This window comes from Diadema antillarum, unplaced genomic scaffold (assembly GCF_040938485.1).
Source record: "Diadema antillarum isolate AM-2024a unplaced genomic scaffold, OU_Dant_1.0 seq00001016_RagTag, whole genome shotgun sequence".
NCBI classification, from domain to species: Eukaryota; Metazoa; Echinodermata; class Echinoidea; order Diadematoida; family Diadematidae; genus Diadema; species Diadema antillarum.
Window position 1 is genome coordinate 97,870 of NW_027271851.1, and position 139,913 is coordinate 237,782.

Here is a 139,913-nt window from a genome sequence, read left to right on the forward strand (position 1 = left end):
AACCGTTCACATTTTACATTCAGGAGTTAACATCTGACAAACTATGTTCTAGGCAAACATGATTAAAGACAAAATTTAAGTGTAGAATTGCAGAATGGATAACATAACTGCTTTCTAGGGTACAAAATTTAAAGTTTGCTTCATGCATTATGATGCAAAAACCTGAACATTACGAGTTAAAATTCAAGAGGTGACACTGACATACTGTTCTGGGTTATGACTTTTGACTGTCGTTTATCCTTCAATCAATTTTGGTTGGCAGTCATGTTTTTCGTGTGTATTGTCTAAGCAAATAGTTAGGGAATAATGTGTAACGATACAATTTACTAGAGAAAGTAAAAATATGTCGGCTTAGTTGGTTGGTTCACCATCAAAATAAAGAATCGACAACATCTGACTAATTTGAATGAAAAATTCATGAAATTGTGTGAACAAAAACGAATTTGATCTTCACATTCTGCGATCCGTCATCGGGAGGGATGGATTTGAATGACAATTGACGATTCTGAATGCTATGTCTTCGAAAATGTTTGACGAAAAACGAATTACAATGACAATTGACGAAATTGAAGTTAGGATTTGCGTTCCACCTCCTTCTCGGGACGAAATTGAATAATACATTTTTGAAATTGAATGACAAAAGTGCGAAAATGGATGGGAAAACCTATATCATTTACACATGTTTGATGGAATATTTGAAAATTATTGATCAAAGGGGTATTTAATTCATGTCAGGGAAGATTCGAGCGGTGGAAGGGTTAGGAAGGGCAAATCACCCTCCAAAATGAGGGAAATAACTTTTGCATTTTGAAAGTGAAAAGTCTAGTGCACACTTTTTAATGACATATTCGGAAATTTGTCAATCTCCAAAGTGTACAAAGTCTATGGAAAGGGGCCGGGCGAGGGACGTTTAGCATTTTTATGATTGCAATTCAATGACAAAGTGCATATACTTCAGGTTGAATATTTGGAAAATAATGATTGCACAGGCCACCCTTCCCCCTTCCCCAAGGGGAGGGGAGGAGGGGAGGGATCCGATGCATTCAACCCAACCTATACCCATGTTGGGCACATTTAAAGAAAAGATTCCGCTGGACCTTCTGACTTATTGAATTCCTTACATTATGTTGAATTTCTTTGTCTCTTGAAACAAGCTAAGAACAGCAATGTTTTGATAAAAATGGCGACCATTTTGGGAAACATTTGGTTTTCGCGAAGAACTCGCGTGCTTTTATTGGTACTTACGTGCTTCATGATCTCTGAATAAGTATTTCAATGGATTCCTTATGTCTCAAAATATATATCTAGACATTTAAGTGCATATCGCAGTTACCTACTGTTGCAGGGTTAAATGAGAAAAACAAGAAATGGCAGCCATTTTGAAAATTTTGGATTTCTGAAAGTACTTAAGTGCTTTATGCAGAGCTTTATGTGTGTTTCAAATCTCTGAATAAGTATTTTATTTGGTTCCTTGTGACTCAAAACGAATATTTCAACATTCCAAATGTGTACAGGTGAAATCTACTTGCAAAATTATGAGAAAAAAAAAATCAGGAAATGGCGGCCACTTTGGACGCCATCTTGGATTACGGTATTTGCGTGCTTCAATAACTCTTAAAACGTATTTATTTGAGTTCTTCAAGCTTCAAAACATATTTTGACGTTTAAATTTTGTATTTGGGTTACCTGGTTGAAAAGTTATAAAAATTTGACAAAATGGCGGCCATTTTGGACGCCATCTTGGATTACGGTACTTGCGTGCGTCAACATCTCTTAATATGTATTTTATTGCGTTCTTCATGCTTCAAAACATATATCTAGACATTCAAATTTTGTATTTGGGATACTTGGTTGAAAAGTTACAAAAATTTCAGGAAATCGCGGCCATTTTGGACGCCATCTTGGATTGCGGAAAACGCTCAAAGAGGATTTATGAGGACTTTTATTATGTTATTCTAGACATATTTCTAGAGCTATCCTGAAAAAAAAGCTTGTTACCAAAAAAGAAAAAGTCTAGGTTAAAAACTAATACTTCTGGACTATTTGTACATAATTATTTTGCGGATGGTCCCGAGTTGCGCGCGTCTTAGCATGTATACATGTAGGCTTATACTATTTGACGTTGTCAACGTCTGGACCATACCTTATGTCGATAGTACTTTTTTTCGCGAGCGAGCGCTTTAGAAAATTTTGTATACATATCCTAAAACCTAACTACTGTTAAGCTCTGTTAGCTCTCTGAAGGCGGGCGCAAGAACATCATGCAATATGCCAAAATTGATATAATCACATTTCTGCTTCTTCCTTTTTTTCAAATTTCAGGGGGGATGATTGTACAGGCCATTCCCCTTGGTCTATTTCGGGGGGGGGGGGGGAGGGGGGAGAATGCATCCCCCACCCCTCTCCCGGGATTTACGCCCATGGTAAATTACAACCAGTTATACTGTACCTAAAACTTTGGAAGGAACATATGTGTATATATATGTATATATATTTTTTTTCGGTTACGGTAAGGAAATAAAAAAAACCACTAAGTCAAAATAGCAAAATCCAACCATCCAACCAAACAAACAAACACACAAAGCAAATAAGGAAAACAAACCACGAAAAAAAAAAGATTATGTAATTCAATTAACAATGCTACTCTAGCCCAACTCATGACGAACATAGCAAATTTGGTATTTTGATACATGTACAAACATACTGATCAAGTGGTGTATTCTACAATACATGGACTTTTACACTTCAAACATGGTTTCATCACTGCAAGACTCGTGAACTACGACAGACTATAGTGTGCGTCTTGGAATTAGGCGGGTGTTTGTCTTTTGTTTTGTTTTTTGTTTTTTTTTTAAGAAAAAATAAATCTCCCTAAAACAATTGTTTTTATATAAAAGTGATGTCTCATTTCATCTGCAGGTTCTTTCGTGTGGCAGCGGATCAAATTGGCCCAACGAGACCGAGGTGGTTTACCTGAGAAAATATCCCGTCCCGCTCTACGGACTTTTACTTTACATCCAAGATTTCGGGGACTGCGACTATGTGCAAGTTGAGTTGTTACATGTCATATGAAACGCGTTTAAATCATACCTTTTATCGATCGCACCTTTAGGGACATCGACTAGAAAGGATCGAAATGATCAGGATGAAATAACACTTAAAAATATTGCTAGCCTTGTTTAAAAAAAAAAAATCGTTGTTTAAATCACTGTTTCTATCGTAAAACCTTGCTCGATTAATATCAATGCGGTTGGTCTTTTACAAGTCAGAGATAGCTCACAGAGCTAAAAGAAACGGTAAATGACAATAATCTACATGTATAATCAAACTGACCGAGATAAATTTTTGTTATAAAATGCAATATGTAGGGCCTACTCTTCGTTTCTTGTCATAGTATATAATCCGAAGATTTTTCTGTAAATAATTGTAACCTTTTACGATCGTAATTCCATAAGGCTTTTAAATTATCCAAGTTATGATGAAAGAAACAATTGATATTACAGTGCAAAAGACGAGAAGAGTTAAAGCATTATCTAAGCCAATGTTTAAAGTGAACAATTTTTTTTTTCGACATCCGTCGTGCAGCGTGAGGCGTGCGTCATCGCAAGTCGACCTTAGTGGGTGTTTGCTTGTACATGACGGATTGTATTGCTTTGAACTTTCTGGTCTTTCTTTAATTCCAAAACCCATGTTCAGATTATAAGAATTATTAGAAATTAATCATAAGAATCTTTATAAAGAGGCAAAGATCTTCGTATTCAGACCAATGCAGTCAAGTCAAATTTCATGCAGATACTTTCGAGGTAAACAATACTGTAACAATGGCAGTATTAATGACGGAGCCATTGGGCACTAAGGCGGGATGGGGAAGAGAGGGTGTAAACAAGCTCGGGTGAGCCATGCATACCTAGCGATGAATGGACATTTCTTTGTCTCCTTCAAAATATATAATAGGATTTTTTTTCTTTACTTTCTTCTGTATTTTTTTTAATTCTTTTTTTAACCGAATCGGTGGAAATCATTCTTAGAGGTAGGGCTGACAAAGTTGTTCAAGTGGTTCCGGTAGCCCAAAATAGATACAGCCTCAGTATGTATGAAGAGTCTGTCAGAAAAAAAAAAACAAACAAACAAAAACAAATGATTAAGTCAATTTTGTTTAATTCTTTAAATCAAGATTTTTTCGGTACTATGTTGGCGTAGCATGCGGATGATATAAAGAAATTTATAAAATTCCGTAAAGGAGGAGGGGGGACGCAAAAATTTCTGGTGCTACTTCCGCGTTTTATGTTGTTTTTCTTTACTTTACTTTATTTTTTTAACAAAGAATAGACAGGGAGTGCGCGCCCGGTGCGCCCCTTTCCGTATCCCCCACTGTCTACAAAACAGAATGTTTAACTTTCTGAAATCTACACAAAGATGAAAATGGAGATTTTGTGCTTTTCACTGTGTTTTGCGTTGAAAGCCCGTAAATCCACTTCTCATTTTGTCAATGTTTGTTGAAAAAAATAGAGCCGGTGTTTAAAAGTCCGTGGCGCGGTATAGAAACAATGTCTTGCAAAGCTTACAAATCGAATCCCTTCCTCAGCTTTTCAGAGGTGCTCATGAAATTTATCGCACACATTAGTTATAGGGTGAAGATGTGCTAGACAGTTATTTCTATGTTTTGGAAACTGCGTTGTCATGGTAACGGCATATCATGGCAATAAATCTGGGCACAGTTTTTGTGGATTAAACTCTTGACTTTCTCATTTTTTCGAGTATTGATCAGAAACTTTAGAACGCACACTGGCCCTGGGTTAAATTGTGCAAGTCACATTTCTTATGTGTCAGAAACTACGTTGCCATGGTGAGGGCATATTACGGCGATAGATCGGGAAAATATTAGGGATCGAAGAAGTTCCACATATTTTTTTTTTTGATCTGTTTACAAATTCTTGGCACACATATTAGTGTCGAGGTAACGATGCGTAAGATGTGTTTTTTTCGAATGCACTGGAAACTGCGCTGCCATGGTAAAAAACATATTACGGCAATATGGCATATGGCGACAAATCGGGAAAATATTGAGGATCGAAGAACTTCTCTATCTATTTTTCAAGCAAAATGCTTGGTACAAAGATTGGTGTCAGAGTGACTATGTACTTTTGGCGAATGTTGCCATGGTAACTACATTATGGCAATAAATCAGGAAAAAATATTTCGGATCAAACTACTTTATCATTTCTTGAGCAATGTTCATGAGGAGCAAGAGACATCTATCGAAAGTGTTGAAAACTATAGTCCAAGAGCATTAGGTCAAAAAAGGCTTAAACCTGGACATTTTTGGTAACAAGCTGATTTTTTCAGGATAGGTCCAGAAAAATGTCTAGAATAACATACTAAAAGTCCTCATTAATCCTCTTTGAGCGTTTTCCGCAATCCAAGATGGCGTCCAAAATGGCCGCCATATCCAGAAATTCTTATAACTTTTCAACCAGAGAACCAAAGTACAAAATTTAAATGTCTAAATATATGTTTTTAAGCATGAAGAACTCAATAAAACACATATAAAGAGATTTTGATGCGCGCAAGTACGGTAATCCAAGATGGCGTCCAAAATGGCCGCCATATTTTGAAATTCTTATAACTTTCCAGCCAGGTACCGCACATACCAAATTTAGATGTCTAAATACATGTTTTGAAGGATGAGGAACTCAGTAAAATACATATTAAGAGATGTTGACGGACACAAGTACCGTAATCCAAGATGGCGTCCAAAATGGCCGCCATTTCCTTAAATACATATAACTTTTCAACTAGGCAACCCAATACAAAATTTAAGCGTCTATGTTTCGAAACATAAAGAACTCAATGAAATACATATTAAGAGGATGTTGACGCACGCATGTCCCGATTAAACCGCTCGACCTCTTCCTAAAATGCAAAATGGCGTGCAAAATGGCCGGCAGTCACAATTTTATCTCACAATTATGTAAATGTTAGTATAGTTTATAAGAAACATTTTTATTTAAAAATAGTTCTTATGAGTAAAGTATACAAATAAAATATTTGGATGTTAAACTCAAAGAGTGTGTCCTTGTTACGAGAGAAACATTTCACCATCGTATTTGTTGCTAAACAGAGAGCCTACTAGATCTTTTTACCACATGGTCTATTTTCGTCACCTCAAGCACATGGAATGAAAATTAAGTGCTAGCCCTTTTTTACTACCAACGCATTTGGTGTCTACCATGAGGTGAGTTCCATTTGAAACTGTCAGTTATCACTCAAGAAGTAAAAACAATTCTTGCTGATGTCTGTGCTACATAAATGTTGAAAATGAGTGTCTGCATGTGCGACAAAATAATGTGTAATTCATCACACGACAGTGAATTTCTTCGCTGCACGTATATTGCTCCACCTATTAAAACAAAGTGTCTAAATTATCTTATTCATTTCGTGTAGATTAGGTAAAACTATATTATAGATAGAAATCAGAGAATGTGGCACTGGAATACTCCTCTCCTACACGAGGGATCTTCTTTTTACTCGAAAGTGAAACATATAGCGCAAACGTTTGGTTAGATATTGAATTGCTTCCATCAAAGAGTAGGAAATATATAAAGTATAGTATTCAGGGAAATGGGCAATATATGGGAGGGTGTGAAAGGGGGATTCCCTCCCCCTCCCCCCAACATCAGGAAGATTTTGCATTTTCAGACTTGATATTCAGACATCTGATGCACCCTATTGGTGAAATTTTAAATTTTTGTTTCCATTAAAAAAGGAACAAAAAGTTATGTAATCATGGAAGTGCGCGGTCATAGGGTTGCCCGCTCCCACACGAGGGCAAAATTTCGTATTTTCAGACCTTAAATTTACAGATCTGTTGCACCTTTTTGGTGAAATATCTGATATTTGTTTTATATTTAACGCTAGAAGAAATATATATTCAGGAAAGTATCGGGGAGGGGGAAGTATGTGGGGAGAAAACTCCTTCCCATACGATTGAGAATTTGGCATTTTCCAATTTGAAATTCAGAGATTGAGCGCACTCTTTTGGTGAAATATCTGAGATTTGTTTTTGTCCTAAAATTAAGAAAATATATTAAGTGTATTAGTGGAAATATGCCGGGGAGGTGCAGGAGAGGTGTATGGGGGTGATGCACCCTCCCACAAAATGGATTTTCATTTTTTTGGTCAGGTTACGGGTTTAAGTATGGTGCCCAATGTTGGTGACATACTAGATTTTTGTTTCTATTAAAGAGTGTAAGTAGAATAAAGAATAAAGACTAGCATATCCAAGGCAATGAGCTAGTAGAGGATGGGGGAGGGGGGAATCCCTTTCGACTGGAGGGAGTTTTGCATTTCTTTGATCATTAACCGGCCTATTGCACCTTTGGTGTTATATTGATTGTCCATCCTCAAAGAGTAGATAATTCATAGTCTCAGTATCCCCATCCCCTCCAACTCCAGGGAGCTTTTATACTTGAATTGAAATGAAAATAATTATAATCATTTACACACATTTCATGGAATATTTGGGAATTGTTAATCAAAGGGGTATTTAATTTATATTGGGGATGTGAGCGGTGGAAGGGTTTTGTAGGAAGGACAAATTACCCTTACTTTTGCATTTTGTAAGTGAAAGATCTAGTGCACACATTTTGATGACATATTCGGAAATTTGTTAATCTCAAAAGTGTACAAAGTCTATGGAAAGGGGCCGAGCGAAGGACGTTTTGCATTTTTATGATTGCAATTCAATGCCAAAGTGCATATATGATGAATATTTGGGAAATAATGATTGTATATAGGCCATCCCTTTCCACAAGGGGAGGGGGAATGCATCCAAGCGAACCTATACCCGTGTTGTGCACATTTGAGGGAAAGATTCCACTGGACCTTCTGAGTTTTTGAATCTCGAACATTATGTTGAATATCTTTGTCTCTTGGTAAACAAACGGCGGCCATTATGGGCAACATTTGGTTTTCGCGAAGAACTCACGAGGTTTTATTTGTACTTACGTGCTTCATGATCACTGTATAAGTATTTTGTTAGGTTCCTTATGTCTCAAAATATATATTTACACATTTAAGTGCGCATCGATCGCGGTTACCTAGTTACAGGCTTATGAGAAAAACAGGAAATGGCAGCCATTTTGGACGCCATTTTGGATTTCTGAAAGTGCTTAAGTGCTTTATTTGTGTTTCAAAATCTCCGAATAAGTATTATATTTGGTTCCCTGTGACTAAAAACGTATATTTCGACATTCAAAGTGTGTACAGTTGAAATCTACTTACTTGCAAAATTATGATTAAAAAAAAAAAATCTGAAAATGGCGGCCATTTTGGACGCCATCTTGGATTACGGTACTTGCGTGCTTCAACAACTCTTAATATGTATTCTATTGAGTTCTTCATCCTTTAAAACATATATCTAGACATTCAAATTTTGTATTTGGGTTACCTGGCTGAAAAGTTATAAGAATTTCAGAAAATGGCGGCCATTTTGAACGCCATCTTGGATTACGGTACTTGCGTGCATCAATATCTCTTAATATGTGTTTTATTGAGTTCTTCATGCTTCAAAACATATATTTAGACATTTAAATTTTGTATTTTGGTTCTCTGGTTGAAAAGTTATAAGAATTTCTGGATATGGCGGCCATTTTGGACGCCATCTTGGATTGCGGAAAACGCTCAAAGAGGATTTATGAGGACTTTTAGTATGTTATTCTAGACATTTTTCTGGACCTATCCTGAAAAAATCAGCTTGTTACCAAAAATGTCCAGGTTAAAACTAATGCTCTTGGACTACTACGTCGCCATATAGTAACGGTGTATCCTTCATACTTCTGTCATATGCCCCATACTCAAAGTACTCGGTATTATCTATCATGTAGATCAGCACGCAGTCGCGACGTCGGCGCGGCAGCCTGCATGCTATCTCAAAGTCCGTATTGTGCGTGTGTGCACATGATACCTACTGTAACAGCATGCACGACACAGCATAAGGCAGACATCTTGAAATCATCTGGCACATTAACACGACTCGTTGATTGGCTGACCAGCTCATGCAAACAAATAGGATGACATTTATCAGTTTTTGCAACAAAACACTGATCTTTAGAAAGAAATTATTAGAGTTCTATCGGTTTTGTTACAAACTAATTTAATCTTCAGAGCAGTGCCGCAATTACTTAATAATCACGAAGGTATACATTGATTGATTTTCACGAAAATGGACTTATCATTTTTTTTTTTTTTTTTTTTTTTGCGAAGAAACTCTTCATAAACACATATATGGCTGGGGTTGGGCATGGTGATAAAGAATTAATATTACAACAACCAAAAAAAAAAAAAAAAATGCCATGGGTACTAATTGCATAAGAAGATGCAATCAAACATAAGTCAGAAAATCAGATATAGGCCTACGTGAGGTATCAGCCAATCAGAATTGAGTATTCAGAGACTTTAATATGTCTGATCTCTACCTTAATGCAACAGGGCCCTGAGCAAATTTTAAGCAAATCACACCACCGATGAATACCGAAGAATGCACAACAAACAAAATGTTCAGTGTTGGATCTAATCAACTTCATTGCAAAATGTTACAGGAAAGCTACATGAACAAAAATACACGTACATCTGTGGAACTTTTATATCATACTGAAAGTAAAATGGCACATTTTTACGGTTATACATTGCATTATGTTGGTACATACATTCTACGCTGATGTCAGATAACTTAACCCAAAGACTGAGTGAATAAAATAGGTGACACATATTTTTACATGTAATGAAAATTACCACAGGTTGGTTCTGAAGGGTCATTGTTATTTAAAATCATTTTCATACTTTAATGACAGCTAATATTGCACTTTTGGTATTTCACTAGCTTTATAAATGCTTGATCAAAACAAGAAAACAACCAAAAACATACAGTTAACTTTCTCTATTCTTCATAGAAAGTATATATCTTTTTATATACTTTCTGGACTGCATGATGTCACTTATGAATGGAAAGAGTTGATTAAGAACATCTCTAGCCAATGTGTATGTGAGCTCATTATTTTTTTTCTCTCACTTTCTTCTACATGTATATAAAAAGGAAGAAGTGTTAAACAGGCCTATTCTAAACATGCTCCAACTGCTTAAAAACTACATAAAACAGATGCAGTCAGCTGTAGACTGTTTTAATTTGGAGAAAAAAACTGCTTTTTTTCATGGAGTTGTGGTTTTGCTAATCTCTAAAGATAAATGTAGTCTCCGCATTATCGCGTAAGAAATGCTCTGCCCGGCACTTACTGATTATCAAGCGCACACTACTGTACTACGCATTAATAAGTCCTAGAACAAGAGAAAGGGGGGAAAAGATGGAAAAGAGGGAAATACCCTGTCCTCCATATCCACCGCGATCCCTGAACAAATGAGCTTGTGTAATAAATACATTTGTAGAGGGAAACCTGATTACAATGAAGACCTATAACCATGACAATTCCCTTTTTATATCAGGTTTCTCACTATTTGATGGTACAAATACACAAAGATAAAAAGATTTAGAACTTAACAGTCACCTTGCTGTAAGGTTCTGTTATACACTGTATCAGTTTTCTCACTATAACAGATGCATAAAAATAAAGGATATAAAGAGTTGTGACCAGCAAAAGGACCTCGTTATAACAGGGTTTTGTTATATCTGACCTCTTTATAGCAAGGTTCCACTGTATACACTTTCAGGATGAATATTCCTTTGGGCTACTACAGGCGACTCCCGTTAAGATGAAGTCCTCAGAACTGACAGTTTTGTATATCAAAATTTGCTATAGCAGAACAAATCAACCATATAAAGATGTTCAGATGATAATTTTGGGACCTGAACTCAACTTTCTGGATTAAAAATTTTCAAAATGTTTATAACATGAGTGCACTGTGATTAAAGATAGATGAAATGCTTACCATAATCAATAAATGATTAGCAATATGGTGTGATGAAGCATAATGACACATTCTAAAGATATTAGATTCAGCAGTGGCCAATAGGATAAAATCTAGTCAGTCAATAAGTCAATGACTGTTTGAACAATGTGTTGTGTTCTCAAAACTCGCTTATAATAAATACTGTGTACCTTGGTAAATTTGCCTTTCATTCAGTGTCGACTTCTTGTGCCATGGAACCACGATGGATGCATCATTAACATTCTTTAAATAATTCTTAAAGAAAATGCCTGGTGATGCGTGAACATTTGATGGATGTACTTGCCAGTACTGCTAGAAATAATGTCCTAAAGAAAGTGGGACATTGGAACATCACTGTAATCTTAAATCTAATATCCAGTGAAGCACATCTGCCTGGAGTTGCATTATCAAGTTTAAAAAAACAATAACAAAAGGAAAAATCACTGTGTTTGTGTATTTTGTGCTATAACACTGTTATCATATTGTTGAATATGGTAACTATTAAAGTAGAGACCCCCACAGGACAAAATAAATGAATGTTTTACACTTACATTACAATACAGAAATACAGTGCACATGCACAATTTGTACCATGATCATTATAAAGATAGTATTGAATATGATGAGCACACTGGACCAAAAAATGAATAAATAAATGAATAACAACCCACAAACAAAAGTAACATGAATATTCATACATTTATCTCACAATGTTGACATATAGTGTGATATGATTACAGAAGTTATGCAGTGCTCACACTTTCTTTTCATACTTCACCAACTTTCAGTCTAGATTCTTGATCCAAACTTGCCAAGAGTGGAAAAATTTATGTACGAGTTTTAGTTTTAAATGCAAATGAGAAATGCCAGAAGATACATATTGTGGCATCTTCAATGTCTCAAAACTAAAAGCAAAAGGAAATGGGCAATTATGGGTGTCAACGACATCCAAGGCTTTTGCTACTCCAAGACTGACTTCTAATTTACCACTTCACTAATCTGCCACTACAATCAACTCTCTTATTTGTTTTGTTTTCTCTTTCATGGTTCAGATGAGAAAACAAAGTGTACCTGAACTTCCCTGAGATGAATGTAAGGACACTGTTTCATAATGTGGTCGCTCATCAATTCCCCTAAAAATGTTGAGTTTTGCCAACTGTGCTGTACAAAGATGTTCAGAGTGGATGAAGGTACACATACAATTAATTAAGTTTTGAAAATCATGCCATCAGGTATTAACAAATATTACCATACTGGTAAACTGCTTTTGAAATATTAGGTTGATACTTCACCGATGCATGCATATTCATTGTAAATCCAGACATCCAAAGATTTTTCACTCTTTTGAAGCATTTCTAACAATCATTTTCAACCATAATTTCCTTGTTTCACTGCTTCTGTTTTACATATATATTAAGAGACACTGGTGCCGGATGGGACTATGTGACTCGGGTTGTACAAACTGGAAGATCTTTGAGGATGTCTTCGAAAGTGTCCTTTCTACAAGCACTGATGATATGCATTATACCATGAAGAGAAGATGCTGGAGTTAACCAAATGGAAGAACAAAGTCACTGAATTAAATAAGCAGTGTGCACAATTCCATAAATGTAACTGTTTTTTTCTTACATATTTCCTAGACAACTTTTCTCTTAATTTTTCTGTGACATAATTTTTTTTTCTCTCATCTTTATTCATTTTCTCCATCTCTTGCGTTTAATATCTAACCAAAGTATAATGTACCTATTTGCATTTTGATCATTACAAGCTAACAAATGCATTCGATCTCAAAGCACCTGGTTCTAAGCTTTTTCCCACATTTGTTTTTAGCACAGACAAATCCTCTCGATCCCACCACCATAAAGTGCCATGCACACTGTGTACCAGGGTATGGCCGATGGTGATAACACAGTTAAAGAGAAGCTTGCCACTGGGACCTGTCCTGTGTCCATGTCTCACACCCAGCACTGTTTAAAGTCACATCTGAACTCCATGTCTTTGGATTTATGACGAGGCAAGAAGGTCATACTAAAGTAGTAAAATGGAAGTAAGAATACATTATCTGGACAATTCCTTTACACAGACACCACAAACGAAAGACTAAAGAGGATCTACAAAATTCAACCACTTTTACAAAGCTAGTGACAACTGCACAACTGATTGACTTACATCAACTCTGTACATCCCATGAGAGAGAGAGGAAAAAAAATAAGACAAACTTGAGAGAAATTACTCATGTGGTTGCATGGAAACTTACATATATGTATATATGACAACTTATTACCCTGACTCTTTGCCCTTTTAGTGTCTAGACATGTGTTTTTATTTTTCATTAGCATTCAGTTATTCATCCAAGCTTGAGCTACTTAAAGACTAGCAAGCCCTCTCAGGTGAAGCAATGTACCTCAGTCCAACAGGAAGGCCATGGTGACACAAAAGGGATTAGGGGATTAGGTAATATCTACTCAATATAATCAGTTTCCAGACATCTGGGCCAATTAGGAAAAAACAACAAAAACAAACAAACAAACCCAAAACAAAAACAAAAAACAAAAAATAAAAACAAAAGCACTCCAGCAGCTGTTCAATCGATAAAGAAGAACAGTAAAGGTTGATCTCATGACAAGTGATTTGGCTCACACAAGAGGTCCTATGTCAGTAAAATGATGAATGTTTATGAGTGTAATGGACAGAATATTTCATGAGGTGAAAGATGAAAATGATCCGCCTCGTTGAATGGATCAATAATTTCATCTTTCACCGGGTGAAATATTCTGTCCATTGCACGAATTAAAAATATTTATCATTTGCTTTATATAACACCTACATATTTCAAAATAGATCCTTGTCATTTGATGATTTATGAATTTAGAAACAAGGGAGAATGTGCAGGATCTGAGATCGAGAGAGTGCTCACTGAGCGCTTTATGCTAGCACGCCGTCGCATACATACTGCAAACGCAAGCAGTAGCGTTTTAGTTGTGCAGTGAGCAGGCAGGCTCTCGGCGTGCGTGCAATGGAGTAAATTGTATGGATCCAAAATTGCATGGTAAATGGAGCCACAATTGCACGAATGATGACGTAATGGTAAAATGGGACGAATGATCAATAGCAAACAACCAATCAAATGACAAGGACCTATCTAGGTGTTATATAAATAAGAATATTGGTGTGTGGCATGGCTGATAGAATGGAACCATGACCGTGCATGTATGTTCCTTGAACTCAAAGGAATCTGATTAATAATTTTTCACATAACAGGAAAACTTAAAAATGCAAACAAACCATAATAATAGTGATAATGATAATAATAATAATAATAATGATAATAATAATAATAATAATAATAATAATAATAATAATGATAATGGAGAGAAAAGCAGCTGCACGGGCAGTTTTGCAGAGAGATGGAGAACATCAGCAGTAATGACACATGGTTATGGCTGAAGAAAGGAGAGCTGAAGAAGGAGACAGAAGGACTGATCATCGCTGCCCAAGAGCAAGCACTGTCAACAAATGCTCTGAAAGCCAAGATACAGAAGAGAGATGTGGATGCCGCATGCAGGATATGCTGAGAAAGAGACAAGACAGTGCAACATATGGTATGTGGCTGTAGTAAATTGGCGCAAAAGGAATACAAAAGACGACATGACAAACTGGCACAAGTCGTTCACTGGGAGCTTTGCAGAAAACATGAAATACCATGTGAGAGCAAATGGTATATGCACGAACCACAGAAAGTTTCTGAACATGATCAAGTTAAAATCCTGCGGGATTTCGATGTTCAAACTGACAATGTCATCCAGCACAGGCGTCCGGATATCATCGTCGTAGAAAGGGCTCGACAGATGTGCACAATCGTCGATGTCGCGGTACCGGGAGACAGCAGACTAGCTGAGAAGGAGAAGGAAAAGATAGAGAAGTACCAAGACCTTGCCAGAGAGCTTCGCCGCCTGTGGAATATGAGAACGAAGGTGATCCCTATTGTCATTGGAGCACTCGGAACAACGCCAAAGCAGCTGAGACGGCACTTGGACGACGTTGGTGTGCCAGATCGAGTGCAAACGCTCCAAAAAGCAGCATTGCTGGGGACCGCATGAATCCTGAGAAAAGTACTGGAAGTCTAAGGTTCCAGGATGGAACTTGACGTGATATTAATCTCCAAGAGATATCTTGTGAAGATAGAGATAACAATAATAATAATAATAATGATAATGATAATAATGATAAACAATAATAATAATAAAAATGACTAAAAGTAAGGATTCCACCTTGTGGCTCACATTTGTTCAGAGGCACATAAGTAACTTTATGTAATCTGTCATACATAAATAGAAGAGCTGGAGGGTAATGTAAAAAAACCACAAAACCAGTTTTGTTCATCTCAATACATTCACTTAAATGCTTCCTCACTTGTTTGCGGTGCACACAATTTTGGAATTGTCCTCAAACAAATTCAATTTCATTCTGATTTGCAGCATACAATAAAAAATACTTTCATGGATGAGCAAGGTAACCATGTACACATACCCCTGTATAGAATGTTGAAACTTATTCACATAGTATTTACAAATCAAAAAGAATAAATTACTTGTATATGATTAAAACAGACATGATCAACTATATAATGCTTACAAAGATTTATGACATTGCAAAATAGTTCAACATATTTGAGTTGAATAATACACAAGTGCTAAATATTGACATGAACTGGTATACAAGTCTTGTACCTGTAACATCTACTGTAAGCTACAGTGAATAATTAACATGTACATGTATACAGTCTAAATCTATACTGCATTACACATAAATCTATATTGCATTAGTCATTTTTAGTGGCATATTTTACGTAGTATAAGTAAAATTGTCACTCTAATGCTTCTGCAAAGTACCAGCAGAACTCAGTCACTGTAGCCGTGAGTCTACATACATTATTTAAAGCAGAACAACAAAAATTCATTTTGATACTTTTTATGCACATCTAACAAGATTTCAGCTACTAGACTGGGACAACACGTACCCATCGAATTTCTTTAATAAATCATCACATGTCCAGAACGAATGGAGACAGTTTTGAGAATACTGTACGGTCGTTAGTAAGACACTGAGGAATTTCACCTTGGGGCAATTCCTAGGCTGGCGGAGATTGTCAAGAATATTTCAGATTGCAGGATATCATTTCAAGTCATTTTGGTTTGCATTAAGGCAAAATCAGAAATTGTTATGTACATTTCATCAATAAAAGTCATCAGGAATGGATAGATCATCAATCTATTAGACACCACCCTTACCCTTCGGTGGCATACATGAATGCACAAATTGAAGCGTCAAGAAACAAAGTACAATGTTATCCTTTTATCAAAAGCACTGCAGGTACATCAATGCGGAAACTTTCTTTATTCCAGTTTAAGGAGCAATAAGAAAAATAAAAATACTTTATACAACTGTGAGACAATAACCTTGGAACATAACCCAAATAACTTAATTACATATGCACTTACCCCACCATCAACATATCATTTAATAATATTTAGTGATTTGTAGCAATTTTCAGCTGCAATTACATTTTATGCATGATCTAAACTTCAAATCCTTTCCATGACCCTCATCATAAACCCCACCCTACGTTCTAACCCAATTCTTGACCACATTCTTTATGAAATAATAGAAATAGATGCACACATGAAATAAATATATTTTGTGCATGCTTTTCAGCAGACAAATACAACTATATCTATCGACCCTGTATAGGTTTACCATAAAATGGCTTGTGGCATCATAACAGTGTATAAGATGCCATGGTTCCAATACATGCAGCCCAATATACACTAAAATAAATGTACATTTATGCATTTCATTCATAAAATAATTTTCTTCAGAGTAGTAGGTGAGAAGCTATTATTACAATATGGCTTTTTTTTTGTTTTTTAAATCTAAATACCTTGGATGGTACATAATGCCACAGGTGACATCGGGCACACTGTCAGTTTCACAGCCAGGACAGGACCTTACGGCTTGTGTAACTGTGCACACGGGTTCTACTTGGTTTAGGATGAGTTTGTGGACAACTTAATCTTTTTCACAGCCAGCTGAATCTGGAAGCCAGGAAGCGAAAACATAGCAGAAGCTATTCATGTGTGAGGAAAGCACACTGGAGCCTTGTCATCATGCAGCTTCGCATACGCACACATACACACACTCAAACACGCATACACTCAAACACGCATACACTCAAACACGCATACACGCAATCACTCACACACATTAACTCACGCGGGGGAGCATGAGTCATAAGAATCCTCTCCTGCATACTGCATTCCTGCTCTTCAGTCAACTTTCTTTTCTTGCTCAGACTTCTCAACCGGGGCGGAGTCACCTGCGTCCACCTCTTGATGAGCACCGGTCTGCCAATCCTCCAAGTCACTGGTGGACACTGCCTTGTCACTCTTGCCTGCCTTCTCAAACAGCTTGAAGTTGGCCGCGGCTTCTGTCATGCTTGACGGCCAGACTTTGCCCGGCTGCGGCCTCTTGAGTTTCGGGGCAGCACCAGCACCTGTCCCTCCATCATCCTTCTTGGTGCCTTCCTCCCTATCTTTGCCAGTGGAAGATTCTTTCGCTTTGCCCTCTTTGGCACAGTGTAGTGCGGCAAGTTCCATTTTCTGTAAATATGGGGATGGAATACTAAATCAACAAGAAGAACACCTAAAGCCTAAGGTATTAAAACTTTTCTTACACAAATTATCAAAGAATTTTATGTTCTCATAATGCTGAGGAAATTATTAACAACAACAAAAAAACCCAAACGAACAAAACCAGAACATGATTCATTCAAATCAATTGTGGATTACTCGTATTCATGAAACATGAACTTATTTATCTGACTGAAGCTACATTCAGGTATACAGAGTAGTACATGTCTCAATACCATTTTCTGTTTGAACTTTCAAACTCCTGTACATAAAAAACAAACAAACATGTTTGTCAACACTTAGAACTAACATCAAAATCGAGTTAGTTTGAATGCCTTAATCTGCACACACAGTTCAAGTACAAAATATCACACTTAAAACTACTGTATAACTGAGCTATTCTTCAGTATAGCCTTTTGCTAAGACCTTCTCACTGTATGGTGGTGAGCGAATGGTGGCAAACGAAGTGAACCTAGCCGAGTGTGACAGGGCGAGGACCTCTTGAGATTTGATTCGTATCCTTATGTTAGCCCTTTGAATTACAGATTTTTGCTCCACAATTTCAGGAGCAAAAAATGACCCATCTGCGTGTCTGTCTGCCTGAGCCAATTTGCATATGGTGAATGCATGCCACTGACCTCCAGAAGTGGTCAGTGATGCCTGCGAATGGGCTGGAATGCCAAGACAGAGGATGTCGGCAGCGCGTCATTCCATTGGCTGACTGGAACCTGTTCATATGATTATTCAGTAGGGTTCATGTGGTCATTAATAATAATGTGTGAAGCAGATCTCAAAAGGCCCTCGTGCTGTCGCTCTCAACTGGGCTTGCTTTGCTCGCCCATTTTAGCCATCATACAGCGAAAAGGCTGTGTCAAAAGGCTATCTTTGGTAAGGCTTGCAACATCAACAGCAAATTGGATGGATAAAAGTTGGGGGGGGGGAAGGGGGATAAGGAAGTGAGAACTGACCTTCAGTGCCTCTCTCCTGTTATACTCCAGTTTGGCCATCTCTATGGAGACCCAATATGGAATGTCCGGAATGCCCATCGAGATAGCCATCTTGACCGCCAGAATAACATGCTATGTAAACAAATGATATGAGAGAGAGTAATATGGAGCTTAGAAAAATGTGTTGACAGGCACATAGACAGATACATATAGTGTAAGAAGATATACAGCTTGCACCTGTACATTATTAGATTTGCTTTACATTGAATGATGAGGGTTGGAGGAGTACACAGTATAGACAAAAAACAGAGAGACATACAAAAGCAAAAGATGACGTGTACATTCATATCTCCTGAAGTGGTGGACAACCTTAAAAATGATAATAAAAAAAAAGTTAAAGTAGAACCCCAATTATCATGTAGAGAGACCAACCACCATTCAGATAAGTGATATGTCTGGATAAGCCCAATATGCTCAAACACAACTTTCTCTAGCACTTGGGAGACTATCAATTTTTAATAGGGTTAAGAGTACATATTCATTTGTGATTATATTCTTTTGGAATGTAAGATATGCCTGGCTTGTGATTATGGTGAATAATATGAAAGAAAACATTTGTTATATTAAAACACGAGTCACAATCAGAACTTGCGACACGTTCAAATAAAGTCAGTCACACAAACACAACAAATTACGAGATATCACAAAGGATCAGTCATCAACAGATCCTAAACATATCCATCATCCTATCTAGATAGCCTAAACATATTCATCATCCTATCTAGATGTTTTATCCTTTCGGATTTTACACCGTGAGACAACCTATCTCTCTTGGTATCTAGTTGAGCACTCTGGTAGCTCCTTACCTCCAACACAACCACAAACATGAGGACACCAAAGGGCGTCAGGCTGGGGAATGCCCTGCCCACCTGACCAAAGGTTCCGAGCAAGGCACAGTTGACGATCACTCCCAAAATACCCATCACCTCCAGAGCTTGCTGCGTTCAAGACAAGCATAGAAATAATGCAATACAAGTAATCAGCATTAAGTGTTATCTATACCCTCCACTTTTCAGGAGATATCTAGGACCATGTGCAATCACATGACCAAACGATACTGAAGTATACAAAAGTACATGCCCTTCAAGAAGGCTTGAGGATGCATTATGTCGCAGACTTGTCAAAAAAAAAAAAAAAACTTTTGAAATTTTAAGTCATAGTACCAATACCGCTGGGCTCTCTAAATTCTCTATTCATACCAATGAAAGATACTGCAAAACCCATATCTAGGCGATTGAGCAAACCAATGCAGTATACGTCAATACATCCATATTCAATATCTCAATGGTCTAACAAACACACTAGTACATTACCCTGTTTAATGTGTATGATGAGCATTTGTGCATGACATCTCTGGTACCAGGTAACGGCACACCAACAATTTAAGGTGCTCATTTCACAGAAAGCGGAAGTAAGTCAGCACTCACAGGCGTCAAGTATGACCACTAGCTCACTGCTAATTGTGCTCACATGGATCACTACCTTTTACGCATTGTGCTAACTTTCAGTTAGCTATCCCCTATAAAATGCAAGATCCATTAACATGGCACCTAACTTAATATCAGAGGCCCTCAAGATACCCCTATTGTTGAAGTTAGCAGCTATGTACAAAGTAATATAAAGTTATGGCAGCTCAGTGTGAACCTAACTACAGTGGTCATTACTAAAACTAGCACTCATACACCAATCCACATAATGAATCAACAGTTAAGAATTGTCGATCGCATTTTTTTTTAAATTCACATGATTAACCTTTTGAAATTGTCAAATTTCAAAGCTCATTTCTTTTATGTCCGGTGTCAATGAATCTTTTATTGTTCTGTAACTAACAATAATAACAATAAATTACAACAGTGTCATCATTTGTAACTACAGTTCATCATTGCACATACTTGCCAAGATCCAATGTTCTCCACGCGTTGTCCAAAGGGTCGGTGCATGCTGGAGCAGAGCTTGAAGGCATCGCTCCTGATTTCGATGATGTTGTTGATGAGAGCGCACATCCCCGCCATGGGGAATGCCGAGGAGAACAGGATGACGTAACCAAACTGGATCAACATCTCGAGGTAGTCATCAAATGTATCCTGGCAAACGCAACAACAATGTTGACATTTTGCTGTAGGATGTCATGCAGATGCCTCCACATTTCTGGAAAATGGTTGTTCTTTGTATAACACAGACAACCAACTGCAAAATTTCAGGAATGTCTGACGTACATACGTAGGAATGGCAGCTATTTTTCTCCTAGTTTTGCTCAGTATTGCCTGGCGGATGAATACCATCTCTCCTTTGGTCTTTGATGTTTTTCATGTCTAAGGGCCATGCATAAGAGAGCAGCACAGTGAGTATTGCATGGATGTTCATACTGAGTTAAAAAGAAAATAAATTTTTACCGTAATAGACTGAATAATGAAATTACAGATTCCTTCCTTCACATCTTGCGCAATCCCACGATCTCAACAAGAACGATGACAATCTATAGTAAGTTCTCCTTCCTGCTTGTTCTAATTATTCGAGGATTTCTCACCTCATAAGACTTCATCACTGACTCCAGCTCTGCCTGTGTGATGGTAAACTTCTCCTCGTCTGAAGACGTGGACGACTTCCTCTCTTCAGGTGATGTTGTCTCTGTGTGCACAAATGAGTAATGGTGTGTCATGGTTCACAGGATGCTGTTTGCATGGAGATCAAAGGCTGAAGGCTCAATTCCCCCTCCCCCACGTACTAATAATCCACTTTACCATGAAATGATGATTGTGAATATGATAACTAAGGAAATACCACTACTAGTACAAAAATATTACAAAATTATGATAATAATAATAATGATGATGATAATATAATAAAATACTCTAAATTTACCATTACTAATAATGGTAATAATAACAGGCATAATAACAGTAAGAAGTATACTAATAATTTCAAAGAGAAGGAGGAATAATAGAAGAAGGAGAATGGAAATTGAAATTCTAATGACTGAAAGTGTGAAAGCGTAACTTAATGAAAGGAAGAAGTGCATCCAAACAAATCCTCACTTTATGAATTATTCACCATTTTCACCATCCCATTAGCATTGAAAACAACATTCTGGAGTCATTGTAATTATTGTCAAAGTTCAAAGTAAATTACAATTGAAGAATATTCTGTAAATGAAAACATATATAAGAATATGGCTAATCAAAAGTTGACTTCCAAAATGATTTTTGTTTGACTTGCTGAAAGATAGGTTAACTTCCTGCAGAAAGCCTGCAAGTTACTGAAAGTGTTGGATGTCTCACATTGTATAAAATTCACAATTTTGCCCAGCAACATACCACAGTGAAAATCAAAAACCCACTAGTGTCTGAGTGTATTTGATAATAATACACTCAGACACTAAATTTGGTATAGAAATACTTCATCCACAAATCAATTCAATAAAAAAGAGCAAATTTCATTGATATTAACCCAGCTCATCAAATCAATCATACCAAACTTGCAGCTTTTGCTGTCCTGTATCGTACCTCGTTCTTGGTCAGGAGAATCCAGTTTGTCATCTCCTGCGGTGCTTGAGGTTTCGCTCAGCGTTCGTTCCACCTTGCTGGCTGTCTGGTAGGTCATCTGGTACACTTTCAGCGTCTCTGTGACGTACGGCAGAACTGATTCCTTCAGGTTGCCAGTCAGCTGTCTCAGGATGAATACTGTGGCTAATGTCTGGTGAATCAAAGGAACAAAAAAAAAAAGATGCCTGTCCAAAGATCGGAAGGTCATTGGTTCGAATCCAGCCCGAGCATGTATGCCCATTATTATTACTATTTTTTTTTTAAAAATCATGGCTACTACCAAAACACTGATCAATTTAGTGCTTATCTATGTTGATATAGGGCACTTTGTCAAACGGTTGCAACAAAAAGAGAATGATACAAACAATTAAGAGAGAGAAATCCTCTGGATCCGCCACTGCTCATTGTGTGAATGTGCGATTAACGTAAAGCCATTGCACCAACACTTTAGGAGGACAATAAAGGCAGTTCTTAATGTCTTCTCTGAAGCATAAAACTTTCATAACACTACTTGTATCAAACATATCATCTTATTACATTTTACCTTTCTTAATCTTGTCATGTCTTGCAACACAAAGGCAATGTAAAACAGATGTAGAAAATGGTTGATGAATTGCACCTGCAAGGAAGGGAGGTTGATAGAGAAAGAGAAAAGATGCACATTTCAGTGTTTTCTTTGATACTCTACCTAAAATTTTGTAAATTAAAAAAAGAAAAGTATCGTGTATAATTATATCAATATGTGTAATGCCATCATTTTTCTTTTTCTATTTGTCAAGTGTACCATTAAGATGAACATTAAACAATTTGGAGGAAATCTCTGACACTACTGGTTACATAATTATGATCATGTTTGAATCAATGCAGTACCACGACACTATTGAATCTAACTATTGAATGAGTTTAAAAAATGCCTTGAAGTTCCTAGTTTTCATTATCCTTTGGAAGGTCCTGTGGTTCTAAACTCGCTGTTACTACCTTCAGGTTGATTTAATTTTCTGCATTCTGTGCAAAGTCCTGTTATTCCACACTCACTGTTACTAGCTTCAGGATGAGCTGGTTTTCATGCATGCTCTGAAGTCTGTAGTTCTCCATCCTGTTCAGCCAGCGGGCGACTCTCTTGAAGAAAACATCACTGATGCTGATAGATCCTGTCAGAATGATCTTGGGAATGTATCCCACCCACCTGAAAATGAACACACTCAAATCATCACTTTTGTTTCTTATTATGATGCTGTGTTTAATAATGACATTGGCATTGCAGACATGTGGTCTTCTAATAGAAATTACTGTATTGACTGAAAGAAACTGACACTTAGAATTCTATTCTTGATAATGAACAGAATTTAATTTCCAGTTTACATTGGCTGACCCCAGACCTATAATTACAGAGGAACAAATTCGTCTTCATAAAACAGTATACATTACTTCCATCATTTTTTTTTAACCCTAACTAGGCTGGGCTATTTAGGCAGATGATAGAGCCGGGGGGGGGGGTTGCCTCCCAGGCCCCCCTCCAGATCTCGGCCGTCGACCGCGCGATCGCGACGAAAATTGGCACACACATTGCCTATGATGTAATCTAATGTACCATGAAGTTAATTTTTCAAAAATTATCATTTGCACTAAATTATGCTAATTTATGCATAATGATGCATGAAATCAAACAAGTTGGTATAAATCACTAAATAAAGCTGAAAACAGGCACATTTTTTGTGTAAATATTCTTTTTAGTGTACTTAGCAAATGTAAGAGAAAAAAATTGCACAATCAGAAAAAATTTCCTAAGTATTTTATTGTTTTTTGAATTTCTTATGTATTTCTTTGTTTTTTCGACTTTATGTTTTTCATTGTTTTTTCAATGAAATTTGTCCGGGACATTGTTCCAAACAAGAAAATATGATATTAATTGATTTTAATCAATAAAACCCCAAAATAATCATGCTTTATGAAATTTGCCTGTAAACACAGTTTGCATTGAAATTGTACACGAATTCACGTTTTTGAGCAATTTTTGGTCTGACATGCACGTGCATATTTATGCGCAACTTCTGAACCGCACACTCGGGCATCGCAAATTTGGTGTCAAAAGATGCAGGAAACTCGAAAGAAAAAAGTCATAAAATGTCGTGGCAATAGCTTCTCGCAATAGCGATACATTGCGCGAAACGTCGAGGGGGGGGGGGGGCCGGCCTAGTTAGGGTTAAAACACAGTGTATTGAACTATCAAAAAGAATTCAATATTATAAGACAAAATGGCATATTACTATTTGGTACCCTAGGGTACCAAAAACCACATCAGATGGGTCTGAATGTAGTTTCTTTAATCGGATAGAAAACCAACTTGTAGTCAAATCATTAGATTTGATATTGAGCCCACAAGGCTGACTAACTCTAGGAAAAACATAAACACAAAAAGCTAGCCAGTGATGAGCAAATAAAACATAGAAAGGAAATGGCATCTAGTTTAAAGATGGCAAAGAATCTTTTGCAGAAGTGCTTTTAACAACAGATGGTGACTTCGATGAGAGAAGATTATTTGAATTCAGTCAAACTTTTGGTGGACGGGCACGAGGAAGGAGAAAGAAATCGGTTACTTACGAGGGGCAGCTTCCTTGATCGATGTGGAGGTTGACCCACTCCTGGAACTCCACGATGAGGTACATGGAGACGAACGTGATGGAACAGCAGAGGATGATGACAGGGAGCGTGACAAAGTAGCGGAAGACGTTCCTCTTCCAGCTCGGATAGTAAGGCTGGAGCTTGCCGGACACAGCACTGACCACCAGGTCACCCTGGTGTGGAGAGATATGATTTTACATGAGGAAAAATGACAGAGAGGTTTATTTTAAAGTAGAAAATTCACTCTGTGTTGTGTTCAAGTTGATTTGAATGACGAAAAATAAACGAAACACAAGACGAAGAATGGTGAAAACTTTACCAAAAATCAGACATAAATCAGGAGAGCCAGGACATCTTAAAGTATTACACGTTTTCATAGAACAGCAACATACTGGACACAACACTATGTTCATTCCTGAAATTGGACTTCCTAACAATTTTGTGGGTGGTTAAATTTGCGAGCATGAAATACAATTCAATGGACATTAATATTTTTGTGTTCTGTTGAACTCACAAAAAGCACCCAACACAAAAAAAAATTGTGAAAATAAAACCCCACAAAATATATGGCATATACAGTAGGTGACAATCTACATTAAACTGAAAAGACGAGAGCAACATCATTGACTCACAGTCTCAAAGTCACCTGCCCTCCAACCTCTACAAAATATTGACATCACATCTAATGATACACATTTTTTAGATTTTTTTTTTTCCAAAGCAGAGGACACATTGAGATTAGAAAGCTAATACAAGCCATATTCTCATCCAAGCAAAGTACTTTGTTGCGTATTTAGTCAGGCATCGGATTAAAAGACAAGTCTTCTTATTTACTACCCAATTCATCTAAAACACACTCTGTCACTAGAGCCTCAAAGAAAATGAACTTTCACCACTCTACAGTCTGCTAGAGGGATATCCATTCTCAAATTATGGGGGCTTCAAATTAATTTTGACTGCACAAAATTTTAAATACGTGACAAAGCATTCTGACTTTGGCACATTCAAGCTTTTTCCCATCTGCTGTATTGTATTAATGACCTTTGACATGTGGACCCTTTTGCCCGGCCAGCAAGCATCATGGTAGATAATGATTTGCTACTCTTACCACTGCACACTGAATACTCTAACTACACACAGAATGTCACACAATGCTTTCTGTGCACTCACTTTGTACTGAGGCCTCGGCTCCTCGATGAGCTCATGCTTGGAATCCATCGTCCCCCACTGGTAGGCCAGGGCCGCGCCTTTTCTCTTCCACACTTCCAGGTGCAGGGAGGCCCAGATGATATTGAAGATGGAGAAGAAGACGACACTCCTGTCCTGACTCACCTGGCATGAGAAATGAAGTAAGAAACACAAGCAAATCATCTTGATATTGTAAATCTTATGGGGCAATACACTTGTATGTGTCTGTACACTTTGCATTAACTCTAATTCTACTGGCATTTGGTTCATTCTCCACGACAAGCTGCCAAGAATATGACAGTCCCACACATAGGCCACTGTGATGGCATGCACTGAAACCTAAAGTGCTCAAGAAATTTAGCAATCTGGAACTAAGGTTTACTGGATTTGTAAAAGGCTAAAGTTTGTGAGATCCTAAAGGGTGCCCCCCCCCCCCATGTGCACACACCTCAACGGTCAACATATATTAATCATGAAACAAAACAATGCAACACAAAACAGCATACACACACACACAAATATATGATAGGGTGTCAGTATTACTCTTTCTAAAGCCTGAACCTCCTTACCTGATCTTCCTCATCCACATACAAGGTGACAAGAAGACCAAAGATTGCTGGAAACACCAATGCTTGTGTGTAGTGACCCAGCCAGGCAAAATACATGGCTATCTTTACACCAAAATAGTCACATACTGCATCTATCAAGTAAACAAATAAGCAAACACACAAAACATAAGTCTTTGAATCACATGATCAGAAAGAGTGTAATTCAATGCTCTATGGATGTTATAAACATTCCTTTAGCCTTACTGTGATTACTCAAGATCAAAGATAAAAGAGGCTTAAAAAATGACTGATGATGAACCAAACTAGTACAAAAATATTACTCATTGAGGATTGAGAGTCGTTTACTAGGTAGAGAACAGTTTACTATCAAATACAAAATTGGTAAATAGCACACATGTAATTACGAATGTTTGCCCTTCATCACAACTTAATGTGGTAATCTGCAAATCTATGTTGTTGATATGACTCCAAAGCACACTTCCACACATTGCACATTGACAAACTGTGGATCAATTAATATCTGCATTCTACAGACTAACCGGGCTTAGAATTCTAAGTGAGGGTAAGGCCTTTTTTCTTTTTTCTTTTTTTTTTTTTTTTTGCTTGTCAGCTGAAGAAACCCAGAAGTGGCACCAGAAAGTTTCTTTGTTTTTGTTTTTGTGGCACCGGCCTTGTGTTGTACAATTTTTTGCTGCAATTAATTGTGTGGTACTACAACATGTGATTTTTTTCCCTTCACATCATTTATGAAGTACCTTCAAGTCCAAGCTCAAAAACTGCAGTTTACAATCAGAAAAAACATTCAAGATAATCAGATAAGCATTGTGCGCTGATTGGATTGTCAAAGACCCAGTAACATGGGGATACACTGGAGTGGAAAGGCTGGCCCCGACTTGGACATAATATTCAAGGATCCCCGTTACTAATTATGCACAGCTTTATCACTAATCCCTATGTAAATACAAACACAGCTGAAAAATTTCAACTGGAGGTGACCATTACCGGTGAGCATACGCTTCGATGCACACACTCGCCAATGGGCATAATTCGGGGGGAGGGGGGAATTTAAAGGGGGAAGGGGGCAGTGAATTCCCCATGCTACTGGGTCTCTGAGGTTTGTAAGCAACTGCGCAAGTGCCAGTCACCTGACATCAATGCATACACTGTATATGCCACATATTTCATGGGTCTAAATTTTTTGTGAATCGGGACTTCCCGACAATTTCGCAAGTAGTTAAATTCACGATCGTAGAGTCCTGTACTGAACAGAGAAATGTATACGTGTACGTCACATTCATATCGGCATTTGAGTAAATATTTTCATGTGTTTTTGAATTTCACGAATAGCAGCTGACTCGTGAAATTCGCGAAATATTCGGCGTATACAGTAGTTCGTGCACATCTTGTCAAACGATCATCCGTAAAATTATATGATGGTGACAAGAGTATTGCATGATGCTCGAACAGGGTTTATGATGCTTCCTAGGCCTGCAATGCTACGATTTCAAGAAAAATCTTTTACATCACAGCACTTCATGATGTCCAAAAATATTGTATGTGGCTCAGAAGAATTGTCTGACATATGCACAACATTCTCCCCATCTGAGGATTTGGGTTCTACAAGCCTCAGGAACAGATCAGGAAAACTATGTGACCTACGCTTTATTATGTAAATGTTAGTGGGGGTTTTTTTCCCACTCACCGAGTGGTTGAGGCTTGAAGAAGGCTTGGACCCAAGTCTTCTTGAGAATCTTGAGGTCCTCTTGTTTGTGGAGTGGGAAAACTTTGGAGACGACACCTTTGGCTTGCAGCTTAGGCACGATGGGCTCGTTGTCGACAAACTTCACCTTACCCAGTTTGTCGCCCTCTACAGCACGCAGATTTTCAAGCATGTGGTTGATGATAGCTTGTCGTTCCTATCAGAAAGGAAGGATGAATTATATACAGTCACGATATAAGCCAGCACTTCTTGGTGAGACACAATGAATGGCAATATCTCTTTCATGTTTTCTTTCTCTTTATAACGAGGTTCAGTATGCAGATATATAACTGAATAAGTTAAAGCATTATATGGGATTGTCGAGTTTGTGTGTTAACACTGTTTGTATACAGGTTTTGACTCTTAGCAGTGGCCCAGTGGGCTGGGGCCACTAAAATATTATGTCAGGCAAACCAAACTTCTGAAAAATTCATCTTTTGGTGGCCTGATCTGGCAATTACAATTCAAAATGGATTTCAGATTTAAAGATTTTAGTAACCCGAATATGCCATCAGAGAAAAAAGTCAGTATTGAGCCCAGGGTGTTTCATAAAGCTCTTCGTAAAGTTACGAATGACTTATGAGCAACTGGTGATCAGTTCTTGTGCTGAATTATGGAAATTCTGATAAGTTTAGCACATCAGAACTGATCACCAGTCGCTCGTAAGTTGTTCATAACTTTACAAACAGCATGAAACAGGGCCCAGGTATATATATTCCTTGATAATATCTGTATCAAATATGTATATATTTGTATGGGGTAAAACCATGAACGCACAGTTCAAGTCAATGTTTCTGAGCACTAAAACATAATCTTTAACTCCAGCATTCAAATCTATACCTGTGACGAGAGAAACTCTTCCTGGTCGTCGATGCCTTCAAACATGCTTGCCTCTAGGCAGGTGAACTCCTTCAGACCTCCTCCATACTCCGTTTTCAGTGGCTTGCGAATGGACAGACTCTCGGCTCCCTTCAGGAGGCTGTATACACAGGATGAGGAGGGAGCAATAATGCTCACTTGCAATTCCCTGCATTTTGAGGCTCTAATCACATTACAGCTTCTACACGTACAGGCTGCAGATAGAAATTACTGTATGACTGGTGTTATAGATATCAGGTCACTAGGAATAATCTTAAGTACTGATGCTAATATGGTCTTATTTACTCAGGGTAGCCTCCTAAGTGTATAAAAATATAAGAAAAAAATATCTAGCCCATTTCAGAGAGAATCCTAACTTGTGACTTTTTTTGTGAGTTTTGAGCTGGGAGGTCACATATAGTGACCAAGAGATATCACTCATCCTAGAGAGCCAGAAGACTACTGCATGGCCGGCGGAGCCGTGGGGGCCGTGGGGGCTCGGGCCCCCACTCTTTTTGTGCACATTACAAAGGACTACATAAGGTGTCATCACTTTGGGCCCCCACACTTTTTTTAAACCCAGAAGTACGTAAGTGGCACTAAATAGAAATAGATAGAGATCTTGAAGTGTGAGCGCAGTAAGTTACGTTTTTCCTCTGAAGACCTTTTTTTTTTCCTTTCTTTTTTTTTTTTTTGCTTATCAGCTGGAGAAACCTGGAAATGGAAGAGGAGAGATGAGCTGAGGACCTTCTTTTTTTTTTTTCTTTTTTTTTTTGGCTTGTCAGCTAGAGAAACCCAGAAATGGAAGAGGAGAGATGAGCTGAGGGGCTTTTCTTTTTTTTTTTTTTTGCTTGTTAGCTCATGAAACCCGGAAGTGGGCCCCCACACTTTTTGAAAACGCTCCGCCGGCCCTGTACTGTACCTTTCAAATGATGCCGACAAGTACAACCCACAGGTGCCAGTGTGGGCGTGGTTCCTGACCGCCACTAGCAGCTCCGGTAGCCTCTCCTTGAGCCTGGCCAGGACCCACATGAGGACAGAGTCCCCAGCCTTGGCTGGGAATATGACCACCACCTCGCAGTCCTGGGTTGGTACCGTGTGCAACCACAGCCGGTTGGCACGCATGTACTTGTTGGTGCGGGCAAAGTTCTCCCCAAACAGCTGCGCTGGTGGTAGTGGTAGTGGGATTGAGGGAAGACAGAAAAAACAGAAGAAGAATGAAGGCAAGCCTTTTTCTAATCTTTTGAAATGAAATGGTGGATTAAGGATGACTTCATACATGGGAATTTTATCACAAGAATACAAAGTGTGTAATAGTGACTCCATGCATCACATCACAGGGTAATAATGTTTGGGGTGTAGACAGAATACACAGCTTATAAAAGTAGGATTTCAGGAGTATCAGCTGCTGCATTAAAGATAACAGAATAAGTGCATGGGCCTGTGGGCAAATACAATGTACACCCAACATGGACTGTGAAAGGTATATTTTGAATAAAATTTGGAGTTTATAATATTCCGCATCAAAACCATTCGCATGCAGATATAACTACAGGGCTCTCTACCAGTGTTTATACAAGGTCATGATCAGCATGCTGAAATCTAAGTTTGATACTTCTGTGAAGATATTACCCAACTGCAGCATGTCAGATAGGACAAAACTATACTAACTTTAATACACTTTACACTATAAGTACAGTGCTGTTCACATTCCGAGACAAATCAACTAGGTACTAAGAATGTTGGCACTACTGGTAGAAAGGCAGAAAGACGTAAAATTATCAACAGGAAGACAACAACAACTATGAAAATATGTATGTTGTAAAAAGCTAAGCTGCAATGCCAAATCTGGTATTTTTTTTTCTGTCTTTTTTTTTTCTCTTAGACAACATTAATCCTTAAACAAAAATGACAATTATTGATGAGTTCTTCCTTGCTCATAGCTGGGTATTCAATCAAATTTTTATGCAGGTACATGTAGAATCCACTTCCTGGTGTCAAAACCAAGTTGCACACTTACCATGTTGCACTGCATCCTTTGCCTGTGCCTTCAGCATGGTGCTAGTTTTCTCCATGGCTGGTGCGCCGGCGGTTTCTGTGGTTTCCCACTAGTAGGGTCTCCTCACCAGCAGCCAGGGGGGTCTACTGGTTATTACTGGCAGGGTGGTGGTGGTGGTGGTAGGAGGGGGCTATGGTAATGGCTGAAAGAGGGGTGCATTTTTATTACTAGAGGTGCATTTATAACATTAGAGTATCACATGCAGTGCATATAATGTGGAATCAGTGGGTTTAATTTGAGAAATAGTTCTAATTGTATTTGATGTGTAGTCCCATGGATGGCTTGTCTGAAAAACATGCATTCTTCTGAAGGAAAGAGATTTGGGGGCTGCAAATGTTGCTTCAACCAATCAATCATGTCATTATATTTGTCAACGGGCATGATCTGGAATTAAAGTGGAATTAGATATATCGCTACGGCGACTGATATGCCTCCGCCATAATGCATGGTTCTCCTAATAGGTCTATAGTACAATGTCTTGACAATGTGTGATGACAGTTTCACACAATTGGCAAAATATTAAAATGACAGGTTTGCCACAAAAGTGCTGAATGTTCACTTTCCTAGAACTAGGTTCAGTTGGATGAATGATTAAAATGTCAGAGTGCAGGTATTTGGGGAACTGATGATTTTTACTTGACTTTTGACCCTTTTATAATTTCATGCATTGAGTAATTTTCAAGGTATTGAGAAAAAGTATAATTTCAGTATCAAATGGGAAAATAGCATTATCTAAACCTGGCCTTTGACCTTTGACCTCACAGTTCCAAAGAGAATCACTGTTAGGTTGAACATGCATAAATATGTAAGTTTCATGATCTGCACTTGAGTTACTTTTGAGATATGGAGGAAAAAGTGCAATTCAACACTTTCACTTGACCTTTGACCTTTGACCTTTTGGCAAGAAACTTCCCACAGAATGTATATCGGGTAATACATGCATACATCAAGTTTTAAAAAAACAAACCTTCAGGCATTGCATAAATATAAGGAAAGTAGTGATATTTTGAGGAGTTGACCTTGACCTTTGACCCCCTGACCTTTGAACCATGACCCCCAACTTCCCTAGATAATCACTGCCCATTGGAACAAGCATACAATATACTAAGTTCCATGAAGATACCTTGAACCATTTGCGAGATATGGAGAAAAACATGAATTTTCAACCTTTTTTTCACAAAATAACCTTTGACCTTTGACCCAGTGACCTTAAAATCCAAACAAAGTATTATCCCCCAGGATATACACTCATACCAAGTTTGATGTAAAACCACCACACGGTTCTTGAGATATCGACAAAAACAAAACGGGACGGACGTACGTACGGACGGACGGACGGACGACCCGAAAACATAATGCCTCCGGCCACTTCGTTGGCGGAGGCATATTAAAAATGCTCTCATGCAATCTGTAGTATTCCAACCATTCTTACCATCACTATAAGTCTATTCTTTGATAAATTCAAATGCAAGGAAATATTGATGAATACATGAGTACACAAATCACAAAGAAAAGTTCTGCAGTGGAGTATATAATTTCAAACATTGTGACTTTAATTGGACACAACTATGAAAACATCACTCTGTCCACAAACATACCAATCACAGTTTGTACACCTCTATCACCACACTGAAAATGCCATGGCAGGTCAGTATCACAGCAGGGTAGTAATATTGTACATGATTATGGTATGAAGCCCCCAACCTCTCCCCCAGTTCTCTGCAAACACACACACACACAAAACCCCTCACCACACCACAGAAGCATCATGTCAGCTCAGTGGCTACTTCGTGGGGAAAGTATGGTATCTGTGACCAGTGTCACTGAGAATCTCACTTGCGACGACAGCTGCTTCTAATAAAGCAATCAAAACACGCTAATTGGCTAATGAAAGCAGTTGCCCTCCGCTGATGAACGTCATGCTCTGATGTCAACTACAGGCGACAAATTACCTGGTGTTACCTGCATTCTATTGAGAGATCAAACACAACTTCTCTACCACACATGCTTGGTATATTGGATGTACCTCGCTTAACTGCTGCGAAGAAATGGCTACTTTATAGGACACCATTTTCTTCATGACTGCCTTGTAGTATATGGTCCACTGCTCCAGGAATTAATAAATGGACTGCAGTGATTACATGACAGCAAACATTGTAGACTCACATCCAATGTAATTAACTTAAAATACCAGACCTCATGTGGTGGATGGTTACTGAGATTTTTTTTTTTTAATTTATTTTTTAAGGGAAAATAACAAGGGAAAATAATTCAGGGAAAAGCAATCAGCTTCGTGGCTGGGCGGCCGTATGACGATTCTGTCGTGACAGTGATTTCTGGCTCATAGTTTCCCATAACAGTATCTCTGACTGCTGTACTTAAAGGACAAGTCCACCTTCATATACATTAGGATTGAGAGAATGCAGCAATATTAGTAGAACACATCAGTGAAAGTTTGAGGAAAATCTGACAATCCGTTCAAAGGTTATGAATATTTTAGGTATCTGCGCAGTCACTGCTGGATGAGAAGACTACTACAGTGTTGGATGTCACATGCATACAACTAAATTATAAGGAAAATAAAAAGAGAATTTCACAAAACTTTACTTTTTGAATAAAGTGCACATTTCTTCGACTTGCTACTGACGTATGTTAAGGGTAATATTATTCCCCCTTGCCTTCTGAAAGAGAGAAGTCGAGAGTTCTTTTGTTATGCGAGAAAAATGGAAATATGTTGAATTTTCTTTATTCTTTCTTTATATCGTTGTACTCATGTGATATCACAAGCTTACTTAGTCTTTTCATCCAGCCGTGACTGAGCAGAAACTTTAAAAATTCATAACTTTTGAATGGATTGTCCTATTTTCCTCAAACTCTCACTGATGTGTTCTACTAATATTGCTGCATTCACTCAACCCACATGTCTATGAGGGTGAACTTGTCCTTTAAGTAAAAAGCTGGGGAACAGTTAATCAATGGACAAGTTGATTTGTGGCAGAAAAAAAAAAAAGAGATACAATTTGTATCAACAAAACATTACCGGTACTTGCATCCACTAAGTTAAAGGTTGCACCATAGGCGGCAATGAAAGCATTTCAAGATGTATAATTAGATGTTACAACAGAAGGATTGATTGTCTTTTATCGCAAGCACATCATCCACTGACACACAGACAGACAGACACACAAACACACAAATATACATACACAAATCATACCAATATCTTCAGTTCCCTTTTATAGTGGAAAGATATAATTGCTCATTTGCTTTCTCCTGAATTAGGTTAATAACAAAGACCTGCAGCAGATGACTTCACAAAGAGACTGTAGTAAAAAATGAAGCTGGCTCAGTCATGATTGCCTCCATATTGTGGGAAAAAATCTTCGTTCAACCAACATTCTGTAGCCTAAGGCAATCTACAAACTTCCTGTTTACACAGTGTGAGCAAAGCAGCATAATGTTTGCCCTCTTTCTTTAGCAAGACCGCATACAATCTCTTTGATACACTTGAGATGCATACTATCTAGCTGCCCCATTTACAATTAGCCTTAGACTGGAATGCCTTACCATGCACCAAATAAAAATAACCCTTAACATGCCATGTTTATGATTTACTTGACTCCTACGGGGAGTGTCACATTAACATTTCCTCATACAAAGCAGATTGCCATCGTATGTTAAACTTACAAGCCACATATAACGATTTATGTCTTTTGATCTTGGTGGATTACGCTGCACCCATGACTGATTCCAAAATTAGATTTTACGCGTGACTGCTCCCCAACATCCATTATTTCACTTATTTGCCAGGGCAGCCAGGCAAGATTTTTTTAAATCTATTTCATTCATTTGTTTTTTCTTTTTCTTTTTTTTTAGTTACCTACTGTAATTCACCTAAGCCTTGAAAGAAGTCTGTTGCTGGAGGATTTAGCACTGGTAAGAAACATTAATGGGCACATATTTTTTTTATGTATAGTGTCCAAAACACACACACAAAAAAACCCCAAACCTGTTACTTCTTCATTTTAAAACATTTTCCTACCACACCTTTTTACAAAGTGGAAAGTAGTGATCATGTCTAGAGATACAAGTAGATTCAGTCTGTCTGTAGGAAATTGCAGAGCATGTAAAGGATACTGTAAAACAAGGAATTTTTGTGTGCACTTTAATTTCGCTAATTTCGCAAGCGCCAAGATTCGCGAAATTAAAATGCACGCGAAAGTCCTTGTTTACACTATATGCATTGAACGCCAGTGGCACTTCGCGAAAATTTCATGCCACGAAAAAGGTTGTCGGCTCCAATTCGCGAAAAATTCATGCCGCAAATATATCATGTTTTACGGTATATCACAAACTGTTGACGAAGTATTCATATTACATTACACTACAATGGGCAGCTTCAAGGGCACTGGATAGAAAAGATTGTAAAAACATATATCTCTTTATCTCACCTAATACATTCAGAAATGCAGACTCCAGGTTGTGTGCCATCAAAACTGACCTGCACTTTTCAGATAACCTGCATGAAAAAGAGAAAGTAAAGCATTAAATTACTGAATTTTTTTTTTTTTTTTTTTTTTTTTTTTTTAATGAGAGAATTATAACTAGTTTTCTAAATGATAAGAATAGCTCATCTATAAATAGATAAACACATAAAACATTATGAAATGTCACTGCACAAAAAGCACAACATACAACACACAGAATCGCTCTTACAAATTGAAATAAAAGTAGATTACCGGAAAGTCTACTTTATGCCAACTCAAAAGAGCGACATGAATACTGACAAAGTAGCACACATAACCTACTTAATGTAGACTTATAAACTTTACCTTTAGTAGCCTTAATTTGTCATACACTGTACTTTTCAGCCTACTTAATTAATGCATTAGCTATGGAGAAGAAAATATAAGTTAACTTAGACATGAGCATGGTACCAGTAAGAGTACAGAAGAGCAGTTCTTAGTACTATCATGCTCTCATGATTGTTATTGTTGCCATTAATAATATTCAACAAGTGTCATATTATCACAACCTAGATATTTCTAGATCACAAATGAGATCGCAATTAAAGTTTTGAAAAAGACTAATTTTGCTAACCTTGCTTGACAATTGCAAGCCCAGTTCATCTGACATATAGCACTCTTAGAGAAATGGCCCATACGTTAGCTGAAACTAAAACCATGAATAAGATAAACGAAAGCTTTCTCAAAAATTCTCTTTAGTTTATTTTTCATCAAAACAGTTGTAGCAGTCTTAATCTGCAAACAGAAATCAAACTTAATGACTGCTTGAATGATTGAAGGACAACATGTTTCCAAAATATCCAACTTTTTTCCTGCATAAATTCAAAGCCGTCTTTGAGTGTAATTGGTGGAAACTGGAAGGGTTGTCCTTAACTCTTAATGTGCCACGCCCAAAACCCCTAACGTGTCAGAGGTTTTTACTTAAAGGACAAGTTCACCTTCATAAACATAAGGATTGAGAGAATGTAGCAATATTAATAGAACACATCATTGAAAGTTTGAGGAAAATCAGACAATCCGTTCAAAAGTTATGAATTTTTGAAGTTTTTGTGCAGTACCCGCTGGATGAGAAGACTACTGCAGTGTATGAATAACTTAGATGTCACATGCGTACAACAATATAAGGAAAATATAAAGAGAATTTCACAAAATTCCATCTTTTGAAAAAAGTACACATTCCCCTGACTCGTTACCGATAAATGTTATGGGTAATATTATTCCCCCTGCCTTTAGAAAGAGGCAAGTCAATTGCTCTTTTATTATGCGAAAAAAAGTGAAAATATGTTGAATGTTCTTTTATATTTTCTTTATACTGTTGTACGCATATGACTCACAAGCTGTAGTAGTCTCCTCATCCAGCGGTTCCAACACAAAAATTTAAAAAATTCATAACTTTTGCATCGATTGTCCAATTTTCCTCAAACTTTCACTGATGTGTTCTACTAATATTGTTGCATTTTCTCAATCCTTATGTTTATGAAGGTGAACTTGTCCTTTAATGCCAGAACGTTTCAAAACTGGACTGACAATGAAATTTAAAACCGCCATATCTCTGAATCTATTCACTGTTTTGAATTGAGGTCTACACAACAAGTATCAAGAAATGTTTGTGCTTTCGTGTCGTGTTGTCAGTTTGCCATAATATCTACCTGATCCTGAAATATTGCAGAAATAATTGATAAATCAAAAAATTATTAGAAATGTTTGTGTAGTATGGGAAAAAAAGAGTCAGCCGTGTTTTTTCTTCAATAGAACGCTCCCTTGACTCTGTGAGAAAGTTTTAGAGCAACATCTCCTCTTTCAAATGATTACAAAATTGCCTTCTATAATTGTATGATTTTAAAGATACTAGCAGTTTATTTTGTCTTAGCAATTTCTCTTTCCGATTCAGAAAATCATTCCAAAATCTGAGTCCTTTAGTCCCAGATCCTGTATTTGAAACTAAAGTTATTGTCCCGGGCCCTTCAAGAGTGTCTTTTGTCCACTTGAGAAGGAAGAACCTACTAATCCTTCTTTTGTCTAAGCGGACTGCGGGCGGGGTACTCTATTGAAATCGGCAGGCCTTTGTCCCCTCGCAATTCCTAGGCTAGCGTGGGGACGATTAGTGACGTTCAACAAAACAAAAGAATGAAAGACTTGACCGACGAACCTAAGCTGACCCTCTTTGAGGGACAAAATCAAAGCAGCTTCCCGCAGGAAAGCGTCCAAGCGGAACAATGCGAGTGGAACCGTGTAGACAATACACGCAGATTCGATAGCATACACACGCGTGGTTTACCAATGAGACTTTTGATCCATACACATCTCGCAGAGGGTGCGCTCGCTGCGGATTTTCCCAACGCGAAAAAAATACATTTAGCTGAAAAATCATGTATTTACTCAAAATTTTCCAATATAAGCATGCTCATATTTTTAGTGCAAACGATGGCTATGCTAATCAGCTACCAGTACATATCAGTGGCAGTTTCTTGGTGTAACACGCTCTTCTTAGTCGCCGATCGGCGACCATGGCACGTCAGGACTAAGGTCGCCGTTCGGCGACCATGGCACGTTAAGAGTTAAGAAGGATTGCATATTTAAAGGTAGGATCCATTTCAAGTTAGCCTGGCATGAAATGAAATCATGCAATATTGAAGGCAGTGTCAAATGTTGCACTATGACGACTTACTGCGACCAGCCCGAACGCTTCACGTTTCGGGCTCCCTAACTGTGAGCTGTGTGAAGGAGCGCCCCAGGGTTGCGTTCCCCAATATGTGTGGTTCCTACTGTAAACGTCAATATTTTCGCGCGATTAATTTTTCGCGCTGAGCGGCTCGAAAACGTATTCGCGGGTTCCTAAATTCGCGCTCCGCAGCAGGTTACTTTACTGTAGTACACATTCACTGCTTTCATCCAAAGCCTCTGCTACATAGCTTGCTATGCCAGCGTACGACAAGCGACGTAGCGAGCGGCTCGACTGCGAGTACAAGCACTCAAATACGTAGTACAGCTGTGACTCTAGTACCGTAGTCACGGGGGACTGTAGCATCGATGCGTGCGGTGCACACATGCATGCTACAGTACACAGCAATCTAGGGTATCGTCTCTTCGCACAGTACTAGTAGCGTAAACATGCCTGTACATTGTACTACGTAGCAGTATCATCGATGAAGCGCACACAAAATTCATCCCGTTCAAAATGTGCGTAGAAAATTGTGAAGATATATTCGCGTGTTTTTGAATTCGCGCTAGCCGAGCGTAGCGCGAAATCCGCGAAAATTAATGTACCGCGAAAATTTCCACGTTTACAGTATTCCATACAAATAGTTACTTTTAAACTTCAGATTCACTAACATTTGAAATCCAGAGAGCTGTTCCTTCAAGTAAATTTGAGTATGATAGATATGGCCTAGTAGTAGATGTGCAATATTTTATTTATATGTTTCTACATTGTAAATTAACAGCATGACAGTACAGATTACAAAGGGAATTGAAACACAGGGAAACCATTAAACATAACCTTGTTGGATGCCCTTGAATCCTTGATGTTATACCGCATAGACAGCGCATGGCCACAGCCCACAACAGAATGAGAAATATCAGGTCTAGGCCTTGGCCTTTTGCCAATGCAAAGAGGGTGGGGCCGATACATGTCATAGCAATCACACTGTAGAGCTACAAAAATGTGCTTTGAAACCTCAATACACCTACTACCGAGGCCCCCTTTTAATATCACTTTTTTTTTTAAATTCACGACATCGCGACATATTTTATGTGTACTGTAGACTCTATCCATATTAACTGTTAGTGTTAGTGTTACCGTACGTTATTGTCATTATTGGTCAGTGTGTGCACTGTAATCTTTGGTTGCCAGACTTGCACTTGGAGTCGTATAGAGGGATATATTACCTAGCATGAGGCAAAGTATTCCATAACATGGTGAACGATGATGAACAAGACATCTGTCAGTACAGTACTGTACATTGCACTAGTTAACTACAACTCTGTAGACAGATGATGAAAACAATACCATGAGTAATCGACGCTCTACTATTCTATGGTCCGACGTCCGAGGACTGTGCACTGTACTACAATACAGTTCGCATTGGTTGTGTGCTAGCGATAATCGAGAAGGCGTCTACATTAATTTTATCACGATTATAAACTAAATTTAGCTCTACTAGTGCTGTCTATCAGAACGGTCTACGGGAACGAAATGCTCTTCTGAAAAATGTGCAGAGAGACGTTAAAACACATCTTGCCTTACCCAAATACATCTGGATACCATACCGGATGATCTTCTTGCCGAAAAGGACTGTGTTGTGCAGCTCTCTTTCTCTGTTTATAGTGAAATGGTGTACTATACACTATAGTAGACTGTGTGTATGTACAACGTGTACTCCGATCCGAGGGCTCATAGAGAGTGCCCGAGTCCCCGCCCGTACGCCGCCCAGGCACCGCAGATTGAAGTTGCACTACACGCACTGGAACTACACATCTCTAGCAGACATCATTTCACTACGGTATCGTCAAAACAAAATTACAGTAATACATGTGGAAATGAGATGTGTACGAAATACGGTTTTACGAAACATTGATCGTCTCTATAACTTCTGCATCACTGGTGTGAAATCTGCAGAGACTCATGTTGAAAGAATGCAGGGGAATTGAGCGGAAACCATTTCCCCTTCATATCCATTGCGGCGCAAGTTAATTTATATGTTTATCAGTTTCTAAGTGGTGTCTTAGTATAAGTCCCTAATATATCTATAATAATTTAAATCAAACGCCGTAAATACGCCATTTAAAAATTAGTGTCTGATTAACCAATCCATCTAATTTAATTGTTTGTCTTTCTACAACAATGTACAGTTTCGCCCCAGACCCCCCACAAAAAACACACAAAAACACCACCACCACCACCACCACCACAACAACAACAACAACAACAACAACAATAACAACAACAAAACCGAATTCCTGTTACCCATTTGAGATTTTCATACTTCTTTGTTTCACGAGGTATAAACATATTAACATGCTGGTTTAATAGTGACTTATCATCTTAAATCACATCAAGAATTAGAGATGAACGATTATAATTTTGCACTTTTGTTACCAAGTCATTTTTTCCCCTTTGGCGTCGGGCACTAGATGGTGGTTTGCATCTGCTAAAGGAAGGAAGTTCCATCATTCTAGCAAGAATTGAGCCATCATTATTAAATTTTTATGAAATGAGGCCTGTAGGAGAGTGGATGATGACCAACATAACAGAGATGAAATAAAGAGGGTTTCTTGAACACTCCTCTGGTATACTTGTAGTATTTAATTGTATATATATATATATATATATATATATATATACATATATGTATATATATATATATATATATATATATATATATATATATGTATATATGATATGGGATGATGCTGATACTCGTACCATGGAGCTACCGTTAGTAGCTCCATGCTCGTACCGTACGCTTCTGTCATCTTTGGAAGAATATAATCGAGACAATAATGAGGACAGAAGATGCCGCAGGATGCCGGCTGGTGGAAGCTTCCAACCTTTGGTCTTCGTCAGCTTTATTGTCTGTTTATACGAAATGAAATAAATGTTTTGAGCATAACAGATCATATTACGGAGTAAATAACATATTCAACATTGTTCAATGTTTTGCAATTGCTGAATATGTCATGCTGAAATAGTATTTAATGTATTGTGTTCATTACTCCATTATGCATGATCTTATATATATATATATATATATATATATATATATATATATAAGGGTAGACTGGGGTAATTATGGTCCCTTTTTTAAATGTCTATTAGTACTATTATATGAAAAGTTCGATAATGCTCTATTTTTGTAAGTATATATAGTCAATGTATACCAATAAAATACAAAAGTAAGCATAAACCTGTAACGTATAACCTTTCGTTTGCACATTAATTACCATTGTGTTAACAACTTTGTGGGGCCATAATTTCCCCGTGGGTTGGTGTATTTGTGGCCCCTTTTATCATAAAGATAAAATAGATAAAATAATTCATAAAGTAAGGGTAATACACTAAGAACTATACATGAGAACATGTAAAGGAATTATTTCCTAATCATACCAAGCCTCATTTACGCATTCAGATTAATGTACTAAGTTAAGTTCATCCAAGTTTAGCTAATTCGCATATTGTCCTGGCAAGCTGGACAAAGGAAGTTAATGGTCTAAACATGATACATCATCAATTCAATCATAGTTTATTTCCAATCATCGAAAATCAAAAAACATAGTACAAGGTATACACGTGTTGAAATAATATTGTTCAAACGTTTGCAAAAGATTCATGTAATATTATATACGAGACAAATTATAGAACAACATATAACATGTACAATATTTAGGAAAAAACACTGTATCAATACTTCGTGGGCGAGTGGAAAATAAATTCGATTATGGAAAATAGTGATCCACTAAAAAGCAAAGCTTGTCGGACGTGTATCGCTAGATAAATAATGAGTAAATGATATACTATTCTATAACAATATACATGTAATTATTTTTAGATACACCGGTTGGGAAAAAAATATAGAATACCAATGCTAGTGCCCGGACACTGCTCACTGAACCACGTGTACCGGGAAAATATGACAAGGACAACACGTTCGTAAACACATTCGATTACCCACACGTACACTGTAAGACGCGAGACAGTACCGAGAGGAGAGAAGACGGTAACAATACAAGTCTACGAAGAACAAGACAGGAAAGGAAGAGGAGAGAAGAAAGAGGAGAAGTCTGCACACAGAACACGCCAAGTGCGTCGATTCCACAATATCTGACTAACTTACAAAACCAACGGCTCCAAAGGCTTTACAGATTGCTTTCAGCCCCATTTTCCTCTCTTTTGAAGCATTAGTGGCATCTGTCTTATCTTAATTATTTGAATACAAAAAAGCGTACATCAGAGTCTATGATTATTGAGGTTTTGCCTTGGATTTCGTAACATGATGACCTTGGGAGATGAGACTTTCATGAGATGTTCAAAGATAAATCACAGTAATGAACCATGTTTATTGTGATTTTAAACTACAATGTAAATCTTTGATCTTTCTTGCATCCATAGATGTTCAAAGCAAAAATAATGCTTTTATATAGGGGACCGTAATTACCCCGAAGCACATGTCTCAAACAATGGCCCTCTGTTTTCAGTATAGATTAAATTTTATATATTTTGTTTCACTATCACCTCAGACAAGGTTCATCATTATCAAGTATACAATGAAAAAGAATTTGGAAATGAATAGGAGATGTGACGCTTACCTTTCTCAAGTGGAAAATATGCACTGACAAAACAGGTCCTCCTATCAAGATGCTAATAGCTAAAGGGGGTATCTCACTGAGCGGCGAACGTTTGCGAACGTAGCGAATTTGGGAATTCGCCAGGGTTCGTAAACGGTTGCAAAAGGTTCGCTAACATTCGCAAGAAAGTTCGCAAACGGTTTTTATTGTCGCAAACAGTTTTTCTTGTCGCAAAGAAATTTTGAACATGTTCAAAATTTCTTTGCGAACCTTTGCGAATTTGTATTTTCGCTAACAGTTGCAAACATTCGCAAACATTCGCAAAACACTAGTAAGAATTCGCAAACGGTCGTAATACGGTGTCGCTAACATTTTTATATGATTCACCACTGCTAGCGAACAAGTAACCACATGGTTCCTATATAAAAGCTTCTGAAACAGACAAGGTTCCACTCTAAGAAAGTTCTTGAAGCTCTTGACATCTCCATCATGATTGTAATTGCTTCAAAAGCTTTTCATATTGACTAAGTCTGTCCTCTGCAACAAGCACTCTCTGACTCTCTTTCTTTTCTTCTTCCTTTCTTGTTTTTCTTTATTTTATTTCTCTTATGCTGCACAAATAGCTGTAGCAGCAGCCTGACAAAGCAGCTCTTCAAGGATAGCAACACCTTGAGCCTCTTCTTGGCAGAAATTTATTTCCATATCCTGGAAATCCATCTTGAACGGTTGTCACAAGAGATCTGAATTCAGTGGAAGGTTTTATGTCGTTTTATGGGTCTTACTATACACAATCGCCTGGTACTTTTCTAGGTCCAAGAACATTCGCAAAATTGTCGCAAAGGATTTGCAAACAGTTGCTAATATTTGCAAAACTGTCGCTAACATTTGCAAAATTGTCGCTAACATTTGCAAAATTGTCGCTAACATTTGCAAAATTGTCGCTAACATTTGCTAACATTCGCTAATAGTCGCCACCTGTGTTCGCAAACACTTTCGCAAACATTCGCTAAAGTGTTGCTAATTGTCGCTAAACATCGCTAAAAGTCGCTAACTGTCGCTAATGGCAGAAGCGAACTTTGATTTTTCGCAAACATTCGTCAGAAAAGTTGGCGAATCTCAAATTCGCTACGTTCGCAAACGTTCGCCGCTCAGTGAGATACCAGCTTTAATGGATGGATGTTGGGGCATAAGTGCAGAAGCGGATCTAGAGGGGGGGGGGGGGGGTTGGGGGTTGCAAACCCCCCCCCCCCCATACACACACACACACACACACACAAATCCGGGGACCATTTTTTTTTAATCTTATCTTTTTTTTTTACTTGTAATTTTATTTTTTTCTATTTGAGATTTGCCAGTGAGTATCAGTGACAAGCTGTTCATAATAAAATTATTAGGCTGACAGTGCTTATTCCAAGGTCCCCAATTCTTTGTATCTGTGTTGTCAACTGGCCTTACATTGCAGGAAAATGCAACTAAATTTTACAAATTTTCATGGGGGGTTAATTTGGCAATGACCTCTATACCAAAAATAGTGGTGTTTTAGATGCAAGAAAACGCCATTTTCACACACAAATTTTCAAAATTTCTCCCTACTGTGGGAGGGGGAAACCCCCCTCCCACACCCTCCCCCCCCCCCCTCGCTCGCTCCGCTCGCTCGGGCTCGGTCGCTACGCTCCCTCGCATATACCGCCCCACCCCCCCCCTTTATAAAAAGCTAGATCCGCCCCTGAAGTGGTAGGAAATGGTCTTCCAAATACATGTACCACAGCTAATGAGCTATTTCAACAGATAGAAGATGATGTTAGGATACATTTTGTAATTTATATGATGAGGTGCCATAATAACCCCGTGGCCACAATTACCCTAGTCTCCATTATTGCACTATTTGGTAGGCCTAACTTTATGTATCATTTTCTATACACTTAGTGAACCTTAGTGCTACCTTTATGGTTACATGCAATGATTAAAACTTGAAAGAAAGAAATGTAAACCACTCCACCGATTGAGAATTGTGAAGTCGTATCATGTCACTGAAGTCATTGCATTAGTTTTCAGCACTGAAGAGCGAGGGATAGTTTAGAGAGGGTGACAGATAACTTTTAGTGACTCAGCGCTCAATTTGGTCCTGCGGTAATGGAGTAATATTGTTCTAAAAACTGAAAGAACCTAATTTAAGCCTGAGTGTCCTTTTCTTTTGAGTAACATCAAGGGGCCTATTTCCACTTCGTTATTTAATCGCGCAGCCCGAAGAGAAACTGAAAGAAGAATACTTTATTATGCATCCAATAAACCCAGTGGGAATCGGTCATTGCTTTGTTACAGGACGCCGACATCAGACTCCCAAACAAAATGAAACCAACGTTTATTACAGCACGTATTTATATAATTATAACAATGAACATAACGTCAAGAGTAAAATGTATATGATAATTTATTTATGTACAAAACGTTTAAATCAACAACAGGAAAGAGTAAATACAAACATTTTTTTTAAAGTGATGCTTAATTTGTGTAACATGAAGGGGAAAATTGAAGTCTTAGAGTACTTCTTTGTGATAGAGAACAGCAGTCGTCCACGCGTATCTAACCTCGTGGTTTTATATCAAATTATTTGGTTTGGAGGGTATTAACAATTCGACATTGAATTGTATTACTGTACCTGTGAAATATGAAATTTATGTTTGTAAAATGAAAAGAATAATACCTCGTTTTGATTTATGTAAAGATAGTATAAGGGAATATTATGATAAAGAAAAATTTATTGCAAGAAATAATCATAAGTTGCAAGTGTTTCAGAAAAAAAAAAATGTCTGTTTAGATACCTGTTTTCTTGATATGTATTAAACATACACGCCACACCCACACATCCGCACCAGGGAGGTGGGAACGCCACCTCCCTGCACACAGACACACAGACACACACAGACACAGACACACACACACACACACACACACACACACACACACACACACACACACACACACACACACAGTATTACTTGCTCGCAAGCAATGGTTTTGAAAGTATTTTCAAACAATCAACAAAGAGAGAGAGAAGACAACATTTGGGAGACTGAGGGTATATTCTTCTTCTATAATAATATTCATATAAATACAAAATATTTTCATGAAACTATTTCCGATACTCTTGCTAAAAATAATGTGAATCTATCGGAATACATACTGTAAGCTTCTGTTTATATATACAATGAAATAATCATATACTCATAATATATAGCTCTCTGATCTTTTCATTCATGTGTCATTCATTATCTGCAGCAACAAAACAGAAATATTCACGGTGAAGTAGCTCTCAATACTTTTCTTCTTCTTGCTTATATTCACGCATCAGTTATCATGACACAGTATTACGTAAGTTAAATAAATGAGAAGGTGAAAGATGAAGTCATTGCCACGAAATGATGGAGGAGAAAGTGTCATTAGTGACTTTTAAATTGTCATTACAAATAACACCAGTTTATTGTTGTTTCCCCATACAGTTAAATGTGCGTCTGTAAGAAAAGAGTTGCATACGTGTATACCAGCAGCTTGATGCGAATTGCCTTCCACCTTAAAGGACAAGTTCACCTTCATATACATAAGGATTGAGAGAATGCAGCAATATTAGTAGAACACATCAGTGAAAGTTTGAGGAAAATCCGACAATCCGTTCAAAAGTTATGAATATTTTAAGTATCTGCGCAGTCGCTGCTGGAAGAGAAGACTACTACAGTGTGTGATGTCACATGCGTACAACTATATAAGGAATATAAAAAGAGAATTTCACAAAACTTTACTTTTTAAATAAAGTGCACATTTCTTCGACTTGCTACTGACGTATGTTAAGGGTAATATTATTCCCCCTGCCTTCTGAAAGAGAGAAGTCAGGTGTTATTTCATTATGCGAGAAAAATGGAAATATGTTGAATTTTCCTTATTCTTTCTTTATATCGTTGTACTCATGTGACATCACAAGCTATAGTAGTCTTTTCATCCAGCCTTGAGTGAGCAGAAAGTTCAAAAATTCATAACTTTTGAACGGATTGTCCGATTTTGCTCAAACTCTCACTGATGTGTTCTACTAATATTGCTGCATTCACTCAACCCACATGTCTATGAAGGTGAACTTGTCCTTTAAATATGTTTTTAGGTATAATTTCATCTACGTTTATTCGGAAATTATGAGTTTTTGAAGTATCAAACATGTTAAACGTCAGAAGATATTCCCGCTGTTTCTCCTTTTCCATTGGTAAGGAACATTATTATTTTGACAAATAATCGCAACGACTTCGCATCAGCATTACTATAATCTCATCAGTCTGTTATCATTTACCGATGTACACCTAGCTTTGCCGTGGAGAACTTGACGACGCACTCAGATTCATATTTATTTTACCAAAACTGTGCTTCATCGTTTCATTTCATTTTCATTTGGCTTGACTAGTTTGATGCTATGACCACTTATAAGGAACCAATTAATGTTTATTATGCATGCAACCACACGGGACTGATGGAATTCAGTCTCGTCAGAAGGACTAGGCAAGTGACCAACTATGATGGCACAATTCTACTACAGTACCACAGGACTCAACCCAAAGACAACGTGATTAACATGAGTCCGTATTTATCTATTTTGAGCTACAACAGTTGTAGACAGCAATATCAAGCTCGACACTAACAATGGCCCGGCGCTCCGATCCGGGGCCAGTAAAGATTGGTGTCGGGCCACCAAGTTTCAATAAAGGCTCTCTGTTGGTGGCCCGATCGGCCAACTAGAATTCAAAATGTATCGTTGTGTTTACTTTTGTTTCGGACCACAACATTGTCTTTTTCGGGCCACCAAAATTTAAGATTTAAAGATTTTAGTAACCACCGGAGAAAAAAAAGAGTTACTGTTGAGTCCAGGCTATTTGGCACTGTTATAGCTAATATTGAAATGTTGCACACTCGGTTTCCAAGACTATAGCAATCCCTATTATATTTTGTGTGTCACCATAGCATAATATTATCACTTAAAGGACATATTGGCTAATTGACACTCAAATCGGCCACTACAATTATAATGATCATTAAACGTTGAAAATTTTATAAACTATAGATCTTTACAGTTCCAACTGATCAAAGTGTCATTGATTTAGTGCACGTAGCCAACTTATTGTCCATAATGGTATCGTTTGAATCTCGTACTATTAACTTGATAACCAAACTTTGTCGCCTTAATGCGACCTGACGAATTAATTCAACATTGAAGAACAGGGAATATGAAAATTATTTCTGTTTCATACTGATTGGATGTACATGTACAACAACGTTTCCATTTTGAAAATCTGAGAATTCAAGCATACTAATATAGCCTCTGATAATGTGTAGATAAAGCTAGGATAAAGTTTGAGTTGAAACAAAATATCATCTTAATGCTGACAAATTGTGACAATAGGATATGTGAGTTAGGTGATTTGCCACTATGATAATAATTATTTCCAACAGACAGTAGAGCTGGAATCGCTCATTATAGTAAACATTGATTTTTGCTCATAAATCTCTTAATAGTGACAACATAATTCTCAAAACTTCTGTATGACGGAGTGAGTTTTTTTTTTTCTGTATGCAACAACGGTCGCCATCCTACGACTCAGTCGGTATACAAGAGTTTGAAAATTTCTGATTGAGCCATTACAGTTTTGACCAATAAATTTTGTCCGTGCTACACGGGCCTGGGGGCATTTCATGAAGCGTTTTGTTCGACAAATTTGTCGGACAAATTTGCTCTCAGCCAATCACATGCAAGGATTTCAGTAGCTTATAAAAGTTTGTCAGAAAAAGAATATACAGTGTACATCTCACAAAATGCTTCATGAAATGCCCCCTGAAAACCAATATCGTATTTTTCCATTGATATCTAACATTAATCATTCAAATTCCCATAGCCAAACAATGATGCGATAATCATTACCAGTTGCATGAAGCTAAATTGACTCTACAATATAACTACTAACGAACGCTAGATAATGACTTCTTTTGCGCTACATTAACACAGGGACAGTCAATCGTCTAAGTGTAATCATGTTTAACTCGTGCATTCTTGCCGCTGACCTCAACTCTCTATACCGGGTAGAGATCAGCGATTCTTGCACACGAAACTTGAAGCACCATCTTGATCTTAAGGAGTTTTTTTTTAATCCCTATCGTCTGCATCTCTGGCGTCGCGTCGGTGCCAAATGAAGTACATAAACTCAAATGTTTGAATTACTTGACGGTACAACATCTATAAAGACAAGGTACAGCTGTATACTTATTGATCTTAGACATCGTTGCTTTCAAGAGCGATGTGATGGGAGATGAGAGCTTTGGTTTCATTATCAAACTACGTAACTGCAGCTAATTGCAGATCGATCATTTTTTTTTTTGAAAGTAGACCCTGTTTTGTATCAACCATACGATAGCGACATATTAATGCGATATTAAATCACATAGGCCTTTATATTTCAATAAACGATTAGACAAACGTGGGTGCGTATAAACGTTATTGCCCCAACTCTCCAAGACTGTCTAAGACAAAAAGGATTTGGAGCTCTAAACTCATGCAGTATCTTACACGGTGGTTGCACCGCTCACAGGCTACGAAAAACACCAATATTCAACGACCAGGTGACAGGCGTTGAGTTGACTAGACTTTGCTTTATTCGAACGTTTTCAGTCATCACAATAAGGCCATTGATTTGGACACGACACGTGACCACTATAATATGTTTCCACGATCACGATCCGATCTCAGATTGCCACAATCAGAAAGGGGGCCAACGATTTCGACATCTTCGGCACTGCGCGGCGGTCCGTGTATCATGAGCGATATTCATCTACTTCATTTGCGCCCTCTATCGTCGAATCGTTGGCCAGCGACATCGTGATCGGGTGCTCGTCGCTGAGCCGCCTCTGTAGGATTACGGTTTGGAACGGTCTCCGGATACGTCGTCGAAAGTACAAGAAGATGGCAATGACGATGATGATGACGATGATAAATACGGCAAGAAGGATGCCCACTACAAGAGTTGGGTTATGCGGGCTCTCTAAATGGCTTACATTCCCTGTGGCGAAAATGGGATATTTTGAAGTAAAATAAAACCTTAGTCATTTTTTAAAACTACATCAGAATTGCCGTGACTGTAGCCTGTAATTGGATATCTCATTTAGCTCCTTACTTTCAACTCTGGGAGACATCCCTAAAGAGAAACAACAAATTTGTTTCTTAAATGTAATACTAAATCGTTTGCTGTGTCTAGAAACTCCCTTCCAAGTTTTCAAGACGAATTGATTACACCAGTGCAGAACCCCCATATTCGATTGAGGCACATTGAATTGTAACAAGACGAAGATAATTCACTAGTTGGATATCGATTAAATCAAAGCATATAGTTATGTCATACTTATCATGCTCGTGTTTAAGTAGAAAATAAATATCTGGCACTCCCTGCAGGAACGCCTAATTAGAAACTACCACAAGACAAGAATATTTTGCATAATTTATTTCATCTCAATTCCCAACTGAGTTAGCACTAATGTTCAAATGGAAGTTTAAATGATATATCTTCAGTCATTGACTTCATTTTCTCAATGGAAGATAGCTCTTACCTGATGCACATACTCCTTCAAGAATTGAAATATCATCGATAGCCACCGCTTCGATATCATTATCGGTCTTTTTCCGCATTCTGGCCATGAACTTTATCTGATGATTATCAAGATGAAGAAAAATGTTTATGTTATGATGTCAATCTCATTTTGCTATACAAGGTTGAAAAAATACCTTTACGAGTACCTATGGATATACAAATGTGTTTATCTCTTTCATTTCTCCCTTATAATGTTTTCAAATGATCTCAACTATTAATTACATAAGTGATTAGATATTTCGATTTCTCCAGTAGTAGGTCCCTGAAACCTCAACTGAGCGCTTAGTATGTTTCTGTTCATTATGTTATTATCGGTTTTTTTTTTAATAAATTCTCTCTATATATATAAATTCATTTGTAAGATTGCAACTGCTGTTCTACATTTTTCACATGTTTATACAAAATGTAAAGAAGCAGTTGCGACCTTGCAAATACAATTTTACAGAGGGAGAAAATTGATTTTAAAAATATTCTAGCACATCTTCACTATCTGCTCTAATAATCTCTTGATTTCAAATGTTATCATCACAACCTTTAACAATGGTAAATATTTTGACAGTTTATAATCACTAGTCTGATAAGGTGCGGTCTTGAAGAAAAGACATTACTTACTCTAAATGGATTGAATTGTTCACTGGGCAGCAGCGAAATTGACGTCCTCTTCCACTTCTTTGATGCCACCAGTGTTTGAAGAAAGTGCGATGACCCTTCGTTCCCTTCCACGATCACGTTCACTGTAATTTCGCTGCTCCCGATGAGGATGTAATTGAACTCGACGCAGTGACCGACAGTCGGCACCGACGACAAAAACGGACTCGATATATTGGTAGTGGTTCCAGGCGGTATCGGTTTGTCTCCAACGAGAATGAACACGAACGCGTCTATGAGAACGAAAAAAAAATATGAAAAGGCAAAACGTTTACACAGACATTTCCGACAACGACATCAACGATGCCGTCTGAGCTAAAATAAAAGACTTTGATACTCGCAAAAGGTATATACCGCTACTTTCCTCCCAATTGGAATAGAATGCTAAAGACACTCGGCAATCATAATGGATTTTAACTGGTTTCTGGTTTGACTATATAGCGACTGTCGTCAACAAACAACGTGTGTAAAGACAAGGACATAATTATTTTTCCTCTCCGTGGAGCCATGTTCCACTTGAATCTGTAACGTTTCCATGCCTTGATTTTCTCTTGTATTATTGTCATAACCCTTCTTCTTCTAAATGTGGGGACGCTGTGGCATAGTGGATAAGACTCCCGACTCCCCATCGGAGGACCCGAGTTCGAATCCCGCCCAGTCGGGGCAGTGCTTACGTCCTTGGACCAAGATGTTTTACCCACCATGTCCCTCTCGACCCAGGTGTATAGGTGGGTACCTGGCAACGCTATAGGGTAATAGTAATGACAGGGCCCTCTGGTAGAGCAGTGGTAACACTGGAGAGGCTAGCCTGGGTAAATAACATAATAATAATAATAATAATAATAATAATATTATTATTATTATTATTATTATTATTATTATTATTATTATTATTATTATTATTATTATCATCATTATTATTATTATTATTATTATCATTATTATTAAAAACAAACAAACAAACAAAAGCTCTCCTAGTGGCTCGATTTACCTCGATGAAGGAACACTCATGTTGGGAACATGCCAAATCCTCGGCAACGAACGATGCAGACACAGAATTTATGTACGTTGAAAAGAGTTTGATCGCAAAACGAATTATAACTCCATTCTTCTTTTAGTTGAAATATTTGCAATTAAACGTCCTAAAAAGAAAGAAAATAATAAGAAAATATAGGATATTTTTAATCATAACCTCAAAGATATTTCCCGTTATGTTACATGTGATGCATCACTGGAAAGGTTTTATTTTGCTCAATCTGATGACTTGGATGATGGATGGCTTAAAGATTCATGAAAATGGCACTTTAACTCATTTTGCGATCAAACACTTCTTTATTTTTATGTATAGATACCGCATTTTCGCAGTGATCATTCATTCCATACCTCGTATGCCGGACTGGGAGAGCGAATCGAGCATGTTCTTCTTGGCCACAATGGCCGGCGTAGTCGAATCGTACCACGACCACTGGAAGTAGATGGACGGTCCGCCGCTCTCCTCGTAATTGCAGTCGTGCACCCCCTTGCTGAAGTCGCAGAGCGACTCGGACGGAAGACCGTCGCACGGTCGTCGAATGAATGAGATGTCGTCAATGGCGATGTCGCTCTTGAAAGAATCCCCGATGACGGCGTCAAATTTCAGCTTTCAAGGATACAGGTAATTCGGGAAAGATATCAAATAGGACTATTGCCTTATATATGTGAATGTGTATACTCACTAGAGAGTCATTCTGACTATGGAAACGAAAGTATTCGTGGTGACAGAAAACAGAAATGCAAATGTGTATCTTATTCTGCAGAAAAAAAATTACACCGTCATCGTTGACATGACTTACTAGTACATGATACCACCATTTTATTATTATTGTGTATTGTCCATTATGTTCTTACATTGAGCAGTTATAACTTTGTCACGCATTTTCGTTCGGGTGTAGCCCCCCGCCCCCTACCCCTCCCTCCCGCACCCAATAACCGAGTATTTATTGGCATGACCAGACCTTGTGTTTCCCTTACCTCTTCCCAATTTTGGTTTCCCCGGTTAAGAACCTCACCTTATCAATTTGATTGCACTTTTTTATATCATGCACGCATGAAATGCTTATTAACGAATGAATGGTGGCAAGGACTGAAATGGAACAAATTGACCATTTTGAACTATACGATTGACCAAAATGCTGCTTATTGTGTCAAATGAATTGGCGCACATGCTGCAATTTGACTTCTACTTTTTTTACCGCGATCACCTTTTGACGAAATTAATTGTTCAACACATTAAATGATTAACCAGAAACGACTTGAAATTGACCTGGAATTGTATTTTTGCTATACATTATTATCATCACTGTTGTTCGAGTTTTGATATTACTTCTCGTAATCGTCATCATTATTACCAGCATCTCACGAACATTTTGAACTTATCAAAATGGTACCTGCAAGGGTCCATCAATTTCAATGACGTCAACGTGAGCTGGTAACCATGACGACATCGTCTGCCCATGTAGCCGTAGTATTTCCAGTCCGGACGAACCCGTGTGATGACCGGGCAGTAACAGGGAGACACGCAGTGAGCCCGTATCCACTCCGCTCATGTGGTAGAAAAACCGGAGACACATCGGCTGGTTGTTGCCGGCGATCAGAGGCGTGAGAAACGCGGCTCTGTCGCCGGGTCGCTGGGGCTGGGACGCCTCCGCGTAGAAATAGAACCCTGAGCAGGTGAACAGTAAAGAAACGTTATAGCTTTTGAAACGCAAACACAGATTACGGTTGTGAAAACGACTCGGTTCTTCTTGTTCTCTTAAAATGTCCTGTGTGTGTATTTATAACATATAGACATATATCATATAAACCGAAATGAAAAAGGCGTTCAAAGTTTTCAAAGTTCCATTATACCACGTATACCTTATTACGCTTGAACGCTCCATTATAGCTGATTACTGCCTGTCAGACCTTCGTAAAGTGAATTCAGATGACCAAGAAGACATTTAGCAAAGAATGATCTTCTTTAATCCTTGCCCGCCAGTCGAAGTATTTGAGGTGGGGTATGGCATCGAGATAAAGAATGACTCAGAAAAGGGACCCACACCTTTGCTGGTGCCCAGAGTGTGATCCACCTCGGGACCTGTTCCCTCCGAACCCGTTCGTCCCCGATGGCGGACCCAGTCGAACTCGTCATCCGTCAGCTGGACGTAGTCACAGCCTCTGTCGAGCTCGAAGTCGCAGTTAGCCGTGGCTGGATATACCGTCGGGGATGTATCTAACCAAAATAGTGAAATAATGATATGACTCATACTCATGATACTAATAAGTAGTGTGTTCAGATGGACTGGGACAGAACAAGCAATTTTTTTTTTCGGGGGGGGGGGGGTGAGAGTGCACTTTAGGCTCTCTCTCATATTGCAATTCTGAATAGACAAGTATGTATGTTCGAAAGAAATGAAAAGACATATTTACTGGAGAGCACTCTTGATACAACTAGCTGCATGAGAAAATGATTTACAGACATTGGGCTTGTTTTATGTTGAATACGAGACATGATGTGGAGAAATTGGAGAATTTTTTTTTCTATTCTATTCTTTGTCAGATATGTATATAACGTAATGAGAAGCAGAAGGGAGAAAACCAACTACTTTAATGATTTCAGGTGATTTTTTTATATGATTAGTACGTGTTTTTATCATACGTATATATGGAAAATAAAAGTGAATCAAAAGGGAAAAATACCATCATTTAACAAGGTTTTCTCCCAGCTTTAGTGGCTGACTTTACATAAGGGCAAGGATACAGACGGGTATGAACATGCCAGGTCGCTAATTCGACAGCAATAACATGACAAAATGTGAGTTCATAAAGTCTGTAAGAGACAGAGATAATCGATCTCAAAGAGACGATGTACCTGGGATTCCACACTCGTTCTCCTCGAGCATGATGTCGTCGATAGCGATGTCGCCCAATGTCTTCACTCGGCCGATGACGCCCTCAAAGACGACCTGCGGACAGGGAGATGAGGACGATGAGGAACAAGATTAGAAGAACAAGAAGAAGCCACCGGAAAAAAAAAAACACAAATGAAAATGAGGACGAAGATGATGACGACGACGAAGGTGAAAAAGATGATGATAAAGAAAAGAAGAGGGAGAAAAAAGTACAAAAAACACACACAAAAAAAGAAGATGGAGGAGGAGAAGGAGAACAAGAACAAACTAGAGAAAAAGATTAAGTTATTCAGAGTAAAAACCTTTCAACTAACCAAGGGGATCGGTGAATTGTCTGTAGTAAACAGGAAAGTCCAGAATTCTTATTTAGAACCGGAAAGAAAAAATGTGGTGAGACAACTTCTCGTGATGATTCATATGCTTTGAGCTTGCAAATTGCAAGAAGAAAAGCGTGTGGGAGCAGCAGTAACCAAAAAAGAAAAGAAAAAAAAAAGAAATAAAATGTGAAATTTGAAATTTGAAACGAGAAACTTCTTGAGGCATAACATACAAAGTGACTTGCAATCATCTTTCTATATCTTTCAACCTAAACATAAATTTACCGCTAATTTCGTTTAGCTGCTCTTGCCACAACAACGTCTCTCAAAACAAAAACAACAACGACAACAACGTAATCTCTGTGTGGTCATCTAGTTGTCCAACTTTTAACACTGTGTTAATACATACACTAATGGCCGTTGCCATTGAGGGTTCGATTGGGACGTATGCCTTGATCCACTCGGGTTCCTGAGGGCCAAAGATGACGAGTTGGGGGTCGAAGGACCTCGTCTGACCATACGGAACCACGTACACGTTGAGGAAATCCGCGTACTTGGAGGCCATGAAGTAGAAGAAGGTGAGGCAGCGAGGCTTGGCCGACGGATGGAGGAGGGGAGAGCGGATTCGGGCCCGGTCGTCGGTGCGAAGAAACCGCTGCGACGATTTTATGAAGGCGTAGTTTCCTGCCCGAACATTTCCGGAAAACAGCAATGACAAAATTATCTTTATTAGGCCTACCTTAGATGGCACGTGTATGTTAAAGAAATTTCTAAACATTTAGATACTAAAAATCACGGTTTCTTGATTTCTGAGTAGTGTAATCTCGTCTACTGAAAATTGATATTATGATGACGTATACTACAATCTTACATATCGCCTCCAAATCACCTGATCTTTTGCAAACTCTTCAGAAATTTTACTGTGTTTTACTAGTATTTGTAAGTGTTTGCGGAAAAAAGTCACCCTACTTTCAAAATACTGATGATAAGACGATAAACTGGACTTGAAAATATAAAATACATGTATGTAGCTCTTGAGAGTAGCACTAAATCTGTGTAAGCAGGGTCACGTTAGAAAAGAATTATAAGCTGACAACGCGTGACGTAAACCAGGGAAAGCTGTAAGTGCATGCTGACCTGTGCTGTTGAAGAAGGTGTGGTCAACCATGTTGGGCGTGTTCTGGTTTGTGTCCCCGCCTTGGCCAAGCCTCCAATCAAAGACGTCATCAGTCTCCTGGGTGAAGTTACACCAGCCCCTTTCAAACGTACAGGAGATGGAGTGGACGAGGGGCGGGATCGTCGGCGTCGTTGGGTCTTGTGGCGTGACTGTATTACGAGAAGCAAAGACAGGGGAGAATTGGCAACATGCAAACGCGTGTGCACGCACACACACAAACACACACGAAACACACACATCCACACATACACGCACACACGCACACACTCACGAATACTAGTACTCTTTTAAAAAGATATTCTTCGTTCGATACAGCATCATTTTCACAATGAAATAAATACAAAAAGGCAGCTATCGTATTTTGTACTATAGAGAGTAATTATGCTGCTTAATCACATAATTTTTTTTAAACATTCACAGAAAATCCACATGCAGATTCATACCACCATGTATGCATTTTAATGTCGTTACAATTCCGAGGAATAGTGTCGCATGTGCATCTTCACATGTCTGTTTGGTTTCGCCATTGTGATGAAGCTGTTTAACGAAACTGTGAGAGGACTATATAGTACAGAGAAACTCATCATTTATTTCGTTTACACGAGACATACCTTATGTCCCATCGCACTTTGTAGAAAACAGAACTCTCTCCTTCTCCCTGTTCGAGGTTTAACCCTAAAAAGACTGGGCTATTTTGATGCCTCGCAGAACTGGGGGGGGGGGGAGGGAGGGCTCATTGGGCCCCCCCCCCCCCCCCAAGATCTTGGCCGTTGACCGCGTGATCGCAAGGAAAATTGGCACGCGCGTCACCCACAAGGTAATCTACAAAACTGAATACAGATAGGTAATTATTTCACAATTATTCAAATTTGTGCCAATTTATGCATGAAATTTTTAAAAATGGCTGGAGATCTGTAATTAAAAGTCCAAAACTCCAAATTTTTGGTCTAGGTACTCTATGTAGGGTTCTTATTGAATGTACATTAAAAAATGGCGGTATCAAATTTTTTCTCTTATGTATTTTATTGTTTTTTAAATTTCTTATATATTTCATCGTTTTCGACTTTTTGTTTTTATTGGGTTTTTTTTTTTCTTCAATGGAAATCATCGGCGACACTATTCCAATCATGAACAACATGAAATCAATTGATTTTAATCCGTAAAAGTAAAGATTATTATATATTTATGAATTTTGGTCAGAAACAGAATTTGCATTGGACTTGTACATCACGTTTTTGAGCAATTTCGGGTCTGACATGCACTTACAAAATATTGCATAACTTCAGAACCGCGCACCCGGGCGTTGCGAATTTGGTCTCAAAAGTTTCGCAAGACATAAAAGAAAAAAGTCATGAAATGTCGCGGCGCGAGATTTTTACGTTACAGACTTATCGTCAAGAATGTCGGGGGGGGGGCTGAAAGCACCCCCCCCCCAGTCTTTTTAGGGTTAATTCAGCATAGTGAATAAGGTACTGATTCCTCAGCTATGGAAAAGTTTACTGATATAACTTATGGTGATAAAAATACTTAAGTTAGTATACCTTCCGGACACTCTGCGCTCTCGTATATCCGTACGTCATCGACGGCAATGTTGTCCCTGAACTTGGCGCCTCCGAATGCGTGAAAGACGAGCTGGAGAAATCGAAGAAATAATCATTACTGTGTGGGTAAAGAGATCCAGATCTACTAATGATCTCTGATTTCCAGCTCCTTTCAAGAAGTCTGCACTCGCTACCCATACGAATACCTTCCCGTTATTGCAGTTGTTCCTTGCAATCATTTATCATATTCTCATTACTTCCAAATGAGTCGCAAACAAAATACCAAAATCACTACTTTTACAACAACTATACTGCTACTTCTACTACTACTACTACTACTACAACTGCTGCTGCTGCTGCTGCTACTACTACTACTACTACTACTACTACCACCACTACTTACTTTACAGGGGCGGCGCAGCCGTGGGGGCCGTGGGGGCTCGGGCCCCCACACTTTTTGTGCACCATACAAAGGAATACATAAGGTGGGCCCCCACACTTTTTTCAACCCGGAAGTACGTAAGAGGCACTACAATGGGAGGGGAGAGAATGAGCTGAGGACCTTTTTTTTTTTTTTTTTTTTTTTTTTTTTTTTGCTTGTCAGCTGAAGAAACCCGGAAGTGGACGGGTAGAAATCATGAGCTGAGGACCCTTTTTTTTTTTTTTTTTTGCTTGTTAGCTGAAGAAAGCCGGAAGTGGACGGGGAGAGATGAGCTGAGGACCTTTTTTTTTTTTGCTTGTTAGCTTATGAAACCCGGAAGTGGGCCCTCACACTTTTGAAAACAGTGCGCCGGCCCTGTTTACTACTACACCGTATGTTGTACTGCTACTAGTACTACTAGTAGTGGTAGTACTACTACTTTTACTATTACTACTGCAACTGTTAGCTTATTTTTGTATCGTTGCAAGTTCATTTGATTATATTACTGCTGTTTTAAAGGCAAATGTCTGACCTGTTGAAAGTTAGTCCGATGAGAAAGAGTAAAATTGCATAAGCACAACTGTGCAAATTTGATCAAAAGCGGATAAATATCATGGATATAAAGAAATTGTGAAGTTTCGCTAATTTCCACCAACACTTCTCGTAAAGGGCACTCACTATGAGTATAAAATGAATGAACTTATGGTGTAACCCTCACAGCTTGCCATATTATAGTGTGTACACAAAATCTTGAAATTTCCATTTTTTTTTAGTCAAAAATTTTCATTCATGTTTTTCCCTGAAGTTACTCAGCCTAGAGTAATATGTTTTAAACTTTTAAAGCAATCTTCTGTACACGACCAATGGGAAAAAATCGAGAGGTGATGACATCATCAGCTAACTCGTATCAACTGTTCAAGAATTGTTTTGAAAGCATCAGCGAAACTACAATTTCATAACTTCCTTGATTTTAATCACATTTTGATAAATCTTACTCTTTCTTCTCAGACTATTTTTCATTTGTCTGGAATTCAGCTTTAAAGCTTCTCCACCTAGTGAAATGCAAAGGTGTAATATTGTGTCTAGATGATACGTACGTGTAAGGGATGGTTCGACGCAGGCGCCATGACCTCTGCCCTATGCCATTGGTCGCCTCTGTTGCCCGTGATGTTGAGAACCGGCCGGTCGCCATGGTCGCCGTCCAGGCGACTGATGTACACCTGCAGGGAATTGACATCCGTGCCGTACATATGATACCAGAACTCCACGCACGACGAAGCCCTTTGGGGCTGGATGGGCGGTGATATGATTCGCGCGTCGTTACCACCATTGGACGATCGCTCAAAGAAGATGTAGAAGCCTGCAATTTTGATTGACGATATTCAAAGAAGAAAAAAGTCGTTATTATTGAATCGTAGTTGAAAAAATTTTAATTTTGATCTAAAGCTTTTGTCACGGCTTTCGTTGCACTTATGAATGTAAATCATTAAGCATTAGGGTGATCGAAATAAAAGTACGACAGTTTCACGAGAAACGGTAATATCAAAAGCCGGAAGTGCTTATCTAGCTTATTCATTCATTCTTCGTTTATCAAAGTTGTTGATGGCCGCTACAGGCTGTGATGTTCGCAATGTCCATAAACATCACATAGCACAAATTACGTATGTACCATTGCGATAAAGGCATAATTTCATATGTAAAATTTGTATGAAAAACGAGTAAAAAACGATGATAATCATAATAGGACAAAAGTAATTGAGAGAGGCAGGGAAAGCAACCAACCGAGTTCGTCACCCCTGGTGTGGTCAAAACTCGGGCCAGTAAATTCGATGTACGTCGCTCCATTACCCCACTGCCAATCTTCCGTGTCGGTCGTCGTATCCTGCGTGTAGTGACAGATGTCCGCCTCCTCGAAGTCGCATGATACGCTCGATACGTTAGCGTACACATCTTAAATGAATATATAATATGAGTACCATGATCAATTCACAAAATATAGTTCCCAGTGCATTTCGTCGATGTAGTGGTAGAAAGGCTCGATTATGGAACAAGACGAATGCAGGTTCGAATCCTCTTAGTGCGTGTGTCCCCTATCTCACTTTGCACCTCCCTGTAATCATTATGATTAGTATTGATTATCATAACTATCCTGTTCTAACGTAATTGGAATGTGAGTTAAATCATGGAGCTATACAACACAGATTCCATGGTTACATACAGCGTGCCAAGTAATGCATCATTATGTAGCTAACAATTTCCATGGCGCTCGTTCTGGCTGTTTCAAATGGCACAATCTCGTTATCATCACGCCGGATATTGTATACTCACGATGACCTGGGCACGCCTTGTTCGTGACGATAACGTCATCGATGGCGATGTCGCCGTCGTATCGTACTCCACGTGAAAAGACGAATACAATCTGCATGGGCGAAGAAAGAGAACTCGTATCAGCGAGGAGATCGCCATCGTCATCAAAGTTGGCGATATGATTCTGACCAATGAAAGTCACGCAGTGGGGAGGGTCGACGACAGGTGGATTCCTTTATTGGGCAAAATTCGTCTTCAGTAGATGAGAAAAATAGCATTCACCTTGCACTGGCCAATAAGGCACGCACTCAATATATGCAAATGAAACAAAGAATGGACCGTGATAGATTTTAGAATAGGGCGACACTATATGGAAATTCGACGCACCTGTTTGATTTACACTATGCTAAGTTTCGGATTTAATGTCATGACAATATTTTGTTCACTTGATGCATACGTAATACAATGTACAACCAAACCTGGTGCATCTAGCTTTATGTTGATATTTGTCCATTCGAATAGTAATTAAAATACTGAAAATGAAGCTGTGATGACGATAACACACTATAATGATATCTGATATACTTAGTGATACTAATTCACTTGAACATGAAAAAGGAAAGTACAGGAAAGCTTAAGGAATTGTTGGCCAAGAATGCTTGGGAGATTCAACAAATTTTACTCGACATCGGCGCGAATGAAATTGTATCATAATTTGTTTGCTGGACGCTTGTAGCCGCCAACCACCCCCCCTTTCCCACCCAGACAATGAGAACCATGCGTGTTTTTTCTTAAAGCCTCAGAATTCAGGATTGATAATCCCGCGTTTGAATATACAACGTTCTCCAATTCACTTTGTTCGTTTAACATTTTGTCCTCTCTGAGAGAAGCGTAGAACGTCATACTTTTTTTTTTATTTCCCCTCTCTTAATCAGTGCAGGAAGTGTCTTTATTCTCATGAGTGTTTTGTGTTTACGTTGCTGGTTACAATTCAGTTCATTATTTCGAGGGTTCGTTAATCGGAAAATTTAAAAAAGGTTCGTCATTCCAAAGATTCGTTAATCGTAAAATGAAATAAGTTTTGTTTTCCGAAAGTTTGCTAATCCGAAAATGAAATACAGTTCGCAATTCCGAAGGTATGTTACGCACGTTTATTTTTTTCTTCATTTTCATTTTTGGATATTTTGGATTCCCACATGACCATAGTTTCGTGAGGTCATAATGTCGCGTCAAGAATATTTTGTAATACTTTAAATGTTCGTTGTCACATAACATACGACAATATGAAGACAGGTGCCACACTATTTTCAATAAAAGTAAGAGTTACACCCAAAGTTTTTCGATCAATATCATACAACATGAACTATCTACTGCACATGGTCAATGATAGCAACTAGATGGTGATAATAATATTGCCGTGCTAAATGGATCGACAAAGTGAAACAAAACAATAGACAAAGATTACGGGTTCTTCAGTCAAAACATTAATGATAATGGTGACGATGATAGTTATGATGATGATAATAACACAAATACATACACTTATACTTTATATACACTATGCGCATATACATTGAATCTGCAACAATGTCACAGTATACTGAACGACAATTTAATGATGGGTATAATCATGATAATGATATGCAAATAAAAGAGACATGTCGATACAAAAAAAAATACTTTAAGCATGTTAATTTAGTCTCCATCACATAGAAACACAGAGCCTGGATGGAATGAAAATATACAATATTATAACAGCAACAATAACACAGCTAGACAACAATATTGCACATCTAAATGCAAGAGACCATACTAACACATCACACGACACGGCGATATACTTCAGCCATCATTCTGTTGAAAAGGGCAACAAAATAATAAAAAACAAAGAACGGTTTATGAAACGTTGCCAAATCGAAATGGAATTGCCTGACAAACTGATACAGAAAAAAAATGGTAAAGGAGAAATATAAGGAACTTGATATACAAAAACAGACTTCCCCTCGTTTTTCCGGTTGAGGGACATTCATTTTCAGAGCAATACTACCGTCTATTGGGCGGCTTCGTTTTTTTTTACTCTTTTCAGACAAACAAATATGCCGCCGTAGGCAGTGGAAGGTGAATTATCTCACTAATGCTAAGAATCATCTACGGTTATTTATATATTCATGTCAAATAGATATAGTGGGGTTTTTTTTAACATTGACGATTGTTCAGTTCAGTTCAGTTCAGTTGTCATATACAGCTGTTGAAATGGACTCTTAAGTGAAACGCCGCGCTCTCATTCTATTTAAAAGCTGACGTTCTCACGTATAACAATGTCATGATGGACTCAGATCCTGATATTACAGTAGACATTTTCATCAAACTCAGGCATGTGGTGAACAAGTAACGGAATTACGTGATATTGGTCACACTGAACGTTCGCAAAGACTAGATGAGGGGATGTCAGGTATCTCAAGTCACTAGTTTTCCAGAGACCTGCACATTAATCATCAGAAGATTCTCTATTTTAATGGAGTAAGAAAATAATGAATTCCCTCTTTCGCATCAATGATAGTAGAGATGATTTATAGCTAAGCCATTGTGATATCTTCAGGAAGGGTGACTATTTCGAGTAAACTAGTGAGGGAGCTGTGTGTTTATGAAGTTATTGCGCCGCCCTAAATTTTGTAAACATTATTTGAGCAGTTTAATATTTTGCAGAGTCACATTGAACTGTACCATTCCATTTAATACACCCTCTGCACTGAGGTCAGTGAAACTTTTACTGTTTGTTACAGGTTTACTTTGTTCATTACAATCTATTTGAAGATGGGTGGCTTTGAGCTGCACATTTCTGGCTCTGTTATTGGTTTATTACTGGCTGATGTTGTACCTTGTAATCCAGACGTGCTGTTATCGGTATTTCAGTGGCGCGCCATCGATTCCCGCGATTTCCCCTCAGAATCCAATTTGGCGCCATCGAATCAAGACTTGACATCTGCCTTGACGCGTTCACAATGTACACCGCCAGAGAATCTACCGCCATCCCGTACATGTGGTACCAGAACAGCAGACAGTGGGACTCCCGACCGGACGGCACCCCGCGGAGTGTGGGTGAGATTATTCGCACCTTCTGGTTGAGTCCAAGAGGGGTCGCTTCCATGTACACATAGTGTCCTGCAAATTGCCATCACAATTACACAAGATAACAACATAAAAATACCATTACCAAATATAATGATAATTTGAAAGAGTATAAAGTTAATGATGTTGAGAGAGTATTCTCTTTAGGCACCCAGAATGTAACCAGCGACTTGAAGAAGACATTTGATATCAAATCGACTTTCCAAAAGCACATTGTTAGGTAAAAATAATGTTGAGATACTGCTACTAAATCAGATATGTTCGGTACTTATGAACATAATATTCATCACGGCGTCTGTTCGAGCAATGTATAAAGTAGTGAATTTGAAACATATAGCACATTAAGTGACTCAGAGTGAATACCGCGCAACTTTAAAGTGAATCCACTTTCAGTTTTATTCAAGACTATGGAAGGACGATGAATATTAATTTGTAGTGCTGCTGGTGCGTGCAAGATGAATTTGAGATAGGTTGGCGCTCAATTTTGTCTTACCCGAGCTATTCCCGTAAGTGTGATCGAACGAGGGTCCAGTGTAGAAGCTGTCTGTTTTCCCGCTCATGCGCACAACATTTCCATTGTCTGTTGGATCCTGGACGAAACCGCAGAGTTCCGAGTCCACACTCTCGAAGGAGCAGTCAAAAACATCTACGTTAACGAGAAATTGTATGATCGATTGATTATTTTATTAACTGATTTGTTGTTTGGTTGAATTATCACCTTATTGTTTGAGGATTGCAACGACAGATAGTCCATCATTACTCACTGCAAAGTCGTGAATACGAAGTGACAAGTAGCACGGTGCTGACGAGACACCGAGACTGAGGCACCTGGGAAGAGCCAAGAAGCACCGGAGGTGCCAAAAAGTACCATGAAGTGATTTACATAATAAATATATATCATGTCACGAAATATTAGGTGGTGTCGATAAGTACCACAGTTTAGCAAGAGTGATTCTGAAGCGCCAAGAATTTGCAGGAAGTGCTAAAAATTACCACGTAGTACAAAGAAGACCCATGAATTACCAAGAAGTATACCAGGCATACCAGCACACGCTGATGAAGTTACATGGAGTGCTCTCATCCGATCGTAGAATTTGACACTTCAGGGCATGATGTGTGCGGTAAACTGTCGTTTAAAAAAAAAACAGCTTAAAGTTCGCTGATCATGACCTATTTACCTTGAGGATGACGGAGGGGGGGGGGGTATATCTGCAATCTACAGATCTATGTTATTCTTCTTTACCAAATTACATTTACATTGCACTTCCTGTCTGAAGTCATTGTGGCAAATGACATCACAGCCAAAGTGAGGTAACCAACTCATTTGACCATTGATCTTTCACACGAAAATCATAAAAATATGTAATATCCTTCTTTCCATCGCCCATTCCTAATGGACACTCCGGGCTGAAGATATTATGGCTGGAAATTGACATTCACATTAGCAAAAAATCAAATGACCTTTGATATTGCTATTTTGTTTCTTCAGCAAGTGAATTCGCATTGATATCTGTCCATCATACATTATACTTTAATTTACACCATCTGTCCCTTGCTACAAAATCATATCATCCGACATTGTATACATAAGCTGAAGTCGGGGCTTGAATATTCAGAAACATTTGACCGCTGACTGCTGACCACGAGGGGACTGACGAATAACCAACAAAGATTAAGCTCCGAGTGCATGGAGTTTGAAAACGGATTAACATTTTCCGTGCACCTTAAAGGATGGAGCTGGGGGGGGGGGGGGGTACCCAATATAAACTACCATAGCAGAGATCAAGGTGACCATACGTTTACCTTTTGCGCAGACAGATTCCGTGAGCTGCACGTCATCCACCGCCATCTCACCGCCTATGACGCTGTCGCCTGTTGCCTCGAACGATACCTACGTCGCATTGAGAGAAAGAAAGAAAGAAAAAGAAAGAGTCACAATTTCCTGTAATTCTCGTATAATAATTTTTAAGGTACACACACACACACACACACACACATATATATATATATATATATATATATATATATATATGTATATATACATACATATATATATACGTATATATGTATATATATATATATATATATATATATATATATATATATATAGATAGATATACATTTTGCTGGTCTTAATAGCAAGTCAATTAATTTTTCTAAAAAAATTGTAAAATTCAGTAACATTGACGGATTATCTTTTCTCGTGTGTCATTACTGTTTATGCATATCTTATGATTTTATACTGATTTGCTATTCATAATCATTTCTGTTCAAGTTGCCAATGAAGATGAACATTTTATGCATTTTGATTGTACGGTAAAACGTGTAAATAATTGAGCACTGCCGAAAAGGCGTGAAATCTACAAGTGGATATAAAGAACATAAAATGAATTACCAAAATTAAATTTCACTGGATTCAAACTTCTTGTAATGAAGAATTAGAAAAATACACCATACATAAATCTGCTGCACTGTACACGGTGTTTTACCCGCACATTTTGGTCAAACGCCGTGACGCAGAATGTGGTAAGCAGGATACAGGATACAGGACACAGGATGCCCATTGGGCATAATGGATAGCGCTTGGATTTTGAATGAGCGCGTCTGAACGAGTTATAGTAGTGAAGTGTAACTGATAGTGAAGAAGTATAAAAAGATACTCATCTCCCCCCCTCTCTCTCTCCCTCTCTCTCTCTCTCTCTCTCTCTCTCTCTCTCTCGGTATGTATGTTCATATATGTATTATAATGATAAAATCTAAAATGGCAATAAAACGCTCCATCCTGCCGGGGAAGCGCATATTTGAAGAAACCAAAAGCACCACAGAAGTTAGTAATAGCATTCTTCATCAGCGACTATATAGGATCCGTTTCTTAAGCAGAAATATAGGCCTACACATTAAGTTAGATGTGTTCTTATGTGCCTGTGTGCCTTTAAATAAATTTTAATATATATATATACATTCTTTTACATACATAGAGAGAGAGAGAGAGATTAAGTGAGAGAAAACTCCATATACTTCCTTGATATGCAGATAATTATGCACACCTACACGTAAAAGTCCTCCACGTACATAGGTGCATGTTTGTACATGTATGTATGTTTTTTTAACTCATGATGGAGCAAGCTTGGAATACATTCCCATCTGTAAAAATAACAAAACACAAGAACAACAACTAATAAACAAACAAACATATGTATATATTGTATTCATACTTTGAAAGCGTTAGCCTGTGCAGGAATGTCTGCCAAGCCGCGGTGCCAGCCCGATCCCTTGTCACCGCTCTGCACCCCTACGTCGACCGACGTCGACTCCGTTCCGACTCCCGTCTTCACGCGGACGGTCAACGATCCGGGACTTATGCCTGTTATGTAGTAATGGTACTGGAGGCACGACGGGCTCGTGGTTGACGGCAACTCCGGACTCAGAATCTCTGCACTTTGACCGCTGCGCCAGTTGACCGTGTTGACGAACATGAAATGACCTTTCGTGTAGAAGCGACAGTGGTGAGGAAAAGGAAAGACATTTGAAAGAGTTCTAGGCAAGCAGTTTTAAACATGTGATATAAATGACACGTAAGTTTTTATCATTTTGGTTACTTAACCCAATCTCACATGGCAACCATTTTACCATTCTTTTAGCGGGCGAGTGAGATATCGGATTACAGAGTCACAGAATACTGAAAATCAAACATGGGCAGGCAGAGTTCTCAACGTTCAAATGCGTGCCCTCCAAGTCCATTGGATCAAAATTGGTAAAAAGCACAAAATTCAGCAGAAATAAATGAGGAGATCATCCGCTGATTATGATTAACACAATGATAAAACAGAAAGAAAAAAGATAACAATACCCAAGGATTTTTTTGTTGTTGTTGTTGTAAACTTTAGGAAGTGATTATGAGATAGAGGACAGGGAAGAAATTGTTGTGTATCCTATTGGAAATTAGAAATTGTTGTGGAGTATATCCTATTGGGAATTAAAGTGTGCAAATACAAGTTTGGGCTGTTCAAGAAATGTTTCGCCAAACACCAGGATAGCATGCAGTCCATGTCCATGTCCATTGGGCCTCTTTTTAAAGTTCACTTCCATAAACTCCAAGTTTCATCTTGTTGCTGGTGTGTTTTTTTTTTACCGTGTGTGTATGATATACAGATAACAGCCGCTTGAATCGACCCCACCCCATCTCAAAACCATACCAATGCAATGGATATTAATAAAACCACTTTTCATCTTCCTTAATATCAAAACAACAACAACAGCAAACAACACAACAACAACAACAAGCATTCAATGGCTCTGAATTGAACATTATTGAATGATTTGACTTTTGTTCAATGCACTATGAGCCATGCAATGAGTTGCAATTTCCATTTATGATAATAATAGGCCATACGTAAGTTTTATGACAAACCTATAACGTGGCTGTAATAAATGTGTTAACACAAATTGGCTGATGAAAATGCCGGTTTACTCTCATTTGTGGTCATTTGTGGAAATTCGATTAACAGCGGATGACCATACGTTTCAAAATGCAAATGTATCTTTCTTATATTTAAGATTAGCTATGTCATCAATATTCCTGAATGGTAAAGCAGTAACTTCCTTTTTATGTGACGCTTCTTTTCATTGAAGAAGTAAAGTATGGCAGCCATCTAAAAAGGTAAAAACTGACATATGAATGACAAAAAATACCAATAAAAAGGTAATTTTGTTAAAGACTTACAAAGAATATCAACATCTTGAACCTAAGATTATGGTGATATCATAATTCCTTCCGACAATGGTCAGCAACCATACCGAACCACAATATAGGCTCACCTGTTGACGTGCCCGTGGAATGATCGACCAGCGGGCCATTGACGTGCATTCGGCTCCGTCCCTTCCTCCACAGCCAGTCGTAAGGGTCCACCCTGTTCTGGGTGAACCCGCCAAGATCCGTACCCTCAAAGTCAACGTTCAGCAAGGGAGAAGAATTTTCTGCAAAGAAAGAATTATATCTACTGTCATAAGCAAAACCCACATAAAATAATGTGGATCTATTGATCGAAATCAGCAATATTACACATCAGCGAAGTTTGAGGAAGATCGATCGGACAATCGATAAAAGAATATATGAAATTTTAAAGTTTCACTGCCGTCATTGTTGGATAAGAAGACGACTACATCAGTTCATGACGTCATGTATGGATGACGCTACCGAAACTTCAACAATTTTATTCATAACTTGTGAAATAATTATCAGATATTCCTTAAACTTGGCTGATGTGTTTACTAACATTGCTGGTTTCACTCCATCCACATTTACATTTTTTTTTTACTTTGCTTCGTCTTTGATTGTCCACATTTCTTTATGTCCGATTACATGATTTAATAAAGCACATAACATAGAAAGCATTTATGTCATTATTACAAGGGAAGAATCAATATCATGACAGTATTCCCTTCATCTTCATGAGAATAATGACACACAACGAAGAAGCAGATTGTTCACCATACAATATCATCAAGTGTAAATAGGAAAAATTACATAGGACAGCCATTACAGTATTTTGGTCCGTACACAGGTAAAATCGGCAAGGACATACAAGGAATGTTAAATAAACGTTGAAACACTTAACCTCACAGGCACAAAAATTAGAAAACCATAGAGAAGTCAATATCATGTGTACGATCACAACAACTAATGGAGACATGCAGTAATGAAGATGACGCTTAAAAAGATATGGAAATCATAGTTCGTATCATGTTTAGATTAAATGCTGGTAGTGGTATAAAAACGAGTGCAATTACAGACGTGGACAGAGGTACTGTAGATTTTAAAGTAGAATATTGCCTTTATTCGGGCCGGAAATCCGGGAAAAAACTATTGATATTCCCTCACCGTTCAACAATGTCAAGCCATTGTGGCCAAAGATTGGAGGCGGAGAAACTCATTTAGAGCCAATGTCCCGTGTATGGTTCGCCAAATTTAGTGTATTCAGCTTTATGACTACAAGATGGGGAAATTGTATAGTCTGAAATACACCCGAGTATATAAATAGTTCGTCATGGCTAGAAAGAGCTTCGAAATAGTGTCGTCTGCATGAGGTATCATTCGAACATTATATCGACTCAAGAATCTGTGAGTGATACCTATACAGGACAACGTGCTCCACAAACAACAGACTTGTAACAGAAGTCGAATATATGCACTAAGACCAGTAGCGGCCGCCTAAAACTGAAAATCAGTGCAAGAACAAAAATTATGCATCTTTGAAAACACTGTCATTCAGAAAAAAAAACATGAAATGTTTTTAGATACATCCACAATCATGTCTATGATATGAAATGTATCTATTAGTATTCTATTTATCACTTATGTTCTATCACATCAATGTATATGATCAATAAATACATTTAAAAAATCGAAGACAAACAAGCCCTTATGGGGTTAAAGCCAACACTAAGATTCTGAAATGAAAAAAAAAAATGATTGGAGAAAGAGAGAAATATGTCAAAAAATGAGAATTGAAGGAAAGAAAACACACAAGAAGAAGTAAAAAAAACAGAAAAAGAATAATAATTCGGTCACTCACTTATGTGTTTCAATTAAATTAAAATTCATGAAATAAATTATTGTGACCTCCTCTTAGGTCACATAATTATGGAAGCATACATGCGGTCTCTTATGGGGCATTCTCAATCTCAAGCCCGATATCATATCGATAAAAAAGCTGAAAACGAATTAAGCGCTTGAAACCAATGCCTCACTCGAAAGTAGGGATATTTTGTAAACTGCCTTTGCTTTAATAATTTAATCATACTTCTTCTCTGACTCATGCATGGCGCGAGCTCGAAGGTCTCGATGGCCCAGCTTATAGTATTGGCGAACTGCAGGTATGGGAATTAGGTTTAATTTTTGCCATCTTGTTCATTACAAGGTGAGGCTTTCCTTCAGAGAGTCTTGCTATTTTGTTATCAAACTTAGAGGGAGGGTGATATCCTTCAAGCAGAATGATGAGCTAAAGGAATTGAATAATGCAATGTCCACTTTGTATATACCGCAAGAAAAGTAGGCATACTCATCTATCTCTTTGAAAGGAACACTTCTTCTTCTTCTTCTTCTTCTTCTTCTTCTTCTTCTTCTTCTTCTTTTTCTTCTTCAATCATAATGCAAGCATTCACTCGTATCCTATACACGACACTCAACAGATTCCCCCCTGACATATTAAAACCCTCAAAGAACACAGGTGAGTCAGTCATCATACGGATCCCTTTTACCTGACACCCTCTAGTCAAAACACGAACATCCCTGCATTCCTGACAAGCTATACAATTATAGCACAAAGAAATATATCGTGACGCAATACACTCAGTAGAATACATCAGCATAATTTACCTTACCTAGTTGAGATTATGATGTCATCTCTTTAGCATTATTGTATTGATATTGATGAATAATGATTATATCGCATGGCCCCATCCAGCACAAACATCTTATGCACATGCATTCTGCATGTCTGCATGTGCACAGCTCTACCCTACATCTTTCTCTGGGCCATTACACGCTGAAAAACTACCTTTTTTTTTGAGAGGCAACCCTGAGCTAAATACCTGAGCTTCAGTCCATCAGTCAAGCTATGGGTATGCCGATGATCCCCTGCTTCCCTATTAACATATTGCCTTTTATTATTTATGCAACAATTATTATATGCTATATAATCATCATGCTGCAGGATTACGATGATACTATACTTATCTTTTGCTTCTTTTTAATTTAATTATGTTTCGTTCAATTCTTTATAACAATGTAATTCTATGAGGTTTGAATTTTCTTCAGTTTGTCTCCCTCTAACAAATGAAATTTGTAAGATCGCAACTGCAAGATTCTCTTGCAAATGTAATTTTATCTTGTTTTGACGTTAGAAGCAGAATAAATGCAAACAAGCAACCCCCTCAAAAACAAACAAACAAACAAACAAATGTTAACAAACAAACAACACTCCGTTCTGTATATAATGAATATCTTGAAATTAAAGCGCATAATACAATGATGCTCATAGTGAAATATACAGACTCGGGAGCCATATTATACTCCTTTAGCCTCGGCAAAAAGGCTATTTTAGTCCATCCTGAACACTGACGTTCGTCTGAGATCAAAATACCCACAAACGGGATGCAGGTAGTCTACTTCATAGGAGCAGGGCAGTACACACAGCAGGACCGTGTTATAGCAGGGGGGCCATTTCCTTCCCCAAACGTTATTCAAATTTTACTTTGTCATTGCACGAACACTATATCTATATGCACTATTAAGAATGATGAAATTCAAATGTGACAAAAGGTTATCAAAATTAATACAGTATACATTAAAAACTTTTGTTCGTGGATGGCTCTCTCCTTCATTGAAGATGTGTTGCATGCGTAATTCCTTCTCAGAAGCTAATCAACACGATTCATAAGGGATTGCTATCTCCTATATCTCTTTAAAACTAAAGCTGACGTCATCAAAGTTGCTGTAAGTGGTGTAAAATGCATCGACAGATAGTTAAAACAGTTACGAAGAACAAGATAAGTACAAAAAACAACAACAACAATAAAGTGTGTATTATTCATTTTTTAGAGATGCCCAATCTTATATTGGCTTCCTGAGTGTTGTGAACCATGATTATGATAATGATGACAATGACGATAATGATAACTTATTGATATAAAATGATAGCTACTTTACCCAGGGTAGCCCCTACATTGTCAGCACCGTTCTCACAAAAGGCACTGTCAGTTCCATTATACCCCCACATTTCCAGGCACGCATTTCAAGCACCTGGGTGTAACTGAGTGCGTTAATAGTCAAGCAATCGGCTTTCGTAAATGAGCTGCTTTAGCTTTAGCGGATATTCCTCCCAAAATTGCCCTCCATGAGTTTCAACTCATCACATTCAGTGAACACTTCTTATATTGAGCTCTATAGTTAACAAGGAAAGCGGTCAATAGTGTGTGATTCAATGGCACTTCAGTAAGTCAGTCACATACGCGTGACGGATAGTACCATAGAATGGAATGCACCCGAAGAAATCCTCGCTACATGAGAAGAAGACGGTCGTGTGTCATCGACGAGGTGAGAACAGGTGATTGTCCATAGTGCTAACCTGTACCCCCCCCCCCCCCCCACTGTGTTCCCAATACATACAGAACCAGACAGAAACAGAATCTACGCTATAGGGGTATCCTTGCATTATGACTCAGTGCACTATGTGCAGGGGCGTCTAGGAAACTGTATGAGTGTGTATGAGTAAAGACGATAATGTTGCTGCTGTTAAAAGGGGGAAGGAAAAGAAATTCGAACATTCTGTTGATGTGAATGTTGTATGAGCGCCAAAAGTTCGTTTTCGCCATGCTGCGATAGGGGTGTGTACCCCCGCGAAGAGCAGGAAGTTGTGCATAAATTCTATCACATCGAAGAAATGAGAGCTCGGCAAAAATTCGATAACGGAACGGGAAAGCAGCATGAACGTTTCGACGGTACAGTGACAGTCAGTCATCAAATATGACGTCCTGTTAACCTATGTGGAAGACTGACGTCACAGTCTAGACAGATGTATTTCAGATACATATCAAACGCCCCGGCATAGTTATGTATAATGCCATAGATATTGAACAGAGTGACGTCACAGTCATACTAAGACAGATTTATTCTAGATATCCACTGAACGTGGCGTCTTTTAAAGGACAAGTCCACCTTCATATACATAAGGATTGAGAGAACGCAGCAATATTAGTAGAACACATCAGTGAAAGTTTGAGGAAAATTGGACAATCCGTTCAAAAGTTATGAATATTATAAGTATAACCATTTGCGCAGTCACTGCTGCTGGAAGAGAAGACTACTACAGTGTATGATGTCACATGTGTATACAACTATGTAAGGAAAATGAAAAGAGAATTTCACAAAACTTTACTTTTTGAATAAAGTGCACATTTCTTCGACTTGCTACTGACGTATGTTAAGGGTAATATTATTCCCCCTGCCTTCTGAAAGAGAGAAGTTGAACTTTCTTTATTCTTTCTTTATATCGTTGTACTCATGTGACATCAAAAGCTATAGTAGTCTTTTCATCCATCCGTGACTGAGCGGAAACTTCAAAAATTCATAACTTTTGAACAGATTGCTCAAAATTTTGCTCAAACTCTCACTGATGTGTTCTACTAATATCGCTGCATTCACTCAACCCACACGTCTATGAAGGTGAACTTGTCCTTTAAAGAAGACTAAATAGATAGATAAACAGTACTATGGATGGCATGTCATATTGATGACGAACGGACTTTCCAATTAGCCCTACTTAAGAAATAGTTTGAAGCTATATTCCATTGAGGTACAGGATTTGTATGTATATAGGATTTTCATGTAAATCAGAGCTATCTCCGCTATCATTAATTGCTGAAGAAAGTGCTACCTGTCTCGGGTATATTATAGGCCCTATTTAAAGTATACTTCCACCATAACTGCCTTATGTTCAAATTATAGAGTGACGTCATCCAACCAGACATAAATTTAGATAGTTACAGGTTGTTCAATCTTCACATGCGTAACTATAGTTTCAAATTGTGCAAAGTTGTTTGAGGTGATCATGCCAATTGGCCCCGGCGTATAACTGATGATGCCATTTACAGCACACAAAATCACGAATTACCACCTTTAAACGAAATAAAGATAAAGAGCAAAATTTCTATTCATCTGAAGTCTGTTAATTTTTCCCTGTGTCGTTGTGACCGAGCATGCACTGACGAGAAGAACGTATGTTGTTGAATTGCTAAATCATCGACCAGTAATGTTGTATGTTGAAGCTTTAGTAAAACTTCCACCATTCTTTTTGTCTGTTTGTTTGTTTGTTTGTTTGGACATGGCTTGAAATCGATTTGTAAAGCTTTAGGGAAACAATACGTCTATTCCTCGGAGAGGACACAAAATGGAGGGCCCGTGAAATCGAGGGTTCCACCCTCGTAGGCCTCTGCTGCAGAAAGCTGTTACCATCACACAGGAAGCAAAAGCCATATGCTTACAAGGCATAATTGCGTCACTTTCCATGCTCATCTTTATTCACAAAACAACAACAACAATAACAACAACAAACACACACAATCATACCTTAGGCTATAATATTATGAACTACATTGCAACGCAATGACCATGCATTGCACTGAGATAACAGTAACACATCCCGTCAAATAACAGCTTCAATTAATTTCTAGTAAATTCTTTTACAGACTGCTAGACCCTCTCTAACAAGTTGAGCTAGGCATAAGTCAGCAAAATAAACAAACAAACACACCAATAACAAACAAACAAGAAAAGAACTAAGCAAGCCTAATCCCCTTTTTCTAAATCCTCTCACATAAAGCTTCTTCGCTTCACCTAAAATGCCTCAAAATGAAATGCAACCATTAACCATTTCAAGAATACATATCCTACGATCTAAGACAGGTACTGAAAGAACTTATGCACGGGAAGTTGAATGCCAGCATGGCCAGGAAGACTCAATTCAATTAAGAAATCAGTTCAATCGATTTTCATTTTTTTCTTCCACAGAACATGATATATGGAAATTACAAATAATCTTGAGTGCACATTACTTAACAGTAAGATGAAAATTAGGAGAAATTGCCAAATTGAAATCATGTACATTTTATACGTAGTCTAAAAACAAGCATGTTACATTACATCTGGGGGTCCACTTAAAAGCAGCGCTTGTCACTGTGGACAACTCATGCACTCGACGCAAAAAACTTTGACTCTCTTGATTTAAAAAAAAAAGATATATAAAGTAGTTAAAACAGGACAGACAGGGCGGAAAAAATAAAACAAACACGTTAAAAACACAAACACAAAAGCATAGCAACATGGCATGACTGTAATGTATAAGTGTGAATGTAAATGCCTAAATATACAGATGCGAACTCCTTTGGTCGTTGTATGTTTATTTTGATATGACGATCATGCCATGGAAGGGCACCAACTCTATTCTTTCTGATAAACAAATTCGCACACTTTTTTTTTCTTTGACAGGGCTACACTATAGCTTCTGCTTGGAAGAATCCAAAAGATAGATTCGTCGATAATATGCTTCTAAAATGAGAAGGATGTAAGTATGCTTCGAAGACAAGATGCTTTATAAATTTTTACCTCAAATGATAACCATTGCACGGACAACAGATATCACTTCATAATCTCTTCAGTTTAAAAAAAAAAAGCAACTAACATCTTTCAGTCTCGATGGAGCTTGAAAACACGCATAAAGTGGGAAGGCAAATTTAGAAACAATGTATTAATGTTGCCCGTGATTTAAGAGTGCGCATGAACAAATCAGATTAATGTGTCTAATCATTACCAGAAAATATCAAGAACAGCTCCTTTCAAAGCAAATGTGGACAATTGAATTGAGGATACATTATAGTTTCAGATACATATGCCCTACTATAAACGATGATGATACTGAAGATTATAACGCCACAGATATTGAAACTAACATTGATAACGATAAACATTTTAGTAACGATAGTCATGATGAGAACAATAACCGCAACGCTAATTTCCAATTCCAGCTACATCTCTCTGTACCATCAGTCAGTTTTTTTTGTGTTCTTTTTAAAGAATTATTCTACACGATCAAAAAACATGGACATTTAAGCAATTAACGATTTGGTAAAGAACTTAGTGAAATAGAATTGTCTCAAATCTGTCTTTCAAGCATTTCCTCTTATCTTACCTGCCTTAAGCACGAATATTAAAGGTGTCTTTTAAAATACATCTTAATTAATCATCTTAATACCACTGGAAACCAAATGTGATTGCTTAATACAGTATGCAATATTGATGGAATTATTGAATTTTCCTTTTTGTCGAATTACGAGTGTTTACTTCAACAATTGCCATGACCTGCACGTGATAGTAATGAATATATGTCAGCTTGATCTCATCATAACGTATTCATACATTGTGTAGAGGAAAAACGGCTTGTTGTACATGTAAGCAGACGACGGATACTTTCATAATTACATTAAATAGTAGCAATCGTTCCAAAAAGACTAGGGAGTTCATCGCAATGTAACAAGAACCCGTGGGATAAGGCGGACTTAATTTCACATGTGAGCACATGACGGATATTATCATCGTATGGCATTAATGATAAAGACTCGGGGGTTCGTTACAATGTAACAAGAAACCGGGGATAACAGTCGGTTAATTGCAGGCTTTGAGTACTGGCTTCGTTTTCCGAAACCCGTTTAATGGCGTTCCACGAAAGTAATAACCCCATTTATCGAACGCTGGTAATAGGTATGGAGGGGGGAGGGGGCTAGGCTAATTGCACTAAAAATTTACCTGGAACAAAATGACATATTTTACAATGTGTCTCTTGCAATATCAAACAATGGTTATAGCAAACGTTTTCAGTATATGTTCCAAGAAATTAGAAACAAGTAGGAGGCTCATCTATGAATGATATTGACATATTCATTATAATTTTCCCCTAAAAACTACTGTGATTCGCTGAAATTACATTTGACATGTTCCGTTTGACGTCACGCGCTGTCAGCAGAAACGATGCTATATGATTTGGAAAGTTTCGTCAAAGATGAATATCGCCAGTAATTTCAATTCCGCGGCATAGGGAGCCAACTTTTTCTATTTCATTGGTCCACTGATATGCCAATTAGGGCATATTTCTGGTGATCAAGTTCACGTGGCAATCATTACGGTAACATGACTTCGCATTCTTGGCACGGCGTTGAAGTTGTACTGACAATCACAAAATCACACTGAATCAAATCTTTTAAAGACTCACAGTAGTATAGAAACGAATGACGCGAAGAAATGTGCGACTTGATCACAAATGAACGCACGAATGCAATCAAATAATGTCCGACACAGTGGCATTTGAGGCAACGCCCAAAGTGTTTACAAGTTTCCAAATTGAATTGAGTGCATGCAGTTCTATCGATCAACAAAATATGCTTGTTTTATGAATAGAGGCCTTCAAACACATAAAATTCAGTGTATTTCCCCGTGATAATCTGCAATGCTTTTGAAATTACACGGAAATTGCACGGAAAATTTTACCGAAGACATGTTGAAACTCAATTCTGATTATGATAATTGCATAATTATAACAATACATCAGATTATGTGTGAATGTATGTCATGTAATAAATGGCTTTAGTCGATACGCACAGTTAATGTAACGATAATTTACCTATTGGAATGTGTTCGGAAGTGATACGCTCACCCACGAACGTGATTTAGCTTGTGTTTGGCATTTGCTGCAAATCATTCTTTAACCTATCCATGCCTCACTAAAAGCGATATGTCACTTCGTAGAATCTCGTCTAAACTTGAGCGCAAAATTCCCCGTTTATACGCAATATATCGTCGACGAACATTTCTCAGTACGATCTACGTTTTCTATATCTATTTTCTATACAGAAAATCTATTTTAAAAAAATGAAAATAATGTGAGGACAGCAACCGATGGAAAGAGAATTGCTTTTAACCACTTAGCAACTGAAGATCCTGTACATAATGGCCTATGGTTCCTTGATAGGTACAGCAATATTGCCCTCATTTCCACAACTTTCTAAATAATTTAAAGTATCTCTCTGAATGTTTATTTGTGTCAATTATATCATAATTATTTGAAAGCCTATTGAGATTTTACCAAGAGAATGTTGTGTCAAAGAAGTAATTCTGACATATTTTTCTTGACCTTGACCTCTTTGAAATTACATAATTATATATTCTACATGAAAAAAAAACAATCATAAAGCATAAAACTATATAAAAATGGACGGGCTGTTTCGGGCCGTTCAGTTGCTAATGAGATAAAGCTAGAAATGACAAATCAGCTGTGGTAACCTGAGCTGAAAATACACCTAATGATGAAAAGAATGACATAATAGTGATCACTAGTCACAGTGTTTTGCCATACAGGAGCTGCCAGCATTTTCCCATCGTATCATTGAGGAGAACACACGGAAGTAGGACATCATAGTGGATCCCCAAGGCATCATACACCACAGTTCCGCTTGGCAAGCTTGGTGGGCTCTTTCAGGAGGTTCGCGAGCAACGCCCCTTTGTATTTGTTATCATTTACATGTGTGTATGTATATAGTATATAGATATAAATGAATGACTGAATGACTGAATGAATGAATAAATGAATGAATAAATAAGTAAATATATATATATATATATATATATGTGTGTGTGTGTGTGTGTGTGTGTGTGTGTGTGTGTGTGTGTATGTGTGTGTGTGTTGTGTTTGTGTTTGCGTGCTTGAATCTGTAGAAGTGGGTTGAATTACAACTAGCACTAGGAAATGGAGAGTTGATAAAAGTTGTACCAGAAAATTTGCATTCCAAAATTTTGATTCACCATTGCACCGTTCTATAGAGTATTTAAGGAAGGTTGCGAAGAAATGTTCTTTAACGAAAGTTTCCAAACACATTAACCGTGTTTATTGACCCCCACACAAACATCCACACGTGAGTTTCCAAAGGAATTCTCTAAAAGTCAAACCCCCGTGGGGCGTAAACTTTACAGTGTCATGTCAAGAGATGAGCATGACAAACCCGAACCTGATGTACAAGTTCAAGTGACATGCCTTTGTTAAAAAAAACTTTGTTAAGGTCTTACATAGAACTAGGAATTCAAGTAGAATAAAAGTCTTGGTTTTTCTAAAAAAAATTTTGATACGCAGAAGAATATCTGCAATTTGGATAAGATGGTGATGTCACGTCCCGTCCGACGAAATCGTATGCTTTGAATTAAATCATCAAGTCATTGAAAAGTAATTATGATCTGCGCATTTATATATTTTGTTGTTGCTGTACGAGGATAAGCTGCTTTAATGGCTAAAAATCATCGACAAAAACATCAAAACGTGTCATTTCCAAACTGAAATAATCGTTTTGAGGCGATGACATCCCCTCGTCTATTTTTTTTTGTTTTGTTTGATAATGTGGTTGCGATCTATGCTGCTTTATATTCTCCCCCAAAGCGTACGAACATTTTTGTTTGATTGTTTGTTTTTTAATTCGTATCTCTTTTTGTCTCAGTCTGATTTCAGTGAAACTGTAAAATATCTCTTTGCTCGTTGACTCTGCTCTCTGAATCCAACTTGAACATGGAGTGGTATTTCCCTTTAAGGCCAAATAACTTCGGATTTGTTTATCTCATTTGGAGTTTGACTCCAATGTCACCTACGCAGTGAGAAAATCATCAATTCCAAGGTGACTGCACTCGGCTGCAGCTGAAATCAACATTACTTTCTGATGACCTGAATTTCGTGTAGGATTCCGCGTATTTTTTAGAGTGACAAAAAAGGGGGCCTAAGGAGAAGTAAGGTTTCAGAAGGCAGATTAAGTGATTTATCTGATATCGCCAGGATGGAATACAGTGTATAGATTTAACCAACTTATCACTCTAATGGATCAATTCGACCATGCGGTTGGTTTGTAAAAGAAAGATAAGGATTTTTTTGGGGGAAAACGCTGAAGTAAATTTTGGTGGCAGCTATATGGAAGAAATAATTAACTAAACGAACAATCAAACAAACAAACAAACAAAAAAGCGAAAACAAGAATTAACTATACACAGAATTTAGAACCTTTCATGTAAACAGCTGTGACTTCATTCCTATTTTGCAACGATGAGTAGAATGTATCATACACAAAGTTTCCATTCATATTTTATTCCAATACTCTAAAAAATGTCCTTCTGTTGAGCTGGACTTTTGGATTTTGGGAGTTTTGCATCTCATCCTAAGGCTGTAGGCCTATAGAAATCTCACTCTATGGAATCACGTCTAATAAGCATCAATAAATCGTCGGCAAGAATGACAGAATTATGATAATCGTATCCATGTTCATGAACGTTTCCCACTTTCAGGCCGACAGGATGTACACCCTATTATGTGTAAGTGACTGCAGCTCGTATATTAATAATTTTATGTTTCAACACCACTCTCAATACCATTCACTATATACGCGATGTCATAATAGTGCCTACATATACACCCTTCAAGACCTAGCTATGGTTATATAGTGGAGAATTACTGCAGAAATTGTCATCTCATCCACAGTAGATTGGCACCGCTTAATTTCATTGTACATGTTATCAGAGCAAGTTAGAAACAACGTTAGTTTCTTCAAAATAATTAATGCTTGCGTCGAGATGTTTTTATCATTGCAATTCAATGACTGACAGATTGCCCTATACATTGATGTAAATAAGCACCGAATTAATAAATGTTAAGTAGTAGCAGCCATGATAAAAAAAAACACGGTAATTTCACTATTACGAGCAAAAATTAGTAGAAAACTTCGTCAATTTGAGGGAGAAGCAGAATTCTGATGTATTAGAAAGTGTTGCCAACTTAAAGGTCAGTCTGTACGATAGTAATAAGGGTGCTCTAAATTTTGAAACTACACTGACTAATGTTGGATATACACACACACACACACACACACACACACATATATATATATATATATATATATATATATATATATATATATATATCCTATGATATATCGGCTACATTCTCTTTTTTTACATCTACCTTGAAACACGCGCATACAACGAATTTTTAAAAATGTGACTAAAGATAAAACAACAAATCGCAGTAATGTGGTTAAACTGGGTCTTTACGGGTTGAACTTGATTTCAGTTCTCTATAGGCCTATATGCTCTTGAAGAACGCTTGCCATACATATCCCCTAAGAATTACGGCCGGTGTTTTCTTCATTGCCATCACGGCGGCAGATTAGCGTTTTCCCCCCACACTACGTGAGTCATATGTCGGGTGAAAAGTAACCATAATTTCACTGACAAGGACAATCGAGGCGATTTTTTACATGGCAAGTCTGTCTCTCCTAAGTCAGAACTGCTAAATAAAAAAAGAAAGTTACCGGCGAACTGCATGAACAATATTTTCTTATCTTTTTTTGCTTTGTTTTCCTTTTCTTTACATGGTGACGTAGACAGCATCATGAATGGGTACTAACTTATGTGTGCTACACATCGTTGCGTTATTGCATCGCAACTGTGGTGGGTGGTGGTGTTGCGATAAGAAATTCACTTATTTCATACACATACACCCACGCGACGCACACGTGCACACACACATACACATTATTAAACAAAAATACGAATTATTATACACAGAATGTATTATGTGTACAGTCAAAATGATCCTCATTATGGTCAAAATAAACTCTTCACGCATGTTATTATTTCTTCGTTTATATCCTCGTTTGTTTGTTTGCTTGTTTTGTTGTTGGTGGTTGTGTTGACAGCAACTTGTACTTTTCTTTTATACTGACTTCCACATTGAATCATAAAATCTCTTTGGTACCCACCCCTACGTGGACGCCTCCTAATAAGTGATCGTACACACTATACTACTCACTTGGAGGATATGAACGGCCCTTTCAAAAGTCAAACCGTGTCCCGTCGCATTAGGTATTGATGGATTCAGTTTTGTTTTGGTTATGTATACCCTATAAACATCTCATTTTAAGATTTTCGTTCTCGTTCTTTTTGTCGGACTGAGTTGAAATCTCAAGAATGTGCATTTCAATTGCCATGCGGCGACGTAGATACAGTTATTTCTTGGAGAGCAGGAGCGCAGCGGGAAAGGTCAGTCCCATTCTTCCCTCCGTCTGAGGAATATAAATATAGTTATAAGTCTTTTATATGATAAATATTAACGGAGAGGTGAGGCCAATATCTTACCCGTTTCGACTCTACCTGAACGTACTACTTCACTCATGTATGACATTATGACAACACAATGGCCGCGGTGATAGCGAGTTAACGTCGTGAAGATGTACAAACAGCAATCATGGTAAAAGTATCTAATTTGGCAAAATGCGCCGTCTGCTGATGAGTTGATTTCGGGAGACAGAAAAGTTCTCCCCAGTCAAGACGCCTTCTTATATAGTTTGTGCATGATCTTTAAGAAGATTGTGATACGAAGTATCACAATTGAAACACTGAATTTTCCACAACGTTGACTGTTGTTATTGGTTGTGTGTTTTAGCTGTCATGACTTTAGATTTAGTTTCCGTGTTTATACATCGACAATCAGCGGCACAGATTCGATGTCACAGAAAATTACTAAAGACAGCGTTGTTCAAAGCTTTCCCGCCAAAGCGTAAAGCCTACAATGAAATCATAATACACAAACTTACAATTGCTATGATGTACTTACGTGACAGGACTGTCTGGAGAGATAACATTCCCTGAAAAAGAAACAGCCGCAGAAGCACCATAATACACATGTTGTCAGACTGAGCTAATGAATATATCCTTGCTCCGTACACGTTGGTACTGCGTTTATTCCCTCAAGAGCCTCAACTCTGGGACAGAATGTAACGTCTCTTGTCGTTGGAAAGATACAAAAGTCAATGCGAAGGAAACTGAAATATTTGCCGAAAGGATGAAAAAGCGAGCAGTGCTGACATACATATCTTAGTGAAAGTTTTATCCAACCGTGCAGAGGGTGTTGCTGGGTCTAACGTCTGCTCAACTGATGACGGATCCTACTGCAGCGAACTGTCTGCCTGGGACGGTGCATGGCGTAGGCAGGTTCCTGGATATGCTGAGGTGGGGAGGGGGGGGGGGGGGGGGAAGAGGGAGGGGAAGATGACGTCATGACATCGGTGTCACACTGTGAAGACTGCTTGCCGGATATATATCATGATCAGAGTTTTAGTATAACAAAAATTATTTCAACAATTTTCTTAATGTAAACGCGAAATGAATGAATGAGCTATAACAAAAATTCCAATTTTCACTTAACAAAGAGGTAGTTAATATTAGTGATTAGGGCCTATATGACTCTTGAAATAATGGTAGCCTTCTAAACATTCTCCTTGTATTCTCTTTTGATACTGGAACATGGAGACAGAACAATCGTATTAATTATGCATTGTATCAAGAAAAAAGTTGCGTGCTCACACTTTGAATCATACAAACTTTTCCTCATCGGACTTGCAACAGCACTGTGGGCGAAAGGCCCTTCCTAGCATGATAATCGGGAGATAGTGTGTTTGCGAGGGAGAGAAACTTGCACACTGCGTCCTTCCCCCTCCCCAGCTAGAAAGCTATTGTGGGAACCGATGGGGGGGGGGGGGGGCTTCTATATCCACCCCCACCCCCGCCCAGTTGACTACACCCCCGGGTAACGTCATCTTCCTGAAGTTCTGCAGATCTGTAAGCACCAAGAGCCCCACTATTTGACCTCCTTTTGACTCCAGCTCGTTGGGCCCCGGTGAGACCAAGAACACGATCGTATAGCAACAACCTTGGCTTTGACAGTCAGTTGATATACCCCTCCCCTATATCTTTGACTTCCAAATTTAGGATACAGTGTCAACAGATTCATTTACAGTTTCAGGCTCGGGAGCATCAATGTTGATATCACAGGTCAAGATGATAATGTGTTTGACTGTCTCTAGCTCCCACTCTAGCTCTCTCTCTCTCTCCTTCTCTCTCTCTCTGTCCCTCTCTCTGTCCCTCTCTGACTTCGTCGTCTTTCTCTGTGATCCAGACGGCGAAAAAAAATACGTAAAGGTGTACTACATACCTTGAGAGTTTACAGGCTTTAGTAGCCATGACAACCTGATCTTAAACTTTAACACTTCATCCCTCTGACCCGTTGTAGCATAGGTGATGTCGAGAAACGAAAGTTGGTGCGATATACAATAGTATGTTCCTGCTGCTGTTGCGAAAATATCTGGAAACCACATAGAAACAGGTAAAACGTTTAAACTCATGGTCACACATGCAGAAGAAATTATCAGTGCATAACATTCATTTTTTTTTTCGATTCCAGATAATCATGCTTTATTTCCATCAAAGAAAAGTGTATATATGTCAATTATCATGCCATTCATATTGTTAAACAATTGGAAGGAAGTTCACATCATAGAATATGATTTGAAATATGTATATACGTGCAGTTATCATAGAACGAGAAAACAATCAACATTTTGCAATGGTAGCAACAAAACAAATAAAGCGATAGAAAAGAATGACTTACTGAAAAGCGGATCTTTTAACATGATTAAGAAGTATATATCGCAAGAAAAAACAATGAAGCAATATCATATACATATATATATATATATATATATATATATATATATCCATGCAAAATAAGTCTCCGTATAATAATAATGATAGTAGACATTTATAGAGCGCCTTTTCCACTGGATGCAAAGCGCTATGACATGTCATCCCTGGTCCCCATAGGAGATAAAATATATACAAAATACCAGGTAGTGACAGTATAAGTCCAGTGCACATAATTATGGGGACATCAAAATAGATAAGTATTCAAGTTTTGTTTGAAATGATCAAGTGTGGGTGAAGATTTGAGAAGAGGAGGAAGCTTATTCCACAGCCTAGGAGCAGAAGAAGAGAAAGCTGCATCTCCGGCTAGTTTTTTCGTGTGTGGTTGAGTAAAGGTAACGGATGATGAAAGACGAGTGCGCCTAGAGTGAGAGTGTCGTACCAGACACTCCCCAATGTACTCTGGAGCTCTATTGTTATAATAATAATGATAGTAGACATTTATAGAGCGCCTTTTCCACTGGATGCAAAGCGCTATGACATGTCATCCCTGGTCCCCATAGGAGATAAAATATATACAAAATACCAGGCAGTGACAGTATAAGGCCAGTGCACACATGGGGACATCAAAATAGATAAGTATTAAAGTTTTGTTTGAAATGATCAAGTGTGGGTGAAGATTTGAGAAGAGGAGGAAGCTTATTCCACAGCCTAGGAGCAGAAGAAGAGAAAGCTGCATCTCCGGCTAGTTTTTTCGTGTGTGGTTGAGTAAAGGTAACGGATGATGAAAGACGAGTGCGCCTAGAGTGAGAGTGTCGTACCAGACACTCCCCAATGTACTCTGGAGCTCTATTGTTGACTACTTTGTAGACCAGAAAGAGAAGCTTGCAGGATATTTTTGCTTTGACTGGCAGCCATTGGAGTTGACGTATAATAGGAGTGGCATGAGAACGTGAACGAACATGGTACACTAGTCTAGAGGTTCATTCTGAACTCTCTGTAAGCCATCCGCATCAGCCTGACTGATTCCGCCAAGAAGAGCATTACAGTAGTCGAGTCGCGAACAGACCAATGCACGGACTGCTGCGTGACAAGTAGAAGCATCAATAAATTTTCTGATCCTCCACAGATTTCTGATGTAGTAGTTAGCTAACTTACAGATCTGTGAAACATACATGCTCATCTTTGCACCAGAGGAAAGATAACTCCAAGATTGCGCACATGATCAGATGGAGAGATGAGAGTTGTACCAAGAGCAAGTTTGATGTCCTGTACAAGCTTAAGATGGCGTTGGGAGGCAAGAACAAGAAACTCTGTTTTCTCTTCATTGAGTTTCAGCTTGTTCAGAGCATGGACCTAGGTCCATGTTCAGAGTCATCCATTCCTGCACTTTACCCACACATCTGGACAATGCATTTAGAGTGAGTTTAACCCTGGAAGGGTCACTGGGGTCAAACTCAAGATAGATTTGCACGTCATCTGCATACATATGATACTTAACATTTTCAGCACGAAGAAGATTTCCAAAAGGACCGGTATACATGGTGAACAATAGGGGCCCAATTACAGATCCCTGCGGAATGCCAACTACTGAAGTACACTCCCTAGACAAGTGACCAGACACGCAGACACGACTCCTTCGATTTGTGAGGTAAGAAGCCATCCACTGTAGAGCTGAACCTTCGATACCAAAAGTGTTGTGTAAGCGATGGAGCAGAATTTCATGATCGATTGTATCGAACGCAGCTGACAGGTCAAGCATTACCAGCATAACCTCTTTCCTTTTGTCAATGCTGCGAAGGATATCATCTTGGACTTTGAGGAGGGCTGTCTCGCAGCTATGGTTACTCTTATAGGCCGACCGAAAGGACTCGGAGAGATGAGACTCGTCCATGTACTGAACAAGCTGAGATGTGACTACATGTTCGATGATCTTGGATCAGAACTCGATATTGGAAACTGGTCTGTAGTTCTTTAGAATGTCCTTGTCACATGAGGATTTCTTTATCACTGGAATCACAATAGCTTGCTTCAGTGAGTCTGGGAAGGTTCCTGTTGATAGAGAGACATTTACCAAAGCAGTGAGCGAAGGAGCAAGAATCGGAACATGCTTCTTCAGCAACCATGTAGGTAAAGGATCAAGACAGCAAGTCTTAGAAGTTAGCTCAGAAAAATCAAATTCATGTTGAGTTTGCTGATCTGCGTACATGGGGTTCAAGACCAAGTTGCAGCACTGGTTACTCGGGTCACAGCTAATAATCTCTGACCTTATCAGCAAAGAAGGATGCAAACTTGTTACTCACATCTACTGGTGAATCATGAGCTGGTAAAACAGTGTCCTTGCGGTTGAGGAGAGAATTAATGATTCCAAAAGCAGACTTAGGAGTACAGTCTGAAAGCTTTTCCTTAAAGTATTCAGATTTAGCAGTGAGGAGAGCCTTCTTGACCTTGTCCTTTGCGTCGTGGTAAGACCTGAAGTTCTCGGGGGATTTCACTTTGCGCCATCTCCTTTCCGCCCTACGACGTTCCCGACGGGCAGAGGATATATCCTCATTGTACCACTGAGAATGACGTCTGTGTTTGAATGTCCGCACTGTAACTGGAGCATGATGATCAAGCACAATCGTCACAGCAGAGTTAAAGAAGTCAACAAGTTTATCAACATCTCTACAGTCATCAAGAGAAGCACCTTCATCGAGCAATGTACCAAGATCATTAGAAAAATTCTCATGGTTCATATCCTTGTACTCTCTGAAAGTGAGAGTTCAAAATACCCGTGGCCTTGGTATGTTTAGATGAAGACAAATAACATAGTGATCAGATTCATGGTTGTTGCAGACCTCACTATCAGTCAGAATTGACTCATCTGATCTGGTGATCAAGGGGTCCAAAGTGTGATCGAGTCTATGAGGGGGTTGATTAATGTGCTGGACAAGATCACATGACTCCAAAGCAGAGTTGATTTTACTCACGTCAGCCTGACTTGGACGATCAAAATGAACATTTAGATCCCTACCTATTACCAACTTTCCTGGAAGCAGATTCAGTTCCTGGACAAAATCCTCAAACTCTGCAATGAATGTGGAAGTTTTAAATCCGTTCTTTGCTGATGGTGGAGGCCTGTAAATGATCACATAGTGCACTATTCGGGAAATGTTAGACACAATAGAATATTCAAACTAGAAACATTAAGTGCATGTAAAACATCCTTATTGTGTATAAGTTTGAGTTCCTTCTTTGCAAGGATACCGATACCACCACGATGCCCTAGATCGATGGTTGCTGAACGAGATACCTTGATGAAAGTGTACCCAGGTGGAGTCAATTCTCCTGTGACGACTGTATCCTCGGCAGGGAGCCACGTGTCAGTGAGAAACAGCACATCAATGTCCTTCTCAAGAACAAAGTCACACACAAAGTGACTCTTATTACAAACAGAGTGAGCATTCCAATATACTACCTTGAGAATATCTACATCAACAGTTTTAAAAGCTTGACTGGATGGGCTGACGTGTTTGAATTCACGTCTATGCATGTGACAGCCAGCCCGCTTGCCTCTCGCATGGAATATGCTATTTTCTTTCAAGACATTGTAAGCTTCTACAGGAATTGTCCTGCTTGCATGACCTCTTAGAGAAAACAGCTGTGATCTGGTGTACTTGAAAGAGGTAGAAAGTCTTGGCTGAATAGCTCCATTGTTGCAGCAGTCTATTGACTGCAGATCACTACCCTCCATTTGCATGATAGTGTTCCATTTAATCTGGCTTCCACAGAGTTTCCATAGGCCTGTGGTGGAACATGTAGACATACAGAGCATAGACAAGGTAAACCAGGTCAAAATCTTGCTACTAAAATCCATGCTGGCAGAATGATGAAAAATGCTGAAACTTGTCCTGGAGGATCACTGCACTGTACACTAGCACTGGTAAATGTAAAATACAAAACTCCATTATGAAAATGACACAAATGGGATGACATTCAGGGAGCAAACTTTGCTATGTGGCAGCAGGAATACAGCGCCCTCTACCTCCGTATGTACTGTTAAAGGATCTGATGATTGATATATGATTATGATGTTATAAGTATATAAAAGCGTATCATAAACAGAACCTGTTTTCCATTTTCTCCATTTAGAATACCTTGGACGGTATGGTAATCTAAATGCTTAAGCAATATTTTGTTTATTTGTTTTAGCAGAAACTGAAGTCATATTATTCCTGTGAGTGCCGCCTCATTGTTTTTACCCCACTTATTTCTGATTATAATGATAGTATCCTTACCTCAATGTCATATTTTTTTTTCCTGCCATATTGGTCACAATGGCTTCCGATGTTATGGAATTGACTGTTCAAATACATTTCATTTTATTTACATGCTTTGTACGCTATATAAAAGTGTGCATGGAAACATTTTCGTAAGACAAACAAACAAATAAACAACCTGAGCCACTGAATTGGTTTTTATTTGTTTGATTTTTTATTATATATTATCATTGTTTGTATCGAGATATAGAGCACTACCTTCTGTTTTATTTCTTCTTTCGCCCTCTGTGATCCAAACTATGCTGGCGCTCCAGTGACAGTGAACTTTCAAATACAATTTTGTTTGAAGTTATACAATTCCACCTCATACTTCTGTAAAATTGTGACTGTTATTATCATGACTTGCCTTCAATCACATTTTCCACGCACGCGTGAATCCAAAACAATGGCCAGATCTCAGTGATGCCTAGAACATACGTTACACGCTGTCGGTGAAATCATGGAGCTACTACTAGTATGTAGTAGCTCCATGGTGAAATATCAGAGCGTCGACGGTGGCCACTTTAATACGCGGCACAATCACATAGTCTAGCAGCCAGAAAGGGTCCCCGTGCACCCCCCCCTAAAACAAAATTCTACGATATGTTCGAAGATCGTCAGAACCTGTATTTTCCGAATCCGGTTGTCGCCAGCGGAAAAAAAGGTTGCGTGCGCGTCTTATTTGCATATTTCTAAGATGGGCGCCGCCCGTTGCTAGGAGACGGATTATTTTTGAATAACTTTAGTTAGGAATAACAAATTACCATAAAAATGGTATCATTTTGAAGAGAATTAAATTTCCTACAAGCTGATACCCCATTTGATGGGATAAATAGTTGTTGTCATGAAATATTAAGGAAGGAATTATGTTTTTTAGCATTTTTCTAAAAAGATACGGAATTTGGTTATAATGTTCTTTTCCATACATCTAATATGCATTTACAAATAACATTTGAAATTTCCTAAAATTATCCCCCAGTCATAGCTATTATCATGTGAAAACGGCTTTCCAATACACCAATTCCTTTAAAAGTTACACGACATTAAAGGGGATATGGTTCAATAGGTTTTACAGCAATATTATTTTAAGGGTTATAATGTCTCCGCGCGCAATTGCGTAGGTTCTGTATCTGGGGTTTGTTGTAGATCACTGCTATCTATTGATCAAATCTCATCGAAATCGGCGAAGAAAGAAAGAAAAATTACACTTTCTATTCCTTATATGAATTAAAAATGTTTTTTTTTCTATTCTGTGTTACCAAACTCAATCCATTCAGCTTCCCATATGAACAGTTTCTTGTCTTTTTGGATTCCCTCCAAAATCACAACTTATCTGATATTAAAAAGTTAAAGAAAAAAATTTGACGTGACAGTTTCCTCTTATTGGAAGATTAAAGTGAAAAAAAAAAGAAGAATCTTATGCTAAAAGCCCTAAGAAATAAAGAACTTGTTAAATGGCCTTTCAGAGTTTAAAATGAAACATGGCTATCTTATTTTTTCATAACAAAATGAAGGGAAGTATCTGTGTAGTTCATGTCGGCCCATACTGGGTTACTATTCTTCAGAAATGGTCCCCGTGCACCCCCCCCCCCCCCCAAAAAAAAAAAAAAAAAAAATCTACGATGTGTTCGAAGATCGTCAGAACCTGTATTTTGCGAATCTGCTTGTCGCCAGCGGAAAAAGGGTTGCGCGTGCGTCTAATTTGCATACTTCTAAGATGGCCGCCGCCCGTTGCTAGGATACGGATTATTTTTGAATAACTTTAGTTAAGAATATCAAATTACCATAAAAATGGTATCATATTAAAGAGAATTAGATTTCCTACAAGTTGATACCCCGTTTTATGTAATAAATAGTTGTTGTTATGAAATACTAAGGAAGGATTTTTTTTAACATTTTTCCCAAGAAATACAGATTTCAGTAATGTTTTTTCCATACATTTAATATCTGTTTACAAATAACATCGGAATTTTCCTTAAGTTAAACCCCATAAATAAGTATTATTATGTGAAAGCGGCTATTCAATACACCAATTCCTTTAAAAGTTACACGACATTAAAGGGAAAAGGTTCAATACGGTTATACAGAAATTTAAGGGTAATGTCGACGGCCGCACTTGCGTAACGCGTGTAATACTATAATAATCATTGCAAGTATGAGACCCTATCACTTCTTACATCCAAATTATTGATTAAATACCATTAAATCTTGTGGAATATGAAAGCAAATTAAATTTTTTATTCGCTATCACCTTTGATCTACTCAGCTTCACTTTTAGTTTACGTCTTTTTTCATCAAATAGAATAAAGGCCTTACGAGAGGTGTAATTTCATGACGGCCGAAACGGGCTTACCTGGATAGGGGTTTCCAACATATCGATATTAATCAAACTTCTCTTCATCAACTCTCATTCTTCTGATCATCTTCACACACATACTCACACCTCCAATATCACACACAGGCATTCATGCAGGGGAAATGAGCTCAGTCGTGAATTTCGTGAATTTATTCAATACGCCATCAATGCATTCATGGAACATCAAACTCGAATGCTTTATTTAGATGTCGAAATAAGAGTTACATGTATACCGCACAAGCGAAATATTTCTCACCATGCTCTAGCAGGAAATCAATTAATTTTTTTAAGATAAGATCGCACATACGTGTTCTCATTCTTTGGTGGTTCGCCTGATGGTTTTTAAACATATTGCTCACACGTTTATTATTGCCAAGAAACTAATAGATAGATTACAAATACCAAGGAATGGCATTGATAAAAACGAATAGTTGCAAGTCAAATCCAGTCGCTTTCAAATTCTGTTTTTTTTTAATAAAAAATGATTTCATGCACTTAACTTTATCACATGGGTTGATTTAAATGCAATACAACGTAAACTTGGTTGTTAAATCCGTTAGGAGTGACTAATAATCAATATTATACAAAAATGAGAGAGAGAGAGAGAAAAAATGTTATGGTTAAGTAGACCATGGATCTATAAAACATGAGGGAAATGTCTGAGGGAACATTAACCATGCATGCGTGTATGTATGTATGTGTGCATGTATATACTATAACTATGTATATATAATATATCTATATCTATATATAAATATATAATATATATATATATATATACAAATAGATATATATATATATATATATATATATATCAATCACGTTTATATTTATGCAGGTTTGTATACTTTTGTGTTGTGTGTGTTTGTGTTCAAGGATGTTTGTGTATGACTAATGTGTTAAACATTAGACATATTCAGAGTGTAAATGTTTAACCACAACGAATACAATATTTTCATGTTTTCCACAGAAATTAGACATCTATTATAATTAGATAAATTTGCTAAAATGATTTGAAGTGTATCTGCTATAGGCGCATCTGACGTGCAATCCACTTTATAGAGCGCATGTAAGTTCCGCTGGAATAACAACTCATGCATGAGTTAAATACACCATCCAATGTTTTCAGATATCCATGCCCTACTCGTCCGCCGGTCCTTTTTAGATAGAGTAACTATAAATGTGCATGATCAATACCCAAAAGATTATTGACATTGCACGTTAAACACTTTCACTAGGTTGCCATTGTCGCGAGTCTCGATATGCTAATACATGTATACTATCTACCACAAATCGATTCTTAGTCTACGAGTGACCGTGGTGATCTTATCATGGCTTATCACATCTTGAGGTCTATGGTGGTAATCGTGTTGATCGTAGAAGAATTATTGGACTGTTCGAAAAATTACTACGATCAACACAATGTCTTTGACTGACATCAAGATTTGATTATCTGATGATCAGCACGATTAGTCCGCGAGTAAGACCACGATTTCGGACGAATCGAGAAAGTGGACCCAGCTTAGTGAATGCCACGAGAGTGGTAACGTACCATAAGGATAATCAACACGACAGTTTCAATACCGTACATATCAATATTTACATATCTTCCAAGATTACTTCACCTATGTAGTCTAGATTCTTTTGTATGCCTCCGCCAAGAAGTGGTGCCGGAGGCATTATGTTTTCGGGTTGTCCGTCCTTCCGTCCGTCCTTCTCTCCGTCCGTAATGAATTTTGTGGACAGCGTAACCAAAAAAAAAAAAAAAAAAAAAAAAAAACTCTGAAATTTGGCATGTATGTGTATTGGGGGTGAAATTCTGCCTATCAACTTTTGGGTGCACATGCTCAAGGTCAAAAGTCAAAAGGTCGAGGTCAAATGCTTAAAATTTCACTATTTCCCTCATATCTCTGCAATGCCTAAAGATATTTTCTTGAAACTTAGTGTATACAGGTATTACCCAATTAAAATTCACTGGTAAAAGTTTGGGGTCATAAGGTTAAGGTCAAATGTGAAAAGGTCAAGTGAAAATGTTAAAATTTTACTTTTTTTCTCTGTATCTTGGATATTGTTCAAGGTATCTTCATGTCAGGTCAGGATGATCTGCTACTGGTACCCTGTAGCCCAGTACAACCTGTTTCAGGGTCAGATTGTCGGCGACTAAACCGGCAAACCCACCAGTCTCCAACTGGAGAATGGTGAGGAGGGTGGCTGGACACCCTGGTGGAACTAAAAACAAGATCTATCTTAAGGGCATCGACTCTGGAGAGTCAACGATGGCCATCCAGCAATGCAGAAGGACCCGGCCACCCACTGCATTTTCTTGGCCACGATAGTTCTTATGAGAGTTCGTAAACATTGTGGAAAACCGGCATCTGATGGTGGGACCCGCAGGCCAGATGATGCGTCAATGGCTACTGGGGAAGAGGAGCGTGTTGCACCGACTAGGCACAGCTGTAAGGACGCAGAATATACTGCCGATAATCCTGTGCATGAAAGGAGCAGCACAAACCTGAGAAAACCTAGAATTATAGGGACATGGAATGTTCAAGGAATGAATGCTGACAAGATGGAGATCATCATAACCCGAATGGGAGAACAAAATATCAGTGTGCTTGGTATTTCAGAGACTTGGTGGCTCAACCAAGGTCGTTTCACTACCGAAGATGGCTACACAGATGTGTATTCAGGCAAAGACGGCGGAAAGAGGGAACACGGAGTAGGCTTCATCCTGGACAAAAACTCGGCTAAGTCTTTCTTGGGTTTCAACCCAATAAGCAAAAGAATTATTACTCTCAGACTGGAAGGTCACCCATTTAACATCTCCGTCATCCAGGTCTATGCGCCAACATCTACTGCATCTGATGAAGCCATGGAAGACTTATGATCAGCTCCAAGATACTCTTGACAAGATTCCGAACAAAGATGTTCTTGTGATAATGGGAGACTGGAATGCAAAAATTGGCAAATCAGTGACCAAGTCTAAGATCGTCGGAAAATATGGATTGGGAGAAAGAAATGAACGTGGAGATAGTTTGGAAGATTTCTGCCAAGCTAATGACCTGATTGTTGGAAACACTTTCTTCCAGCAGCACCCCCGAAGACTATGGACATGGAAGAGCCCCGGGGACAATGTAAGAAACCGGATTGACTATATTCTCGTTAAAAGAAGATGGCGCTCTTCACTGCTCAGTGTTCGGACAAGACCAGGTGCAGACTGTGGGAGTGACCACCAGCTTCTGGTTGCACAGCTGAAACTAAAGCTCAAAGTAAAGAAGAAAGAGACACCACCATTAAGGTTTGATGTAGACAACATACCGGAACAGTACACTGTTAGTGTGAGCAATAGATTTCAGGCACTTCTTCAGATTGATGATGAAGAGCTGTCTCCCAATGAACTGTGGGAAGGAATGAAAGAAGCAGTGTTAAGCACAGTTAAGGAGATCATCCCAAAGAAGAAGAAGAAGAAGCAACCATGGTTATCCAGAACAACATTAGAACTGACTTGCTGACAAGAGACAGGATGCGAGGAAGAGAGGGGATATGGCTGAGTGGCGAAGACAACACAAAGAAGTGTCAAAAGCAGTTAGAGCTGATCAACGTGCCTTCGTTGAGAGAAAATGTGAGGAGATAGAAAGAGCAGGGAGTGATTCTAAGAGGGTGTATGCTCTGGTCAAAGAAAATGACTCAAAAACCATCAGCAAGGTCAGATGTCATCAATGACAGAAATGGTACCACCTTAACAGAGAGCACAGACATAAAGAACAGATGGGCCTAGTACTGCAAGGAGCTCTACGAGCAGAAGACCCAGGCAGACTCTGCCAACAGCAACCTAGGGGAACAAGAGTTAGAACCACCCCCGTTATTGGAGGAAGTGCGCCAAGCAATGAGAGAAATTAGGAACGGGAAATCACCAGGCTGGGATGATATCCCAGGCGAGTTATGGAAAGCCTCTGGTGAGGAAGGCATAAACATCACGTGGAAACTATGTGACAGAATCTGGAGGAATGTAGAATGGCCCGAGGATTGGGGAAGAGCGGTCTTTATCCCGATACCTAAAAAAGGAAATGTAAAGGAGTGCTCAAACCATCGCACCATTAGTTTGATAAGCCATGCCAGCAAAATACTACTCAAGATCATCAACAACAGAATGAAACGGCAGATGGAAAATGAGATATCTGAAGAGCAGGCTGGTTTTAGAGCAGGAAGAGGCACGAGAGACCATATCATCAACATCAGAAACATCATTGAGAATTGCCGAGGACACTCTGTACCACTCTACCTGTGCTTTATAGATTACAGCAAAGCCTTTGATTGTGTCTGTCATGCAAAATTATGGAACACTATGAGAGAAATGGGTTTTCCTAGCCATATAGTGAAGCTCATCAGCAAGCTATATAAAGATCAAGAGTCTACAGTACGAACAAGCAGAGGTGACACAGAATGGTTCAAGATTGGTAGAGGTGTCAGACAGGGATGCATACTATCGCCCCAGCTTTTCAACATCTATGCTGAACGGATTATGAGAGATGCCCTGGGAGATTTCCTTGGTGGAGTGACAATAGGTGGCCAACGGGTAACAAATCTCAGGTATGCGGATGACACCACCCTGGTTTGTAACAGAAGAGAATTGATGGATCTACTCAGAGCAGTAAAAATAGCAAGTGAAGAGAGGGGGCTAATGCTGCATACTAGAAAGATGGTGTCTTTTCTCTAGATGGTGATGCCATTGAAGAGGTGGAAAGCTTCGAGTTCCTGGGTTCCATCATAAACACCAAAGGGGACTGCTCACAGGAGATTAAACGAAGACTAGCAATGGCCCGGAATGTGGTACAAAGTATGACAAAGCTCTGGAAAAGTAAACTCCCTTCCTCCCTCAAGGTCCGGCTACTAAGATCTACAGCCTTTGCCGTGGCATCATATGGCTCAGAATCCTGGACAATGAAGTCAGCAGACAAGAAGAGACTGGATTCGTTTGAGATGTGGTGCTGTCGTAGGATACTGAGGATACCATGGAAAGAAAGAAGAACAAATACATGGGTGCTAGAGGAGCTTGGAGTGGAAAAGAAACTACGGGCTGATATTGTGGCCAGAAAATTGACATATTTTGGCCATGCTACCAGACATCACTGCCTGCAGAAAACAATCATCCAGGGAATGGTTGAGGGAAAACGTAAAAGAGGAAGACCCGCAGCAAGCTGGCTTGATGACATCAAACAGGTGACTGGAGCAAGCATTACAGAGGCTACCAGAGCTGCCGCTGACCGCAGACAATGGCGTTCTCTCATCCGAACCACACCTGCATATTTGTATGCTACGTGACTAGAGAGAGAGATCTTCATGGAACATAGCATATATTATGCATGTACTGACTGGAAGTGATTATCTAGGGAATTTGGGGTTCATGGGGTCAAAAGTCAAGGGCAACACTTCAAATTTTACTATTTCCCTCATATTTATGCAATGCCAGCAGGACTTAAACTTGGTGTATGCATGTATAACCCAAAATAGAGATTCTCTGGCAATTTCTTTTTTTTTGCCAAAAAGGTCAAAGATCAAGGATCAAGAGAAAGTGCTGAACTTGCTTCTTCCTCCATGTCTCGGAAGTGGCTCATGGTATCTTGAAACTTAGTACATATTTATGCATGTTCTGCCTGACAGTGATTCTCTTATGAATTTTAGGGTCAAAGGCCAGATGAAAATGGTAACAATTTTCTACTCAATACCAAAATTGCACTTTTTCTCCATACCTTGAAAATTACTTAATGCATAAACTTATGAAAGGGCCAAAGTCAAGTTAAAGTCCTAAAATTCCCAAATACATGCTCTCCTATTCATCCAATTAGACCTAGGTCAAGGAAGGTGACCATTTTGAATTTTGAATGGAAACAATGTCATTATCGTTTTCAAATTCCCAGTAACAGGGCATTTAATCTTGTTGCTTTCGCGTGGCCTTTCTTTCTATGATATACAAGAAGTAAATTTGTTATTGCTTTCAGCAATAACAAATTGGGGCCCGTTTATCTATATCATGACGAACCTCCGGAATAACGAACCTTTGGGGGAAAAAATGAACCTTCGGAATAATAAACTATAACTACTATTGTTATATTGTACAAGCTTTAACGCCGACATCTATTAACCTACTATATTACTACTTTCACTCTTTGAAAGCAAACACGCCAACAACCAACGACACAACAGGAATGGAAACAATGGCATTATCGTTTTCAAATTCCCAGTAACAGGGCATTTAATCTTGTTGCTTTCGCGTGGCCTTTCTTTCTATAATATACAAGAAGTAAATTTGTTATTGCTTTCAGCAATAACTAATTTGGGCCCGTTTATCTATATCATGACGAATCTCCGGAATAATGAACCTTTGGGGGAAAAAATGAACCTTCGGAATAATAAACTGTGACCAATATTGTTATATTGTACAAGCTTTAACGCCGACATCTATTAACCTACTACTACTTTCACTCTTTGAAAGGAAACACGCCAACAACCAACGACACAACAGGAATGGAAACAATGTCATTATTGTTTTCAAATTCCCAGTAACAGAGCATTAATTTTGTTACTTTCGCGTGGCCATTCTTTCTATAATATACAATAAGTAAATTTGTTATTGCTTTCAGCCGGCAGCATAGCTTTCGATGGTTTGTGATATCATTAGAATTAAAACATTGAGCTCTCCATAGCTGACAATTGTAAAGTAGTAGCCCGCCAAAGTTGGATTCCCTTTTTTTGATACGCACTGTATAACCTGAAAAAAAAAAAACAGATTTATTGGGTTTTTATCAATTGTACATTATAGCCACTCAAATAATGATGTATTGTTTGAGTTAGTCTTCGTACACCACTTAATTACCAACTGCTAATAGTAGTCGTAATCTTCGTTGTAATATTAAACTAGAAATGTCGCTATGACGACTGGTATGCCTCCGCCATAATGCATGATTCTCCTAATAGGTCTATAGTACATGTGGACAATGTGTGATTACATTTTCACAAAATTGGCAAAATATTATAATGGCATGTTTGTCACAAATGTGTTGAATGGTCACCTTCCTTGACCTAGGTTTAATTGGATGAATAGAAGAGCATGTATTTCACTTGATCTTTGACCTTTGACCTATCGTAGATTTTTTTTTGGGGGGGGGGGTGCACGGGGACCATTTCTGAAGAATTTATGATGTAACCCAGTATGGGCCGACATGAACTACACAGATACTTCCCTTCATTTTGTTATAAAAAAATAAGATAGCCATGTTTCATTTTAAACTCTGAAAGGCCATTTAACAAGTTCTTTATTTCTTAGCGCTTTTAGCATAAGATTCTTCTTTTTTTTCACTTTAATCTTACAATAAGAGGAAACTGTCACGTAATTTTTTTCTTTAACTTTTTAATATCAGATAAGTTCTGATTAATTTCACGTTCTTGGAGGGAATCCAAAAAGACAAGAAACTGTTCATATGGGAAGCTGAATGGATTGAGTTTGGTAACACAGAATAGAAAAAAAAAACATTTTTATTTCATATAAGGAATAGAAAGTGTAATTTTTCTTTCTTTCTTCGCCGATTTCGATGAGATTTGATCAATAGATAGCAGTGATCTACAACAAACCCCACATACAGAACCTACGCAATTGCGCGCGGAGACATTATAACCCTTCAATATTGCTGTAAAACCTATTGAACCATATCCCCTTTAATGTCGTGTAACTTTTAAAGGAATTGGTGTATTGGAAAGCCGTTTTCACATGATAATAGCTATGTTTTGGGGATAATTATAGGAAAATTCAAATGTTATTTGTAAATGCATATTAAATGTATGGAAAAGAACATTATAACCAAATTCCCTATCTTTGTAGAAAAATGCTAAAAAACATAATTCCTTCCTAAATATTTCATGACAACATCTATCTATCCCATCAAATGGGGTATCAGCTTGTAGGAAATTTAATTTTCTTCAAAATGATACCATTTTTATGGTAATTTGTTATTCCTAACTAAAGTTATTCAAAAATAATCCGTCTCCTAGCAACGGCAGGCGCCCATCTTAGAAATATGCAAATTAGACGCGCGCGCAACCTTTTTTTCCGCTGGCGACAACCGGATTCGGAAAATACAGGTTCTGACGATCTCCGAACATATCGTAGAATTTTGTTTTAAGGGGGGTGCACGGGGACCCTTTCTGGCTGCTAGACTAACAGTTCCTTCCGCCCAAGCCTCTCTTCTAATTGACTCGCATCCTGCGCGAAGAGGGGGACAATTAGGCCAGCGGATGATCGCAAACTGCCGTATAACAAGCATATTTCATTTTTTCCCTCTCAGATCATAAGTCTTAACAATATCCCACATATTTTTTTTTCGGGAACCTGCTAGTACGATGTTATTCACAGCTGCCTAAAAAGTGGGTATTTGGGGTTAGGTCTTTAACAATAGGGAGCAGTATTGTGAGGATTGCATTGCTTGGCATATAGAAACGGTAAATCACCAACAAAATGCACCAATCTGACAGCAGTGTTGTAATAAGTGCACGCAAACTATAGATATCGAAATGTTCTTAGTATTTTATTATATTTTATACGACGACGGAAACTCTATACAGAATGTAATAATGGCGCGAGTGTTCAATCAGTCTGTTCAGCAACCGCTTTACAAATTACAATTGTGCAGGGGCGGATCCAAGAATTCCGTAAAGGGGAGGCGCCTTTACAAAATTAAAGGGGGCGCCAGCGGCCCCCCCCCCCATTTTTCTTTTTATTTCTTTTGTTTTGATAAAAAATAAAGAGGGGCGCCCCTCTGGATCCGCCATTGATTGTGTGTTAGGCCACTGAAACCTTCCACCAAATCGAACTCATCGGAGGCTTATCTGATCCCGAAATTTCTATTAAAAAAAAAAAATTAGCCTCCCGGGCTCACCAGAGACTCGCACCAATTAAAGGCTTATCAAGTGTGATGCCAATGCCTGAAGATCTCAAGAACCTGAACTCGAGTTAACCTGTGCCATAACTGTTAATCACCGGACACTCAACAGACTGTCATACTGGACGTCGGGTGGACACGCCCGATAGCCGCATAACACAAACCTGAAACACATCGGACCGACTCGACACTTACCCGACACTGATTATTACAGATGTAAAAAGAGCACAGATGAAAAAAAAAAAACCATGAAGGGAATCTACGCAAAGCTGAAGCTTGTAAAATAACAAGAGAAAAATGTGAGTTATTAGCATCAATGTGGAAATCGGAAATGAAACTGACCAAAACGAATATTCATAAAAAAAAAAAACCACCAATAAAACTTTGGTAATTTCTGTGTTGAGGCACAACAACAACGTAGAATACTTAGACAATATTGTTGAGACTTAATTGTTGCACACTGCACCTACAAAGAATGCTTCCTTACTGAGTGTCAAGGCATCCCTGTACATGGTCAATGAGCGCAGAGAGAAGGCATCAAAAAGGAGAGGGCGCCATCTACAGATAGAGATCTGGGAAACACACTCTGTCGAGAAGGGCTTTGTAAGGTTTTAGTAACTGTTCTGTTGTTAGCGTTCGATGTGTTTTAGTCACTTCATATCTATACCTCTGTCTGACCACATAGTTACATTTTCGTACTATATTGATACTGGTTTTGAGGGGAAAGCATATTACAAGCTCTGCTTTTTTCGCTTCCCCTCCAAATTCCATGCTGGTATTATAGGCATTTTTTTTTTTGTCATGGAAACGTACAAATTTTACATGAACAAGACCTCAAGATACTTCAGATATTGAGTTCATTCTCCTATCAATGCCCAAATATCTTACAAATATGGAACTGAACACTGAAAGTTTTCCGGCTGATAATTAACGGAAGAGAATGATTACATGGGAATTAACTTCAGTTAAGATTCAGCAAATTTACTAATGACTTTACCTGATAGAACATGAGAAAAACATAAAAATCGAAGGCAGTTTGGGGTGTACAGGTAACAGGCGTGCATTAAAGATTGTGGGGATTGTTGAGCGATGGGTTGAGAGGCTGCACAAGTTTCAAAAAATACATTTACCACGTCAGCTTGAGATTCAGACAGGCGGTTCAATATAGGAAACTATTATAAAGGTCTATATCATGTAGAAGGACGGAGCACGATCAGAGCTATCAGTTCTGAACCATGTATTATCATGAATATGGACAAGTTCGGGCCATTCAATGAGTGCAAAGCAGTGCTGAACACCGAATATATTGCAGTTCCCTAAAAATATAGGGGGTGATTTTATTACGGTCCTCACACCTTGCATATCAATGTTAGAGCTCTGTCAAAATCCGACAATATGAGAAGGAAGGTCGTCGTTACCCAACTGAAATCGTGGCATTATTTCACACATTTTTATCGCGTTTCCGTTTTAGTGCGTGAAATGTATTTTAAAGCAAAATCGACACTTGCTTCAGGCATATGCACTGAGAACTCAGTTTTCAGTTAAAAACGCTTCTATGTATATAGCAAGGGTATGAATATACGCGAAGCATTTACATACAGTGACAACTCAAGCGATGGGATTATTGTTCTTGGTTTGTTTTTTTAGCACTGCAACAGTTGCACAGTTCACAGAAGTTTAACAAGTATCTTATCTGGTACTCGTTGCACTATTTTTCTTCTTTTTTTTAGCATGCGTGTGGTGGTGGGCTGATGGTGGTGATACATTTCGGAAATGATGTCAGGTGTAAAAAGAAATGTCGGATCTAACACAAACAGAACATAGAGCAACAAAGGCAGATGATCAATGTGTGTGTGTGTGTGTGTGTGTGTGTGTGTGTGTGTGTGTGTGTGTGTGTGTGTGTGCAAAGTGCAGGAAAGGGAAGGGAGAGACAGGGAGAGAGAGAGATTTGAGGACATGAAAATAACGGGGCCACACCACAGAACTAAGAGTTCTGTGGGCCACACATGCAGGCAATACCTTTCCATAACAACAGCTCGACCCTTGGTTTTCTTTCTCGTTATTGATAGTGCTTCTCTTTACAGGTAGAAAGTACTTTCCCAAATTATAGTTCTCAACCTCTTCTTTTTGAGATCTCCGAAGTGTTACAGACGACTTCAAGACTAAAACAGTGAGTTTTGATTTCTTAAACGTTTCATATATAAAGTTTAATACGCTTTTAATGAAACACGTTTAGATTCCCATGTAAACCGCTTAGCCTATAGTTATATTATTTATCATAAAATGAAGCACCGGTATGCTCATTGTCTGTTGTGCAGGCAACAATCCCGATATTTCTCCCTCGTATGGTAGCTTATGTTGCATTGAGTGTGCAAGATGCAAAGGTAAGTGTCTGCTAAACTGTATCTAATCAGTTATCATAATCGATTAATAACGCTGTGGCATATGAACGCTATATATACACAACTTCCAAACCTTAAAAGAGACGTGTTTTATTTTAAAGTTTGAGTTTCCTTACGAGCTTCCGGGTCTTCTCTTCCAAGTTTATCTACTTCCGGTCATCTCACCCTGCAGCTGACGATGATGACGCCAACCACATCTTATATGGACGTCGACGACTACTGGTGGAATGGGACTGTGAATGAGACAGCGGTCGGACCACCATCCCACATCGCGGCGATGAAACTCGCCCACAAGATCGTTCTCACTTCCATCCTCCTATTCATCATGCTGGCCATGGGGTGCACCATCACGCTGAAGGATATTAAAAATGTGGTGAGTGAAAGAATGACAGCAATTGCGATTAAAGGTCCTGTTTACCTTTGGGAGCAGTGATTTAAAAAAATGTTCAAAATATTACTTTTGAAGCAAATGTGTAGGTCAGTTGTATTACAAAACATCCTACCATCTAACATTTTTGCAATAAAGCCTAAAATATAAGGAGGTATCACTATTTTTCTCATTAAACCATAACTGCATAGACAGTTTAGTCTGGAAACATTTTTATTATAACTATTGTTCATACTTTGTATATTTAACAATACGTAACATTGATTATACTGGTTCAAATTTTTACATTGGTTGTTTCTATCCCTAACTCACATTTTAGAACTATTGTAAACCACTAATGCTGGGTCTTTTGTTTCATCTGCAAATGGTTAATTATGCCTTTATCTGTTCGTGATCTCAGACGTGTCGAGGTCACAGTTTTGCTTGTTTTTGTTTTTATGTGACTCACTGAGTTACATTTCACGCAATATCCAGTTTTGCTACAGTATGTTTTGTGTGTGTGTGTGTGTGTGTGTGTGTGATTTACTGTTATGCGATCATCGGATGATCATAATCACTGAATTGATATGTAATTTTTAATCGTAGAAGACCAATTGGAATTTAATTCAATCTTGCACCGTCGCTTAAATTTGACAAGTGACATCGTTTATTTTTACCTCTGACATCAAGACCTACATTACAGTCAGCATATTTTGTAGGATCATCATACACATACATGTATTAATGTTTTAATAAGACAGAAACGGCTATCAGTCGAAACAGTTTTTTAATCGATTCAGATTCGAGATGCCTCCAGAAGCCCTACAGGAAAGAACACAAGTGTCCCACAGTGTGAGAACCACAGTTTGAACACAGTGTGAACACAGTGTGAAATATCTTCACACTGTTTAGTTGAGCGTTTTAACAGTGTGAACGCAATATGAGTCGTCAATTCACAGTGTGAAACAAAGCATTACTATGTGAACACTCTGTACAAACCAACCACAGTGTGAAATCATCTTCATACTGTTAAAATTCGAGCATTTTCACATAGTTGACTATATGAACACACTGTGAACACACTGTGGGACACTGCGTTCTTTCCAGTATAGGGAGGCATCATTAGCTCTGTGTCGCCATGCAACATTAGGAGCTATTAGTAGAGGCTACTATGTAATCCCGTGAGATTTTTGTGCCAAAATTGATTTTTTTTTGGCTAACTTTGTCAATTTGGGGGTGCTGAATTCAAAAAAACTTTGGTTCCATTTTTTCCAATCACGTCTTCAGCCGCCATTTTGAATTTCAAAATGGCCGCCATAGCAAACTGTATTTTGACCCATATTTCATAAAGTGGGCATTGTTGAAGCTTCAAATTTGGTGCAAAATGTATGAGTGTGGTGTCAGACACTCTGATATATCTCTTTCTGATATTGTGGATTGTTTTGATACAATTTCTAGGCTGCCATCTTGAATTTCAAAATGGCCGCCATGGGGAAACTGTAATTTGACCCATATCTCATAAAGTGAGCATTGTAGAAGCTTCAAATTTGGTTCAAAATGCCACGTTGTGATGTCAGACACTCTGATATATATTTTTCCAATATTGTGCATTGTTTTGTCCAGTTTGTAGGCTGCCATCTTGAATTTCAAAATGGCCGCCGTAGCGTTTTTACCCATATCCTAGGTTGCAATTATTGTATAAGCATCAAATTTTCAAGAATGCGCATGCTTGTGGTGTCCAACGTTCCAGTACAGCTGTTTCCTAATTGTGGATCATTAGACAGGTAACCATGTTGAAATTCAAGATGGCTGCTATATAGAAAACATATAATACTGTTGTAAGCGCCTTAGATGAATATGCCAGAATAGTTCTAGTTAGACCGAATTCATTTCCATTTCAAGCAGAATGACAGCCATCTCTCAATTCAAAATGACAGCCATCTCTCAAAATGGTCGCCATAAATGCAAAATGTAAGGACGAGGTTCCAATGATGTCATCAAGCCATGCTGACCGGCAAAAACTGAGCAAGGGGGGCATACCCCTGTCCCATACATGTGGGCAAGCAAGCATGTATAAGCGTTACATCCCATATAGCCAGGCGGGCATATGCGGTTCCCGAATTGCGCGCTAAAGCGGTTTGTTTTTGCCTCTCAGGGAACACATCACTTTGCATCGTGGAACCTCGTTAATGATTAAATTTAATCCCAGTCAGTAAAATATTTGTACAAAAGCAACCATTGATACAATTGAAGGTGATCTTCAAAAACTTGATGCTGCCTCGAGAGATTGAAGACAAACAAGGAAAAGTCTCGCAATGGCAAGAAATGCCACGGTCACCCTACCAGGCACTCAATTCACAAGCTTGTTTGTTGGCCACAAACTGAAACTAGATTTGCTAGACACTAGATATATTTCTGGAATAATGCAGAATGAATAAGGAATGAGTATCCTCTTTCCTGATTGACCTTGAGTGTTCAACTTCAATCATAAAGACTTCCAAGATGCTTACTGCTGTACAGCCTATGATTCTAAAACAACAAAGGAGCAATAATAGTTCAGTTCTGTGGCACTTTGCATGCATCAGAATTCCTCCTCAATTTAGAAGACCATCACATGAGGGTAATCTCAAAAATTGTCACTGCCTTGAAGTTGATGAATGTGGTGTTTGGCATTCAGCTTTCGGAAACATGCAAGGGGATATTCTAGAAAGAGATGAAAAGGGCAGTTTTCATCTTCTGTGCTAAATTCGTATCTAAGAGAATGAAAATATATTCATTTCTCGGATAGTATGAAAAGGCCAGACATTCAGCTCGTGCAATCAAAATACACCATGTATAAGATTGGATCCAAAGTCATTAAGCATAAGAGGATCACCAACTTCTCAAAACATTTCTACTGGTTCTACAGTCTAATAGACCTGTCATCCAGTCATTGCTGGACGATACAATTATCGGAAGGTATAAGTTCTAAGTAATTCCACAATCACTCTTCATCTCATAATTTCATGGCCTTCTCCTCATTCTCACTAACAAAGGTTCATTTTCATACCCATGCCTTAGAAATCCACAAAACTGAGCCAAATAATCGGCCTGAAAGTTGAAACACTGAGCCGTCATTTCTATCTGACACAGAGACCACATCACGGAAAGAAAAGAAACAAAGGGTTCATCAAAGATGCCATGGGAGCTGTCACCCGTCACTCACAACGAGGAAACAGATAGCCTCATTCCATTTTATGTATTAAATGCTACTTCAAGAGCAACGGGAAAATCAGAGATATTGATGATTATTACGTATACACGGACATTTCAATTCTCCTGATGGATCTTGTAAGTTTGCTGTACTTACTGCATTGCATGATGTCTGCTCCATCACTGGAAAATTGTTGAAATGATAAAAGTACAATTGACATTATTGAGAGATTATGTTCTGCAGTTTGTTGTGAAAAAAACAACTATAAAGATCTGCTTTTTCATGCCTTTCATGGTGCTGGCTGAAGTTGAAAATTTGAGGATGTCTCAAAGAGCAGATGGACCAAGAAGTATCTGAACCTGGAATCATGCAGAATGTGAAATGACACAGTCCATGTCTTCCAGAAGTTTGGCGTGGATGACTTCAATCAGGACAATCTCCCGCTTTACCCTAGTAGAGTCTTGATACAACACATCGAGAGAGCAAACCTCGTCAACTCTCACAACCTAATTTGTGCCTCTACTACAGGGAAATATGATATATTACGTTGTAGCTATTTCCAGAGGGTATCCATAAACTGTTAAATTAAATACTTGGAGCTTCCTACACCAACGAAATGCAAAAGTCATTGTTTCTGGAAGAATTTTATAGAAGTAATCCTCCCCGTGTACAGCCTTAAAGTGCTGTGACTTCAAAAACTCATGCAAGGAATGAGCCTAGAAGACATTATATCTATTAAAGTGACTATCCCACAAATTCTTAGAATATAGGGCTAATATTGTAAACTCACAACCAAATCGTCTAAACGGGGCATTTAGTCACTCAGACACAGTTATTAAGGGGTTATTTTGAAAGTCATTTGTTTTGACGTCAGAATCACATGATTTCCCATTCACAATTTTTACCTAAACGCTACGCTTTTAAAGGAATGTTTCCCATGGCTGCCATTTTGCATTTCAACATGGCAGTGTACCTACGGGACAGGAAGTAGTCCCGCCTACGCAATTCACTGAAGTGATTGACTTACACATGAGTGTTCCAGCGTGCTTGGGTTTGCAGTTTAATGATCTTACAGTACCAAATATGGTCGAAATCCATCTTGAATTTCAAGAGTGGCGGCCAATGCGAATAATCAATTATTACAGAATGTATAGGCCCTATGTGTGTATTTCTAAAAGAATGTACACTGTAAGCCACCATAGACATTAATTGCTTGTAACCAGAGATATTAGCTGAAAAGCAGCCATTTTGAATGTTAAGATGGTCGCCTCGAAAGTGATCTGCAATTTCAGGGAGGGGAAAAGTGCATCTGAATGTTCAACATTATAAGCCTGGTTTATTCCCGAAATGTGAATTTTGTTTATTGCTTACAACAGCCCCTAGCAACATGAGATATTGGTCAAAATATACGTTTTGGTATGGCCGCCATTTTGAATTTCAAGATGGCCACCTTCAATATCAAAATGAACCATCGTTTCAGAAAAAGATGTTTCAGAATGTCTGATAGCATACGCATGCTCTTTGCCCCGAATTACAACCTTACTCAATGTATACGATATGAGATACAGGCCCAATTACATTTGTTATGGTGGCCATTTTGAATTTCAAGATGGCCGCCAATGAAATAATCCATCATTTAAAAAAAAAATGTATATGTTAGTATGCCTGACATCACAAGCGTGCTTTTTACACCGAATTTATACTTTCCATAATGCTTACAACCTTAGATATGGGTAAAATATATTTAGTTATGGCGGCCATTTTGAATTTCAAGATGGCTGCCTAAAAATTGTATTAATACTATCTACAGTATCAGACAATGGTGTACCAGAATGTCTGACATCATAAACATGCTTTTTTTCATCAAATTTTAGCCTTCTATGATGCTCACATTATGAGAATTGGGTCAAAATACACTTTGCTATGGCGGCCATTTTGAAATTCAAAATGGCGGCTGAAGACGTGGTTGGAAAAAATGGAACCAAAGTTGACTGGGATTAAATGTAATCATTAACGAGGTTCCACGATGCAAAGTGATGTGTTCCCTGAGAGGCAAAAACAAACCGCTTTAGCGCGCAATTCGGGAACCGCATATACCCGCCTGGCTATATGGGATGTAACGCTTACATGCTTGCTTGCCCACATGTATGGGACAGGGGTATGCCCCCCCCCCCCCCCCCCCCCCCCCTTGCTCAGTTTTTGCCGGTCAGCATGGCTTGATGACATCATTGGAACCTCGTCCTTACATTTTGCATTTATGGCGACCATTTTGAGAGATGGCTGTCATTTTGAATTGAGAGATGGCTGTCATTCTGCTTGAAATGGAAATGAATTCGGTCTAACTAGAACTATTCTGGCATATTCATCTAAGTTTGAAATTCAAAATGGCGGCTGAAGACGTGATTGGAAAAAATGGAACCAAAGTTTTTTGGATTCAGCACCCCCAAATTGACAAAGTTAGTCAAAAAAATCTATTTTGGCACGAAAATCTCACGGGATCCAATATTTCGACATAGTAGACTGTACTATATAGTTCATGACAAGATTAACTTTTCGGGTTTTTTTTTCATTCTATTCCATTTATTCTGTAATCTTTTCGTAGTACACAACAAAATAAATCACAACTTTTCATTTTTATATTATTTTAGTATTATATGTTTTCTATATAGCAGCCATCTTGAATTTCAACATGGTTACCTGTCTAATGATCCACAATTAGGAAACAGCTGTACTGGAACGTTTGACACCACAAGCATGCGCATTCTTGAAAATTTGATGCTTCTACAATAATTTCAACCTAGGATATGGGTGAAAAACGCTACGGCGGCCATTTTGAAATTCAAGATGGCAGCCTACAAACTGGACAAAACAATGCACAATATTAGAAAAATATATATCAGAGTGTCTGACATCACAACGTGGCATTTTGAACCAAATTTGAAGCTTCTACAATGCTCACTTTATGAAATATGGGTCAAAATACAGTTTGATATGGCGGCCATTTTGAAATTCAAAATGGCGGCTGAAGACGTGATTGGAAAAATGGAACCAAAGTTTTTTGGATTCAGCACCCCCAAATTGACAAAGTTAGTCAAAAAAATCTATTTTGGCACGAAAATCTCACGGGATCCAATATTTCGACATAGTAGACTGTACTATATAGTTCATGACAAGATTAACTTTTCGGGGTTTTTTTTCATTCTAAACCATTTATTCTGTAATCTTTTCGTAGTACACAACAAAATAAATCACAACTTTTCATTTTTATATTATTTTAGTATTATATGTTTTCTATATAGCAGCCATCTTGAATTTCAACATGGTTACCTGTCTAATGATCCACAATTAGGAAACAGCTGTACTGGAACGTTTGACACCACAAGCATGCGCATTCTTGAAAATTTGATGCTTCTACAATAATTTCAACCTAGGATATGGGTGAAAAACGCTACGGCGGCCATTTTGAAATTCAAGATGGCAGCCTACAAACTGGACAAAACAATGCACAATATTAGAAAAATATATATCAGAGTGTCTGACATCACAACGTGGCATTTTGAACCAAATTTGAAGCTTCTACAATGCTCACTTTATGAGATATGGGTCAAATTACAGTTTCCCCATGGCGGCCATTTTGAAATTCAAGATGGCAGCCTAGAAATTGTATCAAAACAATCCAAAATATCAGAAAGAGATATATCAGAGTGTCTGACACCACACCCATACATTTTGCACCAAATTTGAAGCTTCAACAATGCTCACTTTATGAAATATGGGTCAAAATACAGTTTGCTATGGCGGCCATTTTGAAATTCAAAATGGCGGCTAAAGACGTGATTGGAAAAAATGGAACCAAAGTTTTTTGGATTCAGCACCCCCAAATTGACAAAGTTAGTCAAAAAAATCTATTTTGGCACGAAAATCTCACGGGATCCAATATTTCGACATAGTAGACTGTACTATATAGTTCATGACAAGATTAACTTTTCGGGGTTTTTTTTCATTCTATTCCATTTATTCTGTAATCTTTTCGTAGTACACAACAAAATAAATCACAACTTTTCATTTTTCTGCAAATAATATTATTTTCACGCGCGACTGCGTAAAAATATCAAACCAAAAATGTAGAAAGCAACAGAAGGGTGATGAACGGTATTATCATGAGCAAAATTCTGCGGGGAGAAGTACTATAGAGTGCTGGCAAAAGAAAAAAGAAATAAAATAAAATAAAATGATGTTCACAATGAAGGCACTGGCATGAATGTAGTTGAAAGTAACATAGCTCGTGCTCCTTTGATTTGTTGCATGTTGAATATTAGGAAAAATGAGCTTTAAGTTTGGCAGACGTGGGTCAGCAATACGACTCTTCAATACCACGTCGCGTTCTTTCCTAATGTACCTTATCAAAAGTAACTTGATATACACAGCGCAAAGAAAAAAAGACTACTTATGTTATTGAAGAGGTGACCCGAGACCCTCATCAGTAGAACTTTATATACACAGGAAAACGCAGCAATGCAGTCAATCAGTACACGAGTACGACCCTGTGCACTAGACTATAATGTTCCAACGGGAATGATAATGATAATGACAATCATAAGAAGAAGAAAAAAAAATAGAAGTTGCTATAGATGACAGCTTGCTGTTTCAGGGTTATTGTGAAATCCTATGCTGGAGTTTTCTATGTATATGGGTGTGCTCTTTCACCCTTCTCCTCCCCTTCCTGGAGGAGTAACACAGTAGGCCTATCTATATCCTACCTATATGTGGTTGTGCCTTCTGCTTCATACGCCCTGGGTCCCGTTGCATAAAACTTTTTTAGCAACCTTAAGAAATTCAGGTTGGGATTTGCCCAACCTGAATTTTTTAAGGTTGCTAACATAAGAATGTAAAATCCGTTGCATAAAAACTCTGGTTGGGAGCTTCCGACCGGAATTTTGTGATTTCAACCGGAAAAAAAAATCCGGTTGGAGTTTTATGCAACGGGCCCCAGGAGTAAGCATTGGTAAACCACTTCGAAGTTACATTCTGTGCATGAGCAGATAAAGGTCACTTTGAGAGAGAAAGAGAAAAAAAAAAATCCGACATAATGAGTCACGGAGAGCTGAAATAAGCAATGTCATGAGCAGTTCCTGAACGGTTTGTTGACGTCGCAGTGAAAGAACATTAAAAGTTTGATCGCAAAATGATTTCACTCTATTCTTGTCAATTTGAGATTATTTGCGATTTAACATACTAAAAATGTAATAAGAAAATATAAAATATTTTTAATCAAACTCTAAGAACATTCCGTGCTCTGTAACAAGCGAGGCACCATTGGCCATATTCTATTTTGTTCTATCTGATGATGAACTTACTTTAAAATGATTAACAATGGCGCATAACACTTTTAGCAAGCAGGCTCTTCATCATTAAACATTCAACCACTACGTAAGTGGGTGATATACAGCTTTACGAACTGTTTCGATGTCATGGTTTAAAATTTGGGGTTATACTTGAACCATCACGCATTGTGAACCATGGATCTGAATCAACACCTGCCGGATTTTCCTGATAAACAGGTCAGATGGAGCTGTGTTTGCACGAACAGTTCATGACAAGCAATTGAACTCGAGGGACATGAGGTTAGGCAACATATTCCCACATTTAGATAGTATACTTAGGAACTACAAGTCCCCCCCCCCCCCCCCCCCCCCGCCGAGATTAAGTCAGACGAATGGAAACTTCTCTGGTCATGACCCCAAACCTATTTGGGTCATGTCAGAAACTGATGATACAAACCATGAATAACTTTGTAATGAAAACTGTAAACTCTGTAACTGCAAATTTTACAGAAGTGCAAATTTATCATTGGGGAGTTTTTTTTTTTTTTCTGCGGGAATAATTTTTGTGTTAGGCTTGTTGTCCCGAATCGGTTCTTTGAGTGTAAACCTGAGTTTATCAACATCAGATTCATAGTCACCCACAGTGGATTCAGCACGACCTCCTGGAACCTGGGATGATATACACCCAACCAGTGGTTACAGTGGCGGTCTTTAACCGTCGTGTAAACTTATCCCTCAAACTGAAAGATCTAGGACTCTTTCACTCTGACTGGACTTGCGATTGCTCTGCTGCGTGCTTGCAAGAGCTAGAGAAAAGCGATTAATGAGTCATAACGTGACTGAATTCGGTTTAGACGGAATTGTTTCAGATAAGAAAAGGCCATTTCATTATCCTATCACCCAAAGAGATAACAGGAAACTCAAGCACTACATTATTTTTTTTTCATTTGCTGAGAGTACCGGTTAGGTGTTAAGGTCAATAATGATGTTCATGATTCGTAAATACCAAGCAACGGCGTAAATCCGTCCTGAGGAGTGGGGGGGGGGATGGTCACCATCACCACGATTACAAGCCCACCGGACCGGCGCAGCCTTGGGGAGGGGGGGGGGGGGAGAGAAGCTTGGTGCCCCCCCCCCCCACACACACACACACTTTATACAGGGATCGGACGTCCCACTCTTTTGCATGAAATATAATGTGGGAGGAAAGTGGCAGCAAATATATGAAGACGAAGTTCTTGTTGCCTTTTTTTTTTTTTTTTTTGCTTATCAGATGACTTTCGGCGGAAAATCAGACCTTAAAAGTATGAAAACATTTTTTTTAAATATATGTGAGAGGGAGCGGAACGACCGAAAGGGGGGAGGGTGTGTATGGGGGGTGGTAGCCTTATCGAAAGGGATCGTGTATAGCGCAGCTTTGCATGTTTATGATTGCAATGAAACGATCTGGTGCATAGTTTTGGCGATATTTGGACAATTTTCCATTTAGAAAGTTCGAGATTTGTCCTCATCTCGGGAATTGCTTGGGGGATAAATGATTTGTCTGCCTAAACACTTCCGTAGGGGTGGGGCAAATGCCCCTTTGCCCCCCCCCCCCCCATAGATTCGACGCCAATAATCTTCCCTGGGTATGCCCATAGATGTATCCTGACTGAGTCATCAGTCACTGTCGTTTCTCAGGAATGATTCAGGAAATGGAGGGGGTTCAATTATGGCTTTATAGTTTTTTTATTGTTTTTTTTCTTTTCGTACATATTTTGCAGATGGTCCCCAGTTACTCGCGTCACAGCATGTTTACATGTAGGCCTATACTATTTGACGTTGTCAACGTCTGAGCCACATCTTACAGTGCATGTCGATTTTACTTTCTTCGCGAGCGAGCGAGCGAAGCGAGCGAGCGCTTGAGAAAATTATACATTTTCCTACAAGATAGAATACTGTTCAGCTCTGTTACCTGTCTGAAGGCCGGCGTACAAACGTCATGCAATATGCCAAAATTGATACAATCACATTTCTGCTCCTCCATTTTTCCTCAAAATTCAGGGGGGGATGATTGTACAGGCCATCCCCCCCTCCTCCATTTCAGGGGGGGGGGGGATATATCCCCCCCATCCCCCCCGGGATTTACGCCCATGATACCAAGCATCATGGAAGAACTATGGTAAAGTTGAAAATATCGCTCTGCACTTGATGTTGATGTTCTGAATTCGAATCTTGCTCCGTGCGAAATTGGATCCTTTGAGAATGAAGCTTTTTGAAGTAATGATACAGCATACATGCAAGAGACAAACGGTGGTCAAATCATACAGATTGTGTGGTGCGGAGTAATATATGGCAAGTGAGATGCAATTTGTCACTATTAAGAAGACGCAGCTTTCAATATTAGCTGGGAAGGGAGAAGTGAAGGAATTAGAAGAAGGTATATAAGGCGGGGATCGGAAAAGCTTGCTCCTCTTTCAACCTGTACTTCTTGTCTGTAATATGTCCGACAAAACTATTGTCCAATATTAAAGAAACCTTAATCAAAGAAATTTCGTTCTTTCCTTCTACAGCTACGAGTACCGACAAGTGTCCTGATAGGCATGTTATGCCAGTTCATACTCTTGCCTCTAACGGGATTCTGCCTCGCTCTGGCCCTGTCGCTCCCGGCGCACTATGCCATTGGGGTGCTGGTGATATCTTGCTGCCCAGGGGGAACCGTTTCCAACCTCTTCACCTTCTGGACTAACGGCGACGTCTGTCTCAGGTGCGCTCAGTCATATCCTGCAGAATTTGATTTCATTATGTTCAGACATTAAATCATTAATTTAGATTATCTTTGTCGTTGTATAAAGGTGTTATATAGGAGCTGATGGTATCGAAAGAGCTCACGGGGGCACTACTGTGTTTATTTTATGTAATGATTTTCTGAGAATTCCCTTTATCGAAATAAAGTTTGATATCCCGAAGGTTTTTTATTCAGAAAAAATTAGATAAAGTTTCGTTAGCTAAAGAAACCTTTTTATTTTTCGAATTAACGAACCTTCGCAATTACGAACCACCCTATAACAGTGCTCAATCTATATTTTAACAAAAACAGATAAACGGTATTGATATAATAGTCTTCATTATCATGACACACCCGCAGTATCTGCATGACGACCGTCTCCACCGTGGTTGCCATAGGGATGATGCCCTTCAACCTCTTCATCTACAGTCGAGTGTGGACCAACGACAGGGCCATCATCCCATTCGTGAGCATCTTCACCTCGCTCGTCTGCATCCTGATACCGGTTGCCATAGGGATGCTCATCAGATGGAAGAGGAAAGAGTGGACATCGCTCATCGCACGAGTAAGTACACTGCTTTTTCTTTTTTAATATTACATATCTGCCGATATACGGGATGTCCCGTAGTTCGCACAAATGCTGCAATCACCGATCTATAGATATGGGATAATCAGAAGCAGAAATGACTTGGACGATGATACCATTTTATAGAGCTTTTCACACCCGTAAACTTTGACCTAACATCCCACAGTCCCTTGCCTCGCTTCCTGTCACTTTTGTTTGGATCAGCATTCACTTTTGAAGTTTACAGCTGATGGAATAAGTCTACATCTACATGAGATCGAACAATCCCTAGTGTCCTATATATTAGCGATCGATAGCGATATTTCGGGGGGGGGGTGGGGTGTTCCTTTCGGGGCTAAGATTGCTGTAGAGGACTATACATGAGTTTTTTCTGTTCCTTTCTCACTCGTTAAATAAAACTTAAATAACAACGAGACACCCAAATAAGTTGGACACAGTGCATTATTGTGCAGAAACATCGTTTGAAAGGTAGACAAAATCTACAGCCAGAAATGGGAGTCATAATCTGATATCGTCATAATATTAACACGAATGATATCACCAAACTAATTACCTCAGGAACTCATAAACGTCAGTCAAGGATTCTAATCTGAGAATGGTTTGATATTTTGATGTAATGTTTCACCATCTTAACATCGACATTTACTAACAAATAACAAACAAACTGCGGATTATTTCAAACAAACAAAAATCGTGAAACATTGAAATGATTTGCATTGATAACACATAAAAATGGAACGTTTCGTCTACACTTGAAACCTGCTGGAGAGAGGATAAGCAGCAGCTGAATGTAATTATCATTATTATTATTATCATTGTTGTCATTATTATTATTATTATTATTATTATTATCATTATTATTATCATCATTATTATTATCATTATTATTATTATTAATCTTGTTTCATCTGTTCCAGGTCGGGAGCATTCTGGGATTGCTCGGGATTTTAACCTCCATAATCCTGACGGCACTCATCAACCCTTCTACCTACCGCGTGGGCTGGCGAGTCTGGATCTGTTTAGTCCTCCTGCCGTCGTTGGGGGCGACAGTTGGCTACGCTCTTGCTTTGCTCCTCCGCCGCTCAACCGTCCAAAGCCGGACCATCGCCTTCGAGACGGGCTTACAGAACGTGTCCCTGGCCATTACGCTGATTCTGCTAACCTTCAAAGACACGCCCCATCTGTACACGCTGCTCATCTACCCGTCGCTCTACGGACCGTGCATGATGTTCGAAGGCTTCGCAGCAGTGTTTGTCTACAAACTAGTGAACCGATGTTCGGAGCGGAAGTGGACTCAAGCGCCCAAGGTTGATGACGTGGATGACTTCGGTTATGAAGCAAATATGAAATCCATCTAACAGTAAACAATAAAAATCATGATCCACCATGATTCGCGAGGAAAATGTATACTCTTGCCTCTAAAATATACGAAATGATTAATAATATACAGAAATTCTGCCTACCTCGTATATAACTGTAAAAACTCAAACAGCGGTGGCCTTATTTGATTTCCTTCACCAGAGCTTGTAATAAGTAATGATAAGTCATAAATAAATAAACAATGAATAATAATCATTAAATCATTATTTTGTGCATACTCGTACAGAAGGGAATTTACTTTACAAGGCCCTTTTGGCTTTATTCAAGTTCTCTTTTTCATTTTCACAGATATATGTTAATGATTGATTATCTTTTTTGCATACCGTATTGTAAAATGCAATGGTACTATTGTATTGTTTAATCAGAAAATGAGATGAATAAACGAATTGAATTGAATTGAATTGAATTGAATTGAATTGAATTGAATTGAATTGAATTGAAATGAATTAAATTGAATTTAATTGCATTGCACTGAATTGAATTGCTCTGTCCTTCACAAGGTGTTGACAATGCCGTGCCAGTGCGCCCTGCCGGTGCACAGCGCAATCTCTATTTTGATCGTATGCAACATTGAGGACTATCAGTATCTTCGAACTACTCTAGTTTGTAGATTTTTTCTGAGCAAGTTTTACTTATTGGGACAAGAATTATCAAGTTATAAGCTCTGAAAATGCAACAACGCTTTCATTGGTCATAAGCAAACAATATAAACGGGACAAAATGAAATCATCGAATTGACTCTTTATTCAATAGAAAGAATAAAAACTTATAAAAAATGATTATACCTATACTTAGCATATTTCAATGAAAGTAAAAATCACGCCAAACCTTGTTTTTAGGTTATGCTGGGAACTTAAATCATATAAACGTAAATTGTAAAAATGTAAAATTGAAAGAGAAAAACAGAAAACAATTTGAGAATCATTTCTTATTCTTAACAAAGAAAACCACTCAAATTATAGGAAAAGACATGCACAAATTCAGAAATATCGATGTGTTGAACTTCATCATCTACCGATACTTACAATGCATGCTGCATTAAAATCTAGACATTTTTTTTTATTCACCAAGGATTAAATCCTTAATGATATCTCTTGTGTCTATTGTAATGATCATTATGGGAAAAGCCACATTGACAAAAATAGATCTTTATCCTGATCAGGTATCGATTTTGTGTTAATCATTGATAGAATTGGTTTGATTGGGTATATTAATGTCAATTTCACTCAAGAAAAAGAGACGAAAATCTGCACATGGAAACTGCATATTGTACTGATGATGATATCAAATTCAATTGTAACATGCAGTCCTAAAACGTATAGAATCTGTTTGAAAGGACAAGTTCACCTTCATATTATGCATCAAATTACCATTTCGTTAACGAAATGATCATTTCATCGACGGAATGACTGTTTACGAAATAGTCATTTCGTCGACGAAATGACTATTTCTTCTCATTCAGCGGTGGCGGGGCACTGAAACTTCAAATTATTCACAACTTTTGAATTCTTCCATTTTCCTCAAAAGTTCACGGATGTGTTCTGTTAATATCACTGCACTATGTATACGAAGATGAACTTGTCTTTTAAGTACACAACATTGCGCGTTGGACATTGTACATTGTATATGCGAAAACTTGTACCCTACATGCATGATTATGATCATTAAGACACTTTTATATAATTTATCTGTGCGAACTGCTGTAAAGATAGATATAGTATTATTATCATAACAATGCAGTATAATAATTAATTTTAAGTACATTATAGAATGGAGCACAGTAGAGTAAGTGCCATCTGTATAGAAGCTATTAAAGTTGTGTTTGTCTATTCGTGTTTATATTAGGCAACTGTGCACTGCAATTACAATAATTATATTTGTATAGCGCTCTTATAAAGTAACTATAAGTTGCTTCGTCACACCACTATATACTGGGCATAATCACATACACTTTATCGCGAATACTTAATAAAATATAATTTAATTTTCTTTAAAAATTGTATATACTCAAAACAATTTCAAGTTTAAAAACCAGAAGCAACTTCTCAAAATTTATACAAAGCCCTCCGTTTCTCTTCCCCCTCTCGGTCGCTCCGTTCTCTCCCAAATATCTTCCATGTTTTGCCCCACCCCCATCATTAAAATGGAACGACGCCCCCTGGTGGGGATGATTGCTTTAATTGACTTTAATCAAGAAATTGAGAAACGCAGTAGCTACGAGGAAATATCTACTACATTATTATACACAGAAATGGGTATCCATGATTTTATTACAATTTCATTGATTTCGTTTGCGCATTATGCAGGGCGGCGCTACTATTTTGAAAGTGAAGGGTGGGGGGGGGGGGGGAGGGGTGTCAAAATCGTCTCTCAAGCAAAAAGAAAAACAAAAGAAAAGAGAAACAAAAACAAAAAAGTCTTCATAATTTTGAGGTACGATTTTCTGCCGAAAGTCGGCTGACAAGCAAAAATTATATAAACAAAAACAACAACAAAAAGTCTTCATATTTTTTGTACAAAAGAAAAGTGGGGGGGGGGGGGGGGGGCGCAACCCCCACAAAGCCCCCCTCCACACACACACACACACACACACACACACACACGGTTGCGCCGGTCTGGTTATGGGCTTGTAATCGTGATTGTATGTGATGGTGTCTATCGCCGATCATCCCCCGTCACTCATCGGTACGGATTTACGCCGGTGTTATAACACCATTGCCAAAACACATAAACTGTACCAAAGAGAATGTCATCAAAAAGAATATCGTCAGTAGAGTAAACACTATAAAAAAACAGTGACAGTCACGTGATGGCAATTCAACCATCAGAAAATCGACATTATGCACGACGCACTCTATATAAGATAAACGCTTGTGCGTGTGGATGTGTATGTGTATATAATTCATGTAATGTAATAGTATCTTTCACTCTCATCTCATACACTTTAAGCAATCGAATAATCAAAGTTACATGCTGATGGTATGTTATCAACCGCCTCCTGTAGTTGTCGCTCCTCTGCAGTAAACTCTGCTGTACCGCAATGAACACCCGCCCCAGTGTGTTGACGACGATTGCTTGAAAAGATTGCTACTATATCCGGAAAGGATTTCATCTGGTTTTCTAACGAGTTGACACTCTATCATTGCAAACTCTGTAAAGCCCCATAACTGCAGCATATGACGGAACGTATAGACTATAGCGGTAAGTTATGTTCTCAATCATACATTTCTAAGGCCTAAATATATTTTTGCACATAATTATATTGGGTACTAGAATCTCTAATTCTCTTTAGAGGATACTTCTATCTTAATTATTTGACTCGAGATTACACGTGGCATAATATATGTTACATTTTCTATATCAGTGCGCTAAAAACCAGTCATATCTTTTCAAGTTTACGTATTAGGAACAAAAAATCAATCCGTATGCGGTTGAAATCAACGTAAACTCCAGTGATGGATCCAGGAGGGGCGCACCTGACTCGGGCCCCCTTTATATTTTGTTGAAAAAATAAAAATAAAAACGATGGGGGGGGGGGGGGCGGGGCGCGTGCGCGTGCGCCCCCCTTTACGGAATACCTGGATCCGACTCCTTTCTTCTTCTTTCTTTTTTCAGCCAGTCGATTTTTTTTTCTCCCCAGACTGCAAAATCTTTCTTGAGTATAGTTCATGTATGAACTCAGAAGTAGCCATGTCACGTAGGTGATTTAAACTTTTGTCCTCATTACAAATACGTCAATGACCGGGACAAATGATAGTATATGGTAACGTACAGTAATATTCGTGATCATGTTGATACAGACTTTTATACGCACGCACAGACATTGTCCAAGGAAGCGTCTTCATTGCGGGTATATGCACTGGGGGAAAGCCGAATAACGAGGAAATCTTCCTGGCATAACCGGCGACAATGACAGCACCCACGATCACCATGGATGTGGACATGGACGAATACTGGTCGAATGAGACCGTGATCGTCGGGCCGCCAGCCCACATAGTGGCGATGAAACTCGCGAACAAGATCGTGCTCAGTGTCATCATGCTCTTCATCATGCTTGCTATGGGGTGCACTATCACAGTCAAAGACGTCAAGGACGCGGTGAGCTTACGCATGAATCTTTCCCACCCCCACCCCTATTTACTTCTCTTTGCAGTTGACTCAAAGAGGAGAAAGTTTATCATTAAACTCATTTTTCATAATTTCCGTCAGACTGTGTCGTAGCTGTAATGATTAAGCGATATCGATATTCTTTCATCGTCATCCCCCACCCCCGCATTGGGACGCTCATTGCAGTTGCCAGGTAATGACTGAACTGATTACTAGTATAATCATGGTCATCTTTTATAAATGAATTAGACCATATTCTGAGGTTATAATAGTGATAGTATCATCCAATTTGCAGAAGTAGTGTTTGTGGTCTATATCACCGTGTCATTATCCAATTTGCAGAGTAATTACACTATTCTGTCTTTATGGATCACAGTCATCTTGTGACGTACAGAGTCTTCATTTAATATGTCATATCACTCTATCTTCCAAAGCCTCAAATATCATGAAATCAAATAGTGAGAATTGATATACAATTTCATCAAATTTGTATACTATTATAATACTTTATGACAAATGAAAGAGTTCAAGAAACAGTCGCAACAGGGTTGACAATGTATATCTCTCATTGTCTTTAACGCACAATCATGACGCAAGCCTTCATTGAAATAAAACGTGAAATATTATAACAATTATACCAAATACATATTTTGTATTCCTATCATTATTGTATTAAAAGCCCAATTCCAGCAACCCAATTGTAGGAAATACACTAGAAAAAACAGTAAACAATTTTTTTCCATGGTGAGGTTACCTCAAACGCTATAGTGGACGTCAGTTGACCGTGTCAAATGCATAACAATTATCAAGATTTCACAGTCTGTACATCCAACATTGTTTTCCCAGGATATGAACTAACCAGCATGCAGTTGAGGTATTACAATGATGAATGATGATTGAAGGGGTCGGTGCAATATAGTGCTAACCCACGCAATAGTCATTTTGAGATAATCGCTGTTGAATCTTTGGAAAGTCCATACATTGTACACTAATAAAACATGAATGCATGCTTTTTTTACCATCTTATTGGTTGAATTCAAATATGATATTTTCACGGAGGTTAGAGTGAAGGATAAGGATTATGAAAATGCATGTAACTCAATTTTGACAAAAGTTCAATTTTAACAAAAGTGTGGGTTAGCACTATATTGCACCGACCCCTTCAATTATGAGCAAGGCATATGGCTACTCTAGTGGACAAACAATAATCTTCTGTCCCCCCGGACAAAGCACAAATAAGTATTAGGATATCAAGGAAATTCAAGATAAACGAATGAATAGGCACAGATTATGTGGAGATAACCTCTTTCATCGCATTGCGGCGTATTTCATGGTCATAATCCACTCCCATAAAATAGGACTAGTTTATTACGACCTTTGCATTTGCCACGTGAGTTCAAAAACTGAACGAAAAAGGAGAAACTAGATAATCTATGCTTTTCGAAGGCAAGAGGGAAGAAGCAGATTAAGAAAGAATTCAAGTCAATTCAAATCAAATTCTATTTCCAATACCACAAGGGTTTTTTTTTTCCAGATACAGTGTACAACAATACAACAAATCAATGTAATACAAAATATGTTATCATATACATACGATCCCGGAAAAGAAAATGACCAATATTATACAGTACGTGAAAGTTGTTGTTTTTTTTCTTTCAGAATCATGTGTTATTGGAAAAGAGAGGCTCATTCGCATAAGGATGAATGCATGACTAAAATCATGCGTTTGCAATAATTAGAGGTTTTGACGTTTTGATGCGGATGTTGTCTCTGTGGTTAGTTGCTAGATTTTAACGTAATGACATGCAAATTAAGTAAAGAGGGTATTCTTACCATATAATCATATAGATTTGCAGGCGCGTGCCAATCTTGGGTATACACACGTTTATATCTTATGGTGTAAAAGATTTTTGGATAACAGAAAATGGTGGGTTGGAATTAACAAAAGCGAACTGCAATGAGTATAATTAATGAACTATCATATTGACCATAGAAACGCCTGCTGCACATGCACAAGAATGCATGATTGGGTGCTTAAGGAAGCAGAACAATTTAAAAGAAGAAGACATGCATAAATTCTACACAGGTAAACTTTTCAAGCAAGTGGTATTGTAATGGAATGACACTAGAATAGTTATGTGAGCCTCCTTGTGGGCCTACGTCATCATCCTTGGTCAGTGTATTATGTTTTTCGGTTTGTCAGAGTATTGATTTATCCAATCAAGTAACACAATAAATTTCACAAGTCTTTACATGACGCTATTGATTTATTGTCTACAATGATGTGAAATTATGTAGATAGTCTGGAATGCCCCTTTGTTATTCGTTATACATTGCAGTACGTGTATAAGGCGAGTACTCTATTACTGTACCAGTCGCAGGTGAAGTTGATGTAACACGTGAGACATCAGCTAGCGTTCGATAAGAACATATAGATCAATTAATAACTATCACTGACTATACAAGGCTGCACTTTAACCATTTTACTCTTTCTGTTCTTTTTTTTTTCTTATGCGTTTTATTGGTGTAAATAGTGGCGCTACGACAGCTGGCAGTATTACATTTATTTATTTATTTATTTATTTATTTATCTATTTGTTTATTTATTCATTTTATTTATTCATTTATATATCTGTTTATCTATTTTTTTCTTTCTTTCTATCTCTATTTATTGATTTGTTCATTCATTCATCTATCTGTATTCATTCATGAAATTGTTTATCTATTCATTTGTTTATCTATTTATCTACCTATAATTATATCTATCTATCTATCTACCTATCTATCTATCTATCTATCTATCTATCTATCTATCTATCTATCTATCTATCTATTTCATCTTATTCATTCTTGTAATTTGCAGGGGATGGGAAGATCCAGGGGCAACGAGTGCTCGGAATAAGGAGATATTTTTGTTGTGTTGAGTTTGTATGTTTTTCAAGAAACTAAATCTACAGTTTTAGAGGCAAAAGTATGAGGGTAGCGGGTATCCCTCCATATACACCCCCCCCCCTTCCCAAACCGACATTACTGATGCTGTTATCATCGTCATCATCATAATCAATATGGCCTGTACTAAAATCTCTAACGATATAATCTGAGCCACTACAAACAACTACATCCCCTAACAACTTTTTTTTAATGTGAATATTCCACATCTGTATCGTATCCAGCTGCGTTTTCCAAAGAGTGTGCTGATCGGAACGATGTGCCAGTTCGTACTCATGCCGCTAACGGGATTCTGCCTCGCTCTGGCCCTGTCGCTCCCGGCGCACTATGCCATCGGGGTGCTGGTGATATCTTGCTGCCCAGGAGGAACCATTTCCAACCTCTTCACCTTCTGGGCCAATGGCGACGTCTGTCTCAGGTGCTGTAGTGATCCCTAACTCCTTCTGTGCCAGATACTTTGGACGCGTCTACAAGTCTATATGAGGTCTTCTGTGCCAATTCAAACCACACAAAGAGTTAACGTGTTGCATGCCAAAAGGAGAGCATGGCATAAAGCAAAAATGAACGCATGCCATGCAATACATAAATTTCATTGTGAAATGTATCTGATAAAGGCGTATAAATGCCCATCACAAGTGAATCGTATACATGGCAACTCCAAGAATTGTCGGAATTTCTGCTATTTGCAAAGTTTGCGCAGGATATCTAACCTCATTATCATGATTATGATGGACCGCTAAGTGAGCAAACAACGTGGTTAACCTCTACAAAGTTTCGGCATCCATCGATCAATACTGGAAACTAACCTTCGGAAACTTTGCTTTCATAATTCAGGTTGTTTAACTACGTAAAGTTTTTTTTTTCTTGAATAAGAATTTAATGAATTAAAAGTTGTCCATAGCCGTCTACTGTTTACATTATATGATGGAGAGTATTGACCGAGTAGTGATGTTGTCAATATATTTTTCCTTCCCCTCCGCATCCTCCTCTACCAACGGAAGCTGTATGTTAAGTTCACCGCCCTATTTTCAACTTCCTGATCGCACCCTCCTTTCTTCTCCACCTCATTCTTGGTATATTGTAATATCGTTAGAGTAATCAATCAGCATAGTCACCAGTGTCATTATATTAACCATCCTCACTCCCATCAATATGCAGTATAATGACAATAAACATCATCGGCGAGGGTGAATGAAAATATATCGCTAGTGATTCTCTCCATCACAATGTAACAACCCCAACAGTATCTGCATGACGACCATCTCCACCGTGGTTGCCATAGGGATGATGCCCTTCAACCTCTTCATCTACAGTCGAGTGTGGACCGACGACAGGGCCATCATCCCATTCGTGAGCATCTTCACCTCGCTCGTCTGCATCCTGATTCCGGTTGCCATAGGGATGCTCATCCGGTGGAAGAGGGAGAAGTGGACCAAACTGATCACGAGAGTAGGCATAATCACAGGGTTGGTAGCTGTCGTAGTGATAAGGATAGTTTTCTTTCTTCTAGCTCGAAACAGGCCTGCCGAAAAGTTATGATAGGAGAAATTATCGATTTGGAAAGGTAATTTTGAAACTACTCTCATAGCGATTTTTCATTTATTCATTTATCTATTTTTACTTACTGTTTGTAAGCACACTGATATGTTCCCCAGTTACCTTATTCTTACAGCAACGTATGTGGCCTACGTCTCAAAAACTACACTGTAATATCAATCACTCAGATATAATACTGGGTGTTACAAAAGTCATTTCCCACATTTGATCCTTAATAGTTCGAAAACTATCAGATAATACTGTCATTGATAATCATATGAGTAATAAATGAATAGTGATGTACAATTTATTTGGAGGTGATTTGAATATGAAAGCATAAATCAGTTTGATTAAATCTATGATTAATTTTAAAATTAAGTTCGAGAATTTGGTCAAATTTTAATAGAAACCACGTAATGTGAGCGTGTGCTTACAATAATCCTGAACAATGGACGTGAATACCACCTTTTTAGAGCTCTGCTGACTATAGGCTTTTGTAGAGGCCGCAGAAATGCCGTTAGTGCTTACAGCGCACTAATAGTACCGATAGCGATGTTTTGGCCGCACAGAAACGTAATGTTAGTCGAATTCACTAACAGCGCTGTTAGCTTAACATTTCAAGACCGCTAAGAAACTAACAGCAGTGGTAATTAATAACTCACTAACAGTGTCAAGGGCACCGATAGTGACAATGTTATTTTTTTTGCGTGCCCTGAAACTTATCTCCCTTTTTATGTTAAGGAGACCTACTTCGAAATAGACCTAGATGTCTTAACCTATAAAATGTGAATAATGAATAGAACACTCCATAATTATGTCTAGTATGTCTGTTATTAAGAAATATATCCCCATTTCGCAGAGTCATGTATACGTTGAAACCTTAAGAAAGAAAGAAACAGAGGCAGCTAGAGAGAGAGAGAGAGAGAGAGAGAGAGTTAGTTGGGGGGGGGGGGGAGGGACAGAAGAATCTATAAAAACGACAGTCGACATGACAATCTACTGTGTAGGCCTATGTAGCTTCTCCTGCTTGTTATAGTTGTATATGGGACAAAACCAGAACCTGTACTTTTGACCCTTCTCTATCACCCATCGTCTGCTATTTACCAATTCCTTATTGCATTACAGAAAATATACTCATCTATTTATAGTTTCGTACTCCTTTTCTTATGACACCGCACATAAAGATACAAAAACAAATCAAAAACAAAACAAGAACGTCTGTTCATCATTATTGTGATTGGTGAGATACAATAATTATTAACCCGTCCAAACGTTTGTGCGCAAGCACTCTGCGTGATGCTCCGGTGTTACGTGCGACGTGTGCGTGATAATTATGACTATATCTATATTGTGTAATATGTATTCATGGCATGTAGGTCTACATTTTTGTATTGTGTACGTGTATTACAGCACCTTTGCTCGTGTACTTAATACATTTTACGGTCTTTTCCATCTTTATATTGTTTACATATTTTGTGTTGAACTTTGCGGGGCGTTATTTTACAGCTTCCTAGGCTATCCTATATGACATTGCATTTCTTTTTTAAACTCTAGCCAAGCACTGAATTTACAGGACGGAATTACTCCAGGCAGTTAAATTATTTGTACTGTGTTAAACGAAGGAGGTATATTAAGTTGTCTCCTTGGCTAAACAGTGACAAGTACATACTCACCATCATCCTCTGTAAGCAGGCGCATATCATTCCGCCGCTGTTATGTAAATATGAACATTATTTTCTGCGTATTCTGAATAGACTTGAGACCCTCTGTATACGAATGTAGGCTATAAATTTAGAGTAAATATTGAAAAATTGACAGAATATTCAAGCCGTATTTCAATGCAACATGATGTGTCAAAGTCGAATGTGAACAAGAAACAATATTAGAATAGCAGTATGATGGTATAATCATGCAGTGTGATAGTAACTTAATCATAGCAGAAGGAAATTGTTACTCAGCATGGAAATCATAGGTCACCATGACAGTTGATAGAAACTGAATGGAGATCGCATCACACAGGAGAGCGCGCCGGAACATTTTTTTTTTTTTTTTTTTGGGGGGGGGGGGGGGGGGGAGGGGAGGGGCAAAATCTCGACGGGGGCACATTATGTGACGATGTGAGATCCTCGGCGAAGGAGCGAAGCCACCGAGAGGGGGAGGAAGGGGGGGGGGGAGGGTGCTGGAGGGGAGATACCCCCCTCCCACGTTAGGGACTTTTTGTAAAAACACAGTATAAAAGTCCCGTTTATAGATCATTTAAAACAAATTTCTCGGGAATTAAACATAGTGAAAAAAAAAATCACTGCGAAGGACTATGATTTTAACTTACGGGGGCACATTAATTTATATGACGGTGTGAGATCCTCTGCGAGGGAACGAAGCGACCGGGTAGAGGGAGGGTGTGGGAGGGGAATACTCTCTCTCATGGTAGGGCCTTTTTGTAAAAACAGGGTATAAAAGTCGCGTTTATAGAGCATTTAAAAACAAATATCTAGGGAATTAAACATAGTTTATAAAAATTACTGCGAAGGACTACGATCACAACTTATGAAAACTTCATTTTACAAAATAGGGCCTACGGGCAGAGCGAGCGAGAGCTTCGGAATGTATATAGACTTTCACGTCTGATCAACTAAATTTTGTATTACAATGTATGCTATTATCAACTCAAAATAGCAGAAGTCACATTTGTAATGCAATATCCTTTCAGAAACATTTATTCATGCACATTCATACGCGAGCGACAGCTCAGCATCATCGTAAATTTTCGTTTCTCACGAACGCGTACGTACACTGATAGCTGCTTCTAACGATAATCCTTTATTAATGAGCCGAAACTGTTCGAAATGTTCATCAGGTTCATGATAAAGTCACTGAAATGTTACTAATTCACCATCTTGGGATTGGTCATTACCTCTTAAGATTTTTTGTTTTTTTAATGCGGATGAGCTGCTGGGTGCATTGCGTGCATAGGCCAGGTCAGCGCCAGGCATGCATTGGTGAGCCACTCTCACTTTGCCATTCGGTTTTAGTCTGAAATGTATATTCATAGCTTAAAAAAAAACCACGAACAAACAAATGAACAAACAAACTAAAACACAACCCATACAACACCTACTTAGTCCAGACGCTATTAACACCACAAGATGTGTGAACTTAGAAGGTTTCGGACCTCAACGTCTTAGAGCACTTTACTATTTTGTCACACACACACACGCGCACACGCACGCACACATGCACACACACACACACACACACACACACGCACACACATGCACACCCACACACACACACACACACACACACACACACACACACACACGCACACACACACACACACACACACACACACATAATACTGATCGCATTGTTCGAGCAATGAAAAATATTCATACATTGCTCGAAAGCTTAGAAGAAAAGGAAAAATGAAAGGGTTTATTGCAGGTATGTTTCAGGGGGCACACTCGTCGAAGGACGCGAGGCTACCATCTATACACTAAATGTACATATGAGTGTAAGTGCCCAGGGCGAAAATTTTGCATTTTTCAGTTGTGAAATTGGCAACTTTTAGACAAGAAAAGTGCCTTTATTGTTCATTTTGGTCTTTGAATAATTGATTAATTATTTGTTAGAGGAGGCACATGGGGGGGGGGGGGGCAAAAATTTTATTGGGGAGGAGGCAAGTGCCCCCCCCCCCCCCCACTTCCGGCGCCCTTGCACACAGGCAATCTGTAAATGAAAAAGGGTGATCAAAAGGTAAGATAAAAGCAAGGCATCGGGGCAGCTTGGGAAAAAATCGACAATTTTTAAAGAAAGTTAAGACCATACGGAAGATTTAACTGAAGATTAGAGGCAACTTATTGTGAATGAGGACGAGAAGGCGAGAATTAAAGGCGACTCTGTAGTCTTCTACGACCGCATTCAGTGCTTTGTTCAGGATGGATGAAAAGGCAACTATGATTATATTAGGACTCACGAGAAGGCGCAATCTGCAGGTTCGTGCGGAAGGTGAAAAAGGCGCAAGGCGCCTTCTAAAAGTCCAAAACACCGAGAAAGCGATTTATCAAAACTCTCTTCTCTTGTGTCGCTATTCAGTTTATGACTGTTTCTATTATTTGCTTTTGTTTTTGGTTAGTGTTTTTTTCAAAGACAGACATGAATGTGCTATAACCATACCAATGGCATGTGGCCCAGTGCCCACTTCAACCACACGTCAATGTCAGTCATTATCCTTTTTGATCATTCAACACAAGCTTAGTATAAAGATATGCATGATTTATATGATTCTATATATATGTATATATATATATATATGTATATATATATATATATATGTATATATATATATATATATATATATATGCATATATATATATATACACACAGACGGTATGCGTTTCTAAGAACTGATGATGATGATGATGATGATGATGATTATCCTCGTCATTATTGTTATCATCATCATTATCATATTAGCAGGAATATGATATAATTTTGGCAGGCTCTCCAATACGCATAATTAGTCCGTGAAGAAAGAGAGTAGAAATTGCTTGATATTACTATTGATTCATCACAATCCATGACACTGAAATTATTGGCCGATACATGAAAAGCTGTATTATTTTATTCTCTGAATATATGTAAATCAGACTGGAAGTATTTTCGGGATGCTGGGTATCGCACTATCCATCACCCTCACTGCCCTCGTCAACCCGTCCACGTACCGCGTGGTCTGGCGTGTCTGGATCTGCTTAGTCTTCATGCCTGTCGTGGGCGCCACATTCGGCTTCGCGCTTGCCACGCTGCTCCGCCGGCCGACATCCCACTGCCGGACCATCGCCTTCGAGACGGGCGTCCAGAACGTGTCCCTGGCCATGACGCTGATCCTCCTCACGTTCGGGGACACGCAGTTTATGTACAACGTGCTCATCTTCCCGTCCCTCTACGGACCTTGCACGCTCGTCCAGGGCTTCGTCGCCATGTTCATCTTCAGACTTTTCCCCGGTCGACGTCGCGAGCGAGAGCAGGACAGAGAATACCAAGGAAAGAGCGAAGAAAGTTTCGGTCTGCAGAAAACCTTGAAAGAGACAAGAGTTTAATGGACGACTTTTCGTAAGATAATTTGTGCATGATTATCTAGTTGTTTTGTTCTAACCAACTTTGTCGGTAACGGATGCGGCAGTGATGTCTACGAGGCCGCAGTGTGAGCGTAAAAATGGGCTTGTGTAACAGGCGGCCCAAAATTATGCTCAGTTGCCATGAAATAATGCTACATCATATCAGACAAGGAAAAAGAACAAAATTCTCTCGTCATATCATCAGCTGATAAGCAAGCAAGCAAGAATGAGAGAAAGAAAGAAAGAAAGAAAGAAAGAAAGAAAGAAAGAAAGAAAGAAAGAAAGAAAGAAAGAAAGAAAGAAAGAAAGATTTTTTTTTCTTTTTTGCTGCCAGTGTGCCCCTGCCAGTGCCAGGGGGACACGAGTGCGGTGGTGCCCACAAGGGCATACACTGTACTAGTTTAGTAATGCCTACACGTGGGTTCAGAGTTAAAAGAGAAAAAAGAAAGAAAGAAAATAAGTGTCAATTGCAACCGATATTGGTATCATCATGGTCTCGTTCCAAGTCAGTCAAGGCTATTTTTCCATGTGTTTGTTATCATGTTGCCGACGAGAAATACAACTGGATCAAGAGGACTGATTCAAAACGGAACTGTCGCAATAAAAACAAAGAACACTAGGATATTGTGACTTTCTCGTTCAAATTGATCGAGGAATGTCTCCCATATCATGGAATCGGGATGCAATCGGGCAGAGAGATATTTTCCATATCAATATCATGGAATCGGGATGCAATCGGGCCACAGTTCTTTTCCTACCCTCCCGGGTCTTTAACTTTAGGAGAGCTAGACGTGTTGCTATTGTGGCATGAGTTGCTATCCTAGGGGGTGTTTCATAAAGCTGCTCGTAAAGTTACGAACAACTTACGAGCGACTGGTGATCAATTCTGATGTGCTATACTTATTAGAATTTCCATAATTCAGCACAAGAACTGATCACCAGTCGCTCGTAAGTCGTTCGTAACTTTGCGAACATCTCTATGAAACAGGGCCCTGGCGTCTTTTATGAGATAGGGCCCTGGTCTTAGTGCTAGCTAACTACAGTTTTGTTCATTATTATTTTTGAATGACTATGTTGTGTTCATCAAGCAGCCTAACTACCATCCAATCAATCAAGACACATCTCCCATTTCACAACAGCTCAGTTCCATATTTATATCACCTCTGACATGCGACAACCACCGACAACTGTCCACGCTGTGATAGGCCTACTGTGACAACCCCGCAATTTTATCTCCGATAAAGGGCGAAAAATTTTTCCCAATCATAAAAGCTGCTAGTTTTACAGAAAAAGGCAATACGTATTTGTACTGGTTCTGCATATCAAGCGCCCAAATCTGAATTATTCAAATCATTAAAAACTATGAAATTGGTAGATATGAATAAGACGCAAATTGCTTGGTTGATCCGTTATCATTCAAAAGCTCTTCCTCTGTATTTTATGAAAATGTTTGTGATAAATGCTGATGTTCACACTCATTGTACTAGATTATGTTATCAGTTTCGCCGGTGATTTTAAAAAAAAGTCTCAATATTAATTATGGTATACTGGACCTGTATTGTCGAATGAGTTGAATGTGAACCATGCTTTTAATCTACAGTTCAATGATATAAAAAAAGAGTATAAAAAGATGCTTCTGAATTCATATCATTATTGATGTTCTGAGTGAAGTGACTGGTTTTAAATCTTGTGTGTTATATATGTATTTTGATTATCTTATTTCTTTCTGCAGTTTCCATTTTTTTTTCACTATTAGGTATGTACAGTTTTACAAGCCATATAAAGGCTTTCTTATGTAATTCCATTTCCATCATTATTGTAATAATTTGTTCTGACTTGTATTGTACATGTATCAATACTTTGTGTCATCGGGTTAATTGTTTTGATTTGTATGTTATGTCATATGCTTCTTTTATCCTTGTCGAATGATGGAAATACTGTAAATAAAATGAAATGAACAATGAAATGAATTGTGTCAAAGTCAACTGAACACTGACAAGAACGTCCAGTGTAGACACGTTTCTCTGCCCGCATTATGGTAACATTTTTCTGTACCTCATTAATGATGATTTTGAGGGGAACGCATATTACAAGCCCTGCTTTTTAGCTTCCCCTCCATTTTCAATATTTTCAACGAATACTATGCATCTTGGTTTCACCATTTGTGTTTATACTAGATTTTGATATACAATGTGTGTATGATTATTATGTATGTTGCTTTATTTTTGGCATATTTTGTACAGATGAAGCTCGGTACCATCATTGTAATTGGAAGTATATGTTTTTGTATAATCTTTCTATTTTTTTGAGCGCATAGGGACATTATACACTACGTGTTATGCGCTATCGATAAGCATTGAACTATCATTATCATTATTATCATTATTATCATAATCTTTGAAAATGAAAATGAACAAATGAAATGAAAAGTGAAATAAACGTTAGGTACCAGAAAGGAACTCGGAGAGTACAGACCTCCGCCAAGCAGCTCTTATTTCCACTCACATTGTGATTTCCACCCTGCATTATAGCCCTACATTCCAGGGGCCGCGGAAGCGGGGGGGGGGGGGGGGGGGCTGCAACCCCCCCCCCCCCACACACACACACACACTTTTGGATCGTGAAAAAAAATCAAAGAAAAAAAAAGAAACAAAGGGGAAAAATCGGGGGGAAATCACATTACCCGAATTTCTCACAAAAAGTGTGCTTCAGATCGCTTTATCTTGATTTCAAAAACGCAAAAGCTCCGTCGATTGGGAGGGGGCATCCCCCTCCCACACCCTCCCCCTCTACCTCATTAGACTTTGTACATACACACAGATGATGCACACGCGGAATAAGAGCTAAATGCCGTGATTTTGCTATTTAGTTTTAACACTTTCCTGAAAAAAAATCTAAATTATTTCCATATATATATATATATTTTTAGGGGGGGGGGCTGAGGGAGCTAGAAAAAAATCCAAGTATTGAACCAAAAGTTTGCACCAGATTGCTGAATTTCAGGTCTGAAAATGTAAAATCACCTTCGTGTAGGAGGAGAAATATCCTTTTGTATATACACTCTCGTGAGCATGCCTTTTCTGTTTGATTGCTTAATAGACAACATTCATGAAATTAATTGTAACAATAAATTTATACAAAAAGTTTATTCACATGCTACCATTTTATAGGCAAATTGTTCAATAATAATCCACACCAAAATATCCTGCTATACCTTAAACAAGTGGGGCCGTTTCAAGTCGATAAAAGACGGAAAACATGCATCAAATTGCACCATTTACAACATAAAAATGCAAAAAGTTCTCACCCTTCCCCCGTTCCCTAAGCTCGCTCGGGCTCGGTCGCTTCGCTCCCTGGCATAGTAACCACCGCCCTCCCAATATCACAAGATCATTATCCAGGCTACGCCGGGACGTGTAAGCGGGGGTTTCAAGTCTTTATAGGCAAATTGTTCAATAATAATCCACATCAAAATATCCTGCTACCTTAAACAAGTGAGGCCGTTTCAAGTCGATAAAAGACGGAAAACATGCATCAAATTGCACCATTTACAACATAAAAATGCAAAAAGTTCTCACCGTGGGAGGGGGAACACCGCCCTCCCACACCCTCCCCCCCCCCCCCCCCCCCCCCTTCCCTCCGCTCGCTCGGGCTCGGTCGCTTGGCTCCCTCGCATAGTAGGCCTAACCGCCGCCCTCCCAAGATCAGAAGATCATTATCCAGGCTGCGCAGCCCCCCCAAACTGAAAAACGTTCCGCGGCCCCTGCATTCATATCATTCGGCATTACTGTATTAGATTCTCTGACCATCAGACATTATACCCTCACTGCCGACAAGCTGTCGCTACCTCCGCCACACTTTCTGGCCAACAGGGCAATGGTTCTGAGGGTCGCAAGATCAAAGGCGCCATCTAGCGTTGAGGATGGACCCAACCACGAATAAAGAATCCTCCCCCCCCCCCAATAAAATAAAATAAAATGAAAAAAAAAAAAAATCCCGGATCTACATGGTCATCCATATCACTACCAAAATCTAATCGTCTGTTCCTTGTGTCATTTTTACCTTTTTCTAAATTGTACATTGAAGGAAACCAAAACCCAAAGAGAAAACATAAAACGTGTTTTTCATGAAAATTACACATTCCACCAACTTGATACTGACGTATAAGGGTAGCAATCATTCCCCCTGCTTTCTGAAAGCAGTTAGTCAAGTGCTCTTTCATTATGCTAGAAAAGTGAATTTTAGTGGAATTCCCTTTATACTTTCATTATATCGTTGTCCACACATGACCTTATAACCTATAGTAGTCTCCTCAACCAGCGGTTCAAACACCAAAACTTTAAAAATTCATAATTTTGCATCGATTGTCCGATTTTCCTCAAACTTTCACTGATGTGTTCTACTAATGTTACTGCTTTCACTCAATCCACATTTCTCTTTGGGTTTTGGTTTCCTTTAAAATCTGTTCATAACTTTTTGAGTTATTTGGCAAACACACAGACAGACAAACAAACACATATTGGCAAAAACATAACATCCTTTGTGGAGGTAAACAGGGCCACATTCCACACTCAAGACAACAGGAGAAAGGTTAGGGTAAAGCTGAACACAATTAAATCACACACAGTGCAAGTGAAAACAGCTCAGTGTTAAAAAAGCACCATTATTGTCCACAAGTTTTTGCTATGCCCTGGGCACATGTAACTTTGTGCCACTGTCAAAAAAAAAAAAAAAAAAGAACTAGAGGGAAAACAAAGAGCATAATTCCAGAATTACACAAGATGAAATTACTTGGTAGACATAAGCAAACAACATTTACACAGACAATCTTTAATCTTCACAAATCTCTACATCTCCCTAACTAAAGGTATAGTTTCACAATGACAGTAATTTTCAAAAACAGTATACATTGTATTAACAGACAGATTGAAAATATAATCTACCTACACAAATTAATTTAGAAATACTGACACAAATCTGTTACTACTCTGCTTTCTTTCCAAAGCATTATGATGAAAAACAATAGAAATAACACAAACAATTTGATGAGTACATCAATGCTAGGTAAACAATACTGACATAACCACCTTTCATCACTACATATACACTTTTAGTTTGGTAAAGACCGAGTAGAAAATTATTACATGTGGTAACATCATTATATGACGAGTTACTTGCTGAATAAGCCATTATCATCAAACATTTCTGCCTGTTTCTGCCTCCTCCAGTGCTCAGGTGATCTTTTAATTTCAACTGCTCCAGGTTTATATTCCTTTTCGACACATGTTGTTTTCCATATGCCAATCATTGCTACACCAGGCAAGCCTTGGGCAAACCTTCTACAAGATTTGGGGCCGCCACGGATAACAGTTTGTCATAAAAACCGACATGAAGGGGTTGATCATACAATATCTTTTTTATGGTTCTACACTGCATCTTCGAAAGAAAATATTCCGCATACCACATGTATTCCAGTATTCACCATTCCTTTGACATCAAACATCATGTTAGGCATGGCAAAAACACAATGGACTCATTTTAGAATGAATGTATGAAATGAGTGAATTTTAGTTTAAAGTGATTTCTTTAGTGGTGAACATGTCCCACCATTTGATTCATAGCTCAGTATGTAAGAATGATTTGAGAGCTAACCATTATGTTTATTTTATTTTTTTTTTCCAAAGGCAACTGCATGATCCATCTAAGTCATACTCAAAAAGGAAATCCAAACAGAAAGACATCTTTCATTCTGTATAATTCATATTAAAGCTGGGAAACTTTGATATCTGATTTGATATATGTTGATATCTAATGCACAGTGCCAAATTCTGGTAAAATCTGACGGACACAAGGGGAGGGCAAATTATCAGTCAATGGGAAAAGAAGCATTGGCTTTCTTATCTCTGGTGCTGCCTGCCAGTAAGAAGAAATCTGACCAAGTTCAAACTCAATCCAGATGACGATTTCCAAGAACATGATGAAACCAAAACATAATCAACACGAGTCCTTGACTTACTAAATCATCATATATTGCATAAGAATTAAGTATGCACCAGGCATTGCTTTGGTTATGCTAATAAACTGAGCATAAGATTCTATTTATTCATGAATGAATTTTACACACAGATCTCACACAGCCTTGCAAGAAAATGTATTGAATGCTCATGCACTTGTCTATGCCCCTACTCCAAATTCTCTTGTTCTTCCAAGAAGCAATTTTCACCAAATTATAATTGTCCATATAATCACTTGTTCCCCCAGTTAAATCATGCCCATTTGTTCCACCTTAATACACATAGGTTCCCCTTCTACATATGAAATCAGCACATTGTGAACTGTGATGCTACAACATTTACACCCTCCTCCCCCCAGTCATTTCATTGCAGAATGTAAAACCTGTCATGTGGAATTAGCCACAAATCGCATCACAAGAACAGGAGTTCTCTGATATTAGGGCTTCATACAATCTGCTGAGCATCTGTGTCCCACACAGCTTATGATCCACAGAAAACCATGGACAACAGCTAATGGCTAAATGGAACCTAACAAAAGGGATTACCTACAAAGGACTACAAGCTCCCTAGGGTAAGCACATGGTCTTTCACATACATGTATTCATATTTCATCATCTGTGACACTACCTGGGCCCCATTTCATAAAAAGATGTTAGGATAGCAACTCTTGCTGAAATGGCAACTTCCCATAGCTACAGCCAATCAGGCCCCCATTTCATAAAACTTGTTATCACTGACAACTGCCACATTTGTATGACAAATTTGCTCTCAGCCAATCAGATGCAAGGATTTCAGTAGCTTGTAACTACTATCACAACTTGTCACTGATAACAAGTTTTTTGAAATGGGGCGCAGGAAGCTGGATTCTTGTCATCATCATCATAACAACTGCCCTTCCGGCAAGAGTTGCCATCATATCAACTTTGTAGGAAATGGGGCCCTGGTGAAACTGAATTCACATCTGCACAAGATTTCATACACTAAAATGTGTGTGATTGTAATTAAAGAAGCTTGAAAAAGAAAAACGAATTAAACATCTACCAGTAAATGATGGCTGATCTGGAAACAGTGTCATCTTCATCTTGTTATGTCTGCTACTGGCAACATTGGTATTCTGGATTACAATATATTTCATTTGCAAGAGATCATGCCTCACACCCCTTCAGACAAGAAAACGACAGCTGATGCCTGTACATACCTTGACAAGGCTTTGATGTTAAGCAATCTTAAGACAAGAGTCTGCATCTATGTCTTTCAGGATGTATTCCCTGATATTTACAATCAGACATCACATTAGCTTGATTACTGTACTAGACTGAAACCCAATATGCAATGCATTGAAGCTAATTGCTTAGTACTCAGAAATCTTCATTACAGAAACAGAGATATGATTTTCATAAAAAGAAGGCCATTCTGCTTTTGGTGTATATAAACCTGTGAACTTCAATCACTTACCTCCATTTTCCCACATCATACACATGTACACTGTAGATTTTTCTCTGCACTGGGAAATGTTGGGTGCTACTGTGTAGTTTGCAGATCAATTATTCTCAATTCAAATGATAGCATACCAATACCAGGTAACACATAGCCTTTTATTAAAAATACAGAGAGCATCTGATGACGAATAGGTACGCAAACGTAAGATACATCTTGAAGTAAAAGTTGACTTCACTGCATCCTTTGTGCAATGTAACTCAGGAGAGTAGGGCCAATAAAATGTTGATATGGATCCTAATCAAATGATTGGCTGAGAGTTATCACATCACCAGTCTTCCCATTTGACTACAGACCCAAATTTACTTTTCACCAAGCATTAGTACACATACATACTAATAACTTGTCTGCTGCACAGCTTTGGCATGCGTGTGTGGTTCAGTTAGCTTGGCGCTGGTGCTAACCTCAGAATCTTGCAAAAATGGCTGTGGCTGTTTAACTAAATTATGCCACCATTTTAAAACCGAAATGCACATTACTTGGTTGGGCATTAGTAAAACTATCCAGCCTCTGTAACTTTCGAATACTCAAAATCATACTACTCGGCATCGCCTTGTGCTTTTAGACTGTTCCAAATGTACAATCGGGTGGATAATTCTTATTAACACGCCTGTGTAATGTGCATTATTTGTATACTGATATACACACAAGTTGACTCCAATATCACTGCACTGTTAGCTTTAATACAGGATTTGAGCATTCACGTGGCAGTTATGCCCAGCATGTTACTATAGAATGTGTGGAAGTCTTTTCTGTACAAATGACATGTGACAACAACCAGCAGATGAAAAACATGTGCGGAACATGTACATAACAAGAGTACATGTATACTCTTTGAGCTTATGAAATAAATAGTTTGGAAAGTACCCATTTTAGACAATGTATACTTTTCTGTGTGATTTCTTCTCCAATAAATCATTAAATCATACACATGAATAATGCTTGAAGCACATATACATCTGTATAATATGTATATCTTTGCCTGTATGACTGAAAAGTCTTAATAACAGCTCATTTCACATTAAAAAGAGTAAATCATGATATCACATTACATCATTCAATGAAAAAAGATGACTGACTTTTGTATGTCTCTCCTCTTTTCAGTTTTACTCAAACTTTTCCAAATTTTAAGTCAATTATTTTGGAAAAGATAAAGAAAATCACGATCTGCTGAATTTCACAATGGAGCAAGATCATTCCAAACTAGAATGTAATTGAGTTGTAACAGAAATAAGTGCTATTCCATCTACATGTACAAAGAAATATACACAGAACACATTCTGTTCAGGAGAACAGACTGAGACAGTAACAAATAGAACAACAACAACAAAAAAAGAATATCTGTACTTTCCAAATTTCTTTGAAAAGTCCTATATGCAACTCTTGTGAGAACAACAACAAAAAGTTGCATAACAATTGCAGAGACGTGAATCTGTATAGGGGGAAACAGGAATCTTCTATAATATATTCAACATTAGCGTCTCTAGAGGAAATGAATATACCTCAAGCTTTAGGCCTGCAAGCTGTCGCAAATGCTTTTAATATGAGCTATTAACATTCTTTTCAATGGGGCAGATTCATTATTTTTCATGATTTCATGTATTAGACCTTAATGGTTAGAACTTCCTCTGGATGCATTGGATTTATGATAGGATGGGATGTCTGTCCAGCAGGTGATACAGCATGTTTTTGTGACCAGACAGCCTTTTTTTCTTCTTCTTCTTCTAAACAGAGAAATAATTCTACTACTCTTTGACATTCTTTGAAGGGCTTGGCATAGTATTTA

The 139,913-nt window shown here is 38.4% G+C and overlaps 5 protein-coding genes and 1 long non-coding RNA gene across 6 annotated transcripts; 3 read left to right on the forward strand and 3 right to left on the reverse strand.

Moving 5' to 3' along the window:
• Positions 1 to 16,448: 16,448 nt before the first annotated feature.
• On the reverse strand, positions 16,449 to 30,820 carry LOC139742709 (anoctamin-8-like). Its single transcript, XM_071653235.1, has 15 exons — positions 30,808 to 30,820; positions 30,098 to 30,341; positions 29,158 to 29,344; positions 28,261 to 28,474; positions 26,559 to 26,689; positions 25,972 to 26,133; positions 24,781 to 24,974; positions 23,215 to 23,365; positions 22,724 to 22,798; positions 22,141 to 22,330; positions 21,165 to 21,265; positions 20,530 to 20,721; positions 19,444 to 19,575; positions 18,599 to 18,709; positions 16,449 to 17,600 (listed from the first exon to the last, which is right to left on the reverse strand). The coding sequence occupies exons 1-15, from the start codon at positions 30,818 to 30,820 to the stop codon at positions 17,268 to 17,270; spliced, it is 2,430 nt and encodes an 809-aa protein (XP_071509336.1). The 3' UTR covers positions 16,449 to 17,267.
• Positions 30,821 to 31,196: 376 nt separating this feature from the next.
• LOC139742719 (uncharacterized) lies at positions 31,197 to 40,082 on the reverse strand. The gene is made up of 3 exons (XR_011711718.1): positions 40,007 to 40,082; positions 35,686 to 35,753; positions 31,197 to 31,376 (listed from the first exon to the last, which is right to left on the reverse strand). It is a non-coding gene; the product is annotated as an uncharacterized lncRNA (long non-coding RNA).
• A 9,802-nt stretch (positions 40,083 to 49,884) lies between these two features.
• On the reverse strand, positions 49,885 to 88,036 carry LOC139742710 (MAM and LDL-receptor class A domain-containing protein 1-like). Its single transcript, XM_071653237.1, has 22 exons — positions 87,566 to 88,036; positions 86,549 to 86,654; positions 84,811 to 84,960; positions 70,686 to 70,757; positions 69,002 to 69,166; positions 67,399 to 67,667; positions 65,987 to 66,074; positions 64,677 to 64,829; positions 63,933 to 64,216; positions 61,076 to 61,166; positions 60,530 to 60,697; positions 59,845 to 60,107; positions 58,327 to 58,417; positions 56,746 to 56,934; positions 56,018 to 56,292; positions 55,252 to 55,345; positions 54,442 to 54,612; positions 53,789 to 54,063; positions 52,746 to 53,001; positions 51,327 to 51,595; positions 50,674 to 50,770; positions 49,885 to 50,129 (listed from the first exon to the last, which is right to left on the reverse strand). The coding sequence occupies exons 1-22, from the start codon at positions 88,034 to 88,036 to the stop codon at positions 49,885 to 49,887; spliced, it is 4,242 nt and encodes a 1,413-aa protein (XP_071509338.1).
• Positions 88,037 to 94,245: 6,209 nt separating this feature from the next.
• On the forward strand, positions 94,246 to 94,842 carry LOC139742711 (craniofacial development protein 2-like). Its single transcript, XM_071653238.1, has one exon. The coding sequence runs from the start codon at positions 94,246 to 94,248 to the stop codon at positions 94,840 to 94,842; it is 597 nt and encodes a 198-aa protein (XP_071509339.1).
• A 1,458-nt stretch (positions 94,843 to 96,300) lies between these two features.
• LOC139742712 (ileal sodium/bile acid cotransporter-like) lies at positions 96,301 to 116,885 on the forward strand. Its single transcript, XM_071653239.1, has 6 exons — positions 96,301 to 96,567; positions 101,363 to 101,491; positions 103,463 to 103,663; positions 114,727 to 114,920; positions 115,302 to 115,506; positions 116,445 to 116,885. Exons 1-6 carry the CDS (start codon positions 96,301 to 96,303, stop codon positions 116,883 to 116,885), a joined length of 1,437 nt encoding a protein of 478 aa, XP_071509340.1.
• A 3,931-nt stretch (positions 116,886 to 120,816) lies between these two features.
• Positions 120,817 to 130,598, forward strand: LOC139742713 (ileal sodium/bile acid cotransporter-like). Its single transcript, XM_071653240.1, has 4 exons — positions 120,817 to 121,005; positions 124,188 to 124,381; positions 125,208 to 125,412; positions 130,149 to 130,598. Exons 1-4 carry the CDS (start codon positions 120,817 to 120,819, stop codon positions 130,596 to 130,598), a joined length of 1,038 nt encoding a protein of 345 aa, XP_071509341.1.
• The last annotated feature ends 9,315 nt before the right edge of the window (positions 130,599 to 139,913 follow it).

Coding starts and splice junctions, on each gene's coding strand:
- LOC139742709 (XM_071653235.1), bottom strand. Junction 21,266..22,140: donor TTCTCCTGACCAAGAACGAG/GTACGATACAGG, acceptor TTGTGCACACAG/AGACAACATCACCTGAAGAG. Junction 17,601..18,598: donor ACAGGAGAGAGGCACTGAAG/GTCAGTTCTCAC, acceptor CCATATTTACAG/AAAATGGAACTTGCCGCACT.
- LOC139742710 (XM_071653237.1), bottom strand. CDS start 88,036: ATGAACCATGAGAATTTTTCTAATGATCTTGGTACATTGCTCGATGAA. Junction 64,217..64,676: donor CACTTACGGGAATAGCTCGG/GTAAGACAAAAT, acceptor GGCAATTTGCAG/GACACTATGTGTACATGGAA. Junction 58,418..59,844: donor CGTCGAACCATCCCTTACAC/GTACGTATCATC, acceptor CGATTTCTCCAG/CTCGTCTTTCACGCATTCGG.
- LOC139742711 (XM_071653238.1), top strand. CDS start 94,246: ATGCAGAAGGACCCGGCCACCCACTGCATTTTCTTGGCCACGATAGTT.
- LOC139742712 (XM_071653239.1), top strand. CDS start 96,301: ATGAGAGAAATGGGTTTTCCTAGCCATATAGTGAAGCTCATCAGCAAG. Junction 101,492..103,462: donor ACTCTGTCGAGAAGGGCTTT/GTAAGGTTTTAG, acceptor CTCACCCTGCAG/CTGACGATGATGACGCCAAC. Junction 115,507..116,444: donor GGACATCGCTCATCGCACGA/GTAAGTACACTG, acceptor CATCTGTTCCAG/GTCGGGAGCATTCTGGGATT.
- LOC139742713 (XM_071653240.1), top strand. CDS start 120,817: ATGACAGCACCCACGATCACCATGGATGTGGACATGGACGAATACTGG. Junction 121,006..124,187: donor TCAAAGACGTCAAGGACGCG/GTGAGCTTACGC, acceptor TATCGTATCCAG/CTGCGTTTTCCAAAGAGTGT. Junction 125,413..130,148: donor GGACCAAACTGATCACGAGA/GTAGGCATAATC, acceptor TATGTAAATCAG/ACTGGAAGTATTTTCGGGAT.